General features: G+C 33.0%; 9 protein-coding genes across 9 annotated transcripts; 6 read left to right on the top strand and 3 right to left on the bottom strand.

Moving 5' to 3' along the window:
- Nucleotides 1-2,153: 2,153 nt before the first annotated feature.
- LOC128989124 (low-density lipoprotein receptor-related protein 2-like) lies at nucleotides 2,154-11,152 on the bottom strand. The gene is made up of 7 exons (XM_054410990.1): nucleotides 11,065-11,152; nucleotides 9,733-10,005; nucleotides 7,174-7,345; nucleotides 6,444-6,680; nucleotides 5,025-5,261; nucleotides 3,861-4,011; nucleotides 2,154-2,558 (listed from the first exon to the last, which is right to left on the bottom strand). Exons 1-7 carry the CDS (start codon nucleotides 11,102-11,104, stop codon nucleotides 2,460-2,462), a joined length of 1,209 nt encoding a protein of 402 aa, XP_054266965.1. The 5' UTR covers nucleotides 11,105-11,152; the 3' UTR covers nucleotides 2,154-2,459.
- Nucleotides 11,153-23,313: 12,161 nt separating this feature from the next.
- LOC128989778 (low-density lipoprotein receptor-related protein 1-like) lies at nucleotides 23,314-35,470 on the bottom strand. Its single transcript, XM_054411820.1, has 8 exons — nucleotides 35,396-35,470; nucleotides 33,846-34,002; nucleotides 31,005-31,171; nucleotides 28,947-29,148; nucleotides 27,636-27,878; nucleotides 26,185-26,566; nucleotides 24,438-24,594; nucleotides 23,314-23,617 (listed from the first exon to the last, which is right to left on the bottom strand). Exons 1-8 carry the CDS (start codon nucleotides 35,436-35,438, stop codon nucleotides 23,415-23,417), a joined length of 1,554 nt encoding a protein of 517 aa, XP_054267795.1. The 5' UTR covers nucleotides 35,439-35,470; the 3' UTR covers nucleotides 23,314-23,414.
- A 931-nt stretch (nucleotides 35,471-36,401) lies between these two features.
- Nucleotides 36,402-45,188, top strand: LOC128990685 (uncharacterized). The gene is made up of 8 exons (XM_054413202.1): nucleotides 36,402-36,485; nucleotides 37,222-37,461; nucleotides 39,106-39,300; nucleotides 39,931-40,278; nucleotides 41,313-41,472; nucleotides 42,404-42,610; nucleotides 43,592-43,961; nucleotides 45,070-45,188. The coding sequence occupies exons 1-8, from the start codon at nucleotides 36,443-36,445 to the stop codon at nucleotides 45,133-45,135; spliced, it is 1,629 nt and encodes a 542-aa protein (XP_054269177.1). The 5' UTR covers nucleotides 36,402-36,442; the 3' UTR covers nucleotides 45,136-45,188.
- A 6,136-nt stretch (nucleotides 45,189-51,324) lies between these two features.
- LOC128991037 (pro-epidermal growth factor-like) lies at nucleotides 51,325-60,235 on the top strand. Its single transcript, XM_054413749.1, has 5 exons — nucleotides 51,325-51,395; nucleotides 52,411-52,588; nucleotides 54,733-54,966; nucleotides 58,081-58,483; nucleotides 60,155-60,235. The coding sequence occupies exons 3-5, from the start codon at nucleotides 54,845-54,847 to the stop codon at nucleotides 60,233-60,235; spliced, it is 606 nt and encodes a 201-aa protein (XP_054269724.1). The 5' UTR covers nucleotides 51,325-51,395; nucleotides 52,411-52,588; nucleotides 54,733-54,844.
- Nucleotides 60,236-65,854: 5,619 nt separating this feature from the next.
- Nucleotides 65,855-69,208, top strand: LOC128991164 (uncharacterized). The gene is made up of 3 exons (XM_054413942.1): nucleotides 65,855-66,019; nucleotides 66,449-66,872; nucleotides 69,006-69,208. Exons 1-3 carry the CDS (start codon nucleotides 65,916-65,918, stop codon nucleotides 69,060-69,062), a joined length of 585 nt encoding a protein of 194 aa, XP_054269917.1. The 5' UTR covers nucleotides 65,855-65,915; the 3' UTR covers nucleotides 69,063-69,208.
- A 1,446-nt stretch (nucleotides 69,209-70,654) lies between these two features.
- On the bottom strand, nucleotides 70,655-87,804 carry LOC128990178 (low-density lipoprotein receptor-related protein 4-like). The gene is made up of 9 exons (XM_054412461.1): nucleotides 87,723-87,804; nucleotides 82,564-82,732; nucleotides 80,819-80,973; nucleotides 78,502-78,676; nucleotides 76,503-76,733; nucleotides 75,115-75,370; nucleotides 73,695-73,796; nucleotides 72,368-72,545; nucleotides 70,655-71,139 (listed from the first exon to the last, which is right to left on the bottom strand). Exons 1-9 carry the CDS (start codon nucleotides 87,766-87,768, stop codon nucleotides 70,898-70,900), a joined length of 1,554 nt encoding a protein of 517 aa, XP_054268436.1. The 5' UTR covers nucleotides 87,769-87,804; the 3' UTR covers nucleotides 70,655-70,897.
- Nucleotides 87,805-102,458: 14,654 nt separating this feature from the next.
- Nucleotides 102,459-116,194, top strand: LOC128990184 (uncharacterized). Its single transcript, XM_054412469.1, has 7 exons — nucleotides 102,459-102,571; nucleotides 105,225-105,284; nucleotides 108,292-108,466; nucleotides 110,652-110,888; nucleotides 111,737-111,961; nucleotides 114,395-114,575; nucleotides 115,846-116,194. Exons 1-7 carry the CDS (start codon nucleotides 102,532-102,534, stop codon nucleotides 116,062-116,064), a joined length of 1,137 nt encoding a protein of 378 aa, XP_054268444.1. The 5' UTR covers nucleotides 102,459-102,531; the 3' UTR covers nucleotides 116,065-116,194.
- A 6,636-nt stretch (nucleotides 116,195-122,830) lies between these two features.
- On the top strand, nucleotides 122,831-131,996 carry LOC128989123 (proton-coupled zinc antiporter SLC30A2-like). The gene is made up of 5 exons (XM_054410988.1): nucleotides 122,831-122,941; nucleotides 126,614-126,825; nucleotides 127,701-127,817; nucleotides 129,270-129,570; nucleotides 131,801-131,996. The coding sequence occupies exons 2-5, from the start codon at nucleotides 126,642-126,644 to the stop codon at nucleotides 131,994-131,996; spliced, it is 798 nt and encodes a 265-aa protein (XP_054266963.1). The 5' UTR covers nucleotides 122,831-122,941; nucleotides 126,614-126,641.
- A 1,136-nt stretch (nucleotides 131,997-133,132) lies between these two features.
- LOC128988377 (proton-coupled zinc antiporter SLC30A2-like) lies at nucleotides 133,133-136,094 on the top strand. Its single transcript, XM_054409621.1, has 3 exons — nucleotides 133,133-133,232; nucleotides 134,222-134,356; nucleotides 135,864-136,094. The coding sequence occupies exons 1-3, from the start codon at nucleotides 133,175-133,177 to the stop codon at nucleotides 136,001-136,003; spliced, it is 333 nt and encodes a 110-aa protein (XP_054265596.1). The 5' UTR covers nucleotides 133,133-133,174; the 3' UTR covers nucleotides 136,004-136,094.
- The last annotated feature ends 8,085 nt before the right edge of the window (nucleotides 136,095-144,179 follow it).

Here is a 144,179-nt window from a genome sequence, read left to right as displayed (position 1 = left end):
GTGAAGGATTTATTAAATTATTGCTTTCTAAATATTCTGTTAGTTGAATCTTTACAATTTTTTCAAACATCTTTGAAAAACAAGGCAGAAGGGCGATGGGGCGGTAGTTAGAGGGATCGTTGACATCGCCCTCTTTGAACAGAGGTTTAATCTCAGCCAACTTTAGCTTATCAGGAAACCCCCCCCCCTCAAGGGACTGATTCACTATTTGGCATAATGGATGTTCTATAAATTTAAAAACTCCTTTAATGACAAAAAGAGGAATTTCATCCCAACCTGAGGACTTAGTGTTACTGAGAGATGTAACAACTTTTCTTAACTCGTCATTTGAAACATTTCTAAATTTAAATGTTAATTTGGAACGTGGATGATTTTCGATTTATATTATTTATATTATATTATTATATAATAATAATTATTATTATATTATTATATTATTTATTATTATTATTTATTATTAGTTATCGAGAAATATTATTTCCATATTTCTCTTGTAACCCGAATAAAGTAATTAAAGGGAATTTGAAAGGTAGAAATAAGTTTTAGGCCTGTTTTTATTCATATTTGTTGTCAAAGTAAACAACAAAGGGAAACATTCTATGCTTATTAACGTTACACTAATGAATGGAAAACAGGAACGTAACCAATGCCTAAAGGCCATGTTGTTTATAACAAGCAAATGTACCATTGTTTATAATTGGTAACCGAATATGACAAAACAGAATACGTCATTTGGAGATAGATACATTCGGACATGTGAAAACCAAAGTAATGACAAAACGGTTTTGATATTTCTATTGTGAAATGTAAAAGCGATATTGGGACGATGCCATCATTTGTACGATGTTTACAATGGGTATTGTTGTGAGCTTTGGATCCGAGTTTTACCATTGTCTGCAATATGTGGTTAAATACTTAGTGATCTTTGAATATCGATTTATATTCTGTATAATATTTTATCTTACATAGTATTACTATAACTATATGTTTCTTGGTATTAAGATAAAAAATTCTTCAACATTTTAGTTGTCGAATATGCTTATGTATTTATAGAAGACTAAAAAAGTGCCAAGTAAAAAAAAATATATCAACATTATTTAACAACAAAACAGTCTCACAGTAACCATAAAATAATTTGTAACACTTGCAGGTAATAGGAATATTAACTTACCCATTTAAGTTTTCGGGAAATAATTACTAAATATAATTTGAATATCCAGTAATTGAGAGTAATGGGATGTTTGACTTGCACAAACAAATACTCTTATAATAGTAGTTTTTACGATCGCAAATTGATTTTAATAGGAATTATGACAGGATTTTAGCAATGATTAGAAATAAATGCATTTCATTCATCTCTCAAAGGCCTGAACCGTTCATTAAAACATGAGTTAAAACTAATTAGTATTCCAATTATTCCCGCAGATTGCTTATTCACAGCTATAGTGTATGCATAAATAAAATACATATATATGAAAAACAAATATAACCTGAGTATATTCCAACCAATCTCTAAGCTCATATAGCATAGTTGTCTAAATAACAGAAACAATTTTGATCCACAGTTTTAGTTAACCACAGTGTATTCATAAGCAGCTTACATCTCAATGGTGAACACTGTAATGAAATATGGATTACAATTATTTCTGTCCTAGTTTCATGGACTGTATTTTCCCAAAAAGGAATTTCAGTGAAAACTCATAATAATATTTATAATACAGTAAATATTTTGATAATTTGTATATATTTTCACAAACTTATCATATCACCTAAACCATGGCTTAAATTATTGTAAGTTTTAAATTTACAGACATATAAAAGGTTTATTTTACTATCAAAGATTGCATCATAACACATTTACATTTACTGTGAAGTTAATTTGCAGTATTAAAACAATCTTACCTTGCGGTCCATAAAGCATATAAGACGCTTGCGTTTTTATAAATTGATATATTAATAAAGATTATGTAAATCAGCTCATTCTTGTTCGATCAATTATTACTCGTTAACAAAAATACTATTGTGTGCTGTATGCTTTACTTTATGTAAGTTTACTGGGTGAAATAAAACGTGAACAGTTGCAGCCTAAAAAACAGATTTTTAAATACAGTACAATCATTTAATTAAATTTAAAATAATAACAACACCAATATTTTATAATTTCTTATAGTGCCTTCCCCCAGCTATTCTGGCATCATAAAAATATATTTTTTATATTGGTGCAGTTCTTAATTTATTGAAACCAATGTTAACACTTCTTCTTGAAGATGAGCATCAAAATTAGGAAAAAGCATGCTATTAATATACATTATTTTAAATCATGTAAAACGAAAACTGTCAATGGTGCATGTGAAATTCAACACATTTAATGAATATTCAGCTGTATAAGTAGCAATGTGCGAGTGTATAACTTTATATTTTCGTAAGTTTGTAGTGTAAGGTAAAGCTTTGAACTAGTTTTATGCTCCAAGTTTCTCGTTTAGGTTGCCATCGGAACAGTTTTTGCCTCTAGGGTCCTGCTGAACTCCGGGATGATAAATTCTTATACTCCATAGATCCTGTAAGTGTAAAAATATAAGTAAAATTCAACCACATGAAAGTGTACAAGGTTATGTTTAATCCTTCTTTGATGTTTTACATTCTATATCGCCTTTTTTACAATTTTTATTAGATTAAAACTGCCATGACAATATTCACAGTTCAAAGAAACAAAATTCCAAAAACCTAAAACTAATAAAACACCAACAATGCTTGTTTTAATGTAGTTTCTTTTAGAGACTATTTCTTTATACTACTCTTAGAATTAGTTGTCATATGTATGCCTACTCTGTTTTCAATACGTTCCTGACTTAAAATCCATCTTGTAAATATAACAAATTTTCCTTTATTACAACTTAAAAATAAAACTCTAGAAATGTTTATATTATTTTCTGAGTGTCAATTGGACCTAACCTAAGATTAGTAACCCTGGGAAGGACAAGCTACATGTATATTATATTTAAATATACTTATATCTTTGTTTTTTTTAATTTATACTTTTGAATGTATAGCAAAATTTCAAGGTCGGGAACTATTACAGTACAAATATACAGGGTGAGTTTTAAATGAGTTACCCCCCTACTTTTTTCTACATTTCTTAAGATATCAACTCCGGACCACGTCAGATCATTGTAGAGTAGTAAGTACTTCATTTTGACTAAGTATAAATTTATAGCCGCCATCTTGGATCCGCCATATTGGATACAAATGTTTTTGTCCAAATGTAAAGGTAGGGTTGTGACCCATTGTTTTAAACTAAATTTTTATGCTGAATACGATGCTGCAATCCGTTTTTAAAAATCTTGATCCATTCTAAAGTTATGAGAACTTTTTATAACATTAGTTTTAGCCCATTTTTACATTGTGCATTTAGAAACTAAGAACATAGTCGCAAAATGGTGCTAGATAAAGATTTATTTATATTATGTGGTGTATACTTATCGTTATCTAGCACTATTTTGCGATTATGTTCTTAGTTTCTAAATGCACAATGTTAAAATGGGCTAAAAATAATGTTATAAAAAGTTCTCATAACTTTAGAATGGATCAAGATTTTTAAAAACGAATTGCAGCATCGTATTCAGCATAACAATCTAGTTTAAAACGATGGGCCACAACCCTACCTTTACATTTGAAAAAAAACTTTGTATCCAATATGGCGGATCCAAGATGGCGGCTATAAATTTATACCCAGTCAAAATGAAGTACTTACTACTCTACAATGATCTGACGTGGTCCGGAGTTGATATTTTAAGAAATGTAGAAAAAAGTAGGGGGGGACTCATTTAAAACTCTGTATAGCATGAATAACGTAGACCTACCCCATTCGTAGTATCAACAGTCTGTAGATATTTAGGTGTCAGTTTTGTCTTCGTAAGGTCCACACTGTATAACTTATCCGGCAGCTTTGGTCTGTAGCTAGCGAAGTACAGTGTGTCCCGGAACACGTCCAAAGCAAATATATCGTTCCATCTGAAAACCAAACTTAGAATAAACATGGTGGTTTCCATATTGCATGAACCATTTAGTTTTCTTAGGAGTAAGAAAGACGCTATCATATATTGACTGAAGTTTATTGAAGAAGTAATATTTTAATTTGTTAACCAGTTAAGACTTAGTTTGAATAGTTAGAAGACTTAAAGACATAGTTTTAGTAATGATTCTGAAAACATTCAAAAACACAATCATCACGATGCATTTATGTTCGTTTTATACATTCTACAGCATGGTTCACTTGACAAATAGATACATTTCGAATTTGATTACTTCTTCTAAAATGTTTCTCACAGAATAATTCAATGAGTATTTTACTTATTGTCCAGATATATTTACTTTTGATCTTTGGTTGATTTGTACACTAATAATGTACTATTTAATGTACTATGTTAAGTATTGCAACTTATTAAATTCTATTGTTTTCAACCGTTGTTTGAACTAAAAATTTTTTAATTGGTTGGCTTAGTTTTAAAACTCTGCATTCTCCCGTCCCAGAAGCCTTGGTTGCATGGAACGTATCCGAAAAACAAGGTTGTAAGCCGGTACAGTGAGGTGGACTGTACTGTCAAGTGATCGCTACTTCGGACCCGAAGTGCATTTTGGTCTTGCTTTGGTTTGCTTTTCATGCACTTTCTTAGCTTAATGTGCTCCAAAATATAATATAGGTATATGAGTGAGTAACCGAATGCTTATAACGCTCGCTTTCAAATCTGAAGGTCGCTGGTTCCATTCCTAGACTGTCAACATACATAGATGTAATTTGTCATTGGGCTACCAATTAACAATGCTTTCAAACAACAGGTCAACCTTGGATATTGCAAGACCAGGGTTTGGACCATTCCCTTACAAAAAACTTACAGTGGAGAGAAAAAAAATAAAAAATTCTAGAAAAATACTCTAAGACCTTAAAACGTATTCAAAATGCAAAAGGTGAACCGCATATGTGATTTTATGAAGGTTATCTCTAGATACTTAGATTGAAGTCATACTTGTAAGCCAGGGGATGGTCTCGACCTTCACCACCCTCATAGTTGCAGGATGCAATGTAAGGGGTGCCAGACAGTGGGTTTCCCTCCTTGCCACTATAGTAGACCCGGCGCTGTCGGAGGTCCAACGCCAGACACTTGACTCCTCTGGTGTCTTCTGCTGGGAGTTGTAAACGTGTCAGGTTGGCTCCATCCAGATCTGCTCGGAACACGGAGTGGTTGCTCACCAGAAACAGGTACCTGAAAGACACATTTGGCTAAATAATGTTGACACGTGGTACATGCCCACCAGGTGAGGTTATACCACGTAGAAATGGCGAGAAATTTTACTTGACTTAATCATCCGAAGGAGGACACATTCTTTCTAAATACTCGTGCATAAGAGTATGAAATACCTTGATACAGATACAATACACCTATTCCACAGATTTCAATACATAAGAGATTCACATTTACATTTTTTACACTGTTACCTATTTTACTCTATTAGCCTCTTGAGAAAGAGGCTAAGAATTGGAAATATTTGGAAAGATTGTATTTAAACAAATCTTTCCAATAAGTAAACATGCTTTAATGTGGTCTTTAGAGCATATTAAAATTACTTATTCAACTTTGATTAGCTTGTGAACTTTATTCAAAACTTTATTCTCACGTTGACCTCTTGTAAGATGCCACTGGCATAAAACGATCTACGAAACACTTTGGTTCTGATGTTTCGGCCTCGGTGTGTAGTGCCATCGTCGGGCTGACGTCACTTACGCACAGTTTACGTATCACGTGAACACAGTGACGCAAATCATGATACGTTAACTGTGAGGGTAACTCATAAAACAATTAAAAAACTACTAAGCAAATTTCTAATCCCCCAGTTTACTAGATATTGAAATTAAAATCACTTTGGTGTACAAAATATTTTGAGGTGGTAAATAACTATTCAGCGGCTGTTTGAAAATAACAAAATTAACATTGCTCTTATGGCAGGGAAATCCAAGATGGCCATTGGCTTCCATGGAAATACATTCAAAACATCAAACAAAATTTCTAATCTCACAGTATACTAGATATTTACATTATAATCACTTTGGTGTTTGAAAAACTACTTTTAGGTGATACTTAACTCTTCAACAGCTTGAAAATATTCAAAATGGCCGCCAGCCTCCATGGACTCTTAAGTCAGCCTGAAAATGTTCGTCAATTTTGACATGGTCGTCAACCGAAGACCACGTATCGATAATGACCGTAAAAGCCTATAAGCATCTAAAATATTTAACATAAGAACAGTTTACCGCGTGTTCTTTAATTTTTTTATTTTTTGAGAGCGTTTTATCTAAATCTATTAAAATTTTATAGATTAGTAACTATTTTTTTTTAATTTCACTTTTTAGTAAGATTTTTGAAATGTTTTCCTTCACTTAGACTTACCCCGCGTAGGGGTCCACTGCTAGGTTGTTGGGGAACGTGATGTTCTGGACGTTGTCAAACAGCAAGGTTCTGTTGGCGCCGTCTAGACTGGCCGACTCTACAGTCTGGTGTTTGTCTGACAGCCAGTACAGTCTGTCATGGACCCAGTCTACAGCCAGTCTGACAGGACCGTCGACTCCAGCTGATACAACGATTAACGGAGGTTTCACTCGAGTTAGACGACCAACTACCTCGTCCCTGAATATTGTGAATACTTGAATTAGCTCTTCGTTCTCTTTCGTGACAGAAAAATTTAATTATATCTAAAGTCGTAAATTCTGCTTCGTTATGCTATAAATAACCTCTAATTCAAGAGATAAGTTTTATCAAAAACATTATTTTTACTAAAAATAATTTATGAAAGGAAACTATATGTTGTAGCTTCCCTGCAGTACTGTATTCAAGTACCTCACCCTCAAAGTAAGTAATACAACTATATCACACAATACAACCATCACTGAACAATATGAATTGGTTGTCTAATTTGTTTACAGTTTTTTATTTCCATGTTGTTCCTTTCCATTGTAATTGTTAACATTTTTATAACAAAAACTGTTTCACAAAATACTCGTCAAATAAATCATCAAAAATAAATCTTAACCCTTTATTCAGATAATGGTCAGAATTTCTTTATTAATTTTTACCTAAATTAATCTGTCAAGTTATGAATAAATACATATTTAGTATTTACCTAAATATGACATTCATAGCAGTGAAGAACACCATTCTCTTCGCGTAGTGGTAGTCTACACTATATGTTTTTGACTGTGTGTAGTTAAAATACAAGATTGATTTAGAGCGAGCCAAGTCAGTTACTGAAATCCCATTTGTTTCTCCTCTAAGTAGTTTAATGGAAAATGGATCTGAAAATAAAAATTTTGTACTGATATTACAATCTAAGAGCAACAAAAAACTATGTTTTTCTATTAGCTAGTAATTTGTTTTACTTTCTAACTGTACTATGTCAAGTTTTAATAGTTATCTCATTTAAAAAAGTACAATAGAAGCCTAATTCTTAGTAATTATTGAGTAAAAAATATATTGTTAAACATATAAATAAAAAATAAACAAAATTAATAACTAAATCTAGTTAATAACCAAACCTTTTTGATTGTGAAATTTCTGCTTCGTCGTTGATTGATAATTTTTGGAAACAAATACTTTCAACAGTCCTCAGTTATCTTATTGAATAAAACAGTTAGTTGATTCATCTGATTAACATTTTAATTTTCAGATAATTTACTGTATAATATATTCTTCATTCAATACGGTATTAATAGTTTCTTGTGTCTTGGAGAGTACGGTTCGCTTTCAGAGTGAGTATTCTTATTTTAATTTCATTGTGCTTTTATTTATTTTCGAAAATGTAATTTTAACTTACCTTAATACTATACCTTAATAATATTACCTTAATATTATTGAAAACAAAATGTTAATTGAAAATTGATAATGGAGAAAAAGGCATAATATGGAGATAAGGAATATGTACACTGTACAGTGTAATGATAGTGATTTAGTAGCACACGCGAAAGCAAGAAGAATAAGGTGGGCAGGACACGCACTACGGAGAGAACGGGGTCCACTTTTAAAAGAAGTAAGCTTAGGAAAGCTACAAATGAAAGACCATTGGGAAGGCACAAGAAGAGATGGTGGGATAGTGTCTCCAAGGACGTCAGAGAAGTGTATGGCGGGACTGAGCGTTGGGGAATCTTGTGAGGAAACTTTCAAAAATCTCGAGATTCTTACCGATCCTTACATAATCATTTACCGAGTTTTTATATTTCAAAGGCAATATCTTTAAAACAACAAATGAACAATTTCACTCATATGACACTAGAGGTAAAAGTAACATCCATAGCATAGGCATGACATAAGGCGACAAGCATTGGCAAGTCTTTTTTGCTCCAAAACTTTGGAACCACCTACCAAACAAATTTCAAAATTGTCATCTTAATTTTTTTTAAGAAGTTGAAGAAAGTTTTAATTAAGCTCTGTTTGTTCACAATAGATGAATTTTGGCTAGTGACTAAAGATGAATTTAATTTCCTAATTATAGAATGTTAGAATATATTATAGGGTGAAGAAGTTAAATTGTGATAAATTATGTGTACATTTAGGTTTAGGGTTAGTTGACTAGTTGGAATATAATAATGTACCACATTATGTATACTAACAATAAAGTTCTAGTATCTTGTATCTTGGAAGTGGGGGGAGCATTGGAAGAGGCATAAGATAAAGATCGAGAGCTAGCAGTTGTTGGTGTGGCCAATTCCCGCTTTGGGCATGAATGGCCATGAGAGGGAAATTGAGTGAGTGAGTGTTACCTTAATAATAAACGAGCTGTTGGCCCGTCCTACGTACGGGAATCGAGTAGTTCATTAAACCAAAACTGTATATAGTGTGCCTACTAATTCAAGCTTAGTTTAAGCAGATCAAAATTTATTTTTAAGAAAAATCTGCCAACATGAATTTAAACATGTAATCATTGTTATTTTCCCAACCTTTCCTTAAAACATTCGAGTAGTAAAATAATTTTCGCTTTCTTTTGAAGATTCGTGAGCTTTGATTCGAATACATCAAAGGTTATAGAATCTTACTTATATCTTTTAATCAATGTCAAAATCACAGAGTAAATAAACTAACCGATACTTCTATAGAATATTTTTTTATTCAACCAGCTTTTGGTTATAACAAATTATATTGCACTAAAACGAACTAAATATTTTAAAGACTGTTCAAAAAACAAATGAGAACATCCTAGTATTTTACTTTGTATATTTAAATAACCTCTAATCCTCTTACCGAATAAATAATACGTATAATATAAAAAGTGTATAATACGTATCAATGATTATAGCATTACACATAGTATGAATACGTCAACCCTACGTATGAAATTTCATTTTTATCCAAATGCTGATTTTGTGTCACAAACACTGAATTTTTACAGCTGTTACGTTAAGCAAATGGTATTATACCAAAAAGCTTGTCTAGAATGCTAGCGTCGGCTGCTAGAGTTTTTAAAATTAAAAGTTAATTAAAAAAAAACTAACTGAAACCCTAAACTAAAATTATGAAACCCTTCAACATTCCAATTCACGTTTTAATATATATGATAAAACTGGAAACATGACAAATGCCGCCAAACCAAACCAGGTAATGATTCTCCTTCAACTAGAAGTTTGACTTGTATTCTTTTTTATTATATACTACAAAGCTTCAATTCGTACTACCTTTTAACAATACTTACCGATTATTGTGTGTGAAGTCGGTCTAGTCGAATTGATGTGTTCCTTTGGCTTAGTTTCCTTGGGTTCCCCAGCAGTTACTACGATGTCAGTGGCATTGCCTTCTACAGGCTTTGCTGAAGTGGAATCTGCTCTGGAAGCTCTCGAGTTGGATACAGAATTAATAGGAATCAATTGAATGTCTGTGCTTTTCATATCCAAAGGGATAGTGGCATCCTGATATTCCGATATCTCCAGCAAAGCTTCTTTCTCTTTCGAAAAAGCTCCACAAAGAACTGTGTAACAAGTTGTGTAGTGAGGAGATACATAAATAATATAGATAATGTGGTTTTTAAATCTTTATACTTTGAACCTTTTCAAATGTTTTTTTTTCCTAGTTGGGTTAGCAAGATACGATTTTCAGATTAATTTGTGGCTATTTTATCGACTGACGTAATACAAATCCAAAAAAAAAACTAATCAATCTTTATCGTACAATAGTGAAACAGTAGCAGCATTGTAATATAGAAATATAATAAAAATTATTACATGGGCTTGTGCCTGTGCGTGATAAGAGTTTTCACTGAAATAATACACTGAATAATACGACCAAGAATTTGTTTTAATACAAAAACTTAGAGATTGTATGAACAGCTAACTCGTTCATACACTAAATCTGTTCAGTGATTAAACATGTTTTAATGCATTACATTTTCAATTACTTCATACAAATTTATAAAGGCTAACATAGATGGCATGTTTAATTTATCCAATAATACTTCAAATGAATTGATTTTGCTCCAAACTAATATATTGCTCCCAAAAAATTACATTTTTACGTTCTGAGTTTTACGTAACTGAGGTTAAAGTCCCCACCTAACAATCACAGTTTTCCACATAGATCCTAAAAGAAGTCAGGTGCTTTTTGATGGTTCAATACAGGACCGAGCTGTCCCTGATAATTAGGATTTAAATCAATTATCCTGACTGAAGAATCAGCTGATCTTAGTCAGTAAAAAAGCTACACAGCTCAGCTCACTCCCATCTACACTCATCCTTCACTCTTATTTGGGTTAGACTCACTTAGGTGGCGTCCCCAACAATTGTAATGATAATAAACTATTACATATAAAAACTTATGTTAACTATGCTACCCATCAAACAAGGAGAAGCTACAAACATATGTATATTTATGAAAGCTAATTATACAAACCACCATGTAGCAGGAGACTTAAGCAGTCACTAAAGAAGAAACAACAATGAACAAATTGTTATCAATTTCATTTTTCACGCAGCTGTTTGACCCCTACATTTATACGGTCCACTAAGCTACAAATCGATACAGCTAAACTCACCTGACAGAAGCACACAGATGGTAGTTTTATAGTTCCGCATGTTGGCTGAGTGCACACTGCACAACACTGCACCAACACAAAGTGCCACTTTGACGGCCAACGCGCTTTAGCTGGCTAATCAATAGATAAATTGTTAAACGGGGTGATAGTAAAAAGCGTCAATGTTAGCTCCTGAATCAGCGTTTGTTTATCTTTTAAGTGGTAACTAATGATTTGTTGACTGTTTCGATTTCTGTATTGTGTATAGATGATGAAATTCTAAGTGAATCATTTTTGTTTTGATTGGGCGGAACTATTGAAAAATAACCGGAGGACTATTTTTCTAGGAAAAGAATAAATGTCCATGATCTTGGGTTTATATTCCATTTTTATTTTTTATGTACCACATTTTTATCCTAGGCCGCTCTAGGTCTAGTCTATTTCATGCTAGTTCTACAGGGTTGCAGCATTATCACATGGCTAAAATCTATTGATGATTGGTGGTATTTGAACCTGATCTACACCAGATAACACATTCTACCACCAGATCAGCTTACTCCTAGAGTTAAGTACTGATATTTTCTTAATAGTATTGACAGAACATTTTATATTATTGTCTAGACAGTTGTTAATAAGTCACTCGTAGACATCAATATTGACTCCCTATAAATTATAATCGTATTGATTTTTTACTGATTATCTCTTCCATACGTCCATTCTGATTATACCTTTTAGACCTTTACTTCATTCAATAAGCAACATAGTCGAAAGGAAAGGCGACAACTGCTCCTTGGCAAGTCCTTGCTCCTAGCTTCTCCATAGGGATAAGATCATGTTTTATTCACAGCATCTAAAGAAAAGAAAGGGTGTACATGAATTATTAATTTTACGAGGGAACACATTTAAACGAAAAAATCACTAAATAATAATACACGGAACCACTCCAAAACTTAATTAGTACTATTGATAGTTTGTGTTATTATTTCAGTAATTATATATACAGATAACTTTGTAAATAAAATCCTGCAAATAAGCTGACAAGGTGGTTTCAAGTTTTCAAGTGTGAACTTCAATTCTAAGAAATTGCTATTTATTCAAAATTTGTAATTAAGAAAAAGTCAGGAATAAGCCCTTCTAAAATTCTATTAAACGTGTACTTTACCTAGCCTTCCCCTAGATCCACTAGTTTATTGAAAGACATCCTGAGCCTTAAAATTGTATAAAAACACAAAATATCCTTACGTATTTTACAATGTTTGAGTCAATATTGTGATACTGCAAGAAATCCAAGAAATCACTACATTAGGATATTGTCATTTATGAACATTAGACTTAGAATTTTATCAATTTAACATAGTACCTCTAAATATTATCATCAGGTAGACTTTTATCTAACATTATGTTATATAAGACATAACGTTTTTTTTTAGTTCAACCAGGCTAAATAAACTAATTTCAACTATATGCTTAAACTTTATTTTAACACATTTTGCACTAAAATGTTGATTGTATTTTATAAATAATCTAACGCATGCTGTTAATTAAAACATGTTAAGTACAAACGATGGCTCGATATAACCTCCACGAGCCACGTCGACAACAAAGCCACATGAACAACAAAGACACATGAAGCATAACCAGAATACTAAACTGTTCCCTATCGATCCACATGTGGCCGCTTTACGTTAGTCCTCTCTGTTTTTTTGGTTCTTTTAGGGGAATTTGTTATTAAAAAATCTTATTTAAAAAATTACAATAAGTTTTAGTATCCCATATATGGAATAAATAATAGTTCAGGTTCCTTTGTATCCACAGCAGTTTTGAAAAGTAAGTGACCTTTATAAAAATGGAGCTTTTGAAAGGACTGTCGCTTTGAGAAGTGTGAAGCTTTTTAAAAAGCCTCTAGCTTTTGAAAATCCAGTAGCTTTTAAAAAGCCAATAGCTCTTAAAACTGCGATTGTTTGAAGCTGGACCCACCTGTCATTGATTTTTAGCCTTCTAATATAGGACCCTGAATAAATACCCTGAAATAAAGTATTGATGAGCTGATCTCAGTCAGTATGAAAGCTGCACAATGCATTTCATCATGCAATCATATTTGGATTAAGATATGCCCAGCTGCGTCCGCATTTCTAATGGTAATATATTTTGTCGAATCGTGTACTATTATATAGTCACTAGCATATTCTGTGACTGGCTCACACAACTAAGTTCTCTTTTAACAAAAAAAATGGCTACAGCTGGTCCATATAGATGGGATGTATACTTCAGTATCTAATAGTCAATGATTATACCTCAAACAAGGCCAGATTGTAAGATAGAGTTTTGTAACGAATGAAAGCCATCACTAGTGTGCAACTGTCTAGTGTTTTGGCATTCAATAATTTAAATTGTTCTTAAAGATACTAGTTGTTGTTCTACCCGTACTTCAAAACGGGGCAAGAATATTTAAGTCTGTAAATCTATTGTAAAATAATAGTCATACACACTTACTATGCAAATTACACAGGCAAATCCCAATCCTACTAATTGCTAATTTTAATGAAAGTCCTTTGGGTATGTGTATTAAACTATGTGTCAGAATCCAAACTAATAAACAACTCGTAATGGAAACATCTATAATACAAAATCCAAAGATAAACTGAAAGAGAAAGTATACAAACGACAAATGAAAACAAATCTAACAGCTGAATCATTACATTCTCAATATTTGAGATGTGATTACAGTCCTTTAATAAAGTTTTGTGCCCTTAGGAGAGTGTTTATAGTAAAACTGTTTTGGGGAAGTTTTACATCATGACCTTTCATTCAAATATACTGTTAATAGGTGTGCGGCGTATGGTTTTCCCAAAGTTAGTGATCCTTATTATCTTTATAGATTTAACTAGATGTGTAATTGTTTAGATTACTGTATTACATTAAAACATATTATCAACTAATTGTGCTGAGTAATTTTAAGGATTGGGTTAAGGACCCTTATACTATTGACTGATTTATAATAAAATTAATCATCCGCATTTGAATGAAAATGTACCAAAGAGTAAAAACATAAAACTAATTATCTGTACAAGGTATTGAGGATTATTAATAATAAAACATTTATAAAAACCCTTCAGTATTACAAAATTATATTTACAGTTTGTAATACTGCTGTTAGATAGGACTGTTTTGGGGTTAAAAAGTCACTATAAAATTTCTGAGTGGTATTTTGTTGAGATGAAGGAAAGACATTTAAAGAGTATTTTGTACTATACGGGGGTAAAAACATAAGTTTTTTTTTTGCTAATAAAAAGCTCAAAAATTCCCTGTTACTCTTAAAGAAATATCATGGTTTTTATAAATTTTTCAGTTGTATTGCCTAAATGACTTAAAAGTACCTTATATAGTTACAAACGTTCCCATATGCTGTTTTCACAAACAGCCCTGTTTCGACTATTAAATCACATACCACTTAGATTCGTGGTTATATTGAGAATATTCAATATTTTCAACAACACCTGCAGAAAGAAATAAATCCGAGAAATATATGATTGATCGCGTTCTATATATTACGTGCCTGGTTTTATAAGCTCTATTCAAACCAATATTATGCCCTTTTTATCCGAAAGAAAATGTAATAGAGTAATTGTTTCCTGATTTGTACTTCATAATTGGAATTACATACATCCAATAACATAGATTTGTTATACATTTCAGCTTATGGGTTAAAGTTAAAGGGTTGAAACTAATAAGTGATTATGGGAATTTTGCGCTAGTCCAGTCTTGCTATTGCCTGCCGCCAACTGCAGACTCTCGTGGTCTCTAGTATAGACTGGCTTATTTACTTGATTATTACCTGTTTGTTATTTATTATGATTCATTTTTTATTTCGTTTATTATTTATTATTTTTTCCGATTTTTATTATTTATTTTTTATTATTTTTTTATTTTTTACTATCTATTGTTTTTACGTTTTGTCCTAATTTATTTTTAGAAGTTCTAAGTCCTAAGTGAAAGGTTTGACTTGAAAACCCCTAATGCCAAGAAAGGCTCATATATTCTTGTAAACAAAGACTTATTACTGAAAGCTATATAAAGCTAATATAATAATTAGGTCACCCGTTCGGTCCCAAGAAAGTCACCTGAAATTACAAAAAGTACATCAAATAACAATATTGTAATAATATTTTCACACAAATACTGTTTACCTACAAGACGGAAAATACATATGAGATATGGTAAGTGGTGATTGATTTCGATTGGACACTCCAATCATCATCACGGAACCAGGCTCTGGGGACATTCTTCTGGTGTAAGTAAAATTCTAGTGTTGCAAAAGGAGGCTGTCAGGGTGCTGAGTGGAGCCCAGTACCTGGAACACTGCCGTCCTCTGTTCCAACAAAACCGCATCATGACTGTATATAATGTATATATCTTTCAATGTCTTTTAGAAATTAAGGCAAATGAAGTGCACCTTTTGAGAAACAACCAAGTACACAACTATGCCACAAGAAATTGTTTAAATGTTTTTGCACATAGACACAGGCTGAGCAGAACAATTAAATGCTTCCCTGTTTCAGGTTACAGATTTTTCAACCACCTACCAGTAGCCATAAGGGACTTGCCTATTTCAAGGTTCAAGGCAGTAATGAAGGACTGGTTGATAGAAAACCCTTTTTATGACCTGTCTGAATTTTATAAAGTAGGACTACCAGTTTTGTTATAGGTAATGCTCATGCACTGACTACCTTGCATGGCTATTTTCTTCCCTGTTTTATTTTTTTTGCATGGTTTTGCTACAGTTTTGTTTTGCATGGTTTTATTTGTTTCCTTATTATTATATTTATCTAACTTGCATTTATTTGTGAATCAAGAGACTATTTATTATTTACTTTGTATTGTAAGTGACTTAGCCTATTGCTTTTGCTTAGTGCCCAAATAAATCACTTTATTCTACACTCATCTTTCACTCAAATTTATGTAAAGTACGAACCTTTGTGGTGAACCCCATCTGAATATATAACGATAAAGGTTAACTCTATAATCTATTTAGTTATTTACTTATTCCTATTAAGCTATTGCAGATTATATACTGTATTTAATAACACGGAAATATTTTCTGTACAGAAGCTTTTATCAAACTGAGCAACAGACAAAATGCTGCAATGTGAGTCTTATAAACGGCGTTTTGGCAATGAAAGCTCCGTTAAGGTAAAACATGTTTGTCGTAGATTGCCCTGAAGTGCCTCTCAGTTTGACAAATATCTGCGTCTTTGAAGATATAAAGAGTGATGCTAGAGGGGAGGTCATATTGCTCTTTATAGCCTTTACTATAGACACATCTCAGTGTGGGGTGTACATTGCTTTCTTAAGTAGTTTTCTTTGAAACTTTCTATTATATTGTCATAACCTTCAATATCGTAGTTTGACAGTCTCTATGCTCTGAGCGGACAAAGCTGTAAACAGACTACATGTTCTAAACTATATTTTCTATATTTATCTTTGCTTTGATACCATACTATTTGTAAATTGACTATGAAGTTCTATTACTTTCATAGTACATGGAAAAAGTATTGTTTTCGTCAAAATTTTCCAGTTTGAGTTTTGAGTGGATAAATCCATTTTGGGCGTCCCTGAACCTGAAAAAGTGGTTTTCGAAGTGATGCCTGTATGTGTGTGTCTGTGTGTATATGTGGATGTGTAGAAAGCTACAGACCACTTAATGTCAAATTTTCATTAAATTTGGTATGTATGCACTAATTGATGGTATCTTCAGGAGTTTTTTTTTAGTTTTCATTTCAATGTTGATTTTATTTATTAAAACCCATAAAATAAATGGAAAATCGGTTTTTCTCAAAGATGGCCCAAACGGTTTTTATGAAAATTTAGTATGCTGTAGTAATTTAAATTCTAAACAAAATGGCACAAATCCCATTTCAGCAAAAATTACGGTTCAAAGATTATTGTAACTTATCTTATTTTCCATTTTTAAAACTATGAAATAACAAAAAATCTGATTAAAAAAAAAACTGCTTTCATAAAAATTTATGCGTTGTGGTCCTTATAATTCTAAACAAAATAGTGCAATAATTAATTGCTGAAACAATTATAGTTCAAAAGTGATTGCAACTTTTGTGATTATCCCCATAAACAATCAAAGTTACTCCAACCGCTTACCCATGATAAAGGTTGTTGACAAGCTAATGGGAGAAGTTATGTGTCATTTTTCTGATATTTTAAGTAGGCCTAGTACTGTACCTAAACCACTGTACTGTACTGTATATAAACCATGGTAGCAACTACAATGTTGAATAAGAACTAGGTAGCGTTCGCAGAGGCATCCACAAAATTGAGCGGAGTCATCAAGGGTTCATATTATATTGTTTTTGTCATACTGCAGTAAAAACAGTAGTTTTTAATGCATGCGTTGCGGGTCTAAAGTAGCATTTTTAATATTTAGGGAGTAAAAATAGTTTATAGCCTCTATGGGGTAAAAATCAGCTGTTGTCAACTCAGTTGTAAATTTCGATTGTAAACGATTGCATGTATAGAAAATATGTATCGATTCGTGCTTCGTAATCATTTTAACATACAGTCTACAGTCTCTTCCCGTAGCATTTTAGCATTGCAGATACATTAATCCATTCCCAAACTCAACACTGCTCACCTTTAATACTTCCTTCACCACACCCTACGTCGTGGACCTGTTTCCCTCTCTTCCCATAGCATTTTAGGATTGCAGATACATTAATGTAATTGCCAAAGACAGTTCCCACACCCTGCACTGCTAGCCTTACTAAATCCTTCACCATTTACTACGTCATAGACCTGTTTCCTTCCTTTCTCATAGCATTTCAGTATTACTTCCTACGTCGTGGACCTATATTCATCACTTTCCATTGCATTTTAGTATTTTAGAAACGTTAATCTAATTGCCACAAACATTCCCACACTCCGTACTGCTATCCTTTACTACTTTTTTCACCATTCCCTATGTCGTGGGCATGCTTCCATCCCTTCTCATAGCATTTCAGCATTGCAGATACATTAAAACAGCTACAAACGGTTTCCAGTTCCCACACGCCACACTGCTCACCTTACTACTTCTTTCACCTCTTCCTACGTCGCGGATCTGTTTCCCTCTCTTCCCATAGCATTTTAAGATTGTAGATACCTAAATCTAATCGTCATAAATAGATCCCACACTCCGAACAACTCGCCTTTACTACTTCCTTCACCACTTCCTACATAGCGGACCTGTTTCCTTTCCTTCCAATAGCATTTTAGGATTGCAGATACCTTAATCTAATCGTCATAAACAGTTTCCACACTCCAGACTGCTCGCCTTTACTACTTCCTTCACCACTTCCTATATCGCGGACCTGTTTCCCTCCCTTCTTATAGAACTTTAGGAATGCAGATACCTTAATCTAAGCGTCATAAACAGTTTTTACACTCTAGACTGCTCGCCTTTACTACTTCCTTCACTACTTCATACGTCGCGGACCTGTTTCCTTCCCTTCCAATAGCATTTTAGGATTGCAGATACCTTAATCTAATCGTCATAAACAGTTCCCACACGCCGGATAGCTCGCCTTTCCTACTTCCTTCACCACTTCCTACGTCGCGGACCTATTTTCCTCCCTTATCATAGAATTTTAGAAATGCAGATACCTTAATCTAATCGTCATAAACAGTTTCCACACTCCAGACTGCTCGCCTTTACTACTTCCTTCACCACTCCTACGTCGCGGACCTGTTTTCCTCCCTTCCCATAGTAATTTAGGAATGCAGATACCTTAATCTAATCGTCATAAACAGTTTCCACACTCCAGACTGCTCGCCTTTACTACTTCCTTCACCACTTCATACGTCGCGGACCTGTTTTCCTCTCTTCCCATAGATATTTAGGAATGCAGATACCTTAATCTAATCGTCATAACCAGTTTCCATACTCCAGATTGCTCACCTTTACTACTTCCTTAACCACTTCATACGTCACGGACCCCAAGCTAGTGTCGTCATTTGATTACATTAATGATCCATACCGTTTCTGTTCTAATATCTGTGGAATAATGCTATCAGCTATTTCTTTATCTACTGCATTCAAAAGTTAACAGCTGATAATATTGTCATATTGTCTTTGTTTATGTGTCAAATACTGCTTCCATAAGGATTACATTGAAACTTTGAGACCCAGTGGGGCGGATTCCTGAGAGACTTTTTTAACGCCATATAGATGTTGGCACTCACCGATATGGTCTTTATCACCATGCAAAATTTGAAAACGATTGATTCAGCCGTCTAGGAGGAGTTTGCGTATTACGAAATGCATTAGAGTCGACGTATAAGAGCTTCGCTCGCTTCGCTCGCTCCGCTCAATAAGAATAAGAATATTTATTTTCTTTTTGACAAAGTACATGCATTTGGAATCGTCTGTTAAGTAAGGCAGAAAGATCACAAACTCTACAAATTCAAATTTAATCAACATGCTTCTACAAAAACTCTCAAAAGCTCTACAATAAATAAATAAGTACATAAATTAATGATAATAAATAATCACTGTACGTTCACAACTAAAACTAAAAGACGCAAGGTCTAATTACACTTGCAAGTCAAATAAATATCACATACCAAGAGTCGAAACTTAAAAATAGGTACTTACGGAAGCTGATGGTATATTAAAAAAATCATTCCAGGAATACAATGGGTTGGCCAATAAAAGGTTTCTTAGGTTGGTTTTGAATTTGAAAAATTCTGGTTTCGGGCTTCACATGGGAGTCTGTTAAAAATCTTAAATTTAAAAACCTGTTGAACTTGACTTTTTCTTTTTCTATGTATTGAAATGAAAGTTTTTTTAATACAATCATTTATGATTTCAACGTCTCGTATAAGTTAAGTGTAAAAATTAAATTTGTAAAATTAAACTCCTTGGAGTAAGCGACCCTACATTATTTTTATTTTTGTGTAAATTTGAGATATTTAACACATAAATAAAAGGTTAATTTCTCTTGATTTGATCTATTGATTCTTACACCTCCTCTAAATGCAGATAAAGATCGTCAAGAATATTAATCTTCCTCATACTGAGGTTCTCAAAACGTCAAACCCTCAGAGGCCACAGTTAGTAGTTGAATGTTTACTTGTATGTATTGTCTAAATGTGTGTATGTGCGTGTTTAATGTTTTGACAATCTCAGATGAGAGAATAATTTTTTAGGCAGACCTATAGAAGGTGACAGTCACCTAAACGATCGTCATCCACCCTTAGAAGAGGCTTAAGAACATAAAACGGGATCAAGGTAAATTAACCTCTTATCTAACCATTATTAACTCAATTTTTATGGGACCATAATTCGTTCTTTGCCCAAAAACATGTGAAGGAGAGTATAGATGTACTGACTAAAGATTTCCTGTGAGGAAGTACTTGCATGTTAAAGGATCTATGTTTGTATAATAATAGGTTAGTCACAATATTATTCAATAAATGTTGCAAATTTGCTTCATGATTCGTGCATTAGTGTAACACATGGGTCCCACATAGTCGTTTCACTTCAAGAATACTTCGATCTTCGACCAGGTATAAATTAATATAATTTGTTGTATAAAGTGTGTTCCACAAACATCTGTAGTGTTGGTGGCCTTTAGTTTATGTATACAAGGTCTCGAGGGAAATCAACATACAACCCATCAAACAAGCGAGCTAAACGTCACACCTTGAAATAAGCTTGATTAAAACTGTCATCGTACGTCATAGATTGATTGCTGCAAATTTAATGTATATATGTCCAAGTGAGCATAGTGAGATATCTTTATTTGTTTATCCACATTTATTTATCCAGGGTACATCAATGTATAGCGTAGTGTTATTTATCAGTAACTTGATGTATTAAGTTTTACTACAAATCTTCAGCTTCCAGCATACAAAAATGCATGCAAAAACTAAACCAATTTCTAGAAACCCTGGTTCACTCATAACATAACTTAAACCATTGATAATGAATCTAAATTATCTTGGTCATTTAATACTATTTAATTTATAGTCTGTATAATAGAGCATGTTTCCAGACCCTCCGTCTTCATGGGACTGGCCAAAGGTTTAAGACCCGAGACTATTCCTACTAGAGGGAAGTAGACAAGTTCCATCATACAGACTATAATATAGCGCTCCCCCTTGAAAGCAATACTTAGCTAATACAGCTCATTTTATGAGTTCCTGGGCCAAATTCCCATAACTATTCATAAATCTCTCTCCACTTGAATTTCTGGGAATGTCACCATTCCACACTACAGCGGTTTTTCCAACTCCTTGCGGGGGAGCTGCGAAATATGGTGTAACCGTTGAGAGGAAATAAATAAATAAATAAATAAAATGTACCCCTAATTAGTTAACGGTTATTAGTTCAATTTCCAATGGATTATGGTCGGTTTTCAGACCATCTATTTCGCGTTTGAACTGCCAAATAAAGAAATTAAAAGGGAAAATGTTTAGTAAAAGTTTTTATATATTACTATCTGAGGAGAAGAAACTGACTAACAGCTCAACTTAAGGAATAAGAATAGAAGTTGACACACCACATTGAAAATATATACAAAGTGTCTGTTTCCAAAGTATTGACGTGTCAGATATTGAATAGTGAGCAAACTTTTAATGAGTATTGATATTAATATATATTAAAAACTTTGAGAAAAACTCATCTTGATTATGTATTGAATTATATTAAACACAATTAGTTATGTATTTTCAAGAAACAAAAATAGCCCAGTTCGGTTTTGAAATTTATAAATGCAAAATGTGTTTGGATTTTAGCAGTTAGATATAACAATGAATCTCCTAAACCGCCCCCTTTATTACCATTGTTTACTTTTGGCATGTACAAGCCCATGTGTTCCAATAAGAGAAGTAATGTGCCAACTTTCGTTGTTTAAAGCAACTGCAAAATATTTTATGAGTGTACGAGTCTGCGATAACTTTAAATAAGTATTATTCATGATAATTTATATTCATATTTTTTATGTTACCTATTGTAGTTTTTTTCCTACATATTGTAAAAAAATAGGCTTCCCTTTAAAAAATGAATGACAGATAATAATCTCTAGATATTTACTGAATAAGAATCATAACTTAAATACTGAGTTTGTAACAGTTAGTGGTCGTTAAGTACTTATTTTGTCTGGATTAGTAAATTTTATCTTTTATACGAGTTCAAAATTCAATAATATAAAAAATAATGCATAGTAATTTAAAACCGTTTAATAATGTAGTGGAATTTTCTAATCGCCTCTTAAAAGGTTAGAAGATATAAAATTTTAATTAAACGCGAAGAAAAGCTAAATTTGTGGTGTGGTGTAATTAAATAAATGTTGTGGTTTTCTGTAGCATCGGAAAAGGAATTAGCCAGGAAAATGTTCTTTGTGGTCATGTTGGGCAACCGCAGTTCCACTGATGTTTGCAAAATATTCTAGCAAATCCTGCTGATAGTATTTAAAAAATATAATCTTGCATTAAATTTTATTGATATATTCCGTGGTTGTGTTTCATCGTGACAAATAGTCTACTATAACTAAAGTTGCACTTGATTAAAGTGGAAAAAAAACTTTTTTGTTTAGGGAAAATTTTATAATTTTGTTATAGTTTTTAACACATCTAATCTGTGTTATCGCATTACAATCTAGTATTTTACGAACGTTGTTTAACTATTCTTATTTACAGTAAACGAAAATAATGTGGTTATTGACTAATGTGGTGATTCGGAATCAAATAATGAAAGATTGTTTTTGAGTGAACAGTGAACATTTGCAGTTACACAGTAGAGGACAGCTTATACGATAAAGAAGGATTCAAGCAATAACTTGTACCTGAGCTAGCGGCGAACCAGACAACCGAAATGAGCTTCGGTCTACAAATCTACAAAACACCCCCCCCCCCACAAATCTACAAATCTTAATCAAACCTTATCTGAATGCATGAGTTTCCTGGATTCGCATTCAAGATAGTGTGGTTTTATGTTGTGTGTTAAGTTTATGTTGTGTGGTTTTATATGTCATACACCGGATACGCTGGAAGTTAAGGAAAAATCTCTTTACCGTTAGTTTTGCCATAAGACACTTTTTATGAAGGTGCTGAGTGTTTAAAGTCTATCTTTGCGCATAAAATAATAACTGGACAATTTGCAACAAAGCAACATAAAGACTGAAGAAGCTTGCTTCACCTCCCCTATTTTCATACTTCAATTAAAACACAATACTTCTACAAAAAATCTAAGAAGAATTAGGACCATTAGTAAAAAAATTAATAGAAAAATTTTAAATTTAAAAAACATAACATTTACAAATAAAGCTTTAATTGTTAGAACTACCCAGTAAGTCAAATCGTCCACAATATGTTGTTGGTTATATAAGGTTTTCTCCATCTGGTCTTCCGTGTCTTAGGGTGCGTTGAACGTTGATCCTCACAACATTAGGGTGCAGCTGAGACCACAGCTTATCACAAAGACACATCAGCACACCAGCCACCAGCAGCACTATCAGCACTTTCATTAGTCCCAGAGCCGCCCTCACTACTAGTGGCTCCTCCTCAGCTTCCCCAGGGCTTACTGTACATAAAGTGAGATGTTATGTAAGATGCAGGTAAGACTATCAGCACCTTCATCACTGCCAGAACTGCCACCACTACTAGTGGCTCCTCCTCAGCCTCTTCAGGACTTAACAGAGAGATTTATACATAATTTGCCTCCAGGATTGATTTATTGACATAACATTAGGTTACTAACCTGTCGTCAATCAGTCCTCTTTGTCGTCGATGACTATAGTTTCGGGGTTAAATCCCCAATTTCAAATCGTCTCTCTAGTCGTCAAATGTCAAACATATCCTCTTGTACTAGCCGTCGTCAAAATTACTTCACACATAAACACGTACAGAAACATTTATAATTACAAAATCATGTACATGCGCATGAGACCGGCCAATTATAAATGTTTCTGTGTGTGTTTATGTGTGAAATAATTTTAACGACGACTAGTCCAAGAGGATATGTTTGACATTTGACGACTGGAGAGAAGATTTGAAAATGGGGATTTAATACCGAAATTATAGTCATCCACGACAATATAGGACTGAATGACGACAGGTTAGTAACCTTATTTTATGTTAACAGTGACATGTTATGTAAGATACAGCAAATCTATATTATTCATATATTCTTTTTAGTACCGATTTATAATGAGCACCATAACTCCTTAATCACTTTCATAGATCCCTTCACTACTACCAGCCTATTTCCAACTTCCTGTGCATTCACAAGTGCTTTGTATGTACAGTATAATAGCTCAAGCAGTAATTAAGTTTATAACTCATGGCTTCTTTCTGGCCAGTCTAGCAGTTTAACATAGTTTCATAATGTATAGTACACTCACAAACGCATGTTTTGTTGTCATTCTCGAGTTGGAAGTAATGTGGACAGTAACAACGTGGCAGTGAGGTCTCTACGATGCACATGTGCGAACAATTATGGTAGGTGCATTCATCTATCTTTCCAGGACCCTGAAGGCTGCCATGGACTACTTTTATAACCTAAAAACAAATGGTGTACAGTATTAACTACTCAGTACAGTATTAATACTACAGTATTAATTAGCTGTACTATGGTACAGTACACGTTAACAGTATAGTGATGAAGTAGGTTTCATTAAGTACACTAAACCGTAGACAGAATTGTAATGTATTAGTATTGTATGATTTTAAAAGATTTTTTTATATAATCACATATATATTTGGTTATTAAATAACGTAAACAACGTAATTCCTGCGTAAAGAATGTACGATGGTCAGATTTACAATGAGTTTAAGATTATTGTACTATTGTATTTGCATGTGTCGCAAATAATAAAATAAATTGTGTGTGTGATAGCAAGAAAATCGGTTAAGACTACTATAGTTATACACCATTTTGTATGTTATGTAAGAAAGAGATGTCGCGTAAGAGCTGGTTCTCATGCTGGTTCTTATATGGTAGTTTTAAATTAATTGAGTATTCAGTTACGAAACGTCTTAAACCATACTATTGTAAAGGTTAGATGAAATATATGTCTGAATGAATTAATCAATTAAAACTCAAACATATTGGGATTTAGCCCAAAAAAGATTGCAAGAACATTTTCCACATTAAAGAAATCAATGTGGTGAACAAAATTGTTTTCATCATTGTATGTATACAGGGTGGTAATAAAGTCCGAACACAGTTAAATATTTTAAAAAATAATGTAGATAGAGCTACAATACTTGGTACAAAGTTACAGAGCATAAAACTTAATTTTAACACATCTTCAGTGATCCAATAACACTTCAGAGGGACGGCCCACAAGGAGTCGGAAGAAAATCTTAAATTGAAGCATAGGTCAATATGCAAATCAAAGGTCAATATCAAATGAAAGGTGTTTTTTAGTAGAATACAATGCCGCAAACTGCACTTCAAAAGGTTGATGGCAGCCGTTCAAAGATTTCTTGAATCTGCCATTTTGAATCTTTGAACGACTGACATTTTTTACTCAGGCGTTTTTTTGAGCTTGAATTTACGGCATTGTATTCTACTAGTGAAGACCTTTAATTTGATAAGAATATCGACCTATGCTTACGTTAACAATTTTCTTCCGATTCCTAGGTCTGTGTCCCCTGCGGGGTAAGCGTATTTAATAAGCAATGCAAATTAAATGAATCTTTGAACAACTGTCATTCTTGGCTCGGTTGTCCGTTTGAGTTCAAATTTGTGGCATTATAATTTGCTAGTAAAGACCTTTAATTTGATGTACATGTCAACCTATGCTTCTATTTAAGATTTCCTTCTGACTCCTTGCGGAACGTCTCCATGATATTACAGAAAATTGATATTTCCTAAAAAAAAGTTGATTTTTAGGTGTGGTGTTGATGTACCAAATCTTATTGATTTATCTGTTGTTGTTTAGATAATATTTAACTGTCTTCGGACTTTATTACCACCCTGTATATTCTGGTAAATATATAATATATAAAAATAACAATTTTTGACGATTTCAGTTTTTCCACGTTAATATTTTTAAGGTACTTAAGTATGAGTATTTTTGAAAGATAATATTTAAACTTGTGTGACAAAACCAAGCAGTTTTGCAATAATCGTTTCACTGGTACCTGAATGTCTTCGTCTTGCAGGATAATCGTTGGCATATGGTTGTATTCCAGCTTTGATGCCATCAGCATTGTCGAGTTGCCATCGATAGTTTTAACAAAATAAATGTGGTGATTTAAAATTCCGAAACTGAGAATTCTGCTTCCTTCCTCGTAGTCCTGGAACTGCAGAGGATGTGAGATCGTTCCACTATAGCTTGTGTAGTACACCTTGGACGTGTTCTTGTCGTGTTTATCCAAACCTGTGAAGTATATTCTCTCCGTAGCGAGGTCAAGAGACATGGAGGACACTCGGTTGACTCCGAACGATGGGATGACCTTGGTAAGACCACGTCCGTCCAGGCGACACGACCAGAGAGTAGCGCCCGAACTCCAGAACAACAAACTGTAAAGTAGAGGTATAATATGATTGGTATACTTTCTTTGAGCCTAAGTAGCATCCCTTAAGAAGCATGGTGACTACATTATATGTTCCTTATATGGGTTTTTTACATTTATTATATGTTATCTTATGTTTATCAAGATAGAACGTGTATTCTTAATAATTTTGCGCAATAATTGACTAGGTAGCCTAGTGACTAAAGTGCTCGCCTTCGATTCCGAAGGTTGCTGGTTTGATCCCAAGCGATACTGTTTTTAGACCCATACAATTTTTTTGTGGGTTATCAATTTTCGCTGTCTAACGATAGGTCGGCGAAAAGTACATAATTTTTATCATCGGTTAATCTCCATTCAGAACATGCTCTTGTGCAAATACTTAAAAAAACTAAAAACTATCAAACATAATATCCGCCACTACATTTTCCTATACAAGAGGTAAAATACCTTTTTACCAACGTAACCCATGATCATCTAAATGTCAACCGGTTTCTACACTCGTGTGTGTCATTATCGAGCTATACGTGAACTCACTCAGAAATATTTACGAATAAACTGCATGGCCTATATAACTAATAATAATAATACATCACGATCGAGAGTTCAGGGTGTAGGCCTAGACTGGATGTTGCCGTGTCCTTCCCTCACCTACCCATCGTATTGGTATTATGAGCAAAAATGCTGATAGACTTGCAATTGGGGGGCAGGAGGTGAAGTATTTGTGATTGTTATGGTTGTATTGCCATGCAGTGTTTTTTTTTCGTTAAATGAATGTCTATGTTAGTGTGTATGTGCTTTAAGAACTTAAGCACATGCAACTGTGTTCCTAGAGTGTCGAAACCGGTCACCATCTAGGATGCCAATTATTAAATTTGCAACAATGTATTTAACAGCTTTGTAAAGTAAAGTGATAAACCGGAAGGCAACAACCCAAAAATAAAATTAACTTAAAGCCATGAAAAATATGCTTTTATCCATTCCTTATTTTTAACATACATCACAGAGTTAAATCATACACCACAAACACAATTTATATTTAACGTTTTTCACTTCAGTGAAAAATGTAAAGAACAAACCCTTTATATGGATCCACTGCCATGGCGTAAGCCCAAGCGCCTTCAGGAGGCTTAACCAGGAGTTCTTCATTGTAGTTATCCCCGGTGTCGTTGAAGTTAATAAAGGTTATGATATGTGAGTAGCAGTTCGGCCAGTATATAGTCCCATGGACCCAATCTACAGCGAAAGTCGGACATCTAGTGAGATGAGCCACAAACTTTACATCATCTTCCTCTTCAGCATCTTTCTTAAACAGCGGAAACCTAGATTAAATAAATATTGTTAGATAGATGTATAAAACAGCAGGTCAAATGAACTGGGTGGTATTTTGTGGACATTGTTAATTTATTGAGCTTTGTAGGTCATAATTTGTATCTGGGATTATACTACAAGTAAATAAATATTTACCATATTTACATACAGATTTTCTAAGTAATATACGTTCATAACTAGAAGTTTTAGGTTTAAAAATCTATGTAGTAAATGTGGTTGAGTAGATATAAAATTAGTACAAAAAGCTATATTTATTTATCAGAAACATTGAAAACATTTTATCTGATCTATTATGAACCCCTTTATTTTCCTGGAAGAGTTTTAATCCTATCATTACTTACAAACCTACTTTATTTCCAATTAATTATAGGGATTAATCCATGTAAACAACTTATAATGAAGTAAAACTAGAAAAGTAACTCGAACATGGTTTAACTCTATGTGTCTGAAAATTCCCTGTAGGTAGTTTTTATCCCAATAATTGAACACGTCGTAATTCATATGTATAGACTATTTAAAATGTCTTCCTTAAAAGAATTACTGCATTAAATTAAATACTGTCAAACATACTTAATACGTACATAAACCTTATTCAAATCACATTTCCTCAATTGAAATAGTGTCATCCTGTTTTCCTTTTTAAAAGTATATCTGCATGGAGAAACAACAAACCGGAAAGATCAAATGTCGCACAACACCTGTTACAAAATGGACACTCAATAGGAAAAATGGAGGATAAGCTATGTATTTTGAAGAATTGTAAGAAGGGATATGTGATGAATGCTTGGGAAGAATTGTATATTTATAAGGAAAAATGTAAAAATAGAAATAAGTTGATTAATGAACAAGTAAATTTCTATTCCAGTTTTACTTATAAAAATGTATTGGCCGGTGTTTCCGGTAGCCAATAGGGTATTAGTAAATATTATGTTTTAAGTGTTATAAGACGTATCTTTATTTACTTTCCGTAAATTTAATAACACGTACAATGCTGATCAAGAAGTTACTGTATTTTTAAAAGTGTCATGAATTAAACCAATGTGATTTTCAAATTATACCTCCATAGCCCGTAGTACGAAATGAAAAACCCCTCTTGTCTTCCAAGATGGTAGTCTATGGCATCTATTTTGTGTTCATGCTTCACTAAAGTTTGCAATTCATGTGTGTTTGAGTTGTATAAAGATATATTCTCTTTTCCGGCAATGAGTATGTAAGGCTCTTCGTCAAACTTATTCTCGGTGACCTTGTTGCTATCCTGGTCTGAAAAAGACGCATACTTAGTGGGAAGAGCAACATAATTTGTAATTATAATATCTGCAAATCTCAATTATTGACTACTGTATACTTAATTAGACATAATGTCTATGTAGATCATGTAGCCAATGATTAAAAAAGAAAACTAAGTTTCACTTACAGCGAATGCTGATCCAAAAGTTCTATTTTTCTAAGTTTTTTTCTACTTTGATAGCCAGAGTTGTATCAAGTTTGTATAGTACACAAGTAGTTGTCTTTTCAAAGGCTTTGTAAAATACCCCCGCCACAGCAAACCTGCAGACTAAGCGAATTTCCATTTGCCTGATTGGGTTTACACTAAAATGTCTACATAAAAATATAAAATTTATTTCCTATTTAAATAGAATTAGTTTAACAAGTACTTAGGTTTGCTGCATCAGGGAGGGCAAAACTGTTTTTTTTTTGTTTTTTTTTTGTAAAATGTTAACAGTTAGTAAGAAATAAAAACATTTTCCAAATTTGATCAAATTATGTTCATAAACGAGCAAACTGCAACAGTTGACTTGTTCTCCATAAGAATAACATGGGAATTTTAAATTGACATTTTTTTTTTATTTTCTCTGTAACCATTAGGCGCATAATAACACTTCAATATACTAAATTATTTGTTTTTTTAAGCTCTACAAAATGGTTTGGAAAGAAATTGCTAAATTTTATGTTTTTTTGGTCAAAAATGGGAAAAACCTATTTTTACCCCATAAAACCCCCCGTAAACCCCCGTTCCCATAGTCCGATCATGCTGGTTCGCGAACTCGTTCAAGTTTATCCCGCCTTACACCTTCAAACCAAATTTTATCAAAATCGGACAAAAATTACTCAAGTTATCGTGCGGATGGACACACACACACACACACACACACACACATATATATATATATATATATATATATATATATATATATATATATATAATTTGAACGAATGGTGTTTTCGGCCTCTGGGGACATCAAAATGAAAAAGTAAGTCGGTCCCGGGCCTAGGTCTTACCATGAGATACGGTGATATACGGGTGAGATACGGTGAGCTACGGTGATAGCTACTTCCCTATAGGGAAATTCGCTAAAATGACAGATTCAACAGAAATCATTGACGTAAATCACGTTGGCGCACTCTGTTGGGAGCTAAATTCAACTACACTCATATTCATTCAAAGACTTGTCACAAAATTAACATTTGAATGGGATATCTATCCCTATATAGAGAAATAAAGGTATAAGCAATATAACACTTATTTTCTCCCTTTACCTTGTCAACAGCCTTTAGGAAAGCGGAGGGAGTAACTATGATATTTTATGGGGAAATAAAAAAACTACGATAACTTTTGAACGGTAATTTTTAAAGAAATGAGAGTTGTACCATTTTTTTTGTAGCTGTAAGGAATATAACTTAATTTTAATCCGAATCGTTTAAACAGTTTTTGTGGAATAAAATATCAATAATAAAATAAAAGTTTTCAAAAGGTGTAATCTGTAGCTTTACACACCTCTGTTGTAGCTCACACACACATTTCACTTCGAAAACTACTTTTTGAGTTCAGGGGGCCCGAATATATTTCCACTTACAACTCAATTTCTAAAAGTTTTACGAAAACAATACTTTCTCCATTTACTATGTATAAGGATATAAATAAAAAATAATACAAAACTTGTTATGGTATTATAAATAATTTTATTTTCTGCAAACCTTGGATCGGTAAGCTATTAAAGGTGATTCCTATATTCAATATTGCAAAGATGTATATTTTTGTACGATTCATACACTGTTTTCATGTACAGATAAACTTGTAACGTTAGAGCAATTATTATCGAGGTTTAAGTACTCACCCTTGCCGATGGTATCAGTAATCACATTACTCTCAATCTCATACACAGATATCTTGAGCACCCCTCCACAGTAGAGGGTTGTGTTGTCCTTACAAGGCTTACACAGACTGCTCTCTACCTTGCTAATTTGGCCCAAAATATCCTTCCCGCAGTAGCATATGGAGTTCCTAAAACGTTAAACAATCTTTCAGCAATGTGCAACATACTCTTTAGCATTCTACAAATATTATCTTAACACATTTGTTAATAAAAGATCCTTAGTAATGATGGAAACCCCTTGACCTAATCATTACGATCGATTCACGACCTATCTTTATTGGGTTACCTTAAAGCATACGATTATCTTTAATCGTGATTGATTTGTAGCAAACGGATGGATGTATAAATTAATAATTGCAACTTACATCAATCAATCCAGTTATGGAGGACGCACGTTTCGACCTTTAGGTCATCTTCAGCTCCGCTGTTGCACTAGGTTATTCCATACTTAGTTGTATTGTTGGTGTAGCAACCGCGTCAAATATTTTACATTGAAAAACATATTCTGACCACGTAAACATAAAAACACGACACTGTCGAAGACGAAGACGTTTAAATAAAACTATCACCGTGCGCACGGCTGAACGGGCTAGGGACTGCGGCGGCACACAGTGAGTAGTATGCAATAAGTATGGAATAACCTAGTGCAACAGCGGAGCTGAAGATTACCTAAAGGTCGAAACGTGCGTCTTCCATAAATATAACTGGATTGATTGACGTAAGTTGTAATTATTAGATTATCTTTAATCCTAAATTGTTAAGAATAAATAATATTATAAATGAAGTAATCTTTACTTTGGGGAATTTACCAACCAAAACTCCTGTAAATAGACTGCGTATTAAATGTTTGTATTTATTCACTTTGGTTAGACCTAAACCATAATTTAGAATCCCGACCATTGATAGCATATTATTTACACGCCTTAAGTATTATTATTGATGTACCAGTGGAGATGGGGATGCTACCCATGTGCGTATTTTTACCAGAATATGAGTGATTAATATTCTTATGCCTTGTTATTGTTATTCATGGTCATTCTGCATTGTTATTGTTATTGTTATGTCATAGTTTTATTTTTGTTATTTTTGATTGCTTGTATTGATGCAATTGCTGATGAAATGTAGTTTTGTTGTAATATAATGTTTCGTATTTATATAATCTATTTTAATCTTAACCGATTGTATTTTGTAAGTGGCATTGCCGTGGAAATAAAAATGAATGAAATGAAATTAAGGACAAGAGTATAAAATGAAATGAGATGTCTTCTTTGGCATCGTTACTGACTAAGACCAGCTGTTTCATTAGCCGGGACATTTATTAGAAAACCAGACCAATGATCAGGAACAGCTGGGTCCAGTTTTTAAGTATCAAAAATATTCTAATCTTTCTCAGGATCAAACCGGCGACCTTTTGATTGTGCGAGCAATAAAACCACACAGCTACCTAGCTAACTTTATAACTATTAACCTTAGCCAACTAGCATAAACTAGATAAGTCAATGATTACAGCTGTGAGTGGCTAGACATGTGATCCTTCGAAGGCAATATTCATTTAACTAGTAACTTCAAATTTTGCAAGATGAATCCTAAGCTGCATGTCAGTAATGTTTCTTTGACATTTTATAAACTTAATTATTACTTAATATTTTTCAAGATAGAAGTACAAGCTTAACAAGCGGACATAAACACAATCCTATTCAAGCCGGGCTTACAGTAGCTTGTGACTTGTTTACTTGGCAAAAAGAGACAAATATTATTTAGTGTGATATTGCGGGACTGTAGTCTGCAGCAACCGTTGTTAGGATAGGATTAAACACAATTTATGATTACTTTTACAACTCAACATCACAGAACGACTCGTCGCAGTTCGTGTGAATTGTATATTTTTATTTTCTGTACTTTAAATGTAGCTACTTTAAGCCCTTTATGAATACAGTATACTTCAAACGTAGTGACATTTGTTTTTTGACCATTATTTTTATTGAGTATTCAGTTTTTCAGAGCTTGAAAAACAAATAATTTAGCATGCTAATTGTTATCATAATGATTACAGGGAAATTCCAAAATATTTAAAGTTAAAATTTGCATGTCATTTATATGTAGAACAAGTAAACTGTTGTAGTTTGCTTGTTTATGGATGTATTTTGATAAAACTTGGCAAATATATTTATTTTATACTCAGCTATTAATGTTTTACTAAAACACACCCTGAATATGTACCCTGTAGCAGCAAACCTAGGTACTCGTTTATCCTAATTTTATTGAAATAGATTAAATAAAAAATTAAATCAGGCAAGTGGGAATTCACTTAGTCTGCAGGTTTGCTGCAGCGGGGGTATTTTTTATTATGACCAAATACTCTTTCAAAGTCTTTTTATAAAGAGCGGACCGTGCCTCAACTTCATCGATAAGTTTATCAACTTTCTCGTCCCTCAAAACACTTGCACTGGTGGTTGTCGAAGCCATAATAATAACAATCACACAAATAATAATACTTATCATAATAATAATAATAATAATACACATGATAACAATGCACTCGACTGTCAGACAGACAGACTTTTTAGTCGCTGGTGTGCGCGATCAAACTTATCTCCATGCCTTTATCAATTTAGTGATTGCAAACCTTTCTGTAAAATTTCCTCAGCCTACTCAACAATCTGTCGTAATCATCACTCTCATGTAAGAAAATATTATTTGTAATTTTCACATCACAATAAACTAGATTTCATAAAACACAGTTTATGAGGGAAAGCAATACATCTTATCCGCGAATAGTTAGATTTTTTTGTACCTACTTACATACTATCAAGTCCAGTATAATGATGTCCATTGCCTGAACACAATTTGAAGCATTTGTCAGCATCAAAAGGATGAATCATTCGACCAGAACGTCGGTGAAGATCGAGTTTGCTGAAGCATCCCTGGTACTCGATATGACCGGGGAACGCACTGCAGGCTGCGGAAAACAGAGAGTAGTAATAGATGGTTGTTCAGGTGTAAAAGGATTTAATAAGTAGCCTATTTCTCAAAATATGCCTACAAACTTTCAAACATTTAACATTGGCCTTATGGAATGCCATTCCAAAATTACAGTTAACGTATCGTTATTTTATTTCATAAATCAAACCTTAACCCATACCTGTTCCTAGATTTATTTGGTAGCAGATTTGAGATAATTTATTTTGGTCTAACTATTACCAATGAGGAAACAAACTATCTTTTGTGTATTCATTGCTATTACGACATGTTTGCGAGGTCCATGAAGTTAGTGTACCCATATTAGCGTATCCGCTTTTGTTCATACCAATCGTTAGTTCTTAGTTATTTCTCGATAGTTTTCCAATACTTTCGTAAGTTATCAAAAAATAAAATAAAAATATAGCCGATAATAAATGGGTACGCTAACTTCACAAACGGATGCGCGCACCGTTTTCAGATGAAAAATGCTTACATCCAAATACCAAACGACAGCTCTTTGTTAATTCTCTATGTTTCTCCAATATTGTTGCTAACTCTCCAAAAATAAAAAAGTTATAAGGTACTGTTATACCAATTGAGCTGTGAAAAACGTCCAAACCAGCTGTAACCGCTATAAGCTGGGATGAACATTAGGGCCTGTGACGTCATTTGTTTATGTTTATCATCCATACAGTTTCTGGTATAACATTTGTGGGCCGTGATACTCTGGTAGAACGTATCATTATTTTCAAAAGCTAACTTTAATTATAATGCATAGTTAGATAAAATATTCATTTATTTTTAAATTATATTTACATAATTTAAGTATAACATACGTCATGACCAGGTGTGGCACACACAAAAGATAATTACAACAAACCTGTGTACGCAGAGAGTTAATTTAGATTCGTTTACCCAGAATACATTTCTCGAGTTTGTTATTCATATTAATTGAAGTACTAATTGTGTGAGGCTACTGCAATAATGTGGGGTCAGTTATAATAATATTTGTCAGGCGAGTCAAATACTCGCATGCAATATTCTCAAAGCTCTGTTAATTAAAGTAAATATTATTTACTATTTTGGAAAAAAGATACTAAAACCCTATTTAAGATGGTGTCCACTGATTATAAAGTAAGCTTTATACAGTAGGTTAGACTTTTTTGACTTCGAAACAGGCTATACCAATTTTTTAGCCGGAATAATTTATTAAAAAGATACCAAGATGCACTATACCCGTCGTTTGGCTTCACTAAGCTGAATTAACATTTCAGTACCTTATTTAATGAATCTTTAAACGTGTAATCGTAAAAAATTAAAAATATCTTATCATTTAAATTTATCTTGACTCCACTACTTTAGATTTTTAAACTATCTATAGCTAAACTTACCGAGTATATGAGCCAAAAATGCAGCAGCTGTTAAAACCCACATGGTAGAGAGAAATACATATTGGCGGGACAACAAACGACACAAGAACAAACAAAGCTGATAAACCTTGACCTGAACAATCGCTGTTTTATCATTTTATAGCGTTGGTATTGCCAACACAAACCTATTGTGCATCTGAGAACATCTTCAGGGATTTCTGACCACAATGTAAACTGAATTCAATGGTAGTGATTAAATAAATAGGCGAATTACTAAACGAGCAGTTCTAATATGTATAAATATATATTTTTAGATACAGGTTTACTTGATTTAGTAACTGCCTGATTTAGTATTGTAGGGTTGTATTTGAGATGTGATGTGGCTGGCTGGATTTTCAATGTTCTTTGGCCTATAGTCCCTGGTTTGAATCTTGGCAATCACTATTCCAAGTTTTCTGATTGATAGGACATGACTCAGAGCTCAAATCCCCCGTTCACTGTAAATCAACTTATAATTCATAATATATTTCTTACGTTAAAAGGGTTTGTACATGTGATATCTAACAAGTGCACAAGAGTCCATTAGTTGACAAAAATATTTATATAGACAACTTTATTTGATTGTTGCATGATTTATTAAAAATAGTTACATTCATCCAATGGGCTTTGTATTATCAAAGGAAAAAAATTAAATGAGTCTGAAGATATGTTTAATGACATACTTTTACATGTTTATAGCATTCTGTATCAATTAAAAACCTAGTTTATCTACTTTATATTTTAACTTATTTTATCACCTACCTAAATCTATATCCATTAAATCCCTGGACCAGGTAAAATATGTTAACAGAACTACTTAAAACATTCTAAGAAATATGAGATGAATCGCCAATAAAATGAACGTTGAGTATGGTTGATCTATACGAAATGGTTGATAAATAAATGCAATGAATCAAAACTGAATTGGCAAAGGTCAAATAGATGCATATGGACGAAATTTCACTAATATTTATCAGTTAAATGTCCTGTACGATTCTCTGAAGTCTATGCTTTTTGTTGTGAGCTACAATGAGTGCAATTTGTGTGTACTTCGTAACTATTTTACTTTCAGGTACGTTAATAGCGACATACTTTTATCGTGCATCTGTTTAAACAACCATTATCATTCTGTATTTATCATAATTTGAGGAAGATCTATGAATACACAGTAGGAATTAAATATACATTAAAGATGTAAATTTTTAAGAAAATTGCAAAAGTTGGTCCAATAATGTCAGCGAATATAATAAAAATGTGTAAAGATAAATTTTAAAACCATACCAGATTAAATACACACCATATTTAACATGAGCTGTCGACTAAGATTGTTAAATTAATAGTCACATCTTTCAGTTTGATTTTATAAAAGACAAAAAACGTGAATAAGTTATCTCGAGTAACAATTTTGTAGCGAGTAACTTTCAAGCAAAGAGAACTTGTCAATCTAAAGTTTTTAAAGTAAAGTTGAAAGAATTTAAAAACACAAAAATTGTTCATTTTTCATCGTTTTAAAGTTTTGATAATTACACTAATCTTTGTTCGTTAACATTTTATATTCATTTGTTCATAAATGGCAAAGCGATTTTTTATGAAAAAGGTGAACTATCATTGTTTGTTGTTTGTGCGGGATAGGGTCAATGTTTTGAAAGAAAGTGAAATAAGTAAATGGAATAATGGTCTAAGACAGCTAGTTCTGGGTCGATTCTCCGTGTGTTTAAACTAGCTGACGTTATATTTTATGGTGAGTACACTGACCAATCTAAGTGAATACATTTCTCATTTTGCGTATGATTATTTTACTATTCTAGGTCTGAACACTGCCACTTGTAAATGCAGAACCACTGCTTCAATATTTGAGGAGGAACTGAGGAGTTTTGACAAGAAACCAGTCTTTAATTTTACTTTGTACGGCCTCAAAGCAGATGTTTTGTATGACAAAGGAGATGTGATGAATTTCAACTGTACTGACAAAAATGAGTCGTCAAAAGTAAACACATCTGTACAAGAAGTACAATCAGCTACTTCACTAGACCCAGCAACTCTTGATGGTAAGCTACTTTACCATTTATAGATAAACGAATTAGTTGCATAATTCTGACACAGCACTCTCTACATTTTTTTAGCAAGCATTACTAGAAAAGAAATAGATGAATTACGGTAAAACAGAAGGTAAGTATAAACAATTAAACTACGGAGAAAAGCGTTTAGTTTCACATAAATTAATTCTTTACACACTTACATTAATTGCCCAGTTCATTGGCAAATTTTAAACGGACTACATGTATATGTATTGTGTATCCCAACTAGGTCCTAAATTGTTAATTTAGTGCTCGTCCTATCGAATTACCATTTCTCTTTTCAAAAATGAGTCAGATATTATTTAAGAGGTTTCTTAAAAATATAGAAAAATATTAACTTATTTTATATTAGGTTAATTGGGTACTTATTTTTTAAATGTACATAGTTAGTTCTATGGATATCTGAAGTAATATTATCAGTTTAGATATACAGGGTTTTTCATGGGAACCCTTACAAACTTCAGGAAATGATTCCTTGGGTCAAAACTGGAAAAAATGTCCTTTAAGCATATGTCCTAAGCTCACTCGTTTTCTAATTATAAGTAATAATAGATTTTTTAAGGTTTAGTGTATCTGTTGAACGTTTTTGAAAAATTGACTACATATTTTGTAAAATATTATATTTAATAATAATTATATTTATATAAAACTTGCATTGATAGATATAATATTAAATTTCAAAGAGATTTCATTACTATTTTGGGCAAACATGTTGGTTATGACTAAAAAAATAGTTAAAAAATAAGATATTTTCGAAAAAATCTGGATTAAAAACTATTTTTTGCTTTTGACAGCTCTTCATGTAGTAACCATTCAAGCTTTTGGCTTGCAACTTTACCAAAAGTTGTATGATTTATTGGAGAACAAGGAAATGTGAATTTATGTATACCCTTTATTGGAATTATTTTGGTCAAAATCTAGAATATTGAAAATTATCAAAAACTTATTGAATTAAGCGAAATAAACAAAATTAATACCAATATACAACTAAACGATTTATATACAAAAAGAAAAGAAGATAGAAATAACAAAAGATAATCCCAATAAAAGGTATACATAAATTCACATTTCCTTGTTCTGCGTTTCCTTGTTCTGCGTTAAATTCTACAACTTTTAGTAAAGTTGCAAGCCAAAAGTTTGAATGGTTACTACATGAAGAGCTGCCAAAAACAAAAAACAACTTTTAACATAGTTTTGTTGTATATTTTATTTTTAAACTTATTTTTATTTGTCATAACCAACAGGTTTGCCCAAAATAGTGATGAAATATTTTTGCAATTTAATATTCTATCCATCAATGCAAGTTTTATCAAAATATCTCGTCAATTTTTTAAAACTAGGGATCAAAATGTTAAACAGATACACTGAAAACCTAAAAAAAACTATTTTTACGTATAACTAGAAAACGAGTGAGTTTAGGACATGCTTAAAGGACATTTTTTTAGTTTTAATCCAAGGAACCATTTTCCAAAGTTTGCTAGGGTTCCCGTGAAACGTGATCAGTCAATGTGTGCCGTCCTTGCCCAACTTTAATCTCACATATTCATGTACACAAACGGTTCTATGCAAGAATCGTTATCATAGGTTCCACCTAATTACATGTTTTCCTTTCAGGCTCAACAGATAATTCAACGCAGCCTAATACATATGCTCTTGTATACAAAACCATTTTTGGTCAACAAGACGAGATTGCGGCAACTTCAAGCATTGTCCCGGTAAAAATAAGTTCCAATATTACTTCAAAGGAAGATAACACCCATACGCCTACAAATACCACAATGCCTGGAGTGGATACGACTACTAGGAGAGGTTTGTAATACGATACGTCTAAAAGCTTAACACACCTTTATTTTGTTACCAGTAAAAAGCTTGGAAATATATCAATCGAATGATATCTGTGAAACAAAAACTAAAGGGTAATACAATATAAAATTCTAGATTTTAGATACAACAAACATATAATATATACAAACGGTAAAAATATTAAAGGATTTCTTTGACTGACGTCTAAAAAGATTGTTATCAAATCAATATGATTTGTTCGCTTGTTTTAGCAAAGACTGCAACGTTGCAGCAGTTAGAAAAAAGTTGTTGTTTGAAGTTTAGGAGATCATGGTTTTGAAATAATAATATCTTTAGTGAATGAACAATGTAAGAGCTCAGTTTTACAGCTCTTCCTGTAGTAATGGCCTACTTCCATTACACAAGAGAAGTAGGATTTTGATAGGTTGGGGTGTAACATACAAGAAGCTCTGTAAAGAAATATTTGCATTATTTTTTCTATTTTTTAGATTAAGTTATAAAGGTACTCTGTACATCATTCTACTTTAATACACAAGCCACCTAATGAAAATTACTGACAAACCACGTAAAATCATTAAATTAATAATTCATACAACAATTATTCAACGACCTTTTAAGATTTTAATTATCTTACAGGTTTAACAGGTATTGAACACAGTACTGATGATATCCACTATTCAAGTGCCTCAATCAATTCAACACATCCCAACACGTATGTTCTTGTTTTCAAAAACCTTTTCGACCGTCAAGATGAAAGTGCTGCACCCTCCAGCAACGTCCCAATTCAGGTTCCAGCTAATGCCACTTTAGAGGAAAGTAAAACGATTAATTCAACGGACATGATAACTCTACTGCAGACCACTACAGAAAGTATTTCTGAACTAGATAAAATTGTTGGGAATAACACGTTGGATCAAAACAATAATACAAGTGAGGGAATAGTTCAGAATAGTGGTTTTGACGCATCACATTCCAACGACCCAGGTACTGGGCTTACATAAAAGTTTGGATTTATATTTGTTAATGCATGTAAGTAAGTAAAAAAATAATAAATTGATAAAATGGATCAAAATGAAATGATAATCAAGAATAACACTTGTTCTAAAAACGACTTGTTAGCGAGATATCCACCATGTTTTTTATTGTTTTTAAATTTACATATAAATAATAATTATTAAAATATGTCTATGGAATTAGATTTACAGTTTTAGGGATCCATAAGCTTTTAGTAAAAAAATCACTAACAATTAATCATTGTTTTGGTTTCAAAATGGCGGATATGGTTGATTATTTTTATTTACGTTTTATTTCGACCCATCTAATCCATTCGTAATGTTTTGTACTTACGGAACACTCTATATATTTGTAAATGCAATTATGAGTGGAAGCTTTAAATTAGGACAAATCCAACATGATAAAGACTGTAGATAAACAGTTTTATGTTCCTTGTTGATAGCTGAGCATTTCTTAAGGTGACATTTTTTTTTACTCCTAGATTTAAAAGATGTTTGATGTCTTTTCGCTTAATGAGTACGAAGCGTATAAATCTTTCAATTTATAAACCTAGAACATATTTATGGAGTAAAAAAACCAGTTTCATTTATGCACTTTTGTATTTTGTTTGTACTCTACTTGTAATTGTTATTGTGGATGAAACTATTTGGATCGACATCATTTTATTTATTCATCATTTTTGTATTTGGATTGTACCCTACTTATAATTGTTATTGTGGATGATACTATTTGGATCGACATTATTTTTATTCACAATTTTCGTACACCGTTTGGTTTATAAACTACTTTACTTAGATTAGCTCATTTTACACATAGGTCTTTATCCAATGTTAACAATAATAATGTATTACCAAATTATATAGTTTTCAAACCATAACACTCCAGTCAAACTCGTGTTTGACGATTCTTTTGGTTCATAGATAATTACAGTATATAAGTTCATAAAACTAATTATAATTTCGTAGCTTCAGTATAATTAGTTAACGTATTTTGTTATGTTTCAGTAAATATTCTTTTGGGAGAAAAACATGGAATTACGATCATAGACGTTATTAATCCTAGAAATTCAACTTTTCTCAATAAAACTGATATCAACGCTTTTTCTGTAGATTATAAATACTCAACAAACACAATCTTCTTTGGAAGGAATGGAGAAATCAGAAGGTAAAAATACATTTTCGTTATAATTTTTACATTATTGTTATTATTTATAGGAAAAAATTTATTGTTTCAGTATTACATACATCTATACGATTCAGAAATATTATAGAACACGAAACAATAACCACCAAGTTCATATCTAATCAACTTAATTTGGTAGATTTGCACAATCTACTTTGATACAATAAACTCAAAGAGTAATAATTGTGGGCGGTACACCGGTCAAATATTATTCTATTAGTTTATAAATGCAAAAGAAACATGAAAAACTGCTGCACATTATCTGTTTCTTAAACATAAACACTATTTTATAGCTTTCCAAGATTTATAAATATTTATATCTACGTATTAAAACTATTTATTTTATTTTAGGTCCCACACAACAGAGTAAAAGAAATAATCAATATTTTCTATTTCTAAAAGATAATCCCATAAATCACCAATAAACTTGTTTTTGTTTTCATATTTTTTAAGTCTTGTAGGCAAACTATTGAAAGTTTTCGGGGCTAAGTATAAGGAAAACTTTTTTAAATGGGTTAAAGCTTTGTACGAGTTATTTAATTTTGATGTTAAGATTTACAGACATATAAACATAACAAATTTCTATGGAACGGACTTAATTGTTAATTAACATAAAAAAGTAGCGTATAAATTATCTTAGTTAATATGATTTGATATTGTTATATTAAACAAGAGAATTTGGATTCGTAAACGTGGAAGCTTTCGGCATTGTTACTGTCATTATACTCGTAATTATCTTGTATACAAAAATACATTACAATTGCTTTGTTGTTTAAAATTTTAAGAATATACAATAGAAGTGTGTTAGTAAACGTATTTTACTTACATTTTGTACCAACATAGGTGCTATACTTAAAAAGAAAGTTTGTTCAGTTAAAACCCAAAAGTGATCTTATTTTCTTTCCTTGTCCAGGACAGGTGAGCCCAGCTTGGTAGTGTCTGGAGTGGACGGTCCTGTCAGACTGGCTGTAGACTGGGTCCATGACAGACTGTACTGGCTGTCAGACAAACACCAGACTGTAGAGTCGGTCAGTCTAGACGGCGCCAACAGAAAAGTGCTTGCTGACGTCATCACAGGAATTGCATTCCCTCATAACATAGCTGTAGATCCTTACGATGAGTGAGTAGATATTAACTTGAATAAGGAATAAGGAGTTTATACTTTTCTATGTGTCGTTTTTAAGATTTCATTTACTATTTTCGGATTTAAGACGATAGACTTTTGATTAAGATAAATGCCACTACAGTTTGTAGGAGTGTGAAATTTGATATGCGACAAAATTAAAATATTTGGGATTTTAAGGATACTGCAAAACAATATAATTTCAGAAATAGTGCCTGAAGTAGCCTTTTTCAGAATGTACTAAAGTTTAACGGCTAAAATTAATCACTTTTTTTTTAAAAATGATGCCTAAAAATACAATTTGGCCCGCGGTATGATATATTATGTATTTGTCATAGCACAATTTTCTTGACATAATACCTGATTCAGATAACAAAAAAGGTTAATATTTTTACCTTAGTAAGTTTGTTTTCAATTATCTTGTATTGCTGCTGTAAATGAAGAGTTGTTGTTGAAATATGGAGTATTTATTGTATTATTTATATTTATATTTATTTGATTCTTTACAGACGAAGTTTAAACTTCATATGTTTTTACTCTTCGTTCATCGTTTTATCCTATGAACAAATACTTCATCCCTAGACATTTTATTAAATCAAATTTACTTAATCTGGTCTAGTGGTAAAGCGCGGGGCTTCGGTCCCCAAGGTCCCGGGATCAAGTCCCACCAATCGCCTACATAATAATGCTGCAACCCCCTATGCATAATCTGACGTCATTTTAAAATAGTTCCGGGATAGAGCCTAGCCTTTAGCGTCTTAAAATATTCACACCTTATGACAGACATTTTTTCCCACCTTCAGGTGGGACGAAATATCCATATTCAAACTACTATTTTCGTTTGTAGCTGCAACCTTAACTTCATGTCAATAAGCAAAATTACCTTGTTCAACAAAAGTGGCAACAAACCAAAAATAACCTTCTTGTGTTATTTTATTACAACATAATCCTGTTTCTATCACAAAAACACTTTTTCAGAAGTATTTTCTTCGCTGCCAACAACAGTATGTACAGAGCTGGTTTGGACGGAAGTAACCTGAGGAGGTTTAACCTACAGGATAGAACAGTTAGATGCTTAGCTCTAGACGTACCTTCTCAAAGACTTTTCTTCTCCGGCAAGTTCAACGGTCGACCCTATATCGCCTCGTGTGATTATAACGGAAGGGATGTGAGATTCCACGATATCGGTGATGCGGACTGGACCGATGTTTTCAGCTTGGGTGTATTCAGAGATGTTGTATATTTCGCCCATTACAACCCTAAGGAGCAAGACAGTGTATGGGCTTTTAATGTCACATGGGTCGGGAAAAGACCTGTCAAAGTGTATGAGGCACCTACCGAAAGAGGGGTAAGTATCGTACAGTCGATCATTCTATATGCTATACAATGTAGGCTACATCAATTGATTATTTTGAGAAATATCAGTAAATTAAAGGTAAAAATACCTGTATTACCCAGAGATTATGTGTTTTGGTTAAGACACCATGGTTCATTCTAGAGCAGAATACCATAGACTACATTCTCTTCCTCCTTAATGTTGTGAATATAGTCGTTATAAAGTCAAACAAACGTACGGACACGAATACTTAAAACAAAACATACATTTGGCTTATTATAATATGGTGGCGGTCGCATCCTGTAGCCTGCAGAGTCATTACCAACCGTACAACAACGTACAGAAATGAAAAAGTTCGTCGTTGGTCAGTAAAACATGTATTTAAACCTTCCTTAGTGCAAAGTTTATACAAAGGCAAAATATGTTTTTGAAATGAGTGTATATTTCGGCATGCAATTGCGAGATTCCAAAAAAATCCCAACCAAACTACTCTTACTAAATACTACAACAAAATCCTTTACCACGCCTAGAAGAAATTGTTTGGTAATAGCTCTCCTGTTATAATGGGGGTTTAATGAGGTCATCTACATTTTTTAGTTTCTTTTAGAGAGAAATGTCTTCACCTGTTGTTGTTACCCTCAAAATTTTTTATAATTTGACAAATAAATAAAACAAATATAACACCTGGATCCGGAACCGATTTCTAGTAGAAATTGAACGAGCTAACCTTAGAATTTATTGTATGCTCCATAACAAAACAGTTACATGTTTTGCAGATAGTTCAAATTACGCTACTATTTGAGTTACAGGGAAATATCCGTCTATTTACTTAAATATTTTTGTATTCTTTCCAATTCACAAGTATAACTAAAAAAAAAAAACAACAGTTATAATGGCGAATTACGTTAAATCTTATTAGAATAAATTCACTCTTATCCTATATACCACAAAAATCTTTAACATCATAATCTGTAAACTGATTAAACCTTCTATTTAAAATATCTTCACACGTCTTCCTAAGGAAATGTGTAAGAAACTAATCAGTTATACTATAATGGTATTCATAATAATAAATTTATTTATCCTTATGATGATACTAAAGTGTTTTTCATTGTTCCAGGGGATCTGGAGCATTAAGGTATTCCATTCTGAAGTTCAGAAACAAAGCGACAAACGGAGAGAATAAAAGAAAATAAATCTGGGATAAACTTTGTCTCCTATTGTCTTTTAAAGAATAAAGGGTTGTTTTATAAAATTGTATTGTTTTTCTCCACAAAGAGCTTTCTGTGCGTTCAATTTCTATTTAGCACCTAATTGTTTAAATAAATATTACAATCAACATGTATTAAGGAAATATTTTACCATGACTGGAGTACACTATAAAGATATATTCTTTGTGTTATATTGCTTGGTTTTAAATAGTTGAAAATAGTTCTTGATAGATCGATTAGTAAGAATAATATTTTTTCTATGGTTTACTGATAAAAAACACAATCTTAAGGATTATAAGCTATGAGTTTTTAGCCACAGCTTGGAAATTTAATAATTAAGAAGACAATGTAGCTTTATCCTATATCAGTTTGTATGAATTGCTTTATGAGATAACATTCTTAATTTAAACACAGAACAATGTCTTGAATGTTGCCTCTAATTAATAATAAGTTGTTGCAATTATTTGTATTTCTTACCTCTTTTGGAAAATGATGTGGATAACTACCATGACGTTTGTACTTAACAATGTTGGGCAACCTTTAATGATTTCAGATCTTTCTATTGAATATGAAATAGATTAAATTTAAGATTTCGTATTCTCAAATAAAATGGTGTGTTAACTAAACTAACAAAAGTGTCAGTTTACAAGAAAAACTGCTTAACCTTCAATGTATAAGCCACGGTTTTCTTACAATAATTTTAGATTTTAATTTAGCTACTATACTGATTTTGAAAACTTCGCAACAGTACCTACTACGTACGAGGCTAACATAACATTAATCTTAAAGGTGATAAAACGATTGCTAATATTAGTCGGGGGGCAAACTGTATTCCGTGGGATTTTTTGTGAAGGGAATGTGTGACTATGTGGAATCTCTTTATTATATGTCACATAATGGTGTAGTACCGGGTGTTTACCCTCAAATTTAGGGGTTTGGATTTTATGACGTCTTAAATCCAAGATGGCCGCCATGTGTGACATCTATTCATTAAATTAATAATAACTCTTTCCATAGTAAAATAATCGAATTTTAATTTATACCATTGAATTCAGCTCAAAAAATCAAACAATTTGGTCTTTTGAATCATTGCTCTATGACCATTGGTTACCGAGATATTGAAGGCGGAAAACACAGAACATTGTCCCCAAGCAAGACCCCACTACCCCCATGTTATCCTTATGGGAAAAAAATAAATTGTATATCTAGCTTATTACTCAGCATATCTTAATAATAATTGGTATGTGGCTTCATTTAGTAGAGATCTACTTGATTATGGCCTAAAATCCCCCATTTTTACATTTCCGTGGCAGCAAACCTGCATACTTATTTCCATGGTTTTCTTATGGAAAATTTGTTGCATGCTTGTTTATGAACATACGTGTTGAGAAATGTTAATGTGTGGCCCCATTTTAATTATTTATTGAAGCATTTGCAATTTGTTGAGTATACAGGTCTGCTGCTACGGGGGGTATTGTAGCTATAAACAAATTACAGGTATTAGAAAATGAAATAAATTAGACTATAGTTGTGAGGCAAATGTAATTTTGTAGGATTTTGAATTAAGCAATTGTATGATTGTTGGCAATAGATAGCTAATGACATGTCTGAAAGTGTGGCCAAGCTGGTGTTTTTGGCCGCCATATTGGATATCAATAGTTTTTTTATGCAATGCTAGTGTTGTGACACATCATTATGAACTAGATTTTCACGCTGATTTCAATGCTGAAATGTGTTTTTAGATATCTTTTTTCGTTTGGAAGAGATATTCAAATAAAAACTCTCCCCCATACATTTCTTACAGACGTTTCGTAAGGTCATCAGTGTTACAATTTTTAGACGTGGAACCTCTTAGTCTTATATGCCTCATCACACATAATTTACTTTGTACTTAGACCAAACAAATGTAACCCTGATGACCAGCCCTGTATTTCTTTAATTGCTTTAACCAAAGACAAATTTCAAAATAAAAATTATTATTAATGTTAAATAAAGGTCCATGATTAATTTTCAATTAGTCAGATTTCATTTAGTGATTAATAAAATTTTAAACCAAACATTTACTGAGTAATTTGAGACTAGAATGACCCTTTTGACGTATTAACAACCCGAGATATAAATCTTTTAATAAAAACTGATTTAGAAAAAGTTTAATTTAATATCGTGTTGTCATAGCTCAACTCTAACTCGTCCGATTTTACTGATCGATGGCTTAAATAAAAGCTCTTACATCACTGATTACTTTAAGACTAGAACGAATTGCAAGCGATAATAAGAACCGGATATGTGAGAAAAATAATCTGAAAAATAATCAAAGTACAAAACGTCCGTAAGAAATGTATGGGGGGGGGGAGTTTTCATTTCAATATATCTTCGAAACTAAAAACGATATTTACAAACGGTTTTCGGAATTGAAATTAGCGTAAACATCTAGTTTATAATAATGAGTCACAACACCAGCATTAGATTTAAAAATTTGTTCTAATATCCAATATGGTGGATCCAAGACGGCGGGCCAAAAACACTAGCTAGGCCACACTTTCAGACAAAACAACCGGTAGTACACAATTCTATATGTCATTACCTATCTATCACCACCAATCATACAATTGCTTAATACAAAATCACAAGAAATTACATATGACCCAGAACTATAGTCTATTTTATTTTATTTTATACCTACCTATAATTTGTAAGATTTTTTTATTGCTACAATACCCCCGTAGCAGCAGACCTGTATACTCAACGAATTGCAAATGCTTCAATAAATAATTAAAATGGAGCCACACATCATCATTTCTCAAAGTATGTTCATGGACAAGCATGCAAAAATATTGACCATAAGAATACCATCGAAAGTGAGTATGCAGGTTTGCTGCCACGGAAATGTAAAAATGGGGGATTTTAGGCCATAATCAAGTAGATCTCTACTAAATGAAGCCACATACCAATTATTATTAAGATATGCTGAGTAATAAGCTAGATATACAATTTTATTTTTTCCCCATAAGGATAACATGGGGGTAGTGGGGTCTTGCTTGGGGACAATGTTCTGTGTTTTCCGCCTTCAATATCTCGGTAACCAATGGTCATAGAGCAATGATTCAAAAGACCAAATTGTTTGATTTTTTGAGCTGAATTCAATGGTATAAATTAAAATTCGATTATTTTACTCTGGAAAGAGTTATTATTAATTTATTGAATAGATGTCACACATGGCGGCCATCTTGGATTTAAGACATCATAAAAACCAAACCCCGCAATTTGAGGGTAAACACCCGGTACTACACCATTATTTGACATATAATAAAGAGATTCCACATAGTCACACATTCCCTTCACAAAAAATCCCACGGAAGCTGGATATGTGCAGTTTGCTCCTGGACTATATTGTACATATCACTTGTTTAGTTATTACAGATTTTACTTATAAAACAAAACAAATATTGTTTGTTACAGTTAAAACGCTCTACGATTACACAGTTAATGCACTATCTGGCGTTTTATATTACACCAATATTTTACTAGACTAAAAACAATTTTTGTTTATCCTCGTGTGGACTATTAGTGGAATGACAACAATTATATATTATCTTTCAGTCTTTTTCCATGAAGATTGCTCATCAGCATTCTCAATCTCCATCTAAGATCACTGTTTACTTGCTATCAGGGTTTGTTTATATTCTTAGTCAGAACTGATTTCTCGATTAGTTTCTGTCTAGAGATACAGAGGTTTCAACACAACAGCTTGGAGCATTGCACCAATAGCCTCAAGGGGATTGATTCCTAGTCGCTCTTAGTAACCCAACATGGAGTTGAGAATTATCCACACTTTACTTCTGGTTTTCGCAGGTAAATTATAAAAATTATTGTTACTTTTATGTTTCAGTTAGTGAGTATATTATTTTATTCAAGTATATTTAAATCTCGAAGTATATCTGTTTTCTTTGTTGCATACCTTTTTCAGTCATTTTTATTAACCGATTTTTACGTTTGAGGTGTAATTTCAAAGCTTATGACCTAGCGCAAAGACGGTTGGTAACTAAAAGTGTAATTTATCTTAGGGATTCCCCTCTCATACTTAAGGTTTATTTCTAGAGTTAGTTTTTTTTATAGATTCAGTTATCCTGACTTTCTTTATCAAGATTTAAATGGGAATTTTGATTTTACAGCAGATGGTTCAACTAAATTTTGAACTACAGTCATAAGGATGTAAACATGAGACAAACCCGTTTATAAAAATGGATTTTCAATTGGCTTATTTTTTGTTGAATAAATATGATTGAGTTAGATAAATTACTCTTTATGGCGTAGAACTAAAATTAACAAATATAATTTATTGTAAATTAGTAGTTTTATTCACTTTAAGTATGTGTTGTAGCAATCTTTGAAATATTAAAAGGGTATTGTATAGTTGCCCTTGCGTTGATTTAAATACAATTATTGAGGTGCGCAAAATCTTCATCTTAGAGGTTTGATTTTAAAATATACATTGTTTCCCATAATAAGTTTGGTAATAATAATTATACGTAATTATAATTTAAACTCAAAGCATTTTATAGAGAATACCTAATTCTAAAGGGAAATATAATTCAACATAAAATATTACCTGTTTTGCTTCAATTTACTCAACCTAGTGAAAATTTGTTTTATTTTACTTTGAATGCAATAACTGATTTTATCTTTTTTAGTACTATATTACGTTTAACTATGTAAAATATGTTTTAAATCCCCCCGACAAGGGACATTTTTAGATGATTAATTCACATGTGAAACTCCAGAAAGCTTTATCTTTTAATCGATTTAGTGAAATAAAAAAATTCATCAGGGCAAAAGCGTTTCACAGTAGCGTTTAAAAATTGTCTATTTTACAAAGTATTAGTAGTGTAATTACGTTTTATGTCAGAAATGCATCAATAATGCAGAATGTTTATTAATTAATTTTCGTGTTTTAAATTAGAAAAACTGGTGGCGGATTCAGCGTTGAATTGTATTTTAATTATAATGGGTGTAATTATGTTATTTTGTACAAAATACATTTGTTGAAAGCATAAATTCGTTCGTTTAACAACAATATAAAGCACACTAGCTGATGAAAATAATTATTGTCCGATGAAATATTTAGGATATGCAGGTAGTGTCAATTGGAATATTTTTTTTTTATTATGTACTTTTATTTAAATATTAACTACGAAAATGTTGAGACAAATTTGGTTAAATTAAATAAATTCACCGGCTGTAAATGAGTAAAAATATATTCATTGTTTTAAATTTCATTTCATAATCGAAATATTGAAATTTAAATATATTTTTAGTGAGAGAACAAAACAAACATTATTGATTCATGTGGACATAAATATGTAGGTGATTAAAATAGTTTATATCACACAAAGTTTGCAAATAATATTATTTTATATTAGCATTTGGAGCTATTAAACTTTCTTTTTGTCAAACACTAATTCGTATACTGTTTATTTAAGAGCATAAGTCACTGACATATAATTCGATTTTAAAGATTTAAAATGTATAATTCCGCAGTTAAAATCTTACAAAGAAGTTTATATTATGTACAATGTAATTGAGGGTGTAGGAAACAGTGTTTAATTTACTGCAGTATTTATTGGGGAGTTGGTAGAGCATGGGCTCGGGTCCTTAGGTCCCGTGTTCAAATTCTGCCAATCGCCAATGGAATTTATCTATGTGATAATGACGCGACAATCTACGCCTAGTCCGAAATAATTTGTAAAACAGTTCCGGTCAAAAACCTAGCATCCTATAATGTGATGGAGGGACTAAAAAGTGTTCACCTTAATTAATTATGCTTACATACGTTACCTAGTCAGAACCAAGAGCAGAATACTACAGCTAGTTAAAATTTGACAAATAGGTTATCATTATGAACGGTTTATTTTCAATGATTATAAGTGTCAAAAGTCAGCCAATATCGCAAAGTAGGTAAATTGCAGCGCTGGTCCTACTAATGTTTGTCTCCTAATGTCTGCAGGGTGTAGCTGCCAATTACTTGGAAACTCATCGAGAAACACATTCAACTCACCAACTGCATTTAATGAAATTAAAACGGACTTTCAAGCTCCAGTCTATTTAAATAGCACTGGCTTAGCATCAGCACTATCCAATGGGAATATAACTGGGACAAACAAGATTTTAGATACATTGGAGGAATTTAATTTGAAAAACAAAAACTCTAGTTCAAAGTTATCACTCGTTGCATTAGGTAAGTAAGGAAGTTAAGCAAACGATTTTAGATTAATTTAAAACTTAAAGTATTTTTTATCGATCAATCCATAAAGCATTTAGCAGGAATAGTATTATTTTTATAACATTATACATCATGTATTTAATTTGTTGTTAAAATGTTAATTATTTAGCTGAAAATATCCCTAGAATCTAGTTGTGTTATTCATTTTTACCAAGGACCGTTTTTAAACATGCCGTTTCAGTTCAGTTTTTAGAATTGAACAGATTTACTGAACTAGTTTGGTTTGGTAATTTTGGTTTATTTATTAAACAGCATTGTTTTACTTAACAAAACTAGTAACGGACCAATGAGGTTCAAGGATTGAGAGAAAAGAAGTAAAATTGTAATTCACTGAACTTCAACTAATCATATTATGTCAAGATAATATTTAAGACCATTTTAATTATTGTAATGGGTGGTGCAATTAGTTGTTGATACAATAATTCGTTGAATCAATGTCAGTGGCAATAAGAGGTTATAAACGAAAACATAACCTCTGTTAGAATTTATGAGTTGTGATTGTTAATAATTAAAAAACGGTCATAGGTAAAGTAGTGTACGCAACTCGCGTAAATAGACACTCGTAGAAGTTTTTAAGGCACTCCCCAAGAGTACATTACATTTTTACTCGTGTCGTTAACACTAACTTTACGCGATCGTTGCGTAAACTACTATATTATAACAGTATAAGGGTAAATATACATGGAAAGAATCATTGTAATGAGTATTTGCAAAATAATGCTCATGTCAAGGGCATAAATTAATTAAAAACATTCTTAAATTATTTTGGAACACAATATCACGATCTAAATAAACATTCTTTTCACTCATATGACCTTGAAATATGAAATGTAAGAATTAAATTAGTATATGAATGCAAATAATTATGTGCCTTGATTTTTTTTTATAGAATCAGTGACAGACAGTTTGCAATAGTCTATAATTATTGATGTTTTGCCAAATCGAAACACTATCCTTTTTATGATTTTAGGTCCGCCAATTTCCGTCAAAGTGCTTCACGGAGAGGAAAGCGCCATTTCAATTTCTGACACGGTGACAAAAAAGCGACTTCCAGAAATATTGAAGAGAGATAATCTGAATGTCTACAGCATCGATTATGTATATAACGAGACACTCGTGTTTTTTGCTGCTTACGGCAAAATATTCAGGTAATACTCCACTTGTCTGATCGTAATATTTTATAACTCTCTAACGATGTTTTGAGAGTTACAAGGGAGTGATTTATTTCAAATTACTTATACGTTTTACCGTTAGGTAATGTATTTTACCTACGACCGTTTTTTAAAGTAGCCATTTCAGTCCAGTTCTTAGAATTGAAAAGTTTCACTTTACAGCTGTTTACTTTCATATCCGCATAGTTTCATTTCATATCCGCATAGTTTTCTCATATCCACACAGGTAACGGACCAATGAGGTTCAAGTATTGAGAGAAAAGAATTAAAATTGTAATGCTTCGAACGTCAACTAATCAGCTGATCAGCTGATCAGTTGACCAATTTAATTGTTGATCCGACTTGTTCATGTCGATACTCGCGTATTCTTAATTAAGTTGGAGGAAGTCCAAAAATAAATTAAATATTTGCCGAATTGTACCTGATACAATATTATTTATGGTAAGAATGCTGCTAGCAATGTAATATTTAACGAAGTTTAACAAACACGTAATTACAGGAAATCAGCTGATTATACAACAAGTCGTTGCATCACTTTCAGTGGCAATGACAATACACGAAAACATAACCTCTCTAAAAAGTTATCAGTAGTGATTGTTAGTAATTAAATCCAGATTGATAGTAATTAAAAAACGGTTGTAGGTAAAGTAGTGTACGCAACTCGCGTTAATAGTCTTTACGACACACGCAATCGTTGCGTAAACTACTATTTCCTACAGTTACCTAACAATGTACATGTTCTCTCACTGATTTGAGAAAGCAAAGTGGCCAATTCGCTCATCATTACCATGTTTGTTCTCTAATTACTTTGTCTCACTCCATATTTGCAACGTGAAGGCACGAAATAGTGAGCGCGTAACATGCAGGCAACGTCGTATGCGCGCGAAATACGTTGGCAGCACTGGCTGTAAATCAGCTGGTCAGCTCCAGCTGTTGTACTGTTGTATTTGTCACTTCACATTAAATGTTATATTAAAAGTTCACTTCTGTGTAAAAATAGGTCATGTTTCTTCACCAATTTATTTGTTTTATGGTAACTGTAGGAAAAGTATAATGTGCAACTCGAGTTCAAAGTACAATTGCCTCACTCGAGAAACCATTCCTCACTCGCCCACGGCTCGTGAGTAAGGATTTCTCTCGAGTGAGTCAATTTCTCACTTTTCTCACTAGTTGCACAAATAACTATTTTTGTATGAAGATAATTTTTCAGTAGGTACTATGTTGAGTTGAATGTTTAGTCGTATACGTTATGAAATTTACAACTTCTTATTTTGCGTGCAACGGAAGTGAACCAGTGCCCCAAAATGTATCTTATTCAAATACTATTTTTAAATATTGTACAGGTTTTATGCACCCTGAGTGAAACAACTAAATGGAAACAAATACTTATAAAATTCAAATATCACTTATTTTTCCGATTCAACAATGATAGAAGTATCCAAAAGTCAATTTTGTTACCTAATATCTAAATAGATTTAACTGTCGAATTCGTAATTTTTACCATTGGGTACTGAACACAATAATCAGGAATAATACATACTAACGTTGAATAACTATTACATGTATTATTATAAAGGTAAATATAAGAGTAATTCACACATTTTCGTGTGAAAATTCAAAGTAAACTAGCAGTTTTTACACAGCCTATTTTCCGAGCTATGATTGATTTCTCACAAAACACTATTGACCTTTAGATTTTAAAATCCATCCCATCAATGTGGACCAGACGATGCATTTTTTTCTTTTTCTAGAACATATTTGAATGGACCACTCATAGAGTATTTATTATTGGAGTATGTTTTATCCATGGTGTATACAGTCCAAAATTATATTTCCTTCCGTATTACTTTGTATTACTGTGATAGTTGATTTAACATAAAAGTACACTATTGTTGACTATAATTCGTTCTTTCAGTTTAGATTATATAATTAGTAATTTACGTCATCACACACTATCAGGGGCTCAATTCAACCACCAGTTTTTTTCTAAAACTTGTAACAACTTAACTGGGAAAATGTCAATAGTTTTATCATTAGTGACAGATGGAACTCTGAAATAATTGTAAACCAATACCATAGCTGTCTTACTCTTGAAAAATTTCTTTCTCCTCGTATTTCAGAGCCACTCTTGAAGGAAGATCGGCCATTTCCAACCCTGTAGTGATTGTTGCCCATGAGGTAGAAGGCCCCGTTAGATTGGCAGTGGACTGGGTACACAGTAGGTTATACTGGATGGCGGACAAATATCAAACTGTGATGTCAGCCGATCTTCACGGCAAGAACCGCAAATTGCTTTTTGACAGCATCAAGAACTTCAGCTTCCCGAACAACATTGTTGTGGATCCGTATGAGAGGTATTGGGTAGTGTTGTTAGCATAATCCTTAGGTTAGAAGAGTTCTTTCTCAACAGATTCTAACAGGATGTAAGGTTGTTTGTGCGTACCCAAAAACAGGTTTTTTTTCTACCACTGCATGAAAATTATCACATTTCCACATCTATAACAGTACACAAAATAGCTAATTTCTGCTTTATTCATTTCCGCTTGCTAAATCGGCTGATTTCACTCTTTGCGTTTCTATAAAACACTATAGACAAAGCAAATAGAACTGGTGGGTCAAGGTAATGTTTTAAATAGGCCAGCTATTATTCAACCGCCAGTTCTATTTGAGTTGACTATAACATCTGGTAATGTATCAATGAAAGTCATTGGTTGATTGCAAGTATTTGACCTCAGAACACTCTAACATCTATTTACGGATCAATTTTTTTAGGAGTGAGTACCGGTACCAAAACCATGTTTAATAGTAAAGATTCAGGTTACATTGAGTCCAACAGAAAAAGCATACAAAACCTAATTTAGATTTGTATATACAAGTAAAAAGTTTAAAATATGCGTGTCATATTGTAAGTTTATTATGGTGGAAAGAAAAATCTAGGTGTATAAAGAAGACAAACAGTCATTGCCGCTATCGCATTGTATGGCCACATTCAGCTAAAGCTTAGTCGGGCTACTTCAGTTCTCGATCGGCAAAGACGTACTTTGCGCTCTTAATACACGAATATCTATATTTTTCAACCGTATATATGTTTCAACCTGTGGCTTTCAAGAGAAAACTGATTGTAGCATTCTGACTCACTCTGACCGTGAGTTTGTAAGTGTATCCTATATACAGTCTAGGACTCGTGCTCAGTACAATCCCTTCGTACCACGAGTAACTAGAACGGAACCCTTATCGGATGACTTGCCTGGACCGCGTCTCTTACGTCTCAACGGATCACGGAAGTTACTTTAGAAAACCGAGAAAAGATTCAGGTATCGCTTGGCTCACTTTGAGTATACAGTATTACCTCAGGTCAGGTCGACTATTATACCTATATATAGGTATAAAAAATATAAATTAAACGAGCTTAACAAGATGGTTGGTTGTATAGTTCGGCCGCTTAGAAAACGACCTGCGCGCTAATGCTAAACCAATGCTGGAGGTCGTTTTCTAATTGGCCGACCTATAGTAATTGCCTAGTAAATGATGATTCCCTGATTTTATTAAGAGCAAAGATATTTAGTCACATAAAACTGGACCAATCTGTAAAAGTCAACATACTCATCTGTATGTTCACAATACTCCCCACTGCCTAAAGACAAGTTTTGTTACACCTATCTTCAAGAATGGTAATTCTTCAGACATAAAAAACTACAGACCAATCTCCATACAATCATCGCTCGCCAAAGTTTTTGAATCCCTGGTTCTCACTAGATTAAATTTTTTTATTAAGAACCACTTATCAACAGCCCAGCATGGCTTCTATAGCGGTAGATCAGCTGCATCCAACCTGGTTATCTATCAAGATGATATAATATCAGCCTTCAACAGAAGTCATCAAGTAGACAGCATTTACCTGGACATGTCGAAGGCTTTTGACAGATTGAGTCATGAACATCTACTGGCTAAGCTCAGCGTTTTGGGTGTTACTGGTGCCATGCTAAGTTGGTTCAGAAGCTACGTCAGTAATCGTCACCAGGTTGTCAGATACAATGGATGTACATCCACAGCGTTTCCTGTTCTTTCTGGAGTCCCCCAGGACTCGTTATTGGGTCCTGTGCTGTTTTCCATATTTGTGAATGACCTGGTCTCAGTAGTCACAAATTGTAAAATATTACTCTTTGCAGATGACGCTAAAATATACAAGGAAATTTCGTCGGAGTATGATTGTGATATGCTTCAAGCCGACCTTGACCATGTATTACTGTGGTGCCTCAAGAATGAAATGGAGCTTAACATCTCCAAATGCACGGTGCTCTCCTTCTCACGACGGGCAAATACCATGATGCATGGTTATACTCTTGGAGGAAAATCACTTTCCAGATCATCTGTTGTTAAGGACCTTGGTGTGACTTTAACATCTTCACTAAGTCCCGATGCTCACCTTGATGCCATTAGTAGAAGAGCAAACTCTGTTCTTGGTTTTATTATTAGAGTGTCTAAGGACGGTTTTTCGCCAGAAGCACTAAGGACTCTTTACGTTCAACTTATCCGCCCTATCCTTGAGTACTGTTCTCCAGTGTGGTCACCGTATCAGCTGGGCCACATAGAACTTCTTGAGGGAATACAAAGACGATTCGTTCGAATTGTTGGACTGCAGCTGGGCTTTCGTTATGAAGATGTACCCTTGGACGAGCTAAGCCACCTCCTTCGTCTTCAACCCTTGTCAGTCAGGCGTAGAATCTCCGATTTAATGTTTCTGAGGAAGATAATCTCAGCTTCAGTGGACTCACCTGAATTGTTGGGAAGAATCGACCTTCGAGCGTTGAAATCGACAAGATCAAAACAACTGTTTGAGAGGAGATATTGCTCTACACAATATGCGTACCACAGCACTATGCCACGTCTCCATCGCCTTGGAAACTGTCTTCCAGAACACCTGGACTTCTTCTCCATGTCCGATGAAGTCTTTAGAAATGGGCTGAAGAGTTTCTTCGCTTAGCTGCTGTTGATCATTATACTGTTACCTTCTTTTTTGTTTCTGTAGTTGTTGTTTACTGTTACTTGTTTTTTAGATTTTTTATTTTGTTAGCTAATTACCAAATTTGTTGTTCCCCATGTTGATTGTTAATTATTGTTATTATTTATTGTATTTATTGTTATTTATTGTTTTTTATTGTTATTTATTGTTATTCATTGCTATTCATTGTTATTTTTTGTTATCTTATTGTTATATATATTGATATATTTTGATACATTCTTATTTATTAGGGTTCTTTAGTCAGGTCATCTTGATGTGATGTATGAATTGTTCTATGTAAGTTGAATGAAACTTCTTGCCATGATTGTATGTATGAAAATGGAGTTTTCCGTCTGTAAATAAATAAATAAATAAATAAATACTTTTTCTCAAAACAGTTTACCGCTGAAATTATATCAGTGAAATGGAGTATAGATATAGACAATCTAAAACTAAATTGTTACAGAATGATCTTCTTCGTAAGCAACTACGCCATTTACACTTCCGATCTCAGCGGGGAGAACGTCACGATGGTCCTCCTGGAAGGTAACTATCCCGGGGAGGTTGGTAGGGGTGTCCGCTGCGTCGCCTTGGACAGAGCCAACCGCAAACTGTACTTCTCAGGCAGGAACTTCGAAGAGGCTGACACCATGTTCTACCTGGCTAGAGCCAACTACGATGGTAGCGAGGTGGAAGACTTCAACACCACTGGAGTAGGAGATGTATACAGCATGGAGGTCCTGGGAGACACGCTGTACTTCGCCCAACACACAGAAGAAGTTTGCCACGACGAGGTGTTGTCCGTGAAGACTACATCTCGGGAAATGTTCACTCCTGGGAAGATATTTGTACCGAGTCTTTGCAAAAGTGTGAGTTAAAATTCCCGACTTAAATAATTCTACTGTAACATTTTGTGTTTACTCGTATTTATCTATTTTGGTATTTTTATGTTTTTGTAAGGGAACGGTCTGTGGTTTACTGTTAAAAGCTCAATCCACACAATCAATCTTAGGCTCAACCTGATCTTTTTTGGAGGAATGAGCTGGTCTAGAGCGGAGTTTTAATCCTGTAGATCAATTGTTAAAATTCCATCAACTTTTAATGGCCCTTTAATATAGTGTCAAAACCCTTTAGACCTGGCGTGAAGTAATGTGTATGTTCCGGGCTAGCTTATTACGATGTTTTTTTCTTCAATAAAATCCCTTGGTGGTTGGCACGATTTGAACCCGGGACTTCGGGGGCCAAAGGTCCCGCTCTACCACTAGACCAGCTCACTTCCCCATCTCGTGTAATACGATCTGCAAATAGTGCATAATAAAATGAGCTTTCTGATCACAATATGGAACCAACGACCTAAATAATTAAAGTCGCACTTAGCGCTTCTTAGGAGTCAACCCTTTGGATTAATTCAAAAACCACTTTTTGCCAAGTGTTTTACTGTAGACTCTCCCTCTTATCCGGACACCCTTTAACCGGACATTGGTTTGACCTGACAACAACTGTTAGTAGGGACATCTCTTTATACTTTTTTATACTTTTCTTTGAAATGGCGACCGTACAAAGTAGGTATTTTAAGCCAAGTATGAATGGAGATGATTGTATGATGAGTGGCGCGATCTTGTAGTCTTGTTAGTGACTAAGGCCGACATATTCCTTAAACACAGCTGTTAATTAATAGCCCATACAGCTAATGGCGACTAAGGGACCTACAGTTTTATAGTGGAATCCGAACCACTTTTTTTTCCTTGGTATATACGAATTGGTCTAATTATCAGGATGGTACTGCGGATAGTCGTACTTTAACCAGACATTGTTTAGAAGTTTATATGCAAATCAGTTTAACCGAGCTGGATCAACTTTATCGAGAGAGATAGTTAAGACCAGTGGTCACGTGGATAAAGAAATTACTCTCCAAAATCTAGGTTAAATTTTTGGGTAATTTTTTTGTGATTCCCTGTATTTAATTGGACGTCAATTTAACCGGAAAATCCGGACTAGCCTCTGTCTCAACGAGTCCGTATAAGAGGAGGTTTTCTGTCACACCATTGACCTTTATCGATCTACATTGCTGCTACTTACTAATATAATACTTAAAAGTACACCCTCCATTCAATAAGTATTGGGACTGATTGAACCCAGTTGGGTTTGATAGAGGGGTCGTCACCATTCAGGAGCACTTAAGTTTAGTCACCTACAGGCATTCGTTGAGTGAGGACGTCGATTTTTGGGCCGGGTGTTTTTTCTTTGTGTCGTCCATCCAACATGGAGCGTACCGTTGAGCAACGCTGTGAGTTTTTGCTTTAAACTCGGAAAATCCAAGTCCATTTCAAATAAAAATCTAGTGAGATGTCAACATCAACATAGTTAGATTATAATAATTGAAAATATTTTTATTTATTCACAATATTTGTTTGACTATCTTCCTTTTCATTTTTTACATAATGTTTTAGCTCAATGTTGTGTCACTAAATTTAGCATTGAGTGTCTTTAAAATAACGATAATGTTGGAAAAAAAGCAAGTAATACTTTTATTTTTTCAGAACATGTGGGGCATCAAGGTACTACATCCATGTGTTCAAAGACATCCAAACGACAAATACTGCTCCGATTTTTACATCTAGTATCGGATATATTTTCAAAAGTTCTGACTTCAAATAAAACAATAAACAGTTACGTTTTGCATGTATTTTCCTAACACTTCGTTGTAGAAGTTTAATAAGCCATTAAATCAATACACCAAAATACTTATTGGTTGTGTTGTGACTAACTGATTGATCGTTATTAAGCAATCATTTTATGAAAATAAAGATCAACGGTTGTTATGATTCTCTGTTGTTACATTATTAGTTTTTAATCCATTGGAGATTAAATATGTAGAGTGATTTAAGAAGAGTTTTTCATTAAACAAATTACAACAATAATGAAATGTTATTTAAACCATGACCTTCTAAATATTATTCTATAAATTGTGAAACATTTCAAAGCAATTTTAAACATCACAGTGCAATTTGGTCTCTCCCTTCCCTTAGTCTCATTTTCGTCTCAGTTATTTGGGAATTTTCATCCGACTGTAATTTTCTCCCTTTTCATTTTATTTTCTTCCTTTGTCTTTTCTCCAAAATTAATCAAGGGGCTTTGAACTTTTCACTGCCCCATATAAATGTGAAATGTAGTATCTAATTACACTTGATCATGTAAATAAATATTTAATATATAACAATATTTCAAAGATGCTAGGCCTACAAATATTGTGGACAATAAAAATATTAGTCGAAGTTTAATTAACGAATTTTATTTTTCTTGTAAATAGAAGGTAAACTAAATTATTTTTTATCGTATTTGCCTAATACGTTTCTATTTCATATACCTGTACCTTTCCCGTTCAAAATATTAAAATTACTTAAATATCAAGTACTATTGTTGTTAAGCTTCTCATCGAATTTTTACACTGTAAAATAATCCTCACTTTGATCTAAGTGAATGGTCTCCTAAGTTTCTATAGCTTTAGTCTTTAGGCATATAACACAATAGTAGCTATAATGTCCACATAGGATATTATGAGAGTCATTAATTTAACTCCATTATATGTTATGGATCCATTATCTTTATCATTTGAGCACGATTCGCCATCATTTGGCTCATTTGCTGACCAAGGAGTCTTACAACTGTTACTTCTAATCACCGTCGTCTGAAGTAACTGACAGCAGACCAGTAGGAGGCTGAGCTGCAACATGACCTGTAGGCGTTTGTGTATACTAATTGTTCTTGCTTTAGGTAAATATTAGTTTTATTTTTAGAAAAAAACTTACATATAAAGTGTTAAACATTTGAGAAATCCCGTCTTTAATATTTTGAGTGTTAAGGCCGAAATGTTGACGCATGTTTAAATTGCTAGATTTGTTAAGTTCTGATGTCTTATTGATTATGATTATCCAAAATATTTTATTCAAAAGCCTTGATTTGAATCCGTTCGGAGTTTGGTCATGCCTTTCGTTAAAAGGTGTAACAAAACAGATGTATCCAAAACGTTTATGTTTAATCATACATGTACATACGTGTCCCACGAAAAGGTCCCTTTTTTAATTAATATATTAGACGCAACGAACACTCAAAAGACCTGAATCTGAACTGTCCTAACATTCACTATGTAAAATAAATACCCCTGAATATCAGTTAATACTGACACATTAGGACAAAATGGCAGAATATTGAAGAAATATACATTTTTTATGGCTAAAATACGATTGCTGATTTTGTAGTTTTTTAGCTTTTCCTCAATTTTGTTTGGATCTGTCAGAATTGATTGAGATTCGGGGAAAACACCTTTACATATGTGTTAGTCACGACTGTGGAATTTCAAGTCTGTAGCGCGCTTTATACGTCTGTCATATCAATTCAAAAATAAAATAATACCGTGGGACATCCGCTATTAAGTCAAGATTCGGTTTTATTTTTGAAAGTAAAAATTTCCATAAATATCACTTTTAAAAAGGTCACTTAGCTATAATATTGGAAAAATCTAAAATAAATAATTGAAAATTAATGTAAGTTTTTAGCGAATTTCCCTATAGGGAAGTAGCTATTACCGTAGGTCTCATGGTAACACTTAGGCCCGGGACCGATTTACTTTTTCATTTTGATGTCCCCAGAGGCCAAAAACACCATTCGTTCAAATTTTTATATATGTATATATATATATATATATATATATATATATATATATATATGTGTCCGTGAACACGATAACTTGAGTAATTTTTATCCGATTTTGATGAAATTTGGTTTAAAGGTGTAAGGCGGGATAAACTTGAATGAGTTCGCGATCCAGCATGATCGGACCATGGGAACAGGGTTTTATGGGGGGTTTTATGGGGTAAAAATTGGGTTTTCTCACTTTTGACCCTCAAAACACAAAATTTCCCAATTTTCCTCTAAACCTTCTTAAAGAGCTTATAAAAACAAACAATTCAGTATATCAAAGTGTTTTTGTACGGTTATTGGTTACGGAGAAAACTAAAAAAATGGTCAATTTAAAATTCCTATGTTATTCTTATGGAGAATATTGTAAAATGTTGTAGTTTGCTTGTTTATGGATATCTTTTGATCAAACTTGGCAAATATATTCATTTTATACTAAGCAATAATTATTTTACTTAAAACACACACTTTATTAGTTTCCTTGTAGCAGCAAACCTAGGTACTCGTTAAACCTAATGTTATTTAAATAGATCAATTGAAAATCAATTCAGCCAAATGGAAATTCGCTAAGACGGCAGGTTTGCTGCGGCGGGGGTATTTTACTTATAGTATAAGCTTTCGCACTATAAAGAGTAATTTATTTTACAAATTAAGTAATAGTATTATATATGTAGTATCAAGGTATTTTTTACCAAATCTGTTTTTCAAATTTTCTAATAAATAGTGCGATAAGTACACATAATATAACTAACAATTTCAGCATGCAACACAAATATTTCATTAGTTTTATTAGCGAATTTCCCTATAGGGAAGTAGTTATTACCGTAGGTGGCACGGTAAGACCTAGACCCGGGACCGATTTACTTTTTCATTTTGATGTCCCCAGAGGCCAAAAACACCATTCGTTCAAATTTTTATATATGTATATATATATATATATATATAGACATATATATATATATATATATATATATATATATATATATACGTCCGTGAACGCGATAACTTGAGTAATTTTTGTCTGATTTTGATGAAATTTGGTTTAAAGGTGTAAAGTGAGATAAACTTGAATGAGTTCGCGAACCAGCACGATCGGACCATGGGAACGGGGCTTTACGGGGGGTTTTATGGGGTAAAAATTGGTTTTTCTCACTTTTGACCCTCAGAACACAAAATTTCCCGATTTCTCTTTAGACCTTTTTAAAGAGCTAAAAAAACATATAATTTAGTATATAAAAGTATTTTTGTTCGATTATTAGTAACGGAGAAAATTAAAAAAATTGTAAATTTAAAATTCCCATGTTATTCTTATGGAGAATATTGTCAAATGTTGTAGTTTGCTTGTTTATGGATATATTTTGAACAAACTTGGCAAATTTATTTATTTTGTACTAAGCTATCAATATTTTACTCAAAAACACACTTTATTAGTTTCCTTGTAGCAGCAAGCCTAGGTACTCGTTAAACCTAATGTTATTAAAATATATTTAACTGAAAATCAATTCAGACAAATGGAAATTCGCTTAGTCGGCAGGTTTGCTGCGGCGGGGGTATTAAAATACTTAGACAAATCTTTGTATAAACTTATACAACAAAAAACATTTACAATAGCTTGCCATAGCATAAGATAAGATTGGTTAGATTTTATACTATTTGTGTTTTAGCATACCATATGGCGAATGGTGGATCAAGCCCATTCAATGATGTAGAATCAGAATCTACAACTCCGGAAAGCATGTATCAATACGAAACTGGAAGTTCAGTAGAGTCAAATAATTATTCAACAATACCCTTCTCTGAAACTATTACGACTGAAGTTAATGATGGAAGCTCAGGAGGCAATATGACTGACAACATTGGGGACATAGTTGACAGAAAAGAAAATAATGGAAACATTTCTATTGAAGAATCGGATACGACTGAAGGTATTAGTACATTTTTCAATAAGAACGTGAATAGTTGTTGAAATTATATAAGTTGACGTGGCATTCTCAGTCTAGTAAAATGTGTTTGTCTCATATGGCTTTGGTGGACAATATTCTCTAATATAGGTATAATAATCTTTCATTCTAGCGGATTTCAACCATTGTTTGATAAAAAATTCATGTTACAAAGTTTTAAATGATAAATGTATATATTATAACAAGCACTTTTTGTCTAATGGAGCTATAATTGTCGGTGTCCAATAGACGTTGTATCATCAGACCCAACAGGCGAATGAATCAATCATACGCTTATTGGGTCTGATGATTGGAGTGTCCAATCGAAATCGATCACCACTTACCAACTTTTATATGTATTTACCGTCTTGTTAGTTAACAGTATAAGTGTAAATATGTTATTACAAGTGTTATTAGACGTATATATTTTTTCCAGTCAATTTAATAACACGTACGATGCTGATCAAGAAGTTATTCTTTAAATAAACATGCAACTCTCCAAAACCATAGTCTTTTTCTCTGACAGTGAAATAAATACAAATATTTGTTATTAAATAATAAGTTCCAAATATTATGATCAAAAAGAATTGTTGATGCTTAGCCTAGATGTGACTACTTAATTAAATAAAAATGTAACATATTCGAAAAAATACCTATCGGATTTAACTCTTCATAAAACCCAACTACAAAAACTACTAACAAAAACCGCTTTTACTTTTCTTTACTTTTACGAAAAAATTTGCCTAATATTTAGATGACCTTCATATTTGTTGCAACTGTCTAACTTACTACCCATTGTCCTTTCAGATGCAAGTCGTATATCTGTCAAAATACTTATCGGACAGTATGATAGGTTATCTGTACTTGATCTCGCCACGAAAAAACTTCTTCCACCCCTCAGGGACGAAGAATATGTTCAATTCAGGAGCATCGACTACTTATACAATGAACGCTTAATTTTCTACTCGGCTAACAGCAGTATTATGAGGTAAACTTTTGTATAATTAAACTAATATATCCCTTAGGCAGAAAATCTGCAAACTAAATCAATTTTTATCTTCCTGATTATATTGTTCTCTTTCCTTTGAACTGTCAGATTTATTCCTTTAAATAAAATTAGGTTCAATGGGTAATTGGTGTTGCTGCTACAGGGAAGTTAATAAAGTGATTTTCATATAATATATTAGTATTAAATAAATAAATTCGCTGAATTTGATTAAAATAAACCACTAACCAAGCAAACTACTACAGTTTATGCATCAACTCAAATATTTTACCTTTTTTAGAACACAGGCAAGATCAAAAGTAATCAAATATAAAATTCAAGTTCTTAAAACTAGATGGCAGTACAATGTTTTTAGATTTTCAAATATTTTATCATTAAGATGGTAGGCAATTAGGCAATTATTGATTCGTAATACCAATGAATTTAGGTTGTTGACAACTCTGTGCAGTACTCTTGAGAATCTAATTCACACGATAGTGATTAGGGTGGTGATTATCAAATTAATTTTCAATTGATTTCAGAGCTACATTAGATGAAGATTTCCGACTAACCGAGGCCATAGTGATAGTAAACAACACAGATAATGGGCGGGTAAGCTTAGCCGTAGACTGGGTCAACAAAGAGCTTTACTGGATAGAAGAAAATGACCAGCGGCTCATGAAATCTGATCTAGAAGGTGGAAATCAAAAGATTGTGGTGCAAAACTCGACAACGTATAACTTCACTTTTCCCAATAACATTGTCGTGGACCCGTGTAAAGGGTAAGGTTGAGTTTAAATTAGCTTGAGAATATTGATTTTGATACTCATAAAACCGAATCGCTTCATGTCCTAAAATTAAATCCTCATTGAGGAGATAAAACAGTAATAATTCAGTTCCCTAACAGGCTCTTCGAAACTTTTGACACATTAGAGATCGTCTCTTTTTTATAGAACTATAATAATTGCAAAGGAATAAAATCTTTGACATCAGGATTAAATTCCAACGGTATTGCACATTTTGAAGCATGTAAAAGTCATAAAATAGGACAAATTGAAAGGGAAGACAGGAAAACTAAAAAAAAATCTTGTTGGTAAGTAGATTGGTGAAATTTAGTTGGGAATCGCTTAATGTATAACTAAAAAAAATATTTTATATTACTAATTTTATCTTACATAATAAATGTGTAGAATATGTTTCTTTGCTTTCAGCCTCGTATTCTTTGTGAGTAACTACGCAGTTTACCAAATTGAGTCAAAAAATGGAGACATAACACAGGTTGAAGTAGATGGGAATGAAGCTGGAGTTAGGGAAAGAGGTGTAAGAACGATAGCACTTGACAGAATTAATGAATATATTTACATCGCTGGGGAAGAAAATGAAAGTATTGGTGAAGAGACGGAAAACACTCATTACTTAGCAAAAGTCGCCTATGATGGTAGTGATATTAAAGAATTTCCAATGAAGGGCATGGGTGATATTTTCAGCATGGATGTGTTTAATGGTACATTATATTTAGCTGAATATAAATCCGAAGGTGTTGTTCATTCAACTGAACACCTGTTGTCAGTTAGTACGACTATATCTGAAAAACTATCCACCACAAAACTGTTCGTACCATGGAAATATTACCAGGTCAATATATTCATAACTACAATAATTCTAGTTGTAATAGAATTTAACATATTTCGTCATAAAAATGCATGGGTGACCAAGAGTTGACAAATCTACCAACTGTGTTTTTAAAGTTCATTTTAGCGAAGGATAACTATTTTAATTATTTTAGTTTATGAACCTTACCTATTCTGAATGTTTTAACTACACTACGTCAAACGGGAGGAGTCTCCTTACCTCCCGAATTGTAGTAAAGTCCAAACACTTGTCGTAGGGAAATTCCATATACTAAAATACGGGGCTCTTCAAAAATATGGACCCAACTTCATGACTTTGTATCTACAAAAAGTATAAATCGGACTTTGCACCATTAAATAAAGGAAATTTCAAAGTGTTTTAAACATATTTCCATAAGCGGCCGAAAAAGTTAGCCCAAAATTGAACAGCCATTTTGGTTTACAATTGTTAGTAGGATGCCTATCATGCAACATAAAATTTTCTTTGTGACAGAGTTTGCAAAACTGAGTCTTCTTTTCGCATCAAATTCGATAATCAACCACCTGCTAGAAAAAGCATAACTCATTGGTTTAGGCAATTTGAACAAATTTGTGACACAAGAGATGCTGTCTGATATGTGGGAATCAAATGGCTCTCGCTTAAATGTGTGCCGAGCATTTGAATTTATTGTAGATACAACTTTGAAATCTTCTCTTTCAACTTGTTCCCGCTTTACATTTCGTGATACAAAAACCCAAAACTGGGTCTATATTTTTGAATAGCCCTGTATATCAATCCTATATTCTAATATGAGCTATGTCTGTTTGTCTGTAACATATACCTAAAAATCCATCGGATTGATTTTGTCTAAATTTTGGAATTATGGACTTTTAGCCCTACAAACGGGATTTGTGACAGACACTACCTTAGGAAAATTCGTATTTCTCTACACAACTCGTTTGAAAATTTAAAAATTTAACATAAGTCTAACATAGGCCAAGTAACTATGTTGGTTGAACAAAATAACAAGAAAAAGTAAACAAAAGAATTATCATATGTGTTTATAACAAGCCATCCACAGTACACTAGCAAATTACAAAATACAGTACAAAGGAAAAGAATATCAGTTGTAACTATTAAGCAAAGATTACACTGAAGATTATTCTATATATGGGAATCTATTTTCGATCAAAATTTTACTTAGCTGTATCCTACCAAAACTTAATCCCCGAAGTACTGTGGCATTCCAAGTGAACTAATTACTTCTGGGGGTTTTATTTGGCATAAAACTATTACCACATGCTAAATCCCAAAGAAATAAGGACAGAATCTCAATTTCTTTAAAAGTAGTGAAAAGGTGAAAAATCTTTGTCACAAGCCATTTTGAAACTACTGTACTATGATTTTGTTTAGATAATATTTTTATCTGCTGTCATTGGTGAGCTAAGTCTAACCACGGGATTCATTTACTAGACGGTAGAAAAATTCTATGCAAGTATCACTTAAACTTTAACAAGATCAGTTTATTTTTCTTTACTTGCATATTTTTACATTACAGAGTTGTTATTATTTCAGCCACCAAATGTCTTTGGTTTGTATTTAAAATGTTTTCGTAAATTATAAAATGTCTGTTTACGATATTGTTCGGTTAACCCAATCAAATACAACCGAGCAAGGCTCGGTATATACTAAATAGGCAAACGTGATTTTTGTCGGCAGAACACCTCGATGGTTTTGCAATATCTTATTGGAAATATCTTATAGTGTAAATGTTATATAAGGTCTTACATGTTGAAAATGTTCCGGGTGGTATGATAAAAATTGATTTTTAAATAGAACTTTTTTGTAATTGCAGCCTGATTGTAGGTAAATGATTCTGGATTTAGATCTTTACAAAGTAAAAGAATATTGCATTATGTTTTTTTACAGTTGGAGCCTAATAAAATGCGCAATACATACCCTCGTAAAATTAATGTAAATACCTTTTAAACATGTATTTTTATATTTTAACGGATCAGAATAAAACACACAGTGTCTTTCAAAACGAGTTGTTCCTTACAATATCAACGGACGGTTTGAATTCACAGTCATTTTTACAGGACTTGCAATTAATTGTAACACTTCTGAAATAATAACTTTGACGCTGTTCTGTTCCAGAGCATTTATAACGTGAAGATGTACGGGCCGAGGATTCAGACCTGTAGAGCTGACTAAAAGTATCATTTTTGCTGTTATTGAACCATTATTTACCAATTTATAAATTTATTTACTATTTACTGACATCATAAAGAAAATGTATATTGTATTTTGTAATAAACAGTTAATTTATAGCTTGAACAGTATTGTATTCTGTGCATGTCACCCATGTGCTCATATACAACTATTTCTCTAGTTGTGAAGAATACGTAAAATAAAACAAATAAAATGTAATAAATAGATTTTAGCCTTTTTTATTCTCTAATATTCTAGCCCGGAGTTGTTTTACACTTTACTTGAATGAATGAATGAATGAAAATACTTATTTATTGAGTCGAATAATTATTTTTTAATGAACATTTGTTTAAAATACTGTTTACAGAGAGGAAATCAGATATTTGAGAATGGACTACTCTTACAAGTGCCTTAAAGAGGGAGTTGGAAGAATACTAATTGGCCTATAATCTTGAGAAAGTTAAGGGGATGAGATCTTATTCAAAAGGCGGACTAAAGCAGCTAGCAGACTTCCATTTTTCTAGGAAAATACCTGTTCTTAGAGAAGAATTAAAAATTAAAAGTTACCGTAGGGAGGAGAGCAAACAAAACCCGTTTAGTTAGAGAAATTGGGATATTGTCAGAACCAGTGGCATAAGACGTAATTCGCCTAATAGCGTTCAAAAGATCAGACTGCAAAATGGTTCGAAAATAAAATTCGGTAAAAACATTGTTTGAATTGCATTGAAGATTTAATTGATTTAAATGGTTTTGGATAGTTGTGCAATTTGAATTGGTAGATGCTGATAAAAAATAATCATTCAAAAAATTAAAGAGGACATATACAATGTTAGGCTTTACTTGTTTTCCAAGACCATTACGCCATAAAACAGAACAAGTCTGGAGTTTTCCGTTTAAAAAAAATAAGTCAGTGAACAGTATATGAAAGTAATGAAGGCGAGAGTTGCGTAATTGTTGCTTAACTTGGTTTCTGAACCAACGGTATTGGGCCATTAGCCCCACGTCTCTACTTGACTTCACATTGACCTCACATTGACTTCATATTGACTTCATATTGACTTCACACCTTTTCTACACCGTATTGACTTCAACTGTTGTTTATATTGCAACAGTTGAAGTCATTACGGTTTATTTTATTTTATTTATGAGAAATGTTTATTATTTATTTTGTATCTATTTCTATTTATTGTTATGAGAAAATAATACTTCATAATATATCATTCATTATATGCATCTATGTGTACATACACTTAATTTTATTTCGAATTACTATATAAAATGCATCTTACATTATTTATTAGCACTGTAAAAATTAGCTATTTTCGTATTATTTTGTCTTTAAAAAGTTAAATTATTTTTTTAGTTCAATCAATGTTTATTACTTCAAGCTAGAGGGGTTCTCATCTTCATCAATTACATAAAATCCACAGATGATTGGTGGGATTAGACCCCGGGACCTCAGGGACCGATGTCCCGAGGTGCTCTACCACTAGCCAAGCCTCCTCTCCTACATAACCTTCATTGAATTTAAACCTACAATAGATCTTGTTACCGAACCAAAAGGTTATGATGGAATAAAACTTCAAACCCTCTGTCATAGAATTTATTCGATCGCACACTTCAACAATTGAGAATGATTTCTTTCTTATCACGTATATTATACAAATCGATCTAAAAGATATTACTTTCAATACAACGAAATGTTTTCCTATTCACACTTGAATTTTTTTTACCTCTTCTTACATATTGTCACCGTTGATAACATAACCTAGATATTGCACATCAAATACTTTATCTTACATAGTCTTTTTTTTAGTTTTCACATTATTATATTCCTGTTATATGAGGTTTACGTTGTCCTCCCCCGTGTGGTATTCTGATGTTCCAGTCCCTTCCTGTTGTTCCTTCCCGTAGTTCCTGGAGTAAGGGACGTCCCTTAGTTTACTCTCCAGGAGTCCCCAGTACTTATCCAGCAGGTATACCATCCCTAGTGCTGATGCTAGGACTCCTATGATCAGCAGGACGGCAATGACCAGCGAAGCAGCAACTCCAGAACTGGTAAGGCGCGCCTTTTCCAGCACTAAAACATATTATCAATTTATCAATCATTGAGATGGGGATGCCACCTAGGTGCATATTTTAACCCAAATATGAGTGAAGGATGAGTGTAGAATGGGGTGTGATGACCTGTGTAGCTTTGTTACTGACTAAGATCAGCTGTTTCATTAGTCAGGATCATTTATTTAAAGGCCAATGATCAGGAACAGCTGGGTCCAGTTTCGAACCATCAACATACACAACAATAATAATTAAATTACACTAAATTATTTAGCGTAGCAATAACAATCCACAAAACGTATAGCATGTAACAATATTGAAAAGTCTAATCTTTGTGGTTAGGCTCATCCAGCGAAAAATACGTTATCTTCAGGGTAACTTGACTTTCACACAGTTTATTATAAATTATCAAGAGATACCAAGACTTGATAAGTCAGCTGAGTGAAAGTGAAGATGTGTTAAAGATGGCACGGAATAGCATTATCATTATTAACAAGTAGAATGGGATGCCGCGTATTTTATATGAGTGAAGGATGTGTGTAGAATGAAGTGAGATGACTTGTGTAACTTTGTTATTGAGTAAGATCAGCTTTTTCATTAGACAGGGCATTTTATCAAAATCCACCAACATCTTTGCCTAAAGCTATCAACGATTTTGACGATTTTTGGTCGCTGTCCAAAAACCATGATTCTCCGACATTCAAACGTATTAGTGGAAAAGTCAAATGACTTGTGAATATCAAAGGTTGTTTACGCTGCTATTTTAATAGCTAAACGAGTTATTCAAAATAGAAAAACATGGATATTGTCATATTGACATTAGCGTTTGTGACATAAACCAGTCGCACAATATGTTAGTGTTTCTATATTTACCATTGAACACATAAAAGTGTAAATGGTTATACATGACCTTAGGAGAAGGGAAGCATAACTGTGACTAATGACAAGCAATGACATATGACCTTGACTTTTAAAATCATGAGATGGTCTGGACAACCAATTAACTTCTCTTGGTGGATTGCTAATGGGTTTATACCTCAAAATCTACATGTAGTTTTTATTCAAAGCGAGAACCAATCCGCCCTTATATACTAATTAGGCTATAAATTAATTATGACATCTGGAGAAAGAACAAGTGAACATTAGATATTGACAAGACGATGATTTCATCTCCAAGTTCCAAAAAAGGTAAAAAATGTCTATGGTATGGATGAAATACAAAAAAATCCCATAAGCTTGTAAGCACCTACCGTGACAAGAAACATTATCAGAGTTAAGTTCTTGTCCTGGTGGACATTTGCAGTACGCCCAAAGCCTCTTGCGGTTGCTTCTAATGGCACAATCGTAAGAACAGTTCTTGTCCTCGCAAGGGTGGATCTTCGGCCGAGACTGAAGTAGGGGATGCACCACCCTCATGTGCCAGACTCCCTGCGGGACTAACATATGTTTAAGTATTTTCAAAAAAGGAAGCTAATAAGCTATAGTATGTATTATGAATCCTGTCCTGGTCCCTGAATTATTTATGAAATCACCATAGCAACCACACATTACATGGGAATCCAATGATCATGATAGTCATGAAGTAAGTTGATGCTGTTGTTGATGTTCCTATGTAGTAAGTGGATGCACAATATGGAATTTTTCCACTCGATCCAGGATAAAAAAATAAATGTCAGAATCATGTTTATTCGTTACCTGTGGTCTCCAAGAACATGTATGAACACTGAAGGCCAAAAAATACGTGTCAACGTGTCAATCAAGTTCGTTACTTCATTGTAACCGATTTTCTTTTATAATCTATGTCGCTTTCTGGTCGGTTAGCTTAAACACTGTTTTCTAGAAAGCATATTTTATTTTCTCGTCTTTATAAAGCAAATAAAATTGTATTTTGAAAATATCTCCTTACGGATATGTCATTGCTAGGCCTACTTAACTTATTAACATTAACATCATGTAAAGCTCAGATTTTACTTTTAAAAGCTATACTCCATATGATGGAACCTTTCTTTTGGCCCTCCGTGTACCTGGGCACTGGAAAATGGTTTGAGACTCGAGGCAGCCGTGTGTAGTGAAAGGGTAAGAAGACAGGTTCCATCATACAGATTATAGATCAATCTTCTACATAAATTAACGAATATTTTTATACCACGGAAAAGTCTGAAAAAGAGAGAGAAAAAATTAATAAATTACTAAAATTACTGTAATTGGATGTAAAAATGTATTAGGTTAATAAAATACATTTTCGTAATTCATGTTATGTATATTAATACAGTTTGTGTTTCACGCCCCTGCAATAGCTCCTAAATGGGTTACAAGATGTACTTAATATAAAATGTTTAAACATATGGAATAAAATATTGGAAAGTTTTTACACTTTTGTAAATTAATTATAGAGTCTCTTACCAAAACGCGTCTTAATTTGCTAAGACAATTTAATGTACAGGGTCTCAAAATTTAACCCTTGACTAAATGTTAATACCACCACACAACCATAATATTCATTTTTCTCCCCTCGATAGCTGCACAGATGTTCGGTAAAACAATCTTCTAAATTGATTGCTTGGCTGCTAGACTTACCCTCTCAACGATGTGAAGCATGTTGACATCTTCTGCTCGGGTTAAGTTCAGAGGGGCTTCATATAGAATATCTCTTACATTGGCATAGTTGACCCAGAAAATCTGCAGACATCGGATCATCATTAATAGGTACATTGATATTTTCCTTTCTATATAGTGAATAGGTAATTATGTAATAAATTTGTAATTCCCTAATGGTTTTAGGTCCTGTGAATTAAACATTGTTAGTTCATTGAGACTATTTTCACACTCTTATTAACTGAAACCTTCTTAACATAAATATTTACAGTGTTTATGGCAATCCTGTTTAAAAGTTTGATTTAATATTAGAAATTTAAGATACATTGCTTAGGACCACCAGGTAGTGATGAAATACCTGCAGAGTGTAATTTGTGAAAATCTTTTGTCACTGGATAGAGGTTATCCACCAGGGATATAAGTGTGATATAATATATCAACCAAATGTGTGGGTACACATTGACGATTAAATATGATGATGGATATTTGACATAAAACAAGATTTATTGACACAAAAGTTTTGTCTACAAACGTTTTCAACATGATATTCCACAATAATATTCTGAGAATCATATATTCAGACACTATGGTGTTTAAGGTTTTCCAACTGATTATATTAAACCGATTTAAATTGCGTTAGATGGCAACAACACTAAAGTGTAGCAGCAGTAAAAATACAATCTATTAAGTAAAGAAAGATACTTAGAGAAGTATCACTGGAATATCTGATGTCGCCAAACTTGCATCTGCTGACATGAATACTTAGGAGGGTTAACTCGAGTATACAACACGTTAATAATACACTAGGAAGGCGACAATATTAAAAAGTCCACCTTCACATATTATTCCAGGAAACGATTACAAAAATACCAAATAGAGGAGAAAATTAATGTATAAGCCAAGTTTGGTATAGTTGTAGAGGAAGGCTCCTAAAACAACAAACTAAACGTTTTGACAGTTGGATGTGGAATAAAGTTGGATAGGGTTATCTAAAGGTCCATTTTTTTTGTTTTTCATAATTGACTAAACTATGGCCTCCAGCAAAAAGTTTGTCATGGTTGTATCCTGAAAATAATATTAAGCTGGTGTAGTTTCCATATCTCAGGTTCTTAGATGATGTTTTCAAACAACGGGTTGAAGTTAAGTAGGTTTTCGTTTCCTAACATGGCATTATACATATTGCTAGGCTGCAGCTCGGAACAACTTTAAACCTTAATTCAGCCCAGGCCTAGAGGTTTGCGGCATTATCATATAGTAAACACCAATTTTGTAATATTATTTTAACCCAGGACTTTGAGCATTAAAGCCAGCATTCTACCACTACACCTCCATTTCAGACGTAAAATTGTAATAACTAGGGTTTGGACGATTCTCTCACAAATATTAAAAAGGTATAACTTACCCGTTCTCCAAGGACTGATAAACCGTAGACGCTCCGGAATTGTGCAATAGAAGTAATAAGTACTTTGTCTTCACCGTCGTAGTCCATGCTGTACAAGGCGCTTTGGTTTACCGCACCAACATAGTAGATTCTCCGCATCCTCCGATCCAACGCGAACCCTCGCACTGTCATCTCCGGTGCGGTCAGGTTGGAGTTGAAGCTCCCTCCAAGGAGGTCACATGATTGTATCACACCATTGGCCAACCAGACCACAATCCTGAAAGTGGAAGTTGACAGGTAAGTTATAAATAAGTAATATACCTGGTCCTTTCTAAGTTAGCAAATACATTGAGTGTATTTGAATCATCGTCAGAAGAATTTATGGAGCATTCAGGGTCTGAAGAATGTGGAAGGAAATTTTGCAAGGGAAAAATATCTTACACTTCACCAAAGCAAGAAGGGTAAGTTGGTTCGTCCTCAAGCCAAAAGAATTGTTTTCGGAGAACATTGAAGGGCCCAACGTATGAGGCAGGCTGAGAATAAGGTTGGCTCAGGAAGTAGGTATTGATCCGAATACTTGTATAGAGTATACTTGTTGAATACGTGTAAATAAATGGAGAGATTAAGGCTGATCAACTGAAGTTAAATTGTAGTAGAAACCAATTAAAATTGGAATCAGGGACTGTAGAGCTTTGGAATTCCTGAAGCCTTAGTAAGGAGTCGAGAGTTTATAATAGTTAAAAAAGTTGAATTAATCTTAAGAAGCATAAAATGCTTTCCCGACCAATCCAACCAACTTTAGTACAGTCGGTAATTTTTTTAATAGACTCCGGTGCTATCAACACCAACATGAAGAGTTGAAATACGTTATATTTACCATTTTCAATAACTAAAGGATGTATTGGAAACTTTATAATGTTGAAAGTAATTTGCCTTGTTTCTCAATGCTTAAAGGTGGTCACGTTATTTTAGGATACGCTTTTTTGAATGAGACAGGCAGTTAAATGAATAGTAAGACGCATTATTATTGAAACGGTCAAGTGACCAATGCACTACGGAAAATGAGAAGGGAATAATGCACAGAAAATAAGGTGCAGAGTAGACAATAACACTATTCACTGGTGTATAGACCAAAGTCCAACACCGCCCCCTCGCCATAATGTATTACAACGCTCACGGTGTGACCTTGTGCTGTGTGCTATGGTAATTTCCAAACAGTGCTCGCCACTCTGGATCCTCCTTGCTCGTCACTATTATATTTCCGGCACAACATACCAAGCTGAAAGCGCACGTCTCATAAAAAGTTTCCTTTGTATCCTTATTCTCTGTACATGAATGTGGTGTGAGTAAACTTTTAAATTATAATACGATCAAACCCAATTGATGATAAGTAATATTACATTCCTCACCCCTTATAAGGATCTACTTCCATCCTTTTAACGACTTTCTCTCCAAGTTTGGAGGGTGGTAGGATTATCTTCTCATCTTCGCCCTCGAGGCCTGCAGATACAATGGCTGACCCGTTTGACTTGCAGAACGTCCAGAAGACACGATCGTTGACCCAGTCGACAGCAAATCCCTCACAGTTGGTTAGGTTCTTCACCAAGACAGGAGCTTTATTTTGTTGCTGCATACTGGTCCTACAAACAGAGAAACAATGTGTATCCAGGGTGTTCAAAAAAGATAGGGGCATAATTTGCGTGGTCATTCCTTGTGTCAGAATAAGCATACAAGTTTGCGTTAACATATGTGTTATCTTGTTTCGTTTAGTCTATCTGTTAGCTGAAAGGATACAGTGCTCACGTGGTATTCAGAAGTTTGATCTTGGAAAAAGTCTGATAACTTGTAATAGCTCTATACCAGGCTCTGCTGTCCATGATTACAACGTAGCTACTCATTCCAAAATACACTCATCCATCACACTTGGGGTGTAATACGCCCAGTTGCATCGCTATCTAAATTGGTTATATAGTTAAGTTTGTTTTTAGAACAATCACTAACTTATTACTTAAACTCAGGTTTACACTGGTAACAAGACCTATATATTTAATTACGTAGGGCGACTCTTCACGTCAAAATCTTTTGTGACTGGGAAGTCGCAGATCGACGGGAGAGGGCTCAAATTATAGGTCTCTATCCTGTGACGGCCAGGAAAATAATAAAATTCCTAAATATTTAACACTAAATTATATAAACGTAAAATGGACTCGATAAGAATAGCATTGGAAGCCAATTATAGCCGATTCTTATAATGGCTGAAAAATAATGTTGTAGAATGGCTGAATAAGTGACAAAAAAAGTAGAAAGAAAATGTGATAAAAATGCATATATAATTTGTATAACTGTCTCGATTAAAACACTCCAGCTTTGGGTTTATTTTAATATAAAAATGATCACTAAGTTCATACAATTAATTATTTTACATTAACTAGGATATTATTATTTTAACAGTATTAAAGGATATTGTTATGTCGAAGGAATGTTCAACATAAAAAATCACATTGGCTAAATCAATAATCAACGATTCAAGATTAAATAAAAAAACTTCTTCATTGTCTTTATTTCAAAACATATGTATAAGATTCATTCTAAAAGTTTTTTTTTTATTTTCTTTTTCTTAACATTTAATTTGACGCTTATTGTAAATATCAATATTCTGTATGAAGTGAAATGATCTCAATTCCTACTCTTAGAAAATAACTGGGTAGAAAAAACTAAATGGTTTCCTAAAGGCAATATATTTTTCATTTTTTTTATTTAATCAAGAGAAATGTCTTTGACAAGTTCCACTGGGCAAAAATTAATATTGTTTAGAGGTGATTTTAGCCAGGTACTGTCTGTTGTTGCAAGCAAAAAAGGTCCAAATAATATAGCTTAGCATGCCAAGTATAGATAGTTAAGCATCCATATATAACAGTAAAACAATTATGAATATGTACCTCAGTGTAAGCTATGAACCCGCTAAACGTTTAAATAGGCCTATTTTGATAGAATGTGTAAAGTCAATTGCACCTTTAGAATGATCATTAACCACCATAGCTACCTTAGTAAACCAGTATTTTCTCTCATGCAATAATACGTTTGCTGCCTTTAGCAGAGTTAAACCTCTGGAATGATTCAATTTATTTATTGAAAATAACATCAACAAAAGCAAAGAAAGAGACGGTTTTTTTCTCATAAAAGATATGGTGTACAGGGATATCCATACTGACACAAATATTGTGATTCTGAATTTGTTTATATATTACGATAAATTGTTTTACATTTAAGCTTTTTAGGAACCCAGCCACAACAAGCCACTAGTTCTCTTTGGTATTCTATGTATCTGGAATGTCTAGTTCTATCAATGGTGAAAGCTTATAGTACTACATATCATTAGCAATAATATACAGAAACCACATTCCTCACCTAAACAGCTGTTGTTTTGTATGAAAAAACAATACATTTTTTGACAGGTGGTAATCCACAGAATAGACCCATTCACTTGTTTGCTTAAGAACGTCATAATTGTTCATAAGGTTATAATGGTATAATCTTATCCCATCGCTGAGCCCCATCAAAAAATCTATTTTGTCAGCACCATCTGTAACAGTATTTATGTAGTTACCTGTATAATAAATATAATTATCATCGGTTTTTAAGCCTAATGAAATTAAGTATACTAGATATCCTTTATCACAGACTCAGGAACATTTAGACATATAGGTAATACTTGCTAACGAATTTACATGTGAAATATAATATTTAAAAGTGTTCATTTGTTGAACTATTTTAATCCAATTTCTTCTTTACAGCAGCTTTTAAAAACTGCTAGCTGACTTGGTCACAATATCAATTATATCCATTTATTTAAGATGGGAACGCCACTATGTGCGTATTTTAACCCAAATATGAGTGAAAGATGAGTGTAGGATGTATAGAATAAGAAAAACAAGTAACAGTTAAGGTAGGCTTATAAAACAAAATGTAATGTGAAGAAATTTACTTCGTTCTACGGTAAAAAAATAAAGCATGCAAACTGTCCCCCATGTTAAAATTACAGTATTACCTCTACCTTGTGTAAACATTTAACAAGACTGTGTCTATTATGAATTTTAATGTTTTTAATAAGGGAGTGGGAGACCTACGATCACGTACACAATAGCAAAATCATTGACATTGGGACACTGAAGAATACACTCAATCTATAAGGATTAGCTGTCGGTTTTGTTCAAAAAGATCATAGTTCTTAGAGCGTGTAGTCATAGAGTGTGCTAGTGTCTAAAATTTCCCACCTTGTTATTTGGTACTGAGATAGCTCAAGTGGCATACAGATACTACGCTATAATGAGCTACAGGGGCAGATGTTACTGTTCCAAGAGCCAAAACACCAGAAGGAGTTGAAACTCTTCAAGAAGTGAACCTACAGTCACAAAGTCATTCATTCACAAGCTTTCGTTGGCCTATTGGGGGGTGGGGGTGGTAGCCCGATTGCCCCGATGGTCAGGGATTAGTCCCACTCTACACTACACGATTGCGCCGACAGCCCTTTCTGCCCTTTTTTGGGTCGCCCGATTGCACCGATGGTCAGATTTATTTGTTAAACGCGAGTTTCCTTTTTTTCCTTTTATAGTAACTAGCATTAATAAGTTACAAATTTAACTTGCATAGTTTAATTTTGTATTACTACCATTTACTATTAAACATTTAATACAGTAGTTATTAAAATATTATAAATATAACAATCAAATAAAGATAACAATAGTTAAAATTGTTATTAACAATGGTTAAAAGTTAACATTAAGCAATTGTTAGGATTAACAATTGTAAAACTGGGACGGTGGCGTCTTCCTGTAATCCAGCTACTAGGAAGTCACGAATTGTGGATATTTATAGGCATGCACTGTGGATGTGATACTCACTGGTGTGGATAAACGTCCGCACTTGTGAGTACTACGACTATCCGCAGTACTATCCTGATAATTAGACCAATTCGTTGATACCAAGGCAAAAATGGGGTTCTAATTCCGCTATAAACTATAGGTCCCTTAAGTTGTCATTAGCTGCATGGACTATTAATTAACAGGTGTGTCTAAGGAATATGTCGGCCTTAGTCACTAACAAGACTACAAGATCGCGCCACGTATCCTATCCTTCACGCCTCTCCATTCGTACTTGGCTTAACATAATTAGACTACTTTGTATGGTCGTGATTTCATTGAAAAGTATTAAAGTATTACAAGTAAAAAATTAAGCTTTATTCATTTTAAGTGATACATTAAAAAAAAAATCTAAATTTGTTACCATACATAATAATAACTGTCGAGACGCACGATCATTCAACACACTATTTTGGTGTGTTACTCAACTGCCATTATTGAGATTACCAAGTTAAACTTAAGCGAGAAAATTCCTGGCCTAATTGTTTTGATTTGAAGATTTTTGGGGCGCGGGGGAAGTAGATTTTGACTTTCGGGGCAAACGAGCACTAAATGGCGGTCGAGAGATTTAGACCCTTGTAAATTTCCTCGGCCATCGGGTGTCAGCCATTAGTTTGACTTGGTTAAAAAGTTGGCATTTGACTGGAATCAGTAATTTATGTAGGCGCAATCTGTTGGTGGATCACATAAAGTACGGTGATTTCGATTAAAACACTGGTGGCAGCTTAAACATGGGGTTAAAATTATAGCTTTGACTATTAATACAACAACAGTTTAACCAATAGTCAAAGGCCAAATACACTTACCAGTAGGGCTAGCTCTCCCAATATCATACAGGGATAGTAACCAATCGCCTCCACATGTTCGGAGTGTGTCGTCAGGGCATTCCACGTTACAAAGCGAGTCATTTCTCCTGGGAGAACCTTCGCCAATGTCAGGTCCGCAGTAACACGTGCGTTCACTGGTAACAAAAATAACAATTTTGACACTATTTCAACAACGGTAACCATATTTTAAACATATTCCCACATTTGTATAACAAAAGAATACTGTTGTAGTAACAATAGATATTTTCAAAAAGTAGCAACTCTTTCAAAGTGCGATGAAACGTTTTTAGGTTGTTTATGTTGGGTTGGGTTAGGCTAGTTTAGTTTAATCTATGATTGTGACGATATGGTAACATTTGCAATATTTACAATATTTATTTCTAAACGTTTGAAAAGGACCCAAATGCATATTGACGTTTTTATACATTTTCATCGTTAATAAATTACTCATGATTAAAATTTGTTTATGTTATCTGGTTTTAAATTACCACTTTAACCTAGCTAACCTAATCTAACGTAACCTCCACAGAACAATGAAAAAGGTGGCGGCTATCTTCTTGCAAAAAAATATCTTCAAAATTCTTCCGCTTATCAAAGCTTTTTGAACTGTTAACTCCTCCAGTAATTTGTTTGAATCTATTGGTTTCTAAAATATAACAGGTCCGTAGGCCCAGGTAACAGGGGTCAGGTACCATGTGCGTTCATTGGTAACAAAGATAACAATTGAGACACTATTTCAACAATGGTAACCTTGTTATAAATATATTCCCAAAATTATATAACGATAGAATATTGTTGTACTAACAATAGGTATTTTCAAGGTGTAGCCACTCTTTCAAGGTGCGGTGAGGAGGTAGTTAAGGTTGAGTTAGGTAAGTCCATCTCCTTCACATACTAGTACTCTAGATTCTAGAGGAACTATTTTACTTCAGGCTAGTCCTATCACGTTGTTAAAATCCATTGGTGATTGGCGGGATTTGGACCCCGGACCTCAGGCTCCGAATCCCCGAGCTCTACCACTAGACCAGCTTGCTCTCCTGGGTTAAGTGTATGTTAGTGACAACGTGGTAACATTTGTATTTACATTTTTCTGAACATTTGAAAACATGGACACGAATGCATATTGACGTTTTTTAAGTTTAGTTATTAAATAAATACACAAGACTTCTACTTTTGTTTAAGGTTCCCTTGTTTGTCATTATCTTAAATCTACCTAACGTAACTTTAATCTAACGTGACCACCGCAGCGTACTGAAATAGTTATAGCTAACTTCTTGAAAAGGCTCATAAAAATCTTTTCAATTCCGCTTCTCACACTATTTGAACTGTTTACTCTTCCAGTAATTTGTTTGAATTTGATTAGTTTCTAAAATATTGTGATTTATACGAAATTTCCATGTTATGGATGTAGCCAGCTGTATATTTAAAATGAAGATAATTTATGAGCATTGGTCAAAATGCGCTGGTATAGATTACTGATTTAAAATACGCCAACAAACCTGAACTTAAACTACTTCTTATAGCATATTTTAAGTAACAACGATTATCATAGTGGCTTGTAACAAACTGAGTCCAAATTGTAATTTTAGACAGTGTGATCTGTGGCTTATTCAAGTACTCCTAGAAAAAGTTATAAAATATCTGGTCCACAGATGGGACGTTTGCTTCGGTGACCAAAATGCAATGTTTGAATGAATAAATTTGTAAATAATATGTGTTTTTACCTGAGTTCCACTCCTGCAAACCGTGTCTTTAGAACCTGGCAGTACTCGACACATTTACCCAATGTCGCAGGAGTCAGCTGATGTCCATAGCGTTGGTTGAGAGAGAAGCCAATGTCAAAGCAGCCGACGTAATGTAGGTTATCCAACACCGAACCGGTGGAAATTGGAACTGTAAAAAAAATTAACTTGGTACAAAATCTTGAATATTTAAGTTATTTTAAAGGGTTATTTGATAAAGGGTGGTCAAAAAGGATAGGCAGTAACTTGTTCTTGATTTTCCATGTAAAAAGCGGAATATTGTATCTTCTTGGACATGTAAATTCTTCGTTAAGTTGTAGCCATCAAATAAATTCTCTCATAAAATCGTACGTTTTGCATATATGTGTTCAAATGTGGTTTTAAGTCAGTAAAAAGCCTTATTTGAAACAAGTAATGCATGTAATGGATTAAACATATAGATGTTTTATAAACATGTATCCAGAAATAGCTCATTAGAGAGGTATAGCTATACAGGGTGATTTGTACTCAGTGTGACAAAATTTTTTTGATGTAAGTACAAAGTAAATGAAGTGTGATGATGCATATCAAATGTCCCAAGTCTCAAAATTAACGTCCCAAATAATTATTTTATGTTTTTCAAAAATAACCATGCTTTTAAACTTAATACAGCGAGTTCTCAATTACCTGTATATGGATTTGAGTAGATAATGTCATTTTCGTGTTCTACATTAAATTTTGAACAAGAATAATGGAAAATGAAGGAGGATCAGTTGTAAAAACTCCATTGTAAATAGATTCAAAGATAAAAATTAAGATATTTGATAAACATTTTAAAAACAATGGTCTATTGTATTTTTCACACCCTGTATACAAGAAAGTGTCAGAATATATTAAAAACTGCGCCATTTTATAAGCTTTCCAACCATATGCTACACTATTGAGGTTTAGATATTTTTTTGTTTGTTTTAGTGGTTTGAATACCAGAAAACAGGGAACTTTTTACTGTTTTTACTGTTCAAGCTGAATCAAAAATACAACTTTTGCTTAATACATGCCAACTTTCTATGTTTTAAATGCTAAAGACACCATGTTTTGTAGCCTTCAAACCATTAAAGCGTACATAAGCAGACATAAACCTCAACAGTGTAGCATATCGTTGGAAAGCTTATAAAATGGCGCAGTTTTTAATATATTCCGACACTTTCTTGTATACAGGGTGTGAAAAAAGGAATAGACCATTGTTTTTAAAATTTTTATCAAACATATTAATTGTTATCTTTGAATCTATTTACAATGGAGTTTTTACAACTGATCCTCCGTCATTTTCTATTATTCTTGTTCAAAATTTAATGTAGAACACGAAAATGACATTATCTACTCAAATCCATATACAGGTAATTGAGAAATCGCTGTATTAAGTTTAAAATTATGGTTATTTTTGAAAAATATAAAATAATTTTTTGGGACACTAATTTTGAGACTTGGAACATTTGATATGCATCATCACACTTCATTTACTTTGTACTTACACCAAAAAAATTTTGTCACACTGAGTACAAATCACCCTGTATAGTGGTCTTTAGTGTATTCCAACGTTTGGCGTTTGTGTATTGTTAGTTGTAATGTGTTAGTTAAGTTTTTTTCACCTGAGGACGGGATCAGATTCCAGATCCCGAAACGTTGTGTATTATTTTTTACATTCGTGATGGAAAATGTCCGCAATAAACCTTTGAACAACATATATAGTAGTCTCTGAATAGTTTGTAACCTTAGTTAAATGAGGGCTTTTGTGAATTTCTGGTAGTCTACGTGCATTGAAATGTTGAAAGCTGTCATGAGGGGATTGGCCTATAATATTCATAAAAACAACTAGTGTACCTGTTGCTCGAATTCGAGCAATTGCGAAGCATAACAGGCGACTCAAAGATTATGGAAATACTCACGATCTACACAACAGTAAGATATAATCAAAATCTTTTGTAAATATCTTATCTTTTTTCAAAAAGCTGATTTTTTTATTGTTTTTAGTGTAAAAAAACATTATTTCTATTTCTTCTACTTGGTTATGTTCTATGACTTTTTCTGTGTTTCCATTGTTTGCAAATCGGTTATTTCGATGATTGATCAAGAAATGTAGCACAAAGTTAATTCAGTTTTATTTTTAGCCTATATCAAATTGTCCAGGATTCCTCGCTCTTTTCCATTGTAATAATTTCACCAACCCAAGTTTCGTCTACAGATGCAATACGCCAAAGAATGTAATCTACGTACAATCTCCAAGAAGTGGAAAAAAAAGGCAGAAACCAACCCATACAATAGAAGTTAAGTTAGTTAAGTTAACTCCAAAAGAAATAATTTTATGATTTACTGTGATATTAGGATTTTCCACTGATTTGGTAAAAGAACATTAATATTGCAAAACATGACACGATGCAGAAGAAAATCGAATTTAAAATCTGAAAAAAAACACCAAAAAAACCCATTGCAAATACTGTACTTCATTTTGACAAATTCAATAAATCACAATTTAAATATTAACAGCTGTTTCATTAAAAAGTAGTGTAGAATTATGCATATGGTCGTAATGTAAACAAATCTGAAGAGGCAACTTTAAAGGCTTCTGGGGCAGAGCCCCATGGGAATTTACCTCGTTCCTCTTTTGATGGCTCATCTACAGACCAAGACCTTTCTTTAGAGACCCCTACCAAGTTTCTACGTCCAGCCGTTCTCTCAAATTAGCTGTAACAAAAACCCCTTTTTCCTCCATAAGAATAACATGGGATGGGAATTTAAAGGCCACGGGGGCAGAGCCCCAAGGGAATTCACCATGTTTCTCTTTTGATGGCTCATCTACAGACCAAGACCTTTCTTTAGACACCTCTACCGAGTTTCTACACCCAGCCGTTCTCTCAAAATAGCTATGACAAAGAAAAACAGTTTCAAATTAATATATAGATACCCATAACTGGAATTTGAGTGGTTTTGAGAAAAACTGTAAAATTGCAAACATTTAAGTAAAACGCATTTTTACATTTGTTTGGTAATGAAACGATGTTTTCAAGAGGTTCAATGGCACTTAGATATAGATGTACTTAGATGGTTCAATCACCAACAAAACAATACAAAATAGTACACAATTATTAAAAAGTGAATATGTGATGGATTACTAGTTAAGTAATAACTAGTTCAGTTGCAAGAAACTTGTTCAGAAAGTAAGAACAGTTAGTTAATTTAGAATAGAACGACATACGCGTGGACGTGGTCAACCTTAACTTTGTTACATATTAAAATAAAAAGCCTTTTCCTCGTACTTAAACAAAAAATCTTTTTATCAAAATCGCTTAGTAAAATGATTTTAAACAGAATTAAAAACAAAATAAAACTAAACACAACAAACATTTTCAACAGTAGTGGAGGAACTCACTATTGGTAAGTCTTTTTCATAAGTTGGCAACGCAATTATGAAAAGAACAACAAACAATAATTAGCAATAATTATGTTACCAATTGAGATAGGGGCGTCTAGGTACGTCTTTTAAATATGTGTGAAGAGTGAGTGTAGAATAAAGTAAGTAAGAGTAGTATGATTCGGGTAGCTTTGATTCTAACTACGACCAGCTGTTTTATTAACCTTGATCATCCATACATAAATCCCAAAGTACCCATATACTTTTGACTACAAGTCACACCCCCCATAAACCATATACTTAAAATGCTCGTCATGCCGAGAAACCTTGCGCAAAACTATCCATTATTTCATAAATTGCCCTTTAAGGTCGTAATTCCTTTCTTAAGGGAACTTTTTACATAAATAATGTTAAAAATACCTCAGCCGTATTTGTTGGTTAGTCTTTCAATTTATTACCTTATTAAACTCAGGTGTGATTATTTGTTTGTATTACTGTATTCTGTTTTGTTTATTTCAGCTTAACTTAACCAATCAATAGTTTTATTAATGCGTATGAAGTCAAACGGGGTGAAGCCGAGGGTGAAGCCCGTGGGTAACACCTAGTGTATTTAATTCCGATGGTCACGAACAGTTTCGAACCATCATAAAGCTACTGATCTTTCTCAGGATCGAACAGGCAACCATTTGATTGTTAGGCGAACATTTTTACCACTCAACTACTAAACCAGTCAATGTGATTCTAAGAGTATGATTTTGATTAATGTTAGAGTATCTACACCACTGCTAGTAAAATAACATTGGGCTAACTTCTTTAATCTTTACTTTTCCATGTAAAATAGGTTCTCCGAAATACTAAATATAGCCTACCTTTAAATCCCCGTGTATTTTAGTTTAACAAAAAAAAAATACATAATCAAAACGTCTATGAAAGCCTTAGATGACGTAATTGTACTCTGTATTTGTATGTTAGTATTGTAAAGTTAAAACCAGATTTAATATTTTTTGACCTCTCTTCCAATCAAAGATTTCTTGACAATAACTACACTAACTAAAAGAATATATCCTTCTTATACTCGTAACATATATTTTTTTGCCAATCCCTATGACTTGAAATTAAAACTGACTCAAATAAACAGCAAATTCTGCTTGGATACAAGAATCATCTTTTATGTGAGTGTTACCAGATTAATTTATTATCTTTACTAATACAGGATAAGTCCCTCTTTTCACTCAGGGTTGAAAGCGTTAATTAAGGCCGAGGTAAAAGAAAAGATTGGCTCAATCCTGCCCATTTTCAATAAGTGACTCTTTTGAAATTTAGTGTCAGTGATTCAATGGATTAAGCTTAAGTAACAAACTGCCAAAAAGCGCAATTGTTTCTGAATTCTATTAATGGCAGAATAATATGTTTGATATGTAAGCAAACGATTACTTTAAAATAAGTTAAAATCTTACAACTATGTGAAATTTTAAATATGTAAACTGCAAATCTTTCTATAAAACAACGACCCTAGTAGAATAAAGCTATAATGTGAATTGGCTTTCATAGCAAGTAAAAATTGTTTTTCTTGTAAAGGACTCAAGCTTATTGTTTCATACAGAATTAAAAAAGTGCCTGTGGGCTCTAACACTGGAACAAAATGGGCACTACAGTAATATTTCTATTAAAAAAAATAATAGCTTCAACCAAACGTCTCATCCCCAATATATTTTAAAATTCACTTTTGTGCTCACTTGATCCATGTTCTTACCTGATATCACTATAAATAAGCTGGTCAAACATACAACGTCCTTCATGGCTATAATTGCATCGCAGGACACCGCGAGACTGGATCCTGGCACGGAAGTGATAAGAGTGATAACAGTATATGGGAGGGGATAAGGGAATCCCGACCCATAGTTGCATCTCTTTTGGGCTATTGCATCACATTATCTCGGACCATACTGTGTATTTTTTCTTGATAGGTCAAGGGCTCTGAATCATTATAACACAGCAATATCACTATGAAAATGGCAGAGGTGTGAGCTGGTATGTGGTAGAATGCGGGACTTCGGTCCTGGGTTTAAATTCCGTGAAATCATCAATGTTTTAGGTGATAATGCCGCAAACCTAACATGAAGTAGTTTGAAAACAATTCCAGGCCAGTGCCTAGTGTTCTGGCAAAAAACTATTAAAACTGTTAACAAGATTTAATTCCGAGTTTTCAAAATGTATGTTTTAAGTCTACAACTGTTATACCTATAAGTTGAATGAGACGTCAACGTTGCAATTGATTGTTTTTTTTAGTTTGTATGATATAGTTACCTTTGACGGTTTATGTAAGAGAACGGTCAAAACTATGGTCATCCGTTTGATAGATAGCAAAGGTAATTGATAGCCCACTTCGTTTCTGACATCTAGGTTCAGAAACGATCTCACTTGCAATTGAACGACCAACCGTCAAATTGTGTACAATCTATATTATTTTAAGTGCACTCGACTACTTACAATAACAATCTGTAAGTGCAAAGTACGTCATTCAGCTCAGCTAAAGGCGCGCACGGCCATCTACACATCTCGAGCGTCAAGGAGTGTTTGTGCTCGTAATTCACACTAGATTTTTCCTATCACCGTAAGTAACTTTTTATAACACACAGAATTACTTTTAAGTTGTAGTACCTGGAGACCGAGTCAAGACTCGGTATATTTAATTTCCATTGTATCCCTATATATAGTAATATTTAGTTTAATCTTTGCTTAATAGTAATAAGTGATGCTATTTCCTTTGTACTGTTTTTCGTAATTTGCCAGTATACTGTGGATGACTTGTTATAAACGCATGTTACAAGTCTTTTTTTTACCCTTTCCTTGTTATTTTGCTCAACCAACATGGTTTCTTGGCAACCTATGAGGCCAATGTTAAAAGTAATTTTTTACGTAATTAGATTTTTGTTGGCAGTTTTATCTGCAGTAAACACGTTTAAGGCCAGATATAAATTATTTACAACATTTAAAAAAAATTGTCGAAGCCATTTTCGAGATCTTTTTGCAAGCATACATACGAGCAAACATTGCTCATAGAGTATAGGATATAAAATGGCATTTAGGTTACGTTTTTTAGGTTATGTTATTTGCTTGCCTGATGTTAGTGTTATGTATAGAAACACCAGTGAAATCAGCCTATTTAGCTGAGCGGGAATGAATAACGTGGCAATGAGTTACACATTTTGTGCAATGTTTACATGTGTGCAAATTTGATAATTCAGTGGTAGCATTGACTATACACAGAGTAGACTTCCTATTCAATGTAAAATTTGAAGACAAAACATGGTGCAATCTGTTGAGATGGTCTACCAACTAATGACAATATACGGTGTCAAGTGATAAATCAATCAGATGTTGGCGTGGATTTCAATTAATATTTAACCCAATACACTAGTACCCTCTTGTGAGATGGCCTGAACGTCATCTATTTTCTTGGCTTCAAAATTGTATATTGGATGGAAAATCTATCTGTGTATAGGCTAGTCGATGGTGGTAGGAAAAATAAGTTAGAATATTTAATCCAAGATGACTGGATTATCATATAATATTGAGAAAATTCCACAACACTATCATTATTTGTTGTAATATTTATTAGGAGATTATGCGACTATAATATGAACAGCACTATTGGAATGCACAGCAAGTTGAGGATGCGGGGGCGATCAAATCCCCACAAGAGGTGTTTCTAAGATTGAGACTTAAAGTGATGGATCTCCTGTCTCACGTTTAATCTAAATATTTCATCTTCGAGTGCCAGCTTCGCTTAAAACGGATAGAAACAACTCGTGTTTCATCTTAGGTTTAACAAAGACTGGTGATTTTCTTGTTTTCACCTAAATCAAATGTTTCATTGTTATTTTGTCGATTATTGCTGATAAATTTTATATCACGCCATGAAAAGCTTTAAGAACATTACCTCCATTGATTTATGTGTTTTCTTTTTTGCATTGACACTTTTTAATTAACTTGGGTTGTAGTCGGGGGACAATAAATTTAATCGAAAGTCACTTTTATATTTTTTGTGTAATATTTTAAGTAAAATTAATTGACAACTTTCATTAGTTTTAGAATATACAACATAAGAAGACTAATGTGACACTATTAAATTTTCATGTACAGAACTATACAACTTAGAAAATAAATATGGTTATATAATATATACAAAATATATAATTATACAAATATATATTTTACAGATCATAGATATTCCTCACAAATTTATAATAACTATGCTCTATAATGTTCACTGTTATGCGACATCTATCTCATGATTACTGTACTAGTTGCTTATATATCTAGTTTTGTATAAATACAAGTATAGTTATTAAATTGTCTCGTACAGTAATTGATACAAGAAAAATAAGTGCTCAATGCTACTGAATACTCTTAGAATAAAGATATACTGGGGAAGTAAAAGCTAAGGATAGTTAATCTTAATTGTAATGAATGTGATGGTTGTAACTAAAAATTCAAACCTCACTTTTTATGTTGTAAAAATATACATCAGAATCTGATGTTTACGAGCAATCATGATTTTGAGGTATAGATTTTAATGGTGTAATATTTTGTAAGTCATAAAACAATTTTTTTTCCCCCTAATGGTTTATACAATAATAATAGATTAATAGAAAATCTCATTTTAAACTCAACTTTTAATTGCACATTTTAACCACAACCAGCTGGGAAAGGACGAGTTTGAACGGATTTTAGTTCTCTGGAGAAATTTCACTTGCTAATTGACATAGAAGCTGCTCAACTCTCTAGACATTTGAATACTCAAACAAGAGATTCGTCAAAAGGCTCAACTCAAAACTAAAACTTAACTTTCTAGACAAAGTCTTTATATCTATGTAAATACATTGTGAGTATTTCACTATTTCAGTTTTGTATATTTCACTTTACTGTTATTGTTTGCTTGTTTTGTAAAAAATCATTAGCTTTTTAGGATGATAATAAATATTTGTAAAACTTGTTTATCTCTTTATCAGCAACAGTAATGAATTCAATGTTTCACATGATTTATATTTTGAATATGTGTTTCATTATAATTAGGTGAATATTGTCTCGTTGTAAAACGTAGGTGTTTATGCTTTGAAATCAATTAGTGATGTAACTCATTATTTTTAAAGTTTTTTCAAACCCAAACTGTCCAATTTTTAGAGAGGTAGATATTTAAAGATATTTTACATACATTATAATTAGTATAGTAATTCTTTTTTTCTTTTCTCAATATCTTGAGATATAAGGATGAAGTGGAATGAATATATTTTTGCAATTCACTTAACGAGACAAAGAGAAAATTATTCTGTTTGTGGGTTGAACACCATTACCACAGAAAACATACTACATTACCGATTGTTTAGAAAGCTTGAGGAATTCTGATCATGGAATTATTGGAAAAAAGATAAATCCCTTAACGAAAACCCATCTTGATACACAGTTTCTGCCAACAAAGAAAACTACTTCAGCAGAAACTATCCCGTGCTCTCAAGCTTTCTAAACAACCGGTAATGGTGTTCAACCCACAAATAGAATAATGTTCTCTTAAGTGAATTGCAAAAAATATTCATTCCACTAGAAGATAAGGTAGGCTAAATTGAGCTCCAACATCTACAATAATGCTGAAGAATATTAACGTCGATGCATACTTTTCTTATAATAGAAAAAGTTGTTTTTAGTATTTTTCACAGTATGCTACATTTTACAACAATACCTATAGCTAGGTATACAAACATTTTCTGTTTAATCCAACTAAGTTATTTGTAACATATTGATATGTATGCAATTCAATTAAAATGTTAATAAGCAAGACTACCAATTACCTATTTGTAAAGATATAATACTAAACAACCTTACGTGTCTTTTTCAACATGATTATTCCAGTTAAATTTGTTCTATCATTTTAACAGATATATTTTCCTATAAGTAACATTACTTTACTCAAACATCCTTCCTTCATAGACAAAACTAGATACGAGACTAGGAAATCGATTTTGTAAAAAATACATTTGCAGTTTTATACAATCGAACATGTCCACAATCTTTCCTTAAAGCGTTAAAATACATTAACTCACTTTTAGAAAAGGCTCACCATAACACTGAAAAATCCTTCGTAGCTCACGTGGCTTCCACATAAAATAACGGTTAAGCACGAATCGAACTTACTTTTTACCTAAGGTCGGCTTTCAATACTAACTATTATAGCCTAACGACATTAATTAGAAGTTTATCAAACTTGAATACAACTTGAATACGTTAACTAACCTGCTACTAGAACGATGAAGCCTAAAGCCCAAGCCTTCATGTTGAAGTGGCAAAAGACAGCAGACTGATCAGATGTTATCTTACTGAACAAACTGATCACAGATCATTCAAACAATGACCGGGCTGGAATCGGTTCAGTAGGTCTATGACGCACCAAGCGATCATTTCCTTATGTTCATATCTAGGCATAGTAAGTGAATGAGCATATCTAGTCTTGGAGTTTAATAGTGGACCAATCTGATCTTCATAATCTGTTTCAAGTTCTAAACATAAATAGCGGTTTTCGTAGGCCATTGCCATGAATCTATGAATCAGAGTCCATTTTAAAGTCTAGATTAAGTTATTTATCAAAACAGACAACTTATATTGGTGAAAGACAACTTACTCTGTATTACAGGCCATCCTCCATAGCATATCTAACTTGGTTTAATCTTATTTATGTAGTTGACTGAAGTCTGGATTTCATTGTGGTAGTAGGCTTAATGTATGCTTTAAGCTTGGCAAAAAACGTATTATATGTCAAAAAGAGCATTCAATATGTGTTGAAAGGTTGTATAAATCCTCACAATCATGTAAGGTGAATCGTAATCAATCGCAATCAATCAATAAAATATTATTTGTCTTAACTGGTTCTAACCTTTCCATTCTGATTTAAGAACATAAATTGGCGGATTTCTTTGAATTTTATAAGTTCAGTATACTTGTGCGACGAAGCTTATTTTAATCCTAAAAGAAAAACAAAGTGATATTTGGAAACCAAAATAGTTTAAAAAATATACCAAAGACTTTCTCAAAGTGTAAATTTCATTTGCATGCATTGAAGACAAGTTTGCATTTAAAAACATTTTATAAATTTGTTAAACAAATTTTTACTGGAAATAATTAGTTATATTTTTAAGGCAATTCACTTTTAATAATATCATTAAAAAAATATTGCTTGCTTTTCACTCCATTTTTGCAATAGCCTTAAACATCAAGGTCTAAGAAATCAAAGTTTATGCTGTTTCATAGAAGTCATAAATACGGAGATACTCGTGCATATTGACGGCTGACTTGGTCATTTGTGACAGAAGGGATCGTAACAGTTATACTCTTATAACCATACGCAAGTTTGTAACTTTGCAGTAACTTTTAATTGCATCGTTATTCCAACACGTGCTTCGTCGTAACCTAAATTAATGAGACAAACAATCCCATGTGTGTATCCAACTGGGTAGAGGGTTTTTTTAGTGTGTAGCCTGGTCAATTCAGGAGTCTCACACAACAGGCCTGCCTCCTGAGTGTGTAAAAGCATTTTTCCTGTTCTTCCAAAAAATCCTATTATATTGTTCTTATTTATGTCAGTTGTACTGTCCGAAAAAATATTTTTTGGAAAAATTCTGTCAATATGCATTATTTGACAATTGAACTGAACGATTCCAGATTAAATACTTTACTGTCAGATGGTTCGCTAAGTCTGGCTTCAATGAATTTGGTGAACAAGTAATATTTGTAATAGCCCGCTAACTGAATAAAAAATACAATCCTATACTCTTATATGAGCAATGTCTGCTTGTATGTAAGCTTATATGTATGCTTGCACAAAGATCTCGAATACGGCTTCGAAGATTTCCTTCAAATGTTGTAAATAGTATACTTCTAGCCTAAAAAGGCGTTTAATGCAGTTAAAACTGCCAACAAATCCTAATTACGTAAAAGAATTAAATTGAAAGTCAAAATTTTATTATTGGCCTAAAGGGTGGCCAAGTAACCATGTTGGCTGAACAAAAAACAAGGAAAAGGTAAACAAAAAACTTGTAACATGTGTTTACAACAAGCCATCCACAGTATACTAGCAGCGGATAGTCGTAGTACTCACTCGTTCGGACGTTAATCCACACCAGGGAGTATGTACCGATTTTGTTGTAAAAAGGCAACAAATCAATACAGGGTAACGCGAAGAACAGTCAGCTGGTTTAAACAATAGATCAGTATAGACCAGAATGCACCACGCACTAAAGTAGGAGAGGGGATAAGGTCTAGCCGGATGGTCACTTGCTTCCAGCAGGGCCAGTTCCTATCCAAATCTCATCGTAGCTAGTTCGGTAAAATTGTTTTTCGTTCGTGGAAATTAAATTCATCTCGCGGCGTTTGGTCGGGCAATCTTAAATTTCCTTAAAATCGTACAGCCTATATCCCTAAGGGATATAATTGCCCCGCGATTGGAAATTAGTATCAGTGTCATTGTCAGAAAGTGAAAAAGTTCGTTACCGGCCAACGCAGTTCCGCCATTTGAAAATTACACGTTCGTTTCACGAGTTCAATTGATCGCGTCTTGTAGAATACCGGCTAGTTACATTTCCCAATCCCTTCCCCTTTATTTGTGTCATATTTGTGGACGTCCAAACTGTAAGAAATTTGTGTTATTTATTTGTTAATTTAAGATTTCAGTGAGTCGCACTTTTGCAAATTTTTCCTGTCTTGTTTTGTAATTTCATGTAGAGTAAGCACATGTTCACGGGTTCAAATTCAAATCACTGATTTTCACATCCATTCATATTGTAGCAATCCGCTTTATTAATTAGATTGTAACAACCCTATAGTATTAAGAATAAATAGGTAAAAATGTTTTTATAGGGCAATTCAGAGTTATTTAATAAGATTTTTATAGTGTTGGAATTTTACACAGAATCATTGTTATAGTTTAGTGTTATCGTTACCATAATTTAGATTATTGTTGTCGTTATTGTTGATTGTAAATTGTAATTGTGTTCATGTGTATCGTCGTGGTCCACCGGCTAGACCAAAAATGCTCCGAGGTAGTACGATAGGTTGGACTGTCCTAGGCCGATCACGGATCATTTTTTTCTGCTAGGGGGCATTTTGTACCGATTTTGTTGTAAAAAGGCAACAAATCAATACAGGGTAACGCGAAGAACAGTCAGCTGGTTTAAACAATAGATCAGTATAGACCAGAATGCACCACGCACTAAAGTAGGAGAGGGGATAAGGTCTAGCCGGATGGTCACTTGCTTCCAGCAGGGCCAGTTCCTATCCAAATCTCATCGTAGCTAGTTCGGTAAAATTGTTTTTCGTTCGTGGAAATTAAATTCATCTCGCGGCGTTTGGTCGGGCAATCTTAAATTTCCTTAAAATCGTACAGCCTATATCCCTAAGGGATATAATTGCCCCGCGATTGGAAATTAGTATCAGTGTCATTGTCAGAAAGTGAAAAAGTTCGTTACCGGCCAACGCAGTTCCGCCATTTGAAAATTACACGTTCGTTTCACGAGTTCAATTGATCGCGTCTTGTAGAATACCGGCTAGTTACATTTCCCAATCCCTTCCCCTTTATTTGTGTCATATTTGTGGACGTCCAAACTGTAAGAAATTTGTGTTATTTATTTGTTAATTTAAGATTTCAGTGAGTCGCACTTTTGCAAATTTTTCCTGTCTTGTTTTGTCATTTCATGTAGAGTAAGCACATGTTCACGGGTTCAAATTCAAATCACTGATTTTCACATCCATTCATATTGTAGCAATCCGCTTTATTAATTAGATTGTAACAACCCTATAGTATTAAGAATAAATAGGTAAAAATGTTTTTATAGGGCAATTCAGAGTTATTTAATAAGATTTTTATAGTGTTGGAATTTTACACAGAGTCATTGTTAATTTTCATTGTTGAGCAAATGGTACAATTCTTTTAAAGAGTGTCACAGTCAGTATCTTTTGGGGGAAACAAATTATTATCAGAGAAGGGAGCAGGTAGCTGGTTCGATTGATACGGAAGTGTTGTTGGAAGTTGTGCCAGTTTGAACATAGATGAACCACCAAAGTGCCAAATTAGCTATAAAATAATAAAGCAACATTCTGATAAACATTACTACGATTGAATACAATATTGTTCAATCAGTTGGACTGCGAGACGACCTTCGTTTTTAATCGTTGGCCAACGAAAGGATTTGCTTGGTACAGGTCATCTCAACCATTAGATTAAATACCACTCTTCCATTGATACTTTCGAGATCGGTGTGAAACCGCACCATACCTCCCCTTTGATAAATCCATTCAACAGTTTCAATAAATTTCCAACTGATTGTGTATCTCAAGGTCATTTTTACTTGAAAGAACACAACAACGACTGTAAACTGAAATAAGTGTATTGTTAAATTCTGTGCAATAAACTCCAATTGTTACTCACTTTTAGTTCTCAATAACCTTGGTATTCTAGTATATGCAATAGTATTTAATTGATAAACAAAAGGTAATTCAGTAAATCATAAGCCACTACAAAAGATTCACCTTTTAAGTGCAACACTAGTCACTAGTGTAGTAGTGAGCAAGTAAATTCAGTGTAGAATTAAGACTGGTAAATTGATCTCATTAAAGGTATTACTATTGGAAGAACTACAAACAGTGCCAGGGGCGTCCCCTAAGGACCTTTGGGGAATATTTATATTTTGCAGGGTCCACTCATATTTTTCAATAACATCAAGCTTCCACTGCCAAAAAGCTCTGTCTGATATTTTTATTTTCTAGAGTTCTTCCAACCCAGGGGCAACCAACATTTGTAAAGAATTCATTTGAGAGCATTGCAAGGAGCAAATATATTTAAATATAACATTTAAATATATGAGAGTCTAAGTCAGAGTTACTTTTTTCTTTTTTTCTTTACAAGTATCGCATCCTCAGTGCATGCCTATAAATATCCACAATTCGTGACCTCCTAGTAGCTGGATTACAGGACGATGCCACCCGTCCCAGTCAATATAGATCATTTAAAAAATTTGCTTCCTTTTTACTGCATTTGTGCAGTAGCCTTAAAAATCAAGGTCTACGTAATCAAAGCTTATGCTGTTTCATAGAAGTCATAAATACGGAGTTACTCGTGCAATATTGACGGCTGACTTGGTCATTTGTGACAGAGGGGATCGTAACAGTTATACTCTTATAACCATACGTAAGTTTGTAACTTCGCAGTAACTTTTAATTGCATCGTTATTCCAACACGTGCTTCGTCGTTCAGATAAAGCTCATTGCTGCTTACGTTTTAGAGTCTTTACTGGAAGCTTTTAAAAGTTATAATCACTTTGATTTGATATTATAAGATGAAAGATTACCCATAAAACCTGATTACGTCCTATTCAAAATAAAGGTTGGAAAATTCTAGTTGTTATAACAACGAAGCATAATACTGTTAACTTTGTTTTATGTGAAAATCATACGAATGTAATAAAATTTGTCATTGTAGTTGATACATCCTTTGGCAATAAAATCAAAATAATAGGGTTATGAATAACGAAGAGAAAACATATAGCTGTTAAACTTGCAAATACCAGGGTACAATATAACATGATATGGGTACATGTGAACACATCGGTATTGGCATTTTAATTGCAAACGAGTCGATATTGATGGATTAAGGATATCACTATCCATTGTCAATTCTTGATACAAAACTTGGATTCTTTCAATAAATACTGAGCCAATAGTGCCGGATTCGGAAATAGTAGGGTAGTTAAAGTATTCGATAGTATCGATATTGAATCTTACAATATTTAAATTATTGATTCAAGTGTTTCTTAAATGGCCGCCCTTTTTGAAAAAAGGTAGCCAACTTTAGAATTAACTGAAAGTCTCTGTATTTTATTATCTTTTTAGTATGTATGTACAATTTTAAGACTAATTATTTATTTTTTGCATTTCTACTCCATGAGCTACAGGATGCAGGAATGGTTAAAGTTGTAAAATTTCGAATAGTTTTCGAAAAAACAGCTGGCATGCTTGCTTAGGCCCTTATCAAAACTCTTTCTCATGCCAAAATGTCATAACATTAACCATTATTATCTTTGAAACGGTTAGGTTTATTAAAAAAAAAAAAAAACACATGAGTAAAATTGTCTTAATACTACATTTTTTACAGAAATACAGGGTATTCCATAAGAAATTTCAAAGTTGGCGGCCATATTGGAAAAATGGGGGCTAAAATATTTTTTTCGACTTGATGACAATTCTTAAAATAAAAAATCCAAGGCACTATAGTTTTCGAATAAAACATCTGGCACACTTATATCAATCACCCTGTATGTAACATGCTATACCAGTAGGTAATATCATTTAGTATACTCGTGTAAACTAAATGATAATTAGAATTCATTCCTACTACTGGAACGTCTTTTATTAATAATAATATAATGTTACCTTCTAACGTTCCAAAATGGTGTAGTCATACGACGCGTTTCGTCAACACAGTGACATCATCAGGTGATCCGCTATCGCTTCGTCTTGAACATTAACACAAAACAGTCATAACACATATCACGAACACATAATTACTACAGTCGTCGCCCAGAATTAATCATGTGCGTACGCGAGTTGTGGCCACAGCGACGACAATACCGATCGGTCCTTAAATGTAGTAAATATGTGTTCGTGATATGTGTTATGACTGTTTTGTGTTAATGTTCAAGACGAAGCGATAGCGGATCACCTGATGATGTCACTGTGTTGACGAAACGCGTCGTATGACTACACCATTTTGGAACGTTAGAAGGTAACATTATATTATTATTAAATGATAATATCTAAACGTTGTATTATACGTTATTAACGTTTAGGTATTATTAACGTTGTGCTGTAAGAGAAAATTCATAATATTCGTCAAATTCTACTGTTTGTTAACATTAAGATGGAACAAAACCAACTGTAATGTTACCGTAAGTAATTAATTATCAAGTTTTCACAATGACACAGTGTATGAAATAAACATTCCAAACAAAATAGCAGGACTTTGATCTAGGTATGAATTTTTCCATGGTTGAATAATTTACAATTAGTGTGTAAGATACTTAATCTAAGTTAATCTTAGATTTACTATGTGTGTAAACTCTGTAAATCAATTTATGAAACAATAAAGATTTCCTGATTTCTGATAAAGTGGTATGGGAACAGTTCATAGGTCAAAAGCCTTGTTATTTTGTTTTAGATGTTTATTGCATACACTTTATGGTCATTGTGAAAACTTGATAATTAATTACTTACGGTAACATTACAGTTGGTTTTATTCCATGTTAATGTTAACAAACAGTAGAATTTGACGAATAATATGAATTTCTGTTACAGTCGATACAACGTTTAGATATTGTCATTGAGTATACACTTGTATACTCAATGATATCATCTACTGGTATAGCATGTTACATATACAGGGTGTCTCACCCAAAGTGAACCAATAGCTAACATTTTTACTATGAGAAGTACAGTTAACGTCATAAGATGTTTTTTTGTTTTTTTTTGGTGGTTTCAAATTTTAATAATATGATCCCCATTTTCCAATACGGCCAACATCTTAAATATTTCTTATAAAACACTCTGTATCTTAGAATTAATTAAGAATTTAAATGCAATTTAAAAACGTTTATTCCGTACATTCTTTCTCTAAAGCTACTCTTGTAGGAGTTACAGCGTGTTACACCTAAAAAATGTATTGAGGTGTACATTCTGCATCTTGTAGCTCATAACTAAGTTTGGAGTATAAGTGCAAAGTATAAATAAGTCTTAAAATTGTACCTACATACTAAACAAACCATAAAATACAGAGACTTCCAATTTTATCGATACCTACCTTTTTTTTGAAAATTGGTGGCTATTTATGAAACACTTGAATCAATATATTAAATATTATAAGATCCAATAATGATACTTTCGAATAATTTAACTCCCGCGTGTAGACCCTACTATTTCCGAATCTGGCACTATTGGCTCGGTATTTATTGAAAGAATCCAAGTTTTGTATCAAGAATTGACAATGGATAACGATATCCTAAATCCATCAATATCGACTCGTTTGCAATTAAAATGCCAATACCGATGTGTTCACGTGTACCCATATCCTGTTATATTGTACCCTGGTATTTGCAAGTTTAACAGCTATATGTTTTCTCTTCGTTATTCATAACCCTATTATTTTGATTTTATTGCCAAAGGATGTATCAACTACAATGACAAATTTTATTACATTCGTATGATTTTCACATAAAACAAAGTTAACAGTATTATGCTTCGTTGTTATAACAACTAGAATTTTCCAACCTTTATTTTGAATAGGACGTAATCAGGTTTTATGGGTAATCTTTCATCTTATAATATCAAATCAAAGTGATTATAACTTTTAAAAGCTTCCAGTAAAGACTCTAAAACGTAAGCAGCAATGAGCTTTATCTGAACGACGAAGCACGTGTTGGAATAACGATGCAATTAAAAGTTACTGCAAAGTTACAAACTTGCGTATGGTTATAAGAGTATAACTGTTACGATCCCCTCTGTCACAAATGACCAAGTCAGCCGTCAATATGCACGAATAACTCCGTATTTATGACTTCTATGAAACAGCATAAGCTTTGATTACGTAGACCTTGATGTTTAAGGCTATTGCACAAATGCAGTAAAAAGGAAGCAATTTTTTTTAATAATCTATATTGACTGGGACTGGGACGGGTGGCATCGTCCTGTACCCAGGTACTAGGAGGTCACGAATTGTGGATATTTATAGACATGCACTGTGGATGCGATACTCCCTGGTGTGGATTAACGTCCACACGAGTGAGTACTACGACTATCCGCAGTACTATCCTGATAATTAGACCAATTCGTATATGCCAAGGCGAAAAATGTGGTTCGGTTCCACTATAAACTGTAGGTCCCTTAGTTGCCATTAGCTGTATGGGCTTTTAATTAACAGCTGTGTCTAAGGAATGTCGGCCTTAGTCACTAACAAGACTACAAGATCGCACCACTCATCTTACACTCATCCCCATTCATACTTGGCTTAAAATACCTACTATGTATGGTCGCCATTTCATAAAAAAGTATTGAAGTAATTAAGTATATATTAATTTGAAACTGTTTTTCTTTGTGACAGCTAATTTAAGAGAACGGCTGGGCGTAGAAACTCGGTAGAGGTGTCTAAAGAAAGGGCTTGGTCTGTAGATGAGCCATCAAAAGAGAAACGTGGTAAATTCCTTTGGGGCTCTGCCCCAGTGGCCTTTAAATTCCCATCCCATGTTATTCTTGTGGGGGGAAACGGGTTTTTGTCACAGCTAATTTCAGAGAACGGCTGGGCTTAGAAACTCGGTAGAGGTGTCTAAAGAAAGTTCTTGGTTTGTAGATGAGCCATCATAAGAGAAACGAGGTAAATTCCCTTGGGGCTCTGCCCCAGAGGCCTTTAAAGTCCCCTCAGCAGATTTGTTTACATTATGCCCATATGTATAATTTTACAGTAATTTTTAACGAAACAGCTTTAATATTTAAATTGTGATTTACTGAATTTGTCAAAATGGAGTATTTGCAATGTTTTTTTCTGATTTTAAAATCGAATGAAATTAAATGTAAATGAAAACTTGTCTTCAATGCTTGCAAATGAAATTTACACTTTAAAAGTCTTCGGTATTTTTTTTTACTCTTCTGGTTTCCAAATATCACTTCGTTTTTCTTTAAGGATTAAATCATCACATCTCCGTAAAATGATATATTATTCATGACATCCATAGTGATACATTGATAGATTAATGGAATCATTGCCTTTACATTTTACATGTTATATTTAAAATAAGCTTCGGCTCACAACTATAGGCCTAATATACTTATAATAAAGCAAACAAATCCGCCAATTTATGTTCTTAAATCGGAATGTAAAGAAAGGCTAGAGCCAGTTAAGACAAATAATATTTTATTGATTAATAGTTACATGTTTGTGAGAATGTATAAAACCTTTATGGCACATATCGAATGATCGTTTTGACATATAATAGGTTTTTTTGCCAAGCTTAAAGAATACATTAAGCCTACTACCACTTTAAAATTCAGACTGAAGAAGTCAATTGCATGCATAAGATAGATGGATATGCTAAGTTAGATATGCTATGGAGGATGGTCTGAAACACAGAGTAACTTGTCTTTCACCAATATAAGTTTTCTGTTTTCATAAATAACTTAATCTACACTTTAAAATGGACTCTGATTCATAGATTCATGGCAATGGCCTACGAAAACCACTATTTATGTTTAGAACTTGAAACAGATTATGAAGATCAGATTGGTCCACTATTACACTCCAATACTAGATATGCTCATTCACTTTCTATGCCTAGATATGAACATAAGGAAATGATCGCTTGGTGCGTCATAGACCTACTGAACCGATTCCAGCCCGGTCATTGTTTGAATGATCTGTGGTCAGTTTGTTCAGTAAGATAACATCTGATCAGTCTGCTGTCTTTTGCCACTTCAACATGAAGCCTTGGGCTTTAGGCTTCATCGTTCTAGTAGCAGGTTAGTCAATCTAGGCAAGTCTTATTCATGTTTGATAAACTCATAATTAAAGTCGTTAGGATATAATAATAAGGATTGAAAGTCAACCTTAGTTAAAAAGTTTGCTTTTTTGTAAACTGTTATTTTTGTGTGGAAGCCACGTGTGCTATGAAGGATTTTTCAGTGTTATAGTGAGCCTTTTCTAAAAGTGATTTTATGTATTTTAACACTTTAAGGAAAATTTGTGGACATGTTTGATTGTTTAAAACTGCAAATTTATTTCGTACAAAATCGATTTCATGGTCTCCTTTCTAGTTTTGTCGATGAACGAAGGGATTTTTTAGCATTCAAGTAATGTTACTATAGGAAAATATATCTGTGAAAATCATAGAACAAATTGAACTAGAATAATCATGTTTAAAAAAAACGTAAGGTTGTTTGGTATTATATTGTTTACCAATAGGTAATTGTTGTCTTGATTATTAAAATTTTAATTGAATTATGTAGGCATACATATCAATATGTTACAAATGACTTAGATAAAATACAAAATGTTGGTATACCTAGCTAAAGTTATTGTTGTAAAATGTTATATACTGTCAAAAATACTAATAAAAACAACTTTTTCTATTATAAGCAAAGAATGCATCGATGTAAATATTCTTCAGCCTTTTTGTTGATGTTAAAGCTCAATTTAGCCTTCCTTATTTTCACTATATCAAAACTCTTACAACCGTTTACAATATACTAATTTTATTGATAGCAAATCAAATACGCTTGAGAATTCGTTACGTGAAATGTGTGTTTTCAGCTTGATAAAATTGTAATAAATCATTTTGTATCTGTATTAGGCGTGGTAAACCCTTAATGCATTACCCTAGTACTGAGTAAAAGCTATCCCCAACCGATTTCTATCTTTACTCTTGTTTGAAAGTAGCTGCCACTAAAAGCGTTGCTCACCATTATGTACACTCTCATATTTTTTAAACATTTTTTTAACTTAATTGTGAACAAAATGATTAACTGCTTTAATACAAACATTTAAAACAACTTCCGTCAGTATTATTGCACAACTTTGACACAACAATGATATTTCGGTTGTTTTCGCGTTATATCTTCACATTTCGCCTCCAAACCAGTTCAAGTCCGGAACATCCTATCACCCATTTCGACCTCAGAGTTTGATAAGAGATAAGAGCAGCACCAAGGCCGTTGCACAACTGATAAGTGTATACTTATCAAACTGTTACATCTTCTCTCATCCCCAAACAAGGATAATGTTACTTGATCAAAACTTTTTTAAACTTCGCTTTTAATCTAAACTAATTTGAAATGTTACTGTCCTGTGTTGTCGTGAAGAGGGTAGTGAAGCACATAAAGTTGGTAAATAATAACAAACATTTAAACCAAACATTAAAAATAAATTTTGATTTCAAGTTAAAAACTGAGCATTTAAATTGTATACCGTACCTATAATTTTTCTGAGTTCGTTTGGCTCTTCTAACCGACCGATTGTCCTGATATGGGTCTCGAATTGAAGGTATGCACGCACAGATTTCACATCAAGCATCGGCATTTTTTATCTACAGTCCCACTTGGCTTATACGTATAAACGAAAATTGCTGTATTTCTTATGGAAGATAAATTTTGTTTTTCTTTTCCGAGTTCGTTTGGCTCTTCTACCCGACCGATTTTAATAATTGAGGTCTCAAATGAAGGTATGTACGTAAAGTTTCACATCAAGCATCGGCATATATTTATCTACTATATTACTTGACCAAAAACATAAATTTAATTTCTTTTTTATTCTTACTTTAACTTAAGAAGTATTTTACTAGGAATATTTTATAGGATATAAAATATTCCCATAAAATATAGGATATAAAATATATATAATATATTTTAATAGGATATAATCATATATATTTTTGTCTAAGAACCTTCAGTGAAATTCTGGCTTTTATTTAAACTATTAGTTATTTAAATCAAACGAGTTCCAAGCAAACGCAAGGTTTTCTAAAAAAAGAAGAAAAAAACAATACTGGAACTATTGATTCGTAATAAAGAATCAATAGTTCCAGTATTGTTTATGTTTTTTTATATGTTTTATACTCAAATTAATCAGTTAATTATATGCTTTAATTTAAAATATCGATCTTTTGAATCAGTTAAGTTCAATATTACTCAATCAAAAGTCACCTATTTTATTATTCTTCTGATATTATATTTATTTCAACGCTGAGGTTCTCTAGTATTGTTTTATAATGAAAGTAATTTGTCTGGCAAACACCTTTACATTTGCAGATAGAAAATGTCACATCTTATCAAAATATTATAACATAAGCTCTTCACCAATGGTGCTAAATTCGATAACTGTTGAAGCATCACAATGCTTTTGCGCTATTCAAAATATGTACGGAAACTTTTAATAGTTAAATTTACAAAAATATAAGAAACAAACAGGACTAGGCTTATAGCAATAGAAAATTAAAATAGTTAAATGTGTACATTAGGTTAATTTAAAGTACTGTATCTACTAACATCAAAATTACTCAAAGCTTCCAAACCCCCTTTGGCTAGAAGGAGATTTAGAAAAAAACTATTATTAAATAGACAAAGGGGGTGTGATTTGATCGATCCTAGATATAGGCCTACTAATGATAATGTTTTGCAGGTGTTCTAGAGATTATTGCAGATGGTGAGTCTGTGTATCAGAACAGCAGTACATTGGAAGGTGAGAGGTTCTACGTTGTACTTTATAGATTTAATTAGTAAAATTAGTTTTTAAACATGACATTTTTTATACCAAAATAACTGCATTTGAACAGTAGACCTTACTACTTTATATTTTGATTTTATTTTGTAAGCTTTAGTTAGACTTGTAATGAAGTTTAATGATAGTCATGTAATAGGCATTATTTAAATACATTATTGTATTAGTATCGGAATAAAAAATATATCCTTAAAAATTATAAAACATTTACTTTACAAATGCATATTCCTAAATTAATCATGTAAAAAAATTAGTCCTGACCGTTGTGCTTAGAGATGTTAAGAAATTTGTGCTTAGGGATAACAGGGATAACGAACGATTGCCAAAAATCGTTCTCTGTCATCCAATAAAAGTCAGTTCAGTTGTAGGTTATATCACGTTATATCAAGGTTATATCACGTACTCTCAATTGGTATGTCCAATAGTAGTCCAGTCAATGAATGCTCAAAAGGGGGGTGTAGAGGACATGGAGAGGGGGAAATTTTTTTCTGCGGGAATGTGTTCGGGGTAGTTAGAAGATAAAAATACCAAAAGTCCCCGCCCCTGGCCCTGCTGCTTTAGCGGGGGGAGGGGGGGAAAGACCCCATTTTTTAGGTTTTTACTTCTACACTGAAAACCGTGCATCGTACGGAAAAAATGAAAATTATAAAAAGAAAGATGAAATTCTCTACAAGAATGGTCATATTCATTTCTTCCGTATATGCATTAGTTTAAAAGATATTCTCAAAATAATATAAAAATTCTTAAATAAATTGATTTTTCACGCGTTTTTTGTCAAATAAGTTTATATAATCCATTAGCCTGTTGTTGTTTCACATCATTCAGGATAGAAAACAGGTTTTTGAACTCTAACCTATATAATATAATATATCAATCGTATATATTGTGTTAAAATAGTTTATATAAATTTAAATAAGTTATATATATTTGTCATGGAAACAAGTAATTTTGGCATAATTATTACATTAAAAATTAAAAAGATTATGTTTGTAGCTATATTTGTCCAGGTTTATTTATAACAATTGCCGAAACCAAGACTTAATATTATTGTTCATGGTCTGGCTCACTTGGGACGAGAGGGTCCGACTTCTGCCCCCAAAACTGGTGCCATCTGGAACTGAAAACCACCATCTAGGACATCTCCATCATTCAATTCTTGTTGATTAGACTCAATATTGGCTATCAAAGTGAGAATTCGGTGTAGGCCTGTATATTCTTCATCTTCCTCATTCATCAGAATGGGCATTTCATGTAAAAAGATCCCTTGCAGTTCTGGCATAACGGAGAACACTTATTGGACATTTTCTTGCATGCACAAATTGCACATCTGGCATTATAATCTTGAGTACATTTGCCAAAAACTTGATTAAGGGATTAACTGTTCCTGGTTACTATAATTTTGGTGTCTCTGTTCAAATGAATATCTACTGACTAGTGGCGGTCCTTTGGGAGGGGGGGGAGTTCTGATTAGAAACTATCCTTGTATATGATATTGTATAGTTTAAATTTATTAGTCCAGTGCGGACAAAATTGATAACAGGCTGAAAATTGGTGGAAATGTTCAAAACAATGTTCTGAGTGGCCCACACAAAGTCCCAAGAAATCGCAGTTGGAGAACGGCCACCATTTTGAAAAAAACTGCCGCCATCTTGGAAATTTAGATTTCTTGCTGTATCTTTTGAAGTAATTGTCCGAAAGACCTTATTTATGTCTCAAATTAAACGTTTTGGGCTCATGTATGCGGGTAATATATAATTAAAGAGTTTATCATGTTCTAAGCATAAATATTATTTTATTTATATTAACCTCAAAAATATCTATAATAATGATATAGATACGGTTATGTCACCCCTCTTATACGAATTGTGGATATTTATATGCATGCAAGGTGGATAAGATACTCCCTGGTGTGGATTAACGTCCGCACGGGTGAGTACTACGACTATCCGCAATACTATCCTGATAATTAGACCAATTCGTAATTACCAAGGCAAAAATGTGGTTCGGATTCCACTATAAACTGTAGGTCCCTTAGTTGCCATTAGCTGTATGGGCTATTAATTAACAGCTGTGTCTAAGGAATAAGTCGGTCTTGGTCACTAACAAGACTACAAGATCGCACCACTCATCCTACACTCATCTCCATTCACACTTGGCTTAAAATACCTACTTTGTATGGTTGCCATTTCATAGAACAGTATTAACAGTATAGATATTGAGTCTAATGAACAAGAATTGGATTATGGAGAGACCATGAACAATAGTATTAAGTCTTGGTTTCGGTAATTGATATAAATAAACCTGGACAAATATATCTACAAACATAATCTTTTTAATTTTTAGTGTAATAATTATGCCAAAATTACTTGTTTCCATGACAAATATACATAATTTATTTAAATTTATATAAACTATTTTTAACACAATATATACGATTGATATATTATATTATATAGGTTAGTGTTCAAAAACCTGTTTTCTATCCTAATTAATGTGAAACAACAACAGGCTAATGGATTATATAAACTTATTTGACAAAAAACTCGTGAAAAATCAATTTATTTAAGAGTTTTTATATTATTTTGAGAATATCTTTTAAACCAATGCATATACGGAAGAAATGAATATGACCATTCTTGTAGAGAATTTCATCTTTCTTTTTATAATTTACATTTTTTCCGTACGATGCACGGTTTTCAGTGTAGAAGTAACAAACTAAAAAATGGGGTCTTTCCCCCCCCTCCCCCCGTTGAAGCAGCAGGGCCAGGGGCGGGGACTTTTGGTATTTTTATCTTCTAACTACCCCGAACACATTCCCGCAGAAAAAAAATTTCCCCCTCTCCATGTCCTCTACAATCCCTTTATTGACTGGACTATAGGGAAAAAATAAAAAAGTTGCATTTTTGAAACTGGGTGACATTAATAAAAATGGTTAAAAAAATAAATAATTTATGTCAATTTTGTTCAGAACCAGAGCCTATTAGGCTTCTGTACGGAGAAAGTCATGGCATAGCGTGGACAGATGTTACTACCAGAAAGAGGCAGAGAAATATATTGACTAAGAGATATTTGGATGTAGACAGCATTGACTACCATTATAAGAGAAACCTATTCTACTACACTGGCTGGGGTGCTATTTGGAGGTAAAAATCGTAGAATAGAGCAAAGGTGATTGCTTTTGGCGCGCAACTGCATTTTACGGTTTACGGAAAAACGATTGAGCGCCACAATCCTTTTTTGAGTCATCAAATCAAATTTTGTACTGAAAATATTTGTTTGTTCGTAAACATTAGTACGTATTAGACAGTTTTATGCAGAGGTATATTTGTAACAATTCGCAAAATTAACCATTACTTATTTCTAAGCTTATTCAATGATACAATCACATATTTTTTAGATGTGTGTCAAACAATATTTGGTTTATTTTTTTATACAGATACCTATTTCATGAGAGTATCAGAAGACGTTTTCAAAAGAATTGCAGAACTGTTTGACATTTCTTCATATTTTTAGTTTATTCTTAGTTTTTTTTTTTAGTCAAACTAATTACCATTGAATTATTTTGCAAAAGACAAGCTAAAGAGAATTTAAGTGATTTAATCATTATTTTCACAAATTATTATTATTTTTATCCGTATCAAAATTTTGTTTATAAAGGACACATGAGTGACTGTTACGAGTTGAAAAACTTCGATCGTACCAAGACTCATAAGTTTTATACGACTTTGGAACGCTGGGAGGCGCATCAAAGTTAGTTGAATAAAGGTCGACTGAAGCAGGGACATATAAGCTGCTTTATTTGTTCCTCTCAAAACTTACATGACTGTTACTGCTTTTGTATTCCAATAAATTAAAAATCGTTAATTTCGATGGGTAAAATCTGGAGAAAGAACTTTGATAAAAGTTCATACATTTAATGCTTACAATTTCAGCGATTACTCAAGGTAGGCTACGGATATTTTTTATTTTTTAACCGCCTATTTTACTCCACATACAGATTTCATACTTTTGTATTTAGACGAATATGTGTAAGCAAAAACATCTTTATGATACCCATAGAGTGTGTATTTGTATCTTGTGGAACAAAATACAAATACACGTCTTTTATTTCATTATTTTTTACATTATTTGACATCAGGTTTGAAAATTCACATTTCTTACCCCGTTCCCACAATGATTTTTACTCAATGTTTACTCATTATATCGATTTAACAAATTACGTATTCTCAGCATCAAATCAAAATTTTAACAATATTGTATTACGTTTGAATAAATAACACAATAAAACAACCATTACGCTCGTCATATGTGGGAACAAATATATCTGCTAAATTAAAAACGTTGTCGTTCGTCACAAAATCAAAGCGAAGAACAAAGACAATTTTATAATCCAGTTCGTTAGTCGGTTATCGAATTTAAAAAGAACAAAGTGCTGAAAAGCATACCATTGATCAAACGTGCGAATCTTCATAAAGCGTCAGTTTACTTTGGTAGATTTGTGATTTAACATCATTTCTACTTTTTGTTTCCCTTATGCACCAAATATTTGTATATTTGTTCTAACACTGTTTGACGAATGTAAGTGAATTGTTGGGGACGACACAAAAGTAACTTTATTGTTAAACATTTGATTGTTTACCAAATCTCCTGCGTGTAGAGCGTTCTTTTTATAATTAATTGACTAGTAGTTGTTCATTAATGCTAATTATACAGGAAAATCTCAATCGTACTTATTGATCTTTTTTGAAGATCTCTTGTATATTTGCATTAAACTGTGTGGCAGAATCAAAATATTAACCCAGGGAAAAGTAAACAAACTACAAAGCAACATCTTCAATACTATTTTACTTTAATATATTTGTTAGTAAAAAATCTACCTAAAATTCTTTCATAATCCCTGACATGGGTAACTTTAAGACGGTTCCAGGGCTAAGCCCTGAAGGTTATCACTAAATTAATATTGTATAAACCTCTTTCTTGAAATTCTACATGCATGTACCTAGTTTCGTGGCCATCGGTTCGGTGGTGTCTGAGTTTATCACTGCCAAACAAATATATAAAAACCGACATCCTTTTTTATACTTATGAGAAGATACGATAGTCTATTCATTAATGATGTTGCAAATTGTGCTGCTTCTGATTACCTGATTACAAAGAATTACTGTAATTTATGACCATCGACTTGAATGATTTTAAGTACTTACGAAATTATAGTCTCATGTATTCTTTTTTATACCCTTCGCTATTCTGATACGTCTTTACAAAAGCATTATAAATACAGTACAGTATTATGAATCTACATTAATTAATAAAGCATCTGGTTTCCAGACTGCCAATGGAGGACGCCGGACCAGAAGCTCAAGGCGAAGAGATTGTGAGATTCGATTATGGAGTAGGCACTCTGGCTGTTGACTGGGAGCACGAACGCATCTACTGGACTAGTCCTTCCACAGGCTTCGTGTGGAGACTAGGCTTGGACGAAAACGAGGGAAACAGTGTAGTGGTGGTGGAAAACGCGGGAAACCTCACGAGACACAACAATGTTGCGGTGGATCCCTACATGAGGTAAGAGGAGGGAAAGGGAGAAGTACATACTCACGAGTACAGTATATTGAATAGAAGTTTGGATTTATATATAGCTAACAAACGACTTAACATCTATATGTGTCGTTGGCTTGTTGCTTCATGAGGGTAACGCAGAACACAGTAGCTTTGGTTGATAAGGCAGGACCGTTTGAGATCAGCCTTCTGCTATCTCAATGAGGTCACCGCTTTGTCCACATGACTTGTAACGGCACTTTACTGTTTATGTAACCACTGATTAGAACTGCCTTTAGTAGTGGAGGTTTGTAATGAAATCAATAATCTAACATTTATGTGAGGAGTTGCTTGATATGTGTAAGCGTGTTTGTTCCGCTTTATTTACTGTTGGGGTTTCCCACAAACTCCATCTATTATATACATTTGAAATTAAAACTGTTATTTTAAATTTATATTAATTCCAATATTACCAGTTCTTCTTGAAGATTCCATCTATTATTTTTTTACGCTTATTTGTGGCCGAAGTAAAAATATCTTAACACCACAGAAGTTCAAAATAAAAAAATCACATTTGTAAAAGTCCTAAATCTTATAACCTAACGAGAAGGTAAGAACTTAAGTATCGGAAATTGCCACAAGTTCAATGGATTTTGGTTCCAGTATTTAACTCATTAACCAATTGAATACGTGATTTAATGTTTTTTTTATGTGTTAAATTGTTAAAAGTCAGGATTTTGAATGAAGATCGATTGTGTTAACAACACTTTCATCAACGTCATTCACTCTGGACACGTTATTCCTAATGTTAGACTAAGTTAAAAATTAAGTTCTTTTCATGGTCGGTGAGATATACTGCTTGGCAACTCCCAAAGGTATTTGTTCGTAGCTACCGAGTCAGGCCACTCCCTGAGGACGGACCTTGATGGTGACAATCGGATGAGGCTGAACCATGGGCTGAGACTTACCAGCCTCGCCTTAGACTTGCAGAACCGGAGGGTGTACACTTGTGGGTCCAAGGCGTTCGCCCCAGTCCTGCAGTCGTCCGACTACTGGGGCGAGAATGTGATGGACTATGAGATACAGCACGGAAGTGATTGGTTAGTCTAGTTTCTGTATACTTAAATATGCACATTAATGTATTTAACGGTATCTTTCCAAAAAAATTGAACTCCACGACCATTCTCCCAAGGATGCCCGTTGGTACGGGTTGGAAGTGTTTGAATGCTTACATTTAGAATTGGTTGAAGTACTCTTTCAGGGCACGTGTCAAGGAAGATAGGCATTAAAAAACATTTTTTACTCAAAGTTTAAAACTAAACCTACTAATTACTGGATCTGAGCTCTGATGATGGTTAACTGTAACATCTCCCAAACATCGGCTTTCAAACACAGCTCAAATGACTATGTCCAGCAAATGAGAAAACGAATATACAGTATTTACAGTATGTACAGTATGTTGCTTGTACAACACTCAAAATAATATGCAGCAATGAAAACTTTCTATATGGAGTTAAATAGTTTACATTGTGTTATAGTTAAGTGCAGCTCAAGATTCTTGACGAATGATTCTTTCAAGAGAAGGAACCTTAAGTTTACATTTTGATTTTTTTATGGGTAAGGGTCAACTGAATTTATATTTTCAATCATAATCCATTTCCTGAAGTATTATGAGTAAAAGTATACACAATAAACAAACTGTGCTACGGATAGCAAGAGTTTCTTTTAAAAATCAGTTATAAATGAATAGCAACGCATATTTATTTATATCAAATATCTACAGGTTATATACCATTACAAATTAACATTTCCATCCAGTAAACAGTAACAAATTACTAGTATCGCTCTAACTAAACTATCCAAACCTGCCCTTAGGCATTATACGACGTGCCACAATCAATCCCCAAGTAATTAGAAACTTCTGGTTCTAGAGCTTAACTCGCGTTACCGCTGACCCATTTCCTGTGTAGAAGTTGTCAAGTTGTCTTCTACTTCAGTCTATGTCGTTGTCTTATGTATGTCAGGCGTTGATTAAATAGTGACACGCTTCCTAGTTTCTCCATCTGATCTTACTCATGTAAATATGGCAAATTAAATTACCTTTGAAACACTTTACATCTTAAAATATTTCAACCTGTTTAAAGGGTTCTAGGGTAACAAAGCCTAAATACAATCAGTTTTGCTATAAAGTCTGTTACAGCACTAAAAGTTTTAGTAACTTATACATCGCAGTAGTATTTTTTTTTAATATACATACAAAATTTTCTCTGCATTAGGAAATTTAGTAAATTAACGATTGGATATTAACAAAGAAAATCAACAATTGTCTTTCATTTAGTTTGTAAATCTTTTATTCGTAATAAGATACTTCTAAGTTAAACATTTTAAAAATATCATATAATTTTTAATAAGATTTGTTGTACCATTTTTTTGTGTCTACATCAAATTTGTCAAGAGTTGGACATGATATGACAGATTGTGTTTACACACGATTTCAATTCTTTTGTTGATAGCACACACAGGCAAAATGTTTAGTGTTTATCCCAAAGCTCATTCTGTACTGTCAGTGTCAGTTGTGTTCTATTTTAAAAACAGTACCTGCCGTAGCACAATAATTTGTAAGTTAACAAAATCTTAATAAGCATCTACCCAACTTCTTTTCTGTTTGAAAATATAATGATTTACTTTATTTATCCACACCAGTGGCACTTATTAACGTTTTTAGGGAACGGTCCAACCCTGATCTTGTTATTTGTTGTCGACCTGTTGTTAGAAATCATTAATAATCGGTAGCCCAATTACAAGTTTCAACTGGAACTACTGATAACGATATTGTTTTGAATCGAATCAGATTTGAATGCGAGCACTACAATCACTCAGCCACCCAAACAATGGTCTTAAAATTAGGCATTTCAAAGGTTATCTTCAGAGGAGGTATAACTAACATCTTTCAAATATTTGAATGTCATACAAGGCGTTTAACAAGACCTTTTTTTTATACAAAGTGCTTACTTCATACAAAAATCGTGTGGTTTTAGTACTCGCCAATCAGATAGTGGCTTGTTCGACCTTGCAAAAAGTCAGTATCTTTTGCTTTTTCCACACTTGACTCAGAACTTATGTATTTGATCAAATGATCCTTGCTAAAGAAACAGGTGATTTTAGTCAAACGTCCTTACAGATTGTCTTAGACAACAAAGCACAATCACATCAATCACTATACTCCGTTCACAAAATGTAGACGGTTTTAGAGAAAGATCTATACCCTCCACGTCTTGATCCTACTATGAAAACTTAGCTTAACAACTGAGATTTGTGAAAACGTCAATCACCTGCCACATACCTCTCTCATCTTTGTCTCGTTTACGCTTTCAAATATACGCCCTCGTGTGTCAACGTTGGGCACTTGTGATATAATATAATAGTTGTATTTTTGCTACCAACCTAAATCTACGTCTACATGTATATTTTGTTTATATTGGCATTAATTAGCAAAACCATTATTTTTCATAACTAAACATTCGCTGGTGTAGGTGGATCCGTCTGATCGGTTTGGACGTGTTTTCCACCGGACCCGACCAACCCCCACAGCTGTTCTGGGTCCACCAGGGATGGAGTGACAAGGACACCGCCTGGAGGGTGAACACAACCAACGGTCATCTATCCTGGGAGCAGGAGTACGTCGCCAGCGGCACCGTGCTGGATCCTGAGACGGTAGAGCCTATTTGCCAACTTAAGAGAAGCTAAGCCATAGACCAACCAACACAAGTAGACTTCTCAGCCCATTGTACATTTTGATGCTCGGTTTTTTTTTAGTTAATTTACGGTGACACTGATCGCTGGGGTTTACAATTTTGAAACTGAATTTTTTTATATTATTTTAGAGTTAATTTCGTTTGGTTGTTACTAACTACTAACTGGTTGTTTGGTTGTAACTAAGGGACTAGTTGTTTGTTATGATTAAATCTTTTTATTTGGTCAAACGAGATTTTAAATGACCAAAATATCAAAAACTAACAATGAACTGGACAGAGCTAGCAATAAAATTGGCTTTAGCTGTTCCATAAGGATGACAAATCTACTAAAGGAGTATGTTTTATCTATGGATAAATAATCTAATGTTTACTTGTAATGCTTTTGTTAAGGATAGCAGGCTTGCCAAAAATGTGTACTATGAGCCTAAGTCTTAGCCTCAGCCTTGGTCTTAGACTAAGCCTTAGCCTTAAGCCTTATCCTTAAGCCTTAGCCAAAAGGCCTCATCTTTGCCATTTCCCTTGCTTTAGCGTCAGCCTTAGTCTTTGCTTTAATTTAAATGGGAATAAATAAGTCTTTAAAAACCAAACACTTTAAACCCAAAATTGGACGTAAAGGCATCTCTCTCAAACTCAAACCTTCTTTGTATGATCTTATCCACATTTTTTTTTACTTCTATAAACAAAACTACTTACTTTTATTTATAAAAACTTTTGTAAGGACAGCGGACTTATATAAACGAGAAGGAATCCACTCTGACACCAGAAACACTATACTTTAGTACTACCATTTAGAACTATTTCTCTCCTAATCAAACATTTCTTGGATTTGGGTATACTAAGTGTGACTGCATTTTCTCAATTTTTGTGCATAGTGTAAAGATGTGTGTTTCTTGCAGCAGAGTAAACTGCCATTGAGGAACACCATCTATCCTTAGAAGAATACTATTTTTACTTAGTACAGATTCTTACAGCATGCCCCATTTTCAAATTTATGTCTGCTCTTCCCTGTGTGTTTTTTTTATAAACATTCCACTGAAACTCACATATCCATAGTATTTCTTTTTTTTACTCAATACCTTCACAGAGTTTTCTAGAAACTACACTATGTAATAAAATAACAACATCCAACAATGAAATATTGCTTGTATTTTTTTATGTTTTCATGTTGACAGGTTTTACTATGCCGTTCAACCTCAAGTATTAGTTCAATAATAAACATTTTTTTTCAGAGGATCTGGTGTGTAAAAGTTTACCATTCTGACGTACAAAGAAGACCCAAGTACCTAGACTTTGAGGAGGACCCAGTTCCTTCTTCGAGTGAAGCAATGGCAATAGCAAACTGGACTGTGATAAAATCTGATGGCTCGTCTTATATTTTGACAAGCCAATCTTGGCTTGGATTCCTCTATTTAGGAATAGCTGTGGCTATTCTACTTCGACCAATGTAAAAAACAAACTAATTATGAATACAAACATTTTGTAAATAAAAGCTGAGTTAAAAGAACTAAGTCATCGTGTGTAGTCATAAAATAATAAAAAAATACAGCCACAATAAGTGTAGTGCCGAACTTGATTCACAGCCTCAAACCTGTATTTATCATTCAAGTATGAACATTTTAAACAATTAAGTCAACACTATTTCATTTAATGGTTACTTAATATGGCGGAGTTAAAATTGGCATTTGTCTTCATGTAGCAAAACACCAACTGGTCTTAATTGAATACTGTGGCATGGTTTACAACATTACAGATAGGTTAATTTAAATTTTCTCACCCTATACGTATATGGAGAAGGCATTGTTTTCGTCAAAATGTTCGAGTTTGAGTTTTGGGCGACCACAGAAAGGTATTTTTTTTTAATTGGGATATAACAAATACCTAAAAGTTAATGTTAAATCATGCCTAAAAAACTGTTTGAGCAAACTACACAATGACAATAGAGATTATTTGTGGTGACAGAAGCTATCAACATATCAAATATTGATACCAGATAGCAGTGGGACGAATCACAGTGGGGTGGTCACAAATGATAACAAATGTGGAGCTGGCTGCGTTGTGCAAACGGTAATATTGCTAACAAGGACTTATTGTTGTCTGTATCCTGGGTTTACCAAGTAATGTTGGCACTGACGGTGAACATCAACCAGGAATATTCTAAATACCGACTACAAATTTGACTCCGTATGAACTAAACAGGCCACATAATGTTCTGTGGGCATTTATCAACAAACTATGTAATTATAACTATGTTGGATTCGTTTATCCTTATTCACTTCACTGAAATAAAATTGTTTTAATCAAATAAAGAAGCTTAAATATTACTCTAAGGGTTGCATAGCTGAAATTAATGCATTTTATTATAGTATTACTTCTGTCTAAAATGTTTTTACTTGATTGGATTATGTGTGACTTATGATGTTTCAAGTCAATAAGAGAGAAATTGTAAAATTATGTTTGTGAATATCTATTTTAAGTACTTTAAGCAACACAAAAATCAAAGGTATATAAATTACCATGTAATATTAATATATTTTGTTTACAAGAATCATTATGTACATTGTTATTTCTCTGTATCAGAGATATTAGAAACACTTTTCCTTCAACATAAGTAATTGTTTGGTTTATTTTAAACAATTAACAATTAAAAACGAACAGCTATACCAGTGTTTTTCCCAGTTTTAGCAATAAAAAATTAATTGAATATTTTAATATTTATAGTAAAGTTGTATTAAGTACCATAGTCGTTAAGTTAACAACCTTTTATAAACTATCCCTCATAACCTTGTTCGTATTTTTTTAAATTTATCAGTTAAAAAATAGTAGAGTATAATATAAGTTCAGAGAATCCTTTTGCATTATTTATAGAATCTTTGATAAATATTAATTGGTTAAGTAATTATTTTTTTGTAATTTCCTAGTTGTTCAAGTGGCCCAGACGTTTCGCCACCTTGCTTTTTAAGCTGAATAGATTTGCTTTCGATGATGTGATGCTTCGTATGAGAAAATGCAAGGTTGTCATATATAAATTTCTTTGAGAGAGTGTTTAGCAAAATAATTTATATAAGATGCGTTAAAGTTAATTATAATAAATTTTTATTTGAATAAATCACGTGAATCCTTCTTATGTGATGACATCTTTGAATATATTCTAGTATTTTATACAAAACAGACTGTTTGGAAATCGTGGAGATAAGCCATAGCAACATGAAAATAACACCTTACCACAAGACCACAGCAAAGGTAAGAAAGAAAATATTCTTCTAAAACCCAGTGACATTTCCCTCAAAACCCCCGTAGCACATAAGTGCAAGACGAGCAAACTGAATTTCATGGAAGTTACAGTATGGATGGGGGTCTATGGGAGGATACTATATGAATCGGTCTGCTGTTAAAGTGCTGAAGTGGGTTTCTGTGTTTGGGAAACATCGGCAAAGACATATCAGCACTTACGCCCTTTGGTCGTTTGGATAATGTCGGGGTTCCACTATAGTCGACGTCCTAGCCAACCTACTTTTCGACAAAACTACTAGGAAATATTCGTGAACGGGTTTTTACGATTTTCTACCAGATTCTTTTAAAGAGCTTTCAGTGGAATGGTTAAATTTACCAATGTTAAGAGTACGACATCACATTGAATACATTTACCGAAAGAAAACTAATGTGTTTCACTTTTAAAAACTGTGACGTATTGTTAACTTAAATTGGATTAAGCTAATACGCTATGTTATGCGTCAACAGCATATGATAATTAAAGTTAAGTTATATGTTTCTTTTATCTACTGTCGAAGTACGTAAAATAATTATGAGATGTTTTTAACTTATATCTTAGTATTGGTTACATCACATACAAAATTACCCACTTAGGGTATTAGTTACAAAAACATGTCAAATTATTATTGTACATGAATACAATTTCTTTAAACACCCTGAATGCACCTGTTTAGTTCCTACACAGTCAAGGTATGCAATTTTATTTATAAATAGTCTACTAATGTACAAGAATAATCATTGTTGGGGATCAAAATAAAATCAACATCCTGTTCATTTCCAACCAAGATAGTGCAGTTAGGTAAATTATAAAACTAGGTATTTCCATAATATATCCTCATGCATAATTTAATACCATATTACAGTATTAATATTTAAACCCCTCCTCTACAAAAACATTTTTTGCGTAACGTATGTCCATCTGAAGTTACAGCCAATATCGTCAATTCAATTAATTAATAACTAATTTACATTGTTTGCAAAACACAGAGCTGCATTAACGCATTAATAAGCTAATGTAATTCCAATTATAGCTGATAACCATAATTAAATAATGCTCATCAACAGTGCTCTGATCTGATATTAAATTGGAATTTTAGTTTACTCTTAATACAAGAATATTTATGAAAAAAGAGAGTTGACGTAAAAATAAGAGTACAATTTTGTTCCTACTACTGCATGGAAATGACCACATTGCCATACCTGTAAACAGTACGCAAAATAGCTCGTTCACGATCTAGATTATACAGTGGTCGTTTCTACAGCAACCACAGGCACGGATCAGGTAAGTTAGTTAACATCAAAGAAATAAGTTGGTAAGCAAATAACGTAACATTACAAAAGCAAAAACAACCTAATTCACACTTCATATAAAAAGTTAATCGGTGTGCTATTATAAGTTAATTATGGTGGTAGGAAAATCTTGCCCGAATACACAAATAGAAATTGCCTACATCATTGTTAGTAACAAGACGTTGTGTACTTAACCCATAATGTTGTCAATGTGTGCTAACGTTTGTGTGCCGGAAACATGACACGAATGTTTGTAAGTTGATTGGATCGTTCTTGTTTGACATTCATATCTATGGATAGTCAGATTCTTAAACTTTTGCGCAGGTGTTTTTGTTAAGATAAGTTGGAATGGTCGTTTATTATAGCCTGATTTAATTCTAATTCTAAATTTTAACGTCCCAATTTTAACCATAAATTCACTATACAGGGTGTTTTTTAACTGTTCCACCATTAGGATCTTGTACACGATACATCTTACAGTAACAACATCTTAAAAGGGGAACATTCCCTTGTCTTAAAAGAGGTTTAAAAGTTGTAAATGGCCGCCATTTTCCAATATCCTTATGGAATAAGCTGTATGTTATGGTGTTTTCGGTAAGTAAATGAAAATCTAAGACTTTTTTATTCGTGAGTAAATTTTTACATACTCAACTGGTTTCGAGCTACAGAGAAATAATTTAGCCTCTCTTGCCAGCTGTTATTATTAAAAAGAAAAACAATTAAAAAAACTAGACAACTTAAAAACCACAAGAAATTGTAAATAAATGGTACGGTGAACGACAAATATTCTCAGACTGGAAGTTGCACAGGTTAGTATATGTACAGGTTAGGTATTATTATTTATTATTACAACAATGCTAGTAAACAGCTGGAAATGTAAATGTTCAATAACAGCTGTTTAGAGAGACTAAATTAAAACTTTATTATCTCTCTGTATCAAAAATTACTCAAGAATAAAAAAGTCTTCGATTTTCATTTACTATCCGAACACCATAAAATGCGTTGGTATTAAATAAAAAAAAAACGTTGTATTATTTTACAAATGGGTAATAATATTTAAGAGGCATATTTTATCATGTTTTCTTTGAATGGTTTAGTAACAAACAATGTAATTTTCAACTAAGCCTATTTCTGTTTTATTTTGTAGTTTTTTTTTATCAAAATATATCCGTTTAGTATCAGTTATTATGGTATTCATTGATATTAGTAAATGTAGTGTCAACCGAAGATTTAAATGTTTTGTTACAAACAAAATTTATTATTTTGTCTGTATAAAACTAACTATGTAAAACATCACTCTTTCGTTTCAGGTCCATTACATTGAATTGTATCGTGTGATAATCTCTTTAGAAGATAATACTGATGATAAATAATCAAAAATAAACAATTTGGTTGGTTACTGTTGGGTCGACAGGACTAAATGTATTTATAAACTAATTGTAGTTAATAGATGTATGCTTAATCGAAACTAATGGTTCAAAGTGGCTGAGCACATTTGTTTGCTTTGCTCTATAATTACATTCATCGCTTAACTAGTGTTATTATTGTTTATTACATTATGACATTTTTTTGTAATTTGAGGATTTTTAGCTTTCTTCACCAAAAACACATAGACCGTAAGTATTAATTAATTAAGTAGTTTTGCAATTATGTTAGGTGGCACGAAAAAATACATTTATGACTTATTAGTATATTAATATAAGTTAAATTACGCTGGTACATAAATATTAATTTTTATGGGTTAGTTTCTATAGTATTTAATTGATAAACACCCTAAAAAAGTTTGACGACTTTGAAAAATCCGCAATTACAAAATATGCCCTTACAAAATACCATATTTTTTTTAAAATATCTTATCTTGTAATCTTGCTATATTGTAAAACTTTTTTTATTTTCAAGGTTCGGACAATTTTTGTAATTTTTGTTTGTTATAAAAAATCTGAATTGCTTGCAAGATTGCAAGATTTCCTGAACCATGTTTAAATCATAACGTGTTTGGATGTAAATTATATCATTTTGAGTGTTTCCCTTCCTTACTGTAGCTCAACAACGTGTTTTCCCATAAAATTGAGTTGAAGCTGATAATTTGTTATTAGATAGTTTATATTACTTATTTTACGAATACAGTATTATTATGGTTACTTAATAATATTATTAATACTTTATTATTAAGGTTAAATTATATAAATATGTATGTACTTCGAATGATATAGTTATAATATGTTAACTCATAACAATTTCACATCAATACGATTTATTTCCCAGATTAGATTTAGGTAATAAGCACCATTTCGTAAAACAAAATAATCTGTAATTCACTAATTCACTCAGGATCACTTTTACTGAACCGTGATTATTTATAAAACCTTCAAAACATATACAATTACTTTATTTAACTGGCACTACTAGAACGTTTTCAATCAAAAACATACATAATTTTTTTTTATGATTCGACAACCTAAAAACCGTTCAGATGGGTTTTGTCAAGATGTAGCGTCAAAAAAGACGCCCAACTTTATACAAACGGCCGTGGGACTGAGCTTTGAAATGCCACTGTTTCGATGTTTCCCAAACACAGAAACGCTCTTCGGTTCTTTTACTGCCAGTTCCGTTGATATTTATATATTCCTTTCAGGATACATTCAAGTACCACTCTTGCGGGAGTACAATGGAGGTTTCAAACATTTCTACATTTAGATGAAAACGTTTTGGCCTGATTTCAAGGGTTAATTAGATCGTAAGAGTAAAATATCCTAAAGTATTTTATGTATGTTGCAAAACTATTTTGAACACTGAAATTTGTATATAGTTTCAAGAGTGTACACACAAAAACACGCTGTGTGTATACAGATATTCACAAGATTTTGATGTAACTTGATAATTCGCTTCAAAAATACCTAGAATAATATGATTACCTCAGATTTGGTAGCAAAAAATAAATATTTTGTATCTCTACGTGTGGACTGACAGATTTTAATTATATCATGTTTAAAAACAGGCCAGTTCATGTGTGAATTGTTAGATTCTTTTACCTGTGATTATTAACTAAATCAAATTAACTCATTTATTGATTCAGAGTTGACAATATAATAACTTTAAAAGTTGTATTGGCTAGGCCATCATTCAATAAAGGTTGGCTTACATATACTTAAGAACTATTTACAGAAGTCTTATACAATACTAACTAATAATACAGTTTTATATATACATATTATTAAGGCTACATCAATATTTTTCGAGCTGATTTTATTTACAAATTCTTGGACGATGTAACAGGTAAACTTTATCAACAAATTAATTTTATTCTCATACAATGGTGGATTTTGAAAATATTAGATGGTTTACACAACACAAAACAACCTGTTTTCAGATTTTAAAGGTATCAAGCACATCAAGTGATATGTCAATAGTGGCAGTTACCTTCGTTTAAGTTAACGTATCTCAGAACACAAAATGAACTCACCTTCTTTGTTTCTTTACTTAACACAAATGTATGCCCACTCTGTAATAACAACACATTCCCACCGCATATTTCTGACGATCGTACCGGGTCTGTGAGACTTTTCTCTAGGCTTTGACCTTCACTGTGAACTGATAACGAAGACAGAACAACAATAAAACTTTATTGATAACAGAGTTGTACCTGATATTATACACTCTCCGTGAGTGAATGAGGTCAGAGTTTTGCGTTCATATTGCTGTGGTGAAAAACGGATTTGGATTTTTGTGCCTTTGGAGAATGCAGCATCATCTTTAAACTTTGAAGTAAGTATTGTAGAGGATAATATTAAAGTATATGTCAGAAAAAATATTTCGCATTGTAGTCCTATGATGGGCAAAATTCCATACATAATAAAAACATGTGGATTCTAATTTTCTTTTTCTCAAAGTAAATTTATAAGTAGGCCTATATAATTTAATATTTTTTATGTCTGCGTTTGGTTGAGAGCTACTAGATATTTAATCAATTTTTTTGCTGTAAAACAATCCAACACTATGGATGAGAAATAGAAACTTTGTATGGACAGATGTTTGAAATAAGTCTACGATTGTTTTTTATCCGTCTCTTACCGACAAAACTCTCACCTACCACAACTAACAATAAGCAAATATTATAATCGGCGTATTGTTTGACTTATTTTCAAATAAATTGATTATTTTAAAATCAGCTGTTTATAGAATCGCCACGGCTACAACGAGAGTGTTACATGATAAAACTCCCGCCTACCACATTTTACTATTCCATCATCGTGGCGCTTCCGTTGTTATTAGATTTCTTCATTACTCTTAGCTTCTTGTAATTAAAACAGCATATTTATGACACAAACTTTGTGTAAGCTGTTACTGCATGAATACAGCTAATTTAGTTAACCAAGTTATTCATTTGAGAAAACTATGTATGATGAGCCATTAGTCTTTTATTTAACCAGAAAGGCGAGAAATAACAAATCAGTTTTTAAGGACCATAACCCTTAATTTGACAGCGTGCCATTATTGGCACATGACGATTCAAAAAAAATGTCACGTTCGCCTGTTAACTTTTTAATAAATCCAACAAACGGCGTCCAAAGGTTCTTTGCCTATTGCTATTATGGTTTAGTGCACTATAGTGGATGTTTTGGAAATTACTATCACTTTAGACCAACATATAGAAAAGGAAGTATGGAGGCTTAGTGTAGAAGGTTAGTAAATTACTTCTTATTTCAATATTTTAGGCTGTTTATTTATATATCTAAGTGATTTGCTCAGATTAAATATGAGAAAACATAACCCAGGTCAGTAATTAGCTTAAATATGAATATTGATTTTTTTATAAACCAAACAATTTGAGTGTGACAAAAATGGCACATTGCCAAAGAACCAGGGAACAATGAAAATTTTTGGGCGTGCCAAAAATGACACATTACCAAAGATGCAGTTATTTTTTTCAGTTTATTGTGCACGCCTAAAGTAGCACACTGATTATATAATATATATAAAACAGTGAAAGGTATTTATATTTGTAAATGTATGTCTCTTATTTCCACAAATTGTAAAATAAAAATGTTTTTGCGAGGAAATATTTTTCACTAGGCTGTTTAGAAAAGACTTTGGCTTTACAAAAATCCCGACCATCCATGGCAACAACTATCTACCAAAAATTGTTTTCCGGAAAGTGAATCTTCTTATATGAAAGTTGATTGTGCATTACGATAAAGACTTTGGTACTTACAAATATTTGCTCACCGTATCGACATATCGTGGAATAACGCATTGCTGCCACGTTGAAAATAATTAAACTGAAAACAAGCAAGACAATATGTAACAAAAAAATTTAGTTATGGGATTTTTGAATCGCTAACCAAAGAAAGGAATAAAAGACAAGTTCTAAAAGACAAGGATTTACTTCTTCTCACACCAGCTGCTCTGATGTATGTTGAAGATGTACGCTTTGATGGTGTTATGGAGACTACCCTGTCTTCGTATACATCAAGAGGTCGATGAAGATTTTGCAAAAAAAAAATCGTCGATAGTGTGTTCAAAGTGCAATGCGAGGCTGTAACTGAAAGAAAATAGCAATTGTTTTGTGGGGTTTCACCAAAAGTAGATGACGTTTCTTGATGGATATACTCTAATGAAATTTCAAACAATTTTGCTGATGGGCATGACTAATGAAATATCAATAAATTATAGGATAATGTATTTTCTATTGTAATCACATAGTTATGTAGAGGTTTTACATGTGTATACATTTTAGTTCATTTTTTATAATATGACGTTTATACCATTTTATATTGGTTTGATAACTTTTGTGGAGAAATTGATTTTTTTATATCTTACATATAATTATAGCTATACAATGTTGATATCCAATATGTGATAATGTCGACTTATTCAAACCCTAAAGTTAATTTTTAAGTGCTATACAGATAAAATCGTTGTATTTAATTCAACATGAGATTCCTAGAGAAATCTCCGCATCTTTGGCAAAGTGCCAAAAATGGCACACATGAAAAAATTGTGAAAAATACTTATAGGAATTTTAAAATTATTTTTTTGAAGTTCCTTTGGACCCTTTTGATTGAACTATTCTAAGAAAAAAGTAGTTTTCAAAAAAAGATTCGTTTGCCAAATTAAGGGTTAAATACATTTAAATGTTATTTTGATTATAAATTATTTTAATTGTAATTAAGGAACTGCATCTTATTAGTTCGTAGATTGATGCCGTATTTCTGTGTTTGACTTTTTTTCGAATTATTCAGCTTTTATTTCTATACTAAAATAGCATGAGGCACGATTTTTCTATTTTTTATATAACGTGAAGGTGTAAATTATTAGTTTTTGAATATTTGGTCAGATATCTCTTAATTAAAGAGGTTTTTACTGAAGAGTCTGAAATATTTGGTTTAAACAATGAATTAATAAGCCAGTTTTTTTGATAAGGAATAAGCTTTATATCCTGTAATGATCAATGGTTTATTCAGAGTTAATATCAAAAAGTATAAGAATTGTATCCAAACTTCACATTTGTTTTCTTATCCAATCAAACAATTTTTGTACAATAGGTAAGGTGTAGCATCGAGATATCATACAATGCCATCTAGGTCTGGCCAATTTAAGTGTGACAACCAAAGTGCAACGAGTGAGTTACTTGAAATAAAATTAAAACATTCATCGATCATACGTTAAAAAAGGTAGTTATTGAACTAATTATAATAAAAGAAAGAGTGAATTTTACAGCTCTTGGTATTTTATTTTAATATCAGATCCAAGGTTCAATTTGTAATTTATCATATTGTCAATACCTTTCAGAATGAATAAAACTAATGTTTTTTTTTATCTGTACATAGATAAGCAGTCCCTTTCGAGTTGAGGGATAACATTCTGATATGCTAAAACCTGTCTAAAACCTGTCTCAGTAGCCAATTTGGTATTTATCGTGTTCGCCAACAACAGCATGTTTATGGTTCGATCTTAACGTTGAGTCACAACCTTTTTGATTATTCGTAACTGTACATAGCTGTCCGATGATTTTAAAAAAGGTCACTATAGGAACAAATATTTGAAAGAAATCTCCTATTGTTAATTGACCATCATAAAAACGAAACCCCAGAACATTTTGCAAACGCCTTCAATAAAGTGACTAATGTTGAGTATTTGCACTGAGCTAGAAATACAACTGGAGCCAACAGACTCGGCAACTCTACTAGAGACGTTGTAATTTTGTTAGGTTGGTACCAACTAGGGTAACCAACTCATTGGCTCATGGCTTTATGTAAGTACAATCCCACAATATCTTTATTCAAGTTTACTAAGTACAATCATGGTACAATAATATTCTTTATCCCCTAATACAAATGGTGGCCAACGTCACTAGTTGTATCTCCAGTTCAGTAGTTACAACATGCCCATTTAAAAAAATACAATAACATCTCACAAATCAACCATCTGTTCCAGCCAATTTCAGTAAGGCAACCACAGCAAAATGAGTGACGAAGAGAACGCTCCTCCGGTGACGACGAACTTCGAGAAGCTTCCCGTAGTCCTTGGGGTTCCTGAGAAACAGCCTCGAGACCTGGGCGTGCACAAGATAGTGTTCAACGGAAGGGATCAGCCCATCGGGGAGTACGCAAGAACTAAAGAGGGGTTGGCCGAGTCCATTACTATAGGTAACCATGGAACAAGTAGAAACAAGCCTATTTAGTTTTACTATTGTTTTTTGGATAGGGTAGATATACCGTCTAAATAAACCAACGTTGTCGAATAACCAAGCCTATCATACTAGTACAACTTACTATAAACAATAACGTATTTTAATCTTTTATGTCATATTCAACACTAAAGTTATTGAAAATTAAGTTATATAGATTGGATATACACTTCAGTAGCCAAAAGTCAATGATAGCACAGAATGCTCACATATAGCCTCTAACGAACTGTTTGATTATCAACCTCTGTGAATATCAGGCTACATAGTATTACCCTAATCATTGTTGATTGTTTTAAGAATACTAGACATGAAACTAACTATATTAGCTGCAGTAAGAAATCTAATAAAAACAAATTACATTATAAAATTAATATTTCTATTAAATGAGCTTGGCAATCGTCAAGTTTGGGTGGTATAATGTACTTCGGTTATATTTAATATGATGTTAGAATGAATTCAATGACACAAAAATCATAAAAGTATGTATATTTAAAATGCTGGAGTTAAACTCACGAAAACACATTTGACATAAACAAATGATACGATGTTTGTTTTTTCTTTAATTGTTATATTATGCAATGTAACGTACGGCCTATACAAATACAATGTGTTAATGCATAACTCTTGTTGTATACCTTATATACCTAATAGTTTAAAACATGCCTAACTTGCCTTATTAAACCAAAATATACATTTAGGGAAAACAAATTTCAAGTTTGGACCCTCAATTTTGTAAAGATACTTTTAAACATTATTATATAAAAGATGCTAATATGCCTTGTAAAATTAAGCATGGGAAATATTGAGGTTTTAAGTTCTGTAATTGGTTTTCAGTACAAGATGAATATTGTGGGAGAGAAAAGGAAGGGGAGAGAAAAAACAAAGAAGTAAGGAACAGGCTGATCTCAGCCAGCATCATCTGTTTGATCTTTATAGCACTGGAGTTTGCAGGTAATGAACAGGTTATGACTTTAAACATCTCAGGTAGGTTTGAGTGCAGCTTACAGAATACGATGAGTTGTGTTTTGTATAATACTAGTTAGAATAGTGTTTTACACAACAGGTAAGTTAATAGAAATTAATTCAAAGTTTAAAATAAATTTATTCATCCAAAATACATTATTTTGTAAAGATTGTAAAGATTTCTAGTAGATTCAAATACATGTTGTGATGGTTATTGTGCTTTAGTAAGGTGAAATGAAGTATGAGTAAAGAATATGTTGTGTATTTTATTACATTGATTTTTCAAAGCAAAGTTCCAACAACGGAATTCACATCATGAAATCCATAGTCCAACATAGTATAAGATGGGACCAAGAAAATGTATCAATGCAAGGAGAAAACAATGTTTTTGCCCTCCCAGTTTGGCATTTTACTTTAATTATTTAGGCTATATAATAAGTTTGAATCACCTGCATTTTTTAAGCCATTCAAATGTTCAAATGTATCAAGGATTCGTGTTTTAGGAAAGACTGATAGAAGAAGTAATGGTTAGATAACACACGTTACTACAGTTTTACATGATTGATGTGATGAGTCAAAGGTTAGGTTAGGTTCGTTACCTTACAAAATGTAAGTAAAACGATTCAATTAGGTTTATTACATGTATAGACATGACTATTTCACAAATACATCACCTTAATTTACATAGGACAAATTTTACTAGTAGTAACATAGCCTCTTAAAATACAAATTGGTGTGGCAACGTCGCACCGGCCGACCTATTGAAATAACAAACATGTAAATAAAAACATTGTAGCCTACGGATAAACCATTATTAATAATTGCAACAGCTGTTTCAGTAGGCCAGTACTGCGGCGTTGCAACTTTTTCCTACAGTTACCTAACAATGTACATGTTCTCTCACTGAATTGAGAAATCAAAGTGGCCAATTCGCTCATCAGTGAGACAATGTTAACATTGTCTCACTCTAATTACTTTGTCTCACTCCAGATTTGCAACGTGAAGGCACGAAATAGTGAGCGCGTAACATGCAAACAAGGTCGTATGCGTGCGAAATACGTTGGCAGCACTGGCTGTAAATCAGCTGGTCAGCTGTTGTATTGTTGTATTTGTTACTTCACATTAAATGTCATATTAAAAGATCACTTCTGTGTAAAAATATGTTACGTTTCTTTACCAATTTATTTGTTTTATGGTAACTGTAGGAAAAATATAATGTGCAACTCGAGTGCAAAGTGCAATTGCCTCACTCGAGAAACCATTCCTCACTCGCCTATTTCTCTCGAGTGAGTCAATTGCTCCCTTTGCTCACTAGTTGCACAAATAACTATTGTCTCGCCGCGGCCTTTGGAGAAGGCCATGGTAGCAACCCTTTTCTGGAGAATATCCTATTGCCGATTCAATGTTATTTGCATACTAACAAGTCTTCCATTCTTGCAGGAGGTTACTTCTCCAACAGTTTGGTTATTGCGGCCGACGCCGCCCAGTTGCTAACCGTCTTCTCTACTATGATGGTGTCCTTGTTCGCTATCCGGGTGTCAGGCCGTCGGCCTAATTCGGCCTCAGGCTTCACCTGGTACCAGGTGGAGGCCGTGGTAGCTCTAGCCTCCGTGCTGGTCACGTGGGTCCTCACCAGCATCGTCATGTACGTCGCCTACCAGCGGCTGGTGAAGGAGAAGTTCGAAATCGACGTTGATATGATGTTGGCCACCTCGGCGTTCGGTGTTGTAGCTAACTTAGTGTAAGTAAAGAAATTTCCCACTATTTTAAGAGATTTTCACCACTGTACCATGGTGTCCACTAGCTCATCAAGGCATTCAGTTAAACAAGGCTAAATACCTGTAGTACTGTTGGTCCATTGTTTGCTAGCGACGAGGATGTCAAACATTAAGGTTCATTCTCAAGCTGACGAAGTAGTTTGAAAGATCCTCTTCATACTTGGAGCTATGAAGAGTCATCACAAATTAGCAAGAACAAGATTTTTTCAATTTGGCCAAATTGAAATTCTGACATGTGGACACATAGTGTAGCCGCCAGAAGTGATGATTAAGCACGCTTCGTTACTCTAGGTTTATTTTTAGTTTAGAAACCTTGATCGCTAAACAAAAACTAGATAATTGACAGTACAACTATTTAACCTTTTTTGTATAAAATCTTGATCCAGAGACTAAACCTTGTTCCCAAACTAACTTTTGCGTATATATAATTTTGCTACCAAGGCATTCCGCGTTGGAGCTATAGTGTAAGGCTTGATCCTAACTGTTTCTACAAAATAGAGATAAGGAGTTTTCCCCAACTCATTGAGGGCAATGGTATTTTCACCATAAATGTTGTCTGGGTAGAGGAGAGGTCGTCTTCAAATTTGAAGGACACTAGACCGATCCTAAGCAGGTACGATTCGGACAAGATAACATCTGTCATTGTTCTTTGAATTAATGATGTCATCAAAACAGTTGGATTTAGAGATTAGCAAAACTTAGGTTTAGAACGGTCCCTTATAAATTCTACTTGCGTAAACACATTTCACAATTATAATAAAACGTACATAGCAAATTGTTCTTATAACACCAAAGAAGTTAAGCATCTATTGAACTAGCTCTGTATTAAAAAAAACCTTTTGGAAAATTGGTGAAGTGTTACATAGCTAACATTGCTTTCCTGCAATCCTAAATGATTCATGATTTTAAAATAAGGTATTTTAGAGTTATTGTGTTTTTAATCTATAACCATTTCTTAACAACAAAATCTATAATTATTATTTAACCCAGATTATATTCAGAATCGTTAAAGCCATCGCTATTAAGTGGAATACAGATGTTATCCTTCTACTTAAAAAATGTATTTTTACTAAAACCTTGCTTTGGGTGAATAACTAAAGCTCCCACTGCATGAAGTAGGTCCCTACTAACACAATTTATTTACAATAGGTGTTGCTTGGTCAAATACGACTTACACAAATACCTATGCAGGTAAGACAATCATCTTAAACTTCCTTAAACATCCTCAATAAAATTATGTTGAATATTTTATTCACCATCAAACGATTTTCTTAGTACCAAGATTTCCTTAGAATTTTGGAATATTAAAAGTAGTTATCTTAAATAATCTTACCACTGAGAGAATGTAATTTCTGTAGCAATCCTAAATCAGTTATTCATCCGTTAGCTTATAGGTATAAAATTATAATCAAAAAAAGTCCATCGGTGTATTAACTGAAATGCAGTGTATGAAAATCCTTATTACTGAGATAGCTTGAGAATTAACAGAGTTTGTTGTCACTTTTGCGAAACAGATAGTATAACATTTAATTGAAAATATCTGTTGCAAAGTGGAATGAGCTTTAATCTGAAGTATTAAACTTTTGTGTAGGAAGTTTAACTTTGATCTATGGAGTTTAACTTCTTTCAAGAGGGTATAATAAACCATTTACCTTTAGTCTACAGACATGAATTTTAGTCTTGAGGACTGTACGTTAATCTAAACTTCATTCCAGAGGGTTAATCTTCAACCTAGAGCGTTTAACTCAACAGCAGAGTTTAGCATTAGACCAAAAGGTTCCACATTACTCTAGACGGTAAGAGTTGAACTTTACCCTACAGGGTTAAACAGGGTCTGTTTAAACTATCCTTAGAGGGTTAAACCTTAAACTGAAGGGGTGTGTACTTTAGTTTACAGTTTAAAGTTAGCCTAAAGGGTTGAGCTTTTGTTTAGAAGTCTAAACTTAAATCTAGATAGGGTAGCCTGGAGGAGTCATCTTTAGAGTGTTTAACGTATACTCTTAGCAATATGGGAGTGCCCATGAACATGTATTTACCTGGCGTTCCCATAATGCTAAAGTTAGAAGTGCATAGGGTTGAATTTTAGATGGTCAAAGCGTAGTCTAGAGGAGTGAGCTGTAGAAGGTTAAACTTCAGTGTAGAGGGTTAGGGGGGTTAAAATGGGTTAACTTTAGTAGTTGATCGTTGTTCCAGGATGGGGATGGTTCTCCACAACAACTGTCACGTCCGTAGCTGTCACGGAGTCCACGACCCCGCGGAGGCTCCCATCGTAAACGTCAACGTCCGAGCGGCCTTCCTCCACATCGTCTGTGACTTCCTCTTCAGTTTGGGGGTGTTTATCACGGCGCTCTTCATTGACTGCTGTGTGAGTAACCTATCAACCTCTTAAAAGATCACTATCAAATAAGATTTTTTTTAAGTTGAAGCTCTGTGTTTCTATGAGAGTATCTTTAATCTAGTTCTTCTTCAGTTCGGGATGTTCTATGAAGGTACTTGTGATCGAGTGTTGTATGAATATAATCCTGTAAAACTCCAAATTTGGAATATATCTCCAAGAGCATAGCTATCAAGAAATCTTTCTTCTAAGTTTAAATTCTGCATTGCTGTGTGTTTTTAATAGACTTCTTGTTCAGCTTAGGGTTTTTTATCAAGGTACTCGTCATCGTTGTGTAACAAAATATCAACATAAAATGTGAACATATCTCCTTTGACATGGCTATGATATAAGATTTCTTTTAAGTTTGTGTTCTGTTTTTATTCAGTGTTTTGGTATAAAACGAATTGCTTTCTCAAAATGTAAGTAAAAAATCCAAATGAATGTGGAAAAAAATATGGTGTTTTTTTATGCCATAGAGACAGCCGTTATTTACTCAAACGTGCCATCAACTTTAAATAAAAATAGGGATTAATTTAAAAATCGTTGTTAAATTCTAAAAATGTCTGTAGAGGCTAATTTTGCAGCTGTGTTTACCAAAGGGGTGTCAAACAAAACTTTAGAATCTCCCCTTTCAATTAATTCTCATTCCATGATACTAGATTGTATATAGATTGTAATAGGGTTGTTTTTCATTTATAGATTTTAAAAAGTGTAACAATAACTTATAACCACCCTGTATTATAATCTCACTATTTTAAATAATAATTTTAAATAATTTTAAATACGATGAAACATAATGTTACTTGATTCAATCTACAATAAAATCATAGGTAAATTTGATCCAAGCGTATAGTTCCCAACTCAATGCATTCTTAATAGGTACTTAATAGGCACTTGTATGTTATTACATAAATATGCAAATAGAATAATCAGGTATCAATTCAACTCCCATAGAGACAAGACTACCTGATTCCAACTTCAATTTATGCTGCATCATAAATCATGCTTTGATTTAATGGTGTAGTAATTCTTATGAAGCCCAATATTGATATCTGAGACGATTACAGGTGTATAATCTACTTAGCTGCTCTTCTTCTGTTTCCTCTCATGTATTGTTTTCTAACAGTTTGATTATTTTTCAGCCCGAATGGCACATAGTAGATCCCATCGGTACCTTGGTGTTTTCCGCTATGGTGCTGGTAATTACTCTGGCTGTTTTGAGAGATGTTGTCAACGTTCTCATCGAGGGTAAGCCTGAGGATTCTAAAACAAAAATGAAGAACCATAGCCTCCTTTAATACAAGGCCGCGGTGAAACTATTGGCAATACCGCTGTCCTGGCAAATCGGAACAGCTGTCGTACTGGTTTATAACGTTCATACGTTTGTTATTACTGTTTTTGTCATGGCAACAGGCCGGCCGGAGCGTGGTTGCCACTCACCAACGCCACGGAAATGTATTAGAGGAGGCTATGGATTAACCTGTTGTTTGAGCAAGTAATAAATTAATGACACATTTATTATTGTGGAGTAGTCTGACTGAGTTGACCCGTAATTTTAAATAATGTTGAATGTTTAGGAATGGTTGAGATTATTTGAATTTTTATTTTGAAAAAGTTGTATTCTCAAGTTAAATCGCGAAATTAATTTAAATCAATACAGTAAATCCTTTCTCAAGCCTAAACCAGTATAGAAAATGTGAGGGTGTGTTCCTTCTTCCTCATTATCAGGGTGTGTTACTATTGTCCATATGATTTTAAGTTCATCTCCAGGCTACATGGAAATAAGGTACAGAGGCAAAATTCAATGGTACACTTAAGTGGTGCCTAGCACTAGTCACTGGTGTCTAGATTAAAGTCCAACAACTCCCCTTTGTCTTCATGTACCACAACGCTCGGTAGAGGAAGACCCTGTACCCTGCGCAATAGGAATTTTCGCACATCACTTGCCGTTCCGGCTCTTCCTTGGTCGTCACAAGTTTATTTTCCACACAAAACACCGTACTAAAACTGAAAGCACACGGTCGTCTCATAAGTAAGATACCTCTGTACCGTACTTCTCTGTTACTAGGCCTAGTGGTCTCGGACTTCAATGTGGAAGGGACAAGTTCGATTCCCAGCACATCCACAAAAATTGGAGAGGTTTACCCGCTTTCCATTAAAAGAATTGAAATTTATTTCATACAAAATGCAATTGACAGAGAACTAACTAGTTATACGATGATGAAATTTGTTCATAGGAATGCCTAAAGGAGTTTACTTCAACGACGTTCTGAAAACATTCCTGACCATTGATGGGGTTCAACAAGTCCAGGACTTGAAGCTTTGGGCTCACAGCCTGGACAAGATCGCACTGTCTGCTCATCTTACGATCCGTGAGTATAAACAAGAACATTAGTTAGGCCTTCCTATTTAGAGGAAAGACTCCTTTTTTGTCCCGTACACGTTTGTGTTCAACTCAGTGTTTGCGTAGATGCATCGCTGCAAGCATCCAAAAGTCTGCCACTATAGTTTGTTCAAATTACAAAGGCGGTCAGAGAGGTGGCCTATCTGCGACCAATGAATGAGGTTTGTCTTCATTGGCTGTAGGTAGGCCCAATTCCCGAGCGCCTTCGTTATTTGAATGAACATAACCATAACCTTCGCAAAGTCAACAGCAGGGCAATTTCTTAGAGACCAAGAGAGATTACCCTGGTCGCAACAACCGACCGTACTTTGACCGTGGAAGCCACCAAGATTGCGTTCAATTCAGTTAAATAGAGGATAAATCAGGCTTAAAATAGGATATTTTACAGTATATAAACTATTTTGAGAAAAATAACATTGTTAAAACAATGTTATTTTTCTAGGATAAATCTCTAGGATAAATCCTAGAGCTTTTTAAGCTTAGATATATTTAACATTTTTGCCGCATTCGTCAACATTATATTTGTAATATTTTTCAAACTTTATCTTAATCTCATTCATTACATTAATTTTGCTTGTTAACGATTGTTCCTGGAAACTGTAATCAAAATAATCCAATAAACACTTAATGGATGATAAAGTACTGCTTAAAATGCATATTGTAGAATTATAAATTAATCAGTTACAAAACATATATGGGAAATATGATTAAAATGGTACAGCGTCTTATAAATCCATTAATTGAAATTGCATCAGCTATGCAATAATTGTTTGATTTTTGCTATCTCATTTCAAATGAGAATTCAAAACTAATTTGAACTACTCGTTCAACTACTTGGCGCAAAAGTTATGGTGATTAAAGTTGATTTAGTTATCTTTAGTGGAGTTATTAAGCTATTAAACGTATACGATTTCGATAAGTCTTGGACCTATTTAAACTCAACCTATCGATTGTCGTAAGTTAAGATATGATTTTAAACTTCGGATTGCTAACACGTACATTTACATCAACCATCGTAAGTAGTAATAATTCCTGGTATTTATTTAAAGGTGAAATGAATTCATTGAGTGTGAAATAAGGCTGTTAAAAATGGGTCATCATCAGGAGATGAAAACAAACTAGGTACTAATTAAATGGCATACTTGCCCTAGAACTTTAGGTTAACAACTACATCATTTGTTTAGCTGATTTTAACAGTCTTGTCTCAAATTATGTCAACTGAAAAGAACTGTTATAATTTCCTTGATTTATTGCAGTTTTGAATACATTCCGGAAATTTCTTGGTTTTTTCTATTCTCTAATGTATTTTCAAACGTATTTGGGGTTTTATTCATTGTTATATACCTTGTTGGACATATTTTTCTTAAGCTCTTTGCTATTTTTTCTGTCTTTTTTATAAGTGAGCTGTACAATCGACCTTACACTGTAGGTAGTGTGATCGTTGTACTACATTGTTTGTGTTTGGGGAAAAACAGGTCCAGGAGTCGATCACAACGAAGTCCTCAAACTGGCTTCCAGGAGAATCCACGCCAAGTACAACTTCTACGAAATGACATTGCACGTCGAGGCTTTCCAAGAACAAATATCAGCTGATTCTACATTGGAAAAGAAATGAGGCATGTTTAATGCTTCACTTTTGATTCTGATTTGTGCTATGAAATAAATTGTACCTGGATTTCAATAAATAACTGTTTAGACATACACTATTTTTGTGTATTATTACAATCTCGGTTATATGCTAGAGTTATTGGGCCTTGAAATGTATTTTCGCAAATTCTAGTAACTGGACGTAGCTGAGAAAATAATTTTAAAACTAAAAATTCCATTCATTTGGTCTGAAATCTTTTTTAAGAATCAGAGCTTAGCTTGTTGTTTTATATTGTTTACATTTGGATTTCTTTATTTATAAAGTAACTATTTTTTTTAATCAGTGGACATACTAATAGCTACAAACTAACTTATCATATACTCTATCAAGCATACTCATTACCCAGTTTAAAACATATCTCTGCTAATCCCTCAAATCCTCTCAATGTAAAAGTTGCTTGAATATTATAGAACACTAAAACTGAATTATTGAATTTTGAATATAAAATTAAATGAAAGAGTTTGATGGTTAAAATTTTAAGGATTGTGTAGGTTAAATTTAAGTTTAAGATGGTTACTCCTACTTACTTCTAATAAGCGCTGAACAAAAAGTCTGATAATTCTGTACAACAATTGTAATAATGTTGAATAACAAAATCTTATAACATTGAAGAAAAAGTCTTATAATAATATTGTACCGCAAATCATATGGAAATACATAAGTTTGGAATGTAAACAATTATATCTTGAATCACATGCACTATTAAGAGAAATTTGTGATTTTTTTACTTTAAATCTGCATGGCCTGTAATATTATCACTGTAATTTACTTGTTAATAATTAAATTCTTTAACACGGGTGGCAGGTTTTTTGAGTAATTTAAAAATGTAAATTCACTCATGGTAGATAAATTTTGTAGATTGTTAATCTTGTTTGGGAGAATTAGGTTGGCTACCGGGCAATAAGTATGGATTAGTCCCTATCGCACCACACGGGGAAAACCGCTAACATTTGTAACCATTTACAACTCGCTAACATACCTTGTTTATATGTTTTGGTCAAAACAAAGTTGGAAAAAACAAAAACAAATGACAGGTGAACATTAAATTTATGCTGTTTACAACATTTGCTAATAATGTTTCCTAGTGTTATATGTGTTTTCAATGGTGGGATGTGTAAAATTTAACTTTCTGTAGTTGGACAAGTTTTAAATCATAATCTTTCTTTAAACTTCTCTGAAACAAGTATATGCAGATTACTTTAGTTGTCACATTTACACCTTTGCACCAAGAAAATATTAAACAATTCAATTCTTTTAGATATTCTTTTACATGCTTAATACACTTACAGTATTCATTTTACTCAACCAAATGCATAGTTTTAACTTCAACAGTATTCTATAGTGGACTAATAATGTACTGTATTATGAAACCAATCTAACAATTGCATGCATCAAACAAAGTTATCTAGGGAACTATCACTGATAATATCGATAGATAATAATTGAATAATTAATTGTATCTCACACTGAACCGATTACAATGAAACCCTTTCTTTTAATTACAGACGAGGTGTTTGAGTTGGCTTACAAATAATTTATGATCTTTTATCTGGATTCTAATTGCAATTAATTATTCAAATCCTCTTACATTGAAGTTAAACGTGAGATATTTTAGGAAGGTCAATAGGATAGAAATATTTCAGTTTATATAACATCGTGTCAAAAGATAAGTGTTTTGCACGCTGTGTAATTAAATCCTTTACGCCTAACACATTTTTATTTATTTAGTTTATTGTCCCATAAGTCACAAATAAATTATTCACAAAACTATCTATGTTCCGATATATTGTTGGTGTTAGTGAAGGATTTCCGGATGTTTGAAGAATGTTTGGCTATGGTACAAGAAAGGAAATAATCTATTTCCTTTGCTGCTTTCATAACACATATGATTTTGAATGTGTTCCAGCTGTTTATTTAAATTAGCATACCACTACTATGCTAACCATCACAATTTGGTACATTTATTATCTGTTACCCTCACTAGCTTTGTATAAGTTTAAAGGCAAATAAATTGTATAAGTCGTCTTTGTTTTTATAGTCTAAAATGTAAATAAGATGTCCGTAAACATTTCAGATGCAACAATATGCTGGTCATACGTTCTACCTTAGTTGTATCAAACCAAGTATAATATTTCAAACAATATGGTTAAACTATTTTTCTACTTAAACACGTTGCCGTGTTTAGTGTAATTAATTGCATGATCATTACCTAAACTTTCTTTTCTCTATACTTCCCCGTTTAAAAATTACCATTTCCACTGTCACTACCCGGACATCCAAAGTAGTGTTCTAAGTCATACATTAGTTTTTCATTTATCACGTTAATTATTCTGTCTTAAATGTTTTCAAAAATTAATCTCCATGCAATTACCTTGATGCAGCATTTTTTACACACGCTCACACTTTTTTACATAACCATTATTGTTTGAAATAAATAAGGTAACAAAATTAACTGAATGAATGAATTTAAAGCTGTCACTTTATAAACTCTACCATTTATATTGTTTCCCTTACAAATTTGTATCATTATTGTCAAAATCCAGCCGTTTAACGTGTTCCCACCATATCACCATATCAATTAGAATTTGGTTCATGAATCTTCAACGACGCATCTTATGTGTACATGTTTGAACATTTTCTTGAGTAAATTGCCATTTCAAATAAATAAGCTTAACACCGTCAATTGAACAGGGAGCGTCTAGTGGTAGTGCTCGGGGCTTCAGAGCCTGAGGTCTCGGGGTTCAAATCCCACCAATCACCAATTTGTTTTATCTATGTTATAATGCCGCAACCCATCCTCTTTAGAGCTTTAGAGCCTTTTTTTAGAGCTAGCTTGATGTAATTTGTAATACTTAGAGTTCTAGGATATGAATGAAGGTGGGACATGACAAAAAATAATAAAACAGTCAGGCAAATATATTTATTGTGGTAAAACATTTAAATTTTACCATGCCTTTTAAGGCCAATTATTGTTTTATCCTGTTATTTGTTGTTTCCCTTTGTTATTTGCTGTACGTATCAAAGCACCATAGGGTATTTTGATATAGATTGTGCCTTTTGAACCAGCTTTAACACAATGTAAACAACAATTTCCCAACGTAAATAGAGTTTTGTGATCCGTTTGATACATTATCGCTTACACCGACACTCTGTAAATACACTTAGTCTCCTTGACAAATAAAATTTTGGAGATGCAATATTCAAAGTATCGCCAGAACGTAAATAAATCAAATCACACAATATTTTTTTTCCATTTTCAACAATGTAAATGTCGAACCATTAAAAATCTTCAAAAACAAAATGCATTTATAGCCCAGAGATGATAAAGCATTAACTGTTAACAGCTCCAAACAAACGGTGAATTAGTACAAAATATACAGAATATTAAAATGAATAACCACTTATTTATCCATAAATATCGTGAATTCAAACAATTCTACTAAGTTGTCTAACATTTTCAAATAAAAAGTTTATATTCGTAAGAAATTTTTAATTTAGATCAGAACAATCTGTTGGGGCATCACATCAACTACGACAATTCTGAGGGGAAAAAATCGGGTGACAGATTTAACATAGGTAACATTTTACATGCCAAACATTTTACTGAAATACTGGGTGTAATACACATAACTATGCTCACTTACTTGCATTTTTACTGTTATTGAATATAAAAAGGCACCATTTCGTTCATTTTAATCTCAAAATCAAACCTAGTATGAAATTCATTACAGTTAAAGTGTAAACTTAAATACTGTTAAATTCATAATATCTTACAACATTTTGTTTTCAAACCAGTACCCAGAATAAGTTGTAAGGGTTTAACTTTGAGCCAAGCTGTTACTGATAATTGGGGTTTAAATTAATGACCTGAACGTTCCAGTCGTTATATGATCGCCTTGACTTCTCGGTATGAAACCCACCATTCTAAAGCTGCTACATCGATGACGCATTTAATTATCTCAAAATACACATGATCAATTGGGAAATATGGTTACCGACTATTCATTGTTAAGTTTTCTAAGATATTGTTAGCGGAACAGTATATTTTTGATTGTATATTCAATTGTATCTGCGTGTATGTGATTTTATCGGTTTGATCTAGATAAGACCACTATCAAGCCACAAAAATTAAGTCAACCACAAAGCGAAGCACCGTTATCAAAATCTATACTTATTTAATACGCAAGCAGGTTTTTTGTGACAATTACTCCTCCGAAACTACAGAACCGATTAACATGTTTTTGGTGTCATTGGAAAGAGCGTAACGTGAAGTTGTGCAGGAAACCTTCTTTTTACAGAAATAATTAGAGAGTGAGGCCCTGGGGCCCTTTAAAGTTTCGTATTTCTCCATAAGATTAACATGGGAAACAAACATTGTCATGAAACTCGGGCCTATTGCATAAAACTACAATTTTACAATTTTACAAGTTTACAGGCAAATTTCTGAAGAATTCTTCAGAAATTGTAATTACAGGTGTTGCATGAACTACAAGTTACAGACTTGTAACAACTACTCAAAAACCCAAATTTACAGGCATTTCTTAACAATTTTACAGGTGTGTAGACTTGTATTTACAATAAAATTATTACAATTTTACATTTACCTGTAGAAATGTAAGATTTTTTTACCTAGCATCTTTGGCCTGTAAACCTTTGTTGCTATTGTACAAGTTATTCTTTTTAAGACTAAGATGTGGAATAGTGATGATTCTTCTGATCCACAACCTTCAAACTGAAACTTAAAACTAAACAACTATAATATTTGTATAATGTTATAGTAAAGTGATGATGACATAGTCAAATAAGAACTGTAGAATTTATGATCACTAAACAAATTAGTTAACTATTGATTAACATTAATTTAATAGACTAAGCACTAACTATAGTTAGTGTGTTTAGTGTTTAGTGTGTGTGTTAGTGTTTAAGTGTGAGCTTGTATGTTTTATTTATAAATAACCCTGCCGATCTAGCGAATTTCTATTTGTCTGAATTGATTTTCAATTAGCCTAAATCTATTTAAATAACAGGTTTAACGAGTACGTAGGTTTGCTGCTACAAGGCAACTAATAGTGTATTTCACAATTGTGATTTTTACAGTAAAATATTAATAGCTTAGTATAAAACAAATCATTTTTCCAAGTTTGATCAAATTATATCAATAAACAAGCAAACTACAACAACTTACAACATTCTCCATAAGAATAACATGCGAATTACAAAAATTACAGTTTTTTTAATTTTCTCCGTTACCAATAACCGTACAAAAATACTTTGATTGACTAAACTTTTTTTTAGCTCTTTAAAAAGGTATAGAAAGAAATTGGGAAATGTTGTGTTTTGAGGGTAAAAAATTAGAAAACCATTTTTTTACCCCATAAAACCCCGTTCCCATGGTTCGATCATGCTGGTTCGCGAACTCGTACGAATAAACATAGGTTTACACCTTTGTACAAAATTTCATCAAAATCAAATAATTTTTGCTCGAGTTATTGCGCTAACGTACACACACACAAAGATATGAATTTGGTCGGATGGTGTTTTTGGCCTCAAATCGAAAAAGTAAATCGTTCCCGGGTCTAGGTCTTACCATAAGACCTACGGTAATAGCTTATTCCCTATATGGGAAATTTGAATGACGTATGTGTAATTTTTTTGTAAAATTGTAATCAGCTGTTTACAATTTTTGTACTTGTTCTTACAAGTATACAAATTATTCTAGCAACACCTGTAACTGTTAAATTGTAATTACAGGGACCTGTAAACTGTAAATTTGTAAACTTGTACTTGTAGTTTTATGCAATAGGCCCCAGCTGTTGTCAGAAATTAAAAGTGAGAAGAAGAGCATATGTTAATTGTAAAATTGTGACAGAGAGGTTATGCAGAAAATCAGATAGTTAATGGTTATTTGGTGCTATTAAAATGAAGACTGAAATTTGTAAACCTACTGGCGACAATGGGTGATACCATGCAGACTACATTATCATTGACAAAGACCAACATGGACAACCTATTGCGGCTATAAGTGGGAAACATTTGTACAATACACTAAAAGCCAGATCAGCTTTTGAAAAATGATAAAATATTTACAAGAAATGTTGATTATATTGAACTGTTAAGTACATTGAGTACGGGATTATAATTAGTTACGTAATCTTTGAGTTGACTCTTTTATTTAAACTCATCAGAGTTTATGACTTATATTTGTTTATAAATAAGTTATTTGTTTTTAAATAACTCCTTTACTTCTTTGTGACTGCTCGATTTCGAGCAACATGAACACTAGTAAATATTTAAAACGTGTAATTTTATGAGGTTCGTGAAATATCTTATGGTAAATGACATGAAGTATTATATATTTTCTAATGCACGATGGATGGAACCATCAATGGTGAGGATTTAGTGGCCGATAGTGTGACAGGCCATCCATCCTGCTTAGGTCGGCAATCTTCCATCTTGAGTGGACTCTTTTCTTGCCACGTATATGTGTCTAAGTCAGTTTGAAGCTGAAATGGTTGGAAATATTTTTTTTAAAAGCAGTCAAAAATCTTAAGCAGATAATATTAAAACATTTTAAAATTGTGTTAAAATTGTGGCATTTAATTCTTCATGGAAGTACTACTGAACAATTTATAATTGGTTTATAAATATAAATTAAAACTCTGATTAGGTTTTTTAATCGGAATATTCCTACCAAGTGAAGATATTACTTCTGGCTTCGAAAGTCTGACAAAGACGGATAAAATTCATTGGTGATTGGCGGAATTTGAACCCGGGACCTCGGGGACCAAAGTCCAGCGCTCTAACACTTAAAGCTACATATACATCTGAGGAATGAAAACTGTAGGAATAAAATATTCAATGTAAAGCCTCGGTCTATTCGCTAAATGACTGAGTGGTTAAAGTGTTCGCCTAACAATCAAAAGGTCACCGTTTCGATCCTGAGAAAATTCCTTAGATTTTTTATAGTTCGAAACCGGACCCAGCTGTACCTGATCACTGGGCTATTGAATCCTGACTAATGCACCAGCTGATCTTAGTCAGTAACAAAACTACTCAGACCATCTCACAACATTCTACACTCAACCTTCACTCATATTTGGGTTTAATTACGCACCTAGGTGACGTCCCCATCTCAAATAATTGATAATTGATATTTTGAAGTTACCTATGTTAAGATTCGTTTAACATACACTTTAAAACGTTTAAGGTTGTATATGAAGGTAGAAAAAGGTACAAATAACAGCATAATGATTTCGGAGAAATTTATCAAGACCATTACCGTTATAAAGCCTATGTATTTCTGTATGAGAATTATTTTCTAAATTACTAATTGGTGAGACTGGGTGATAAATTGCAAATAAACATTGAATGAAAATGCTTCGCTAAACAGCCCGGCTAATTGTGTTTACTTTTGAACATGCTTTGAGATTTTGTTCAGCAGTTGCCTTAGCTAATGGATTTTCAAGAGGATGATTTGGGGCATTCATTATAAATCTCATTAACTTAATGAACTCGAATAATTTATTACACAAATTTCAATTTTGCATAAAATTCACGTTTATGTTACATAAAAGTATATTATTAACAATGTATAAATACAGATGTATAAGTATATTTTTTATCTCAGCCCACTTAAACACATTAACACATCGTTAATTTTAGTTTAGTAGTAATTTACAGTTTCAAAGACTTGCCATTGTAAATCGTTTTGTAGGCTTTGAAACTGAATTGTTGTTCAAATTTTTATTGCGGAAATTCGTCATCACCATTGAAAAAAAAACAATACACAACGTTTCGGGATCTGGAATCTGATCTCGTTCTCAGGTAAAAATTAACTAACACAATACAACTAACAATACGCAAAAAAGATACACTACAGAGAGTAGCAGTCAATCCCAAAACGTTGTGTATTGTGTTTTACCATTGTGATGGAAAATGACCACAATACCTTTCAACAACATTAACTCGCCATCACCAACAATGAACTTCAAACAATTTCTGAATAGTATTTAGCAAATCAATAAGATTTGAAAAAACAACTTTCGTTGTTTGCTAGAAGGGCACAAAAAAGTTAGCAAAAAAATATCTTGTAGTGATTATTCCAAGTAGTCCTCATAGTTTCCTGCATTTTCCAACTACTTTA

Source organism: Macrosteles quadrilineatus, unplaced genomic scaffold (assembly GCF_028750875.1).
Source record: "Macrosteles quadrilineatus isolate MER2022 unplaced genomic scaffold, UCM_ALF_1.0 Scaffold_3__2_contigs__length_128488019, whole genome shotgun sequence".
NCBI lineage: Eukaryota > Metazoa > Arthropoda > Insecta > Hemiptera > Cicadellidae > Macrosteles > Macrosteles quadrilineatus.
Note: the sequence above shows the minus strand (reverse complement) of the source record. Positions and strands in the feature narration are given on the sequence as shown.

Bases quoted from the DNA above. Each gene is read 5' to 3' on its own strand.
- LOC128989124 (XM_054410990.1), bottom strand. From the start codon at position 11,104: ATGCGGAACTATAAAACTACCATCTGTGTGCTTCTGTCAG. The intron at 6,681-7,173 runs GTAAATACTAAA...CACAATATTCAG, and splicing joins GCTATGAATGTCATATTTAG to GGACGAGGTAGTTGGTCGTC. The intron at 5,262-6,443 runs GTAAGTCTAAGT...TGTGTCTTTCAG, and splicing joins GCAGTGGACCCCTACGCGGG to GTACCTGTTTCTGGTGAGCA.
- LOC128989778 (XM_054411820.1), bottom strand. From the start codon at position 35,438: ATGTGGGTTTTAACAGCTGCTGCATTTTTGGCTCATATACTCG. The intron at 34,003-35,395 runs GTAAGTTTAGCT...TGTTTTCCGCAG, and splicing joins ATTTTTGGCTCATATACTCG to CCTGCAGTGCGTTCCCCGGT. The intron at 26,567-27,635 runs GTTTGTTCTTTA...TCTACTTTACAG, and splicing joins GCAGTGGATCCATATAAAGG to TTTGTTGTTCTGGAGTTCGG.
- LOC128990685 (XM_054413202.1), top strand. From the start codon at position 36,443: ATGAGTGCAATTTGTGTGTACTTCGTAACTATTTTACTTTCAG. The intron at 36,486-37,221 runs GTACGTTAATAG...TTACTATTCTAG, and splicing joins CGTAACTATTTTACTTTCAG to GTCTGAACACTGCCACTTGT. The intron at 37,462-39,105 runs GTAAGCTACTTT...TTTTCCTTTCAG, and splicing joins AGACCCAGCAACTCTTGATG to GCTCAACAGATAATTCAACG.
- LOC128991037 (XM_054413749.1), top strand. From the start codon at position 54,845: ATGGCGGACAAATATCAAACTGTGATGTCAGCCGATCTTCACGGCAAG. The intron at 54,967-58,080 runs GTATTGGGTAGT...AAATTGTTACAG, and splicing joins GTTGTGGATCCGTATGAGAG to AATGATCTTCTTCGTAAGCA. The intron at 58,484-60,154 runs GTGAGTTAAAAT...TTATTTTTTCAG, and splicing joins TACCGAGTCTTTGCAAAAGT to AACATGTGGGGCATCAAGGT.
- LOC128991164 (XM_054413942.1), top strand. From the start codon at position 65,916: ATGAAATCTGATCTAGAAGGTGGAAATCAAAAGATTGTGGTGCAAAAC. The intron at 66,020-66,448 runs GTAAGGTTGAGT...CTTTGCTTTCAG, and splicing joins GTCGTGGACCCGTGTAAAGG to CCTCGTATTCTTTGTGAGTA. The intron at 66,873-69,005 runs GTCAATATATTC...GTTCTGTTCCAG, and splicing joins TACCATGGAAATATTACCAG to AGCATTTATAACGTGAAGAT.
- LOC128990178 (XM_054412461.1), bottom strand. From the start codon at position 87,768: ATGAAGGACGTTGTATGTTTGACCAGCTTATTTATAGTGATATCAG. The intron at 82,733-87,722 runs GTAAGAACATGG...TTTTTTTTACAG, and splicing joins CTTATTTATAGTGATATCAG to TTCCAATTTCCACCGGTTCG. The intron at 75,371-76,502 runs GTGAGGAATGTA...TTCCACTTTCAG, and splicing joins GAAGTAGATCCTTATAAGGG to GATTGTGGTCTGGTTGGCCA.
- LOC128990184 (XM_054412469.1), top strand. From the start codon at position 102,532: ATGAAGCCTTGGGCTTTAGGCTTCATCGTTCTAGTAGCAG. The intron at 105,285-108,291 runs GTGAGAGGTTCT...AATTTTGTTCAG, and splicing joins GAACAGCAGTACATTGGAAG to AACCAGAGCCTATTAGGCTT. The intron at 108,467-110,651 runs GTAAAAATCGTA...TCTGGTTTCCAG, and splicing joins GGCTGGGGTGCTATTTGGAG to ACTGCCAATGGAGGACGCCG.
- LOC128989123 (XM_054410988.1), top strand. From the start codon at position 126,642: ATGAGTGACGAAGAGAACGCTCCTCCGGTGACGACGAACTTCGAGAAG. The intron at 126,826-127,700 runs GTAACCATGGAA...ATTGGTTTTCAG, and splicing joins GGCCGAGTCCATTACTATAG to TACAAGATGAATATTGTGGG. The intron at 127,818-129,269 runs GTAATGAACAGG...CCATTCTTGCAG, and splicing joins TATAGCACTGGAGTTTGCAG to GAGGTTACTTCTCCAACAGT.
- LOC128988377 (XM_054409621.1), top strand. From the start codon at position 133,175: ATGGTGCTGGTAATTACTCTGGCTGTTTTGAGAGATGTTGTCAACGTT. The intron at 133,233-134,221 runs GTAAGCCTGAGG...ATTTGTTCATAG, and splicing joins TGTCAACGTTCTCATCGAGG to GAATGCCTAAAGGAGTTTAC. The intron at 134,357-135,863 runs GTGAGTATAAAC...GGGGAAAAACAG, and splicing joins GTCTGCTCATCTTACGATCC to GTCCAGGAGTCGATCACAAC.